Genomic DNA, 144,179 nt, shown 5'->3' with positions numbered 1-144,179 from the left:
AGTAGTAGTAGTAGTAGTAGTAGTAGTAGTAGTAGTATTACAAAGTCGAACCAGAAACCAACTCTAACTTAAGAAACCATAAGGAACATGCTTTGCACTTGCACTTAAAACGCTCGGCTTTGACTCCTCCATATTAGCTATAAAAGGCTCATCATTTATGGAACAGGCTACATTCCAAAAGCTGTAATGACCACAACACTAATGTGGTACTTTCAAAAGCATGCATTGCTTTCAAATACAAAATTATTAAAGCAGTGCACCTGGGAATTCCAGGGTGAATTTAGTTTTAATCCACTGTGTGAGATAGCCAGGCTTGTGCGGGAGATCCAAGATACTGCAGCAAGCTGACCGATTTACACTGTGCAATTGCAGTATTGTTAAAATTCCGTTATTTAAGCCCTATAGGACTAAGCGCTACAGGTCTGTTTCTAGGCCTACAATTTTTTAGGTCTGTATGTGCGTGCGCGTGTGTACAGCGTGCGCTCCCCCCTCTTCTCTCGCTCGCACTGTCTGTGTGCGTATGTCTTCAGACACCGAAAATATGTAGAAGTGCGTTGTCTGTGAGATTTGTCAACAGACTATCGCGGAAATGGAGAGACTGTTTATTTGAAAACTAAAGTTATAGATTTTGGTTGGGGTTAGTGATTTCTGTCCTTTTACTATATCATTGAGGGTTTGTTGTTGTCTCTTTTACTTTCCAGTAAGCAGTAATGTAATTACTGTATGGGATTAGGCTATCGATGTTATTCTATTAGTTTAAAGGTAGGACGCTAGTTGCACTTATGCTACTTAATGTTTACCAAATCAGAACCTAAAACGTTCATAAATGAAATAGAAAATCAATTATTCAATTATTTCATGCATGGCTACACTAAAAACACCTTTAATATTTGAAATTAGAAGTAGCCTCATATAAAACGTGCTGGCAAGAGTCGGTTTTAAAACGTAACTGTGCAGTCTGTGCATGCACTTGAAATGTGTAAATACATGACAGGCGATGAGGCTTAACTTTATAACTCTACTTTAATAAGAATAGTGATTTAATAAGAAATCAACCATCTATTTTACCAAGTTAGCAAAATACATTTGAGAGAGATTTCCCACGTGCTCTTCCTCCTCATCCTCTTCTTCCTACAACACTGCTCCAGCAGCCTAGTCTGTATCATGGCAGCCACATATATGAAAGCAATTAGAAATGCATTGGATCTGTTAAGTTGTCAGCCAAAACAGCAATAACTGCAAGGTCCCTTAAAATGACCCACAATGCGTGCTTTCCCGTTATATTTTGTTACCTGCATTGTCTCCATGTTGTTGAACCAACCTTCTTACTAATTTTCTGAAAATATTTCTGAAAAAAAAATAAATAATATATATATATATATATTACCAAATCTCAAATTATTTCTTTATTATATTCAGAATTGTCTAATTTGATTACGCATGATTTTGATGTTTGGTGGTATTTTCAGGATAGCTAGGCTATATTATTGGGGAAATTTGCGGCCATAGTTCCGCACCTTTGTATCTGACAGACACGACAAATACGTTCATATTCTACTCTAATACAGAAAACATGGGTTATTCCATACGTTATTCCGTCGACTTTTAATAGATTTTGTGACAGTAGCCTTCTATGTTGAGCGATTTAAAGGTTTTCGTGGTTTTTATGTTTTTTTCTAGACAAATTCCCAGCGTCACCGTTCATTTAAATGAGGTGATTCTACAAATGACAACATAAATGCATTTTTGCAATACTAATGCATTCACCTGAAGTCAATAATAATGGCACCAAAAAGTTTCCATCATATTATCAAAGGTGACGCATTATTGAAGTGGCCCTTTGAGACAGCATAGTTAATGCAGGTAAACGCCATACCCAGGATAAGGTAAGCCCTGACTCTCTCGCTACGGGATCGATACAGTCTCAGCAGTGTCACCGCAGCTGTTACCCGTGTTTTACCTTTGATCCATTGATATTTGTGTGTTTAGTGAAGGGGCTGGGGGGATTCAAGCCGAGTTACAGGGGCTGTACAATACAATGCACTTGACCAAGGCTACAAAAATGAATTCAATAAAATTCCCGTCGCACTACGTTGTGTGCCATAGGAAGTTGTGACTAAATTTACTCAAGTAAATTTCTCCAGACCAGCATCAGTTTAAGAATGGAAACTCGCAGGGCTTTCCTTCGTTAATAATAAAAAGAGAATCTAAGATGATATTTAATTTGTAACGTAAACTATTTGAAGGGTGATTATTTTGTAATTGCTCATTAGTCTTGTACCTTATGGCAAGGCCGCGGGAATTGTGAGGGGGGTTCATTCTCCCATTACAAGGATCAGTTTCAAAAGCAATTTGTGAAACTGGATAGATTGTGTTTGTCATGACGTCACATTTCAGTCCACGCTATAAATATCACCTCAAACCAGCTTCGGTGCCAGTTGCAACTGGAAATGCAGAGTAGCCTATATAAAGCAGAAGCCTGCAAATAACTTCGGCACGTGCAGGACCTTCAGTCAAAAAACATCTATTATGTTTTTGCCAACTGTCAATAAATTGAAGTGAAGTCTGCATTTTAATCTCCATCAAACTTTAAAAAAAAAAAATAATAATAAGGGTAATCTTACATCGGTATGGTGCAATACGTTGCTATACTAATGCAGGTAGGTGCAGGCATATCTAACTTTATTTTGTCCAGACCGTCCAGCGTAGCCTACTGTAAAACTGCCTTTTAGTAGGATCAGCGGACGTAATTAAAGCTAGTAATTGCAGATTAGAGGTTTTGGGTCATTGGGGTTATTTGATAGGAGGCTGTTTTAAATGACGGGTAATTATTTAACATCACTCGTATGGCGCAGGTTTTTCACCTGGGTTTAAAACCCAGACCTCAATTTCAAAAACCACTGCAAGCATTTGGAAGCGACACCAACTTTTTTTCCTTACTGTATGATGAATCATGGCTATGGCCCTCTGTGATTGATCGTTTTCCCTCTGCATAAGCGTGGCGTTGTTGAACGTTTAAGTTAATGTTGCTTCTGAAACAAGTTATCGCAGCACGGGGTAACCTAGCGGGTCAGAAGGTTCTCAGTACAGCGAGTCCCGTGGCCCGTATGCTTGTTAAGAAAAGCAAATCGATTAATAGGCCTAGTCTATACAAGGTCGAAGTTATAGTCTACCGCTCACTGTTTGCGAATAATTATATTTTTTGGGAGGATAGAGATTATATCTTGCGACAATATTTGAATAATTTAAACACACGAGTTTATCATAATGTTAATTATTATTATGTTGCATAATTAAATGAATCACATGCTTTAAAATAAGGCTATAAGAAATAGAAAATATTGCATTAAGTAGCCTACTTCGGTTCTCTAATCCCCTTGCATTTTTGCTCTTTATTTGACACAGTAGGCTAACTGGGCCTTTAAAATTAATTTAATCTTCTCAACTCAAATAACGTTAACAAATAACAAAAAGTTTTTAAGCCTGTTATGTTTGGCGAAATATAATTTCCCCTCTTTAAATTCAGCTAATTGTCCAGCATTAAATGCAAAACACCAGGCGCAATTAAATCGGCAATGCAAAATTAATAAAGGGGAGCGAGCGGTAACGAGGGGGTGTCCTGTCTTTTGAGGCACAACGGAGGGAGAAAGTGCGCCAAATTTGTTTGCAGCGGATCAAGGCTCGCCGCCTTCACTGCACTTTCTTTATCTTAATTCCAACTTGAAAAGATATAATTATCTAGTTTGAACAGGGCTGCTATCAAATCCTTCTTTAGGCAGGGTAGGGAACAGCTCGAGTGGATTGTGGGCTCTGAGCCGCTCGGTGTTGCCCGAGATAGGAATAATGAAGTTGTGGAGTCCGGAGATACAAAGGGCATTAACCTCATTAGCATGAAACCTTTTCTTCTAACTATTGTGGGACCCTTTCAGCCTTCTAATCCCTCTATTTCAAAGCTGGGTTTGTAATAAAGCTTTTAGGGTTTTTTCAAAGCTAATAGTATTCTCCGCAGATTTTTTTTATTTTTTTATTACCGTTATAGTCCACAGACTGTTCAAAAATCCTTTTATATAGTATGTGTAGCCTATGTATAGCCCAATGAAAATTTTAACATTTATCAAGCTATGATTAAAAGTTTTGGGGACAACACGAAAACGCCCAGCACGGTCTTTCTTGGGATTTCGGAATATTTTGTCACATTTGCTCAATAAAATAGCTAATAGCCTACTTTTAAAACAACAACTACACTGTTAAAATTTTAAAAAAAAAAAATTTTGGGATATTGGATGGATGCAAAATACAAGTTGATAGATGCACTGACATGTGTTTCACATACAAATATAAAATTCATATTTGCATTCTATTATTCATAGCAGGCTAGTAGCTATAATAAAAACAAGAACAGAGAATGAAAGGCTAGATACATTCCAGCCGTTGCTGCCGACAAGATTTTAAACAAAGCTCCTGTTTTGCGGCACATTGCAAACCTTCTCTTATCGCGTTGTGAGAGGTAGTCAGATTGTACTAAATTATGTCCAACCAGGCCCCCTTGGATCCACGGATTAACAGATTAAAGTGGACCACTGGGCAATGCATCCCCTTTCCCCCACATATTACTCGTATGATAATTGCCTAAACTGATTTGCACTTTCACAAAAGCTCGCAGGACTCTTTGTAGCTTGAACAGACCAGACGCTGCTCTTCCACCAATGGAAATAAAACTGGTTAATGCCAGTCTATCAGACTGAGCGGCAAATGAGGCAAGAAAAAAACAAGCACTTCGCTGTGGAAAAATCGAGCTCAAGACCGTTGTAAGCATTATATTTGTGTTACATTTTAACCAGTCCGTTTCCACGTTACATGCTTTATACGCTGAGATTAATTAGACAGCTGGTGGAATATTCCATTGATAAAATAGTGATAATTACGATACCTCGCCTGTTTGTCCTGAAGGACAATGACACCAAGGGACCGAATCAAAAGAACACAACTCCCAGAACAACCTATGCAATACTGTCCAATAATAATTTTCTAAAAAAGGAGGCATCCTAAATCATTCACTATACCGGACAAAAGTTTCATTTTGGTTTCTTTTTGTAAAACAAAAAGGCTGTAATTTTATTCTGAGCAACATATTGATAAAACTTTATTGACAAAATATTGACAATTACATACTTCTTGGAAGTATACTTTGTGTTAAAATTGTAGCAAACTTAACACAAACACAAAATTATTTACATTCTTGTAAAAGACGATTTAACATAAACATTAGCTTTTAGTATCTCTATACATGGAATACGCTCAGTGCTTGAAGTTTTGCTGCCTAGGCGGCCGTCAATTCTTGCATTAATCCTTCGAGGCAACTCTTTAGAGGAGGGGCGAGTCCCGATCATATATTCGCACCAAGATTACGGAGTCATGGTAAAGCTTAATTTTTAAGGAATGTCATGGAGAAATTTTCATTAGAATTACGTTTGTATGTGGTAAACTTGAATAAAGTTTTTATAATCTAGTTTTAAAATTGTCTTCTTAAAAAACACTATAACGCAGCACTGCTACTTCATATTGTTTTCACAATCACTTTAACACGAGAATCATAAATTCAAAGACTGCACACTTTTGTAAAAAAAAAAAAAAAAAAAAAAAAAAGGAAGAAGCACACAACATTTCTCAGATGATAGAAAGAAAATAGAATCAAAACAAATTTACTTTGAAAAAAGAAGGTCAAATTCATTAATTAACCTACCAAAAATTCATTGCTCTACCATGCAATTCAAGTTTTACAAAAACAGTTATATAGTTTGGTATCTTGATGTGGAAGGTTCACGTCTTGAAAAAATAAAACGAGAGGAAAAAACCCTCAGAAGTGCAAATGTCCTATGCGCATTTGAGCTATGTTTTGTGATAGTGGTGATGCGGGTAGTGTGGTGATGGGGGGCGGGGGGGTGGCCTGCATGTAATACCTGTCAATCACCTTGCCTTGGCAACGTGAAAATTATTGACAGTTCCCTTGTAGTGACAGCAGTGCCACCAACAGGATCTCTCACCCTCAAGCTGTCGATCTCGAAGAATCAAAATGTGATATTGGCTTTACCCTCTCCCTCTGTCAGTACACAGCATCCTTATGCGTGACATCCTTCAAGCCACGCCGCTGTCCCGGGTTCAAACAGTTTAAGTCTTTTAATCGTCTGAGGTGACGTCAATTTCCTCAGGGCTTCCTTGTTTTGTGGCCATTCTCCATCGGTTTATGTGATGAGTTCCTTTCTTTTTCTGTTGTGAATCCGAACCTTCCTCCTCCAGTTTCTGACGCTTGAACTTCGTCCTTCGGTTCTGAAACCAAACTTTTACCTGTGGCGAGGAAAAATGAAAATAATCAGCGGAAAGTAGGCTACACAAAGGCTTTTCGTTGGCCTCTGAATAAAACAATTAAACAAAGAGAGCTGGCCTAACAGAAGGTATCACTAACGGGCCTTAAGAATAACTAGGGCTAGACGGACAAAGACCCGCCAGGTATATCACAGTCAATCTAGTCGAGAGAGCATTGGTCGACTTTCATTTAGTGTCCTCGGTCAGCATAAATTAAAACAACATAAAGAATTTAAATGAGGTAGGCTATTAAATACATATTACTGATAAATGAGAATGAGATTGGGGAGGGGAAGGGAATACTGGCTGCCTTGGCTTTCCTTTTAAAGTGCACCTGACCTGTTTACGAACGACAGGTTGCATCATCACTATCATGCCCTGCTGCTGCTTCAAACTCAAACTGAACTGTTAAGCGAGAATGGACTCAGTACAATAGAAGCAGCATGTGAGTGTATAATAGTGTGATACCAGTGTAACTTCACCGACATTGTCGCTTATAATCACGGATCAGTGTGTTAGCTGGCCTATTTACAATTCACCCCCACATTATTACATCTCCGTATAAAACCTTTTCTATTAGCACACATTGGTAAAGTTCAGTCTTTAGCTTAATTCATCACCTTTATCATTCATATCATTCGTAAAGCTCACAGCTGACAACTTGGCAAGTGAGGCACATTTAATGTGCTTTCAGAGAGCTAATTGAAGCATTGAAGTGGCTCGTAGTCCATTTCTCTCTCATGCTCTTCTAAAAGGCGGCGTTTAGAAAAGGGCCGGTGCTGTCACCGGGACAATAGACTCCGACCGGGCCACTGAACGATACGCGCAAATACGATCTTAAATATGGTTAGGGAAATTCATAGAAATTCATCCGCCTCATTCTTTTAAGTGTCCATTTGAAACGGTTAACTGGTTAATTGCCAAACATTTTCCACAAGAGCCCTCGGCCTAAAACGGAATCGCTCAACCTCACCAAAAATCGAGGTGAATTGGAAATGGTGGATTTAACTCACTTCAAACATTGCGCTTTTAGAGCAATGCTCTTTATGCATTGAATTCCCAACAAAACCAAACGCTAAATAGCACAACAACATTTTCTGTTTGAAATCAAAAAGTCGCCACATCTGTGCAAATAATAAATATATTGTACATATGCAAGACCACTTATTACTAACGCCAATACTCATTGCGACTACATCTATGCAAATATGCTATCAAAGAGAACGATTTAACGTAAGAAAATATTTACATAAAGAATTTACATTTTAAAAGCTTTTATTGTTTATTAAATCATCCAGAACTGCGTTTTTGTTACGCAAACATTGTCTATGTGTTTATATTTAAGGTGTAGTCTAACCATTAAATGTGTAACCGTTTCAAGGACGAGCCTACTAATTTCAATAGTTATTTAGGCCGTATTATATCCATACAACCATGCGCACATTCACATATGGCTGTACACGTTAATGAAGACATGTAAACTTCATCTTACCTGAGTTTCTGTGAGGCTAAGGCTGTGAGCGAGCTGTTTTCGTTCCGCACCGACGACGTAATGATTTTTTTCGAAAGCATGTTCAAGCCGTAGTAGCTGTGATGGTGAAAAAGCTGTACGAATCCTTTTGGGCTTTCTTGCCAGTGCATTGTGCAATAGGAAGCTTTCCGGACTCGTTTCGTTTCCTGTAAAGAAAATGGTGAAATTAAAACCCATCGTCTCACATAAAATAAGGAGCCTATCCTTTATCAGTGTTAGACTTCGTTCAATTTGTTCTCACTTATTAATTGGGCCTTACATTTTAAAACATTATATAGCATGCAACATCTTACTAAAATATAGTCTACAATAATATAACAATTAACCGGTCATGTCAAATAGAAATAAGGCTATATAAAGACTTTGTTATTTTTTTTCCTGTTATCATTTTTTATAGTTAGGCCTATACATGCCAATAGCGACAATGTTTCCTGTACTTTGTTGCGAATTCAAATCTGAGACCAAATAATGTTAATTTACAGGTAATCATTCAAAATATAATGCCTACAATATTATTTTCCTATATTTGTAAATAAAACACACTCAGATACAACATGGCTATTTTTGTTTCACAACTGAAATGTCTACGAATTAATTGAATGGCTTCGAGTAGCCTATCTTTACCAGTGGTAGCTAAATAAAGGTTCCATTACGAGCGTTTCGGTTAGAAACTGGGATGACAAATGTTTTCCAATACTGAATAACATAAAAAAAGAGCCAGAATTTTTGCTTTAACATTCTTAAAATACATTGTAATTTAGCTAATAGTGTGATGTAGCCAATGTAAAATGCGATAGTATCACACTTATTAATCGTTTTTAAGGTCACTTTACAACATTAAGGACCCAGGCAAACGCACTTTCAGATAAAGGCGAAATTCGAGAAATTTACGAGAGAGAGAGAAAAAAAAAACAGTCGAACGGAAATTAAACTTCTGTTCTATTAATAAATCATTTCGTTGCTCTTATTTTATTTTTTTTTATTTACTTTTTTTTCTGGTAATGTGAATGCGTATTATTTGTAATAAAAGTTTTTCATATATATTTGACTACACAACAATCGATGGATTTTATTAGGCTATGTTGATTCTTTTAAAAGGCGATGTAACACCTTTACGCTAAATAAATATGTAAACCTATTAAAATAATTTAAAATAATAAAACATCAAATACAAAAGTTATAAATACTTTATTTATGAGTTTTAAACCAGCTTAGTGTAGCCTATATATATGGTATAATGCCAGGTTCCTTTCTTCCAGCAATTTACTGATATCCGTTGTATATTGCATAGGCTACTTCACAGCATTAGCTTATTATTTCGATCAAATAAAATGGTTATAAACTTTTTTCGATAGCATTAATTTCAGCGTTTTAATATCTAGTACAAAAGTGGCATTTAGCTAATTATCCATGAGAAACTGCCGCGTCCTTGGGCCGTGTGGCCTTTTTTTCTCTGGACGACTGGTCAAAATAACTGGCGAATAAAACATTTTGCTGGAACTTACCTTGAAATCTGTGACCCAAGTATCTATATCTATGTATCAACCACGGGTAAAAAGTTGAAGGGTCCCTTTGCTGGCTTGCGAAAAGAGGGTGCGGACTGTGCGAGGACGACAGTGGGTGAGCAGCCAAAGCGTGAGGAGGTGGTACTGAATGGACTGGGACGGCGGAGTTGGGAGGATGTGAAACAGCCTCAGCGAACACCAAGTCCGGGTTTGAGTAGACGCCCCTGCCGCTGGAATGAAAGCCGTTTAAAAATGGGTTCATCTGGCTTGAGTTTGCATAGCTGAGAGCCGCTGGTCGTATGGGCTCCTCGGATCTCGACGCTGGCAAAGGATTATCCTTCGCTACCAAAGACTCTATGGTAAAACACCTCTTCGGTGTGGGCTGAAACATGGTTCACCAGTCAAGATTCCCCAGTTTAAGTGAAAACGGTACACGCGTTAGCACTAAAAAATACTCCACACCCAAGACCAAAGTTTTGTCAGCAAGTTATTGGCGGCTACAGAAAGGGTAAAAAATCTGTCAAAAGCACACAGCTCAACACATCGTGAGAGAGGTGGCCGACTTCTCCAGACAATCCATGAATGTGATCGGTTCCTCACCAGTTGTGCTAGCGATTTGTTAGTTCATGAGCCTAATTAGCTCTGGAGTCACATAAACAGTTTCCTCTGAAGCCTGTAATGGCTTGGTGATTGGTCGCTGCCGCTCGCCTTAAGGTTGAGGGAAGAGTCTTTAAGTGCGTCAATACGACCGAGCACGGAGAGGCGGATTCAAGCAAAACGGAACGGATTCGCCCAGAAACAGAGCTGTGGAGCAATTTACATACGCAGCTGATCCCATTGAGAGACTCGAGGTACTTCAGCATGTATTTGTGTTGCACACAGGGCATAACGACGCTTTTACACGCTGTTACTACAGCACCTCAGTGCTTAATCACTGCACGTTTAGCTGTATAACTAGGCTACACATGCTGATTTTTACTCGACTACAAAAGTACAAATTCAGAGTGTAATCAGTGAAATTCTGTCCGGAAATAATCAGTTTAAATGACAATCTCTGTGTATATCAAACTTTTTAAGGTTCTTCTTTTCTGGATGTTCGGTGGGCCTGTCTAACGCCCACCTCTGTAGGCTATTGTCTCTCCACGTTTTCATTTTCTCCGATGGGTTTGTGATTAGTTTAGGGATGAGAGACTCTCTTTCTCTATTGGCCAGGAGACAAGGATGAGGCTTATTAGACACAGACAATATTTTCAGTTGTTTGTTTGTCGTATGACTACAAGAGTCTATTACCCTCTAACTACTCATTAAATTAGCTGAGTTCAATCCCATTATGGGTTACTAATGTGCATACTGCATCTCAAAAGTTCAGGTATGCAACGTGATCTCTTGGGATTTAGTATCTGTTTTTCAGGGTGTGAGGTAACTCGGTGATATGCTACTTTAAAAAAAAGATTTTATATTCTTTTTACTTTTACATACTTTCAGATTCATCTCATACAGCACTAGAATTCCTTAACGCAATTATTGGTTGCAAATGAAGACAATTTTGTCGGAATAGCCCATAACCTACAGATAAAAATGGAAACTGCAGAAATTTTAGTTAGCCTAAATTTTCTCCATTAAATATATTAGTAAAATACATACATATATCAATTCATAAAATATATTATTACCAATTTGTGCATGAGACACAAGCACGCGTTTTATGTCATTTTAAAATTCAAGTGTGTTTTATGGCACTACTGTGAACGCATATGTGCAATATGAGGAAAAAAGAATTGAAATGTTTACAAAATAGGTCCACATGTTACGTTCATTGTTCACTTGAATAATTTTGCCTATAGGGCATTTGTTAAAATAAATTAACAATATATCAGATGCTGGTTTAACTTACGAATGCAGCATGACAATAGTGCTAAGTGGTGTACATAATTCAGTTGCCTACTGCATTGCATTAAACGGAGGAATTCGTTTTAGATATTATTCTTTCCATTAGCTTTTCTTGTGTTAACGCGAAGTGAGTTATGTAGTCTTTAAATATTATTATTATTATTATTATTATTATTATTATTATTATTATTATTAAATCAGAATATATAAAGGCATATTTATTTGTATTATTATTATTATTATTACTATTATTATTATTATTATTATTATTATGTCGGTCTATTTTGCGTGCGTCTAAATTAATAGCAAATACACTGTAGTAGAAACGGACCATCGGATTCAAATAATAGCCTAGGCTACTTGTTTTGTTTCTATAAACCTGCCACAACCCTTGCAGATATTCAAGTGATTTCTTGATTCTAGAAATAATCCTGGATTTTCATGCGTTTGACAGACATGTATTAGCGATTATCAATTCAATATTTACTTCGTACCAGGCTGTTTTCTGTAGGCTATGTGGAGTTAAGGTCACTCAGTTTTTGCTCGTCTGCTCTTCCGTGCGGTAAATGCCTAGAAGAAGGCTACTTTACGTGCTACATTTTAAAAAGCCTATTTGTGATCGCGCTTTTGGTAGCCTGAACTTTTGGACTTAAAATAGCTGCTGTGTAAGCCTAATCCACACTTTTTTTTTAACTTCCATTTTTTTCGTCCACATATAAACAAGCCACTTGGCTACATTTCGATTTTTAGGCTATATGAAGTAATCGTTTGGTAAAACGAAATAAACACTCTCATTTTTTGAGAAAACGGGACAAAATAAATTGTCAGTCATTTTTACACTTGTCTGACTTCCGTGTAGGCTATTTGCTAAATAAGGCAGATGCTATTAAAATCAATTTAGATATTTTTTATTATTATTTTTGATCTAATGAACAAAATATGGAGCCCACTGAGGATCTGCTGCTCTTCGAAGGGAGTCAGAGAGCTCTTCGATCTGCGCACCGAAGTGTAAGGATAGTGCGACACCAACTGGTACTTTTACAAAATGCACTTTCCGCCAATTCCTGGACGTGCACAGAAATGAAATCCCGATTACTGTTTGGCTGTCTATATTGCTAATTAATTTTTTTCCCCGTAAAATGACTGTACAGGACATTTACTGTTAGGGCATGCTTGTTACTTTTTTCGGTGTGTCATTCGACATCGAAAGACTTAAACATTTAGCCTACGGTCCATGATACCACCTGCAGTTAAGTGATAGGATATTTCTATAGTCTTCCGCGGACAAAGAATGACAAGCTCATGAAAGCTTTGTCTGTATGACGAAAATATTAAAATCCCGCCATTAGTTTCACTTGATAAACTCAACCCGCAACCTAAACACATAAACAGATAGTCTACGAAATGTTAATACAAGCCCAGGAAACAACAACAACAACAATAATAAATGATCAGTTCGTTAACTTTACAGGTCTCACCATTTTCACTCTTCATGTTTACGTAGACTAAGTTAGCATATATTTTTTCAATTGATAACTCTCTCGAAATTAAGGTTTCAAAATAATTATTTGTTCTCAGTGCAGTAGCCTATATCATATCGTTCATTTACACAAGCTATAAAAGCACTAACACGATCGATACCAGCATATCGGTTTAGTCTCCAAAGGGATGTTTCTTCTGTGTAAAAATGAAAAGACAAAGGGTTTAAAAGTCGCCGGTGACTTAGTCCTGTAATCAGAAGACAAAAGCTCATTGAGCTTTATTCGACTATTTATTTTATCCATCTTCAAAAAACGTGTCGGATACGCAATAATTAAGTGGAAGGCTTTTGAAAAGATGTTATGAAATGTAACTGACGCCCATGAACAGCTTTTCGAAGAGCTTTGCAATAGAAATGTCAACTGAATTAAGTTAGAGGATTCACAATCATGTATTCGGTGTGCAAGGCCTATCAATTTCAATACAAGAAAGTACATTTCAAATTTGTTCTTTTCACTCCACGCAATAACTTAAAAGCACAAAGGTTTTGTGCAGACCTATAGAAAGAAATTATTCTGGTATTTATAAAAGCCTATCTACTAGTATGCCAACACTGACTAAACAATACGCAGTTTTTGTTTTTCTAAATATTTGCATTTTACTTTTGAATTCAGTAATTGTATTCCCATTTGAAGCGCAATAATTGTAGGCTATGAGCCAGCCCAGGAGGAAACTAATTCAGAAATTGCACTTGTTGCTACAAATTAACATTCAGCCTAGTTCAGTAGCCTATTCTATTAAATATATAGGCTATAAAACAATACGTTTGTCTGAATGACGAAAACATTCGAATCCCGCCATGAAATTCGATTGCTCAAACTTAAACAAACACCCTACGAAATATGAGGTAGTAATCATTCTCATCTAAGAACGTCCAAGACGACGAAGCATTTGACTTATCAGTGTTAATATATTTCTTACACCACATGTAAAATAGCTAGGCTACATACAGGCTACAAGCCATATACAAAATAATGTCGTAAAGCATTAAGTACAGTGCAACGTAAGATTTTACAAGAAACCATCACAGTTCAACATTTTTGCTTTATTAAATGTTCGTTGTCCTAACATCCCAACTTTGAATGGCGTAGCGGCCGTAATTTTTATTTAGTTTGCTGCTATTATAACACTTGATGCAGCAATATATTCGAAAAGAACTAGGCTAGTAACAATTAGGCTACATTTAGATCTGCAAGACTAAATTTATAAAATGTTTATAAACCAGATATAAAACACTATTTCGAAATTAGAGTATATAAATTCCAGTTAAATGACTAGAACTAGACTGAAATATAGGACAAGTGGCAGATGCACAGATTAAGCGTATAAAGGCATATATCCCATATACTCGAGGTCGGCGGAGTTTACTCACGGTGACCCGTGGTCAAACTTCACAAAGTAGGTCTTAGCAAATATAGGGGTCTAATCTAGTTTGGGAGTTCATTACCTCTTGCGTGGGAATTTGAGGCTCCAGTTGTGGGATTATTGGCCTTAATTGTGGATTTTCCACTAGAATGCAACAAAGACGGCTGACATAATTGTTTCTTTCTTCTAGTCTTTTCTGCATAATGATATAATGCGAGCAAAAGTTTATCACCCTCGCAGCGGGAAGAATCACGATTCAAAGAAACCGTTGCATGAAACTAAGAACTCGCATTGATGAGGTTTACCGAGGATTACCCCTTAACGTGTGCGTGTGGTCCTCATGCCCCAGACAGTTCAACCAAAAGCCAGTAAATCTTTAGAAAAAGGCGTCGTACCACCTAAAACTTCCCTGAAAGAAAAAGACCATCCTAATCGAGTTTGAAACTGGATTATGCCATTGTTATTGTTTTCTTGTAGAGATAAAATCTCGTTATACTGAATAGGCGGTATTGTTGTTAGAATTATCTGCATTTTTATTGTCATATTTGCCACCAAACGGTGTGTGTGTGCGTCGATCACAAAAGACTGCAATGTTTATTTACTAAACCTTTTAATGTATAAATCAGGAGGACCAACAGCAGCGTATTAAACGCTATTGTTTTCTACTGACAACAGCATAAATGAATAGATTATAGGGATCCAATCAATTGTTCTTGGTTCATTTATGAAGAGAGACGTCTAAAGCAACAGAAAACCTTGCTGAGATTTTGGTGACCCCTAGTGAGCAAAATAATCATCTACTGAGGCGTCCGAAGACTACTCAAATAACCTGTGATTCTTATTCCAGACGATTTCATTTGACACAAAAAGATGCATGATGCTGTCTTCTGCAGTATAAGAACTGAAATATCATCATTTCATGAGCAAACGACTTTATTAATAATTTCTTCATATTTCTAGAGGGAATACAACCACAGCATAAGCAGCAACTACAGCATGACAGCTGTAAAGATAACCTGATGATTTCATCTCAAAACTTCACAAGTTCATGTTCTACATTATCCACACCTCCAAGAAAAAAATAACATCTACTTAATTTTGTTTGACCAATTTAATCCTCTAAGCATGCATAACAAAAAGGAATGAGCTACTTTTCAAATGTAAGTTTTTATAAAGGGATGAAATATAAATTGCCATGTTTGAAACCCCATTGTAAGTGTTGTAATTCTATGGCAAAGCTTTATGTGTTTCATGTCAATGTAAGCAGTGATCTGTACTGATTAGAGAACACATCAAGGCTTAGTACAACATTGAGCAAAAAATTCTGATGCTTCAGCATTAGCGGCGGACAGTGGTCCAGCCATCATCATCCGTCTCGTTCTTGGTCCGGCGCTGGATTTCCTTATCTTTGTCAGACCGCCAGGTGCTCTTCTCACCGCCATCACGGTCTCGGTCACGTGGTCTGGGAGGAGCTTCTCTTTCATCCTTGCGCTCTTCACCACCACGACGCCATGAACCACCTTTGAGTTAAGAAATAGGATGTAAGAAACTGACCTCTTAAAAGGTACCCCCAAGCATATTCCATTTGCTCAGCTTTGTCCCAGGGTCTTGGACTTTATACCGACACCTACCTACTTGGATGCCACTTTAAACCAGTTTGTTTGAAAAAAAAAAAAAAAAAAAAAAAAAAAAACATCTGCAATTGTAGTCTTAAGAGTTTGTGGCAATTAAGTGTTTGTAGCAGCATGGCTATGTTTGGAGGCATTTTGGACTGCTGTGGTATCATGCATTTGTAGTTGCCACTTGAGTTTGTTCTGTTAGATGTAGTTCTGTGATTTAGTTTTGGATAAGTGCTTTAAGCATTAAATAAATTTACTGTTATAACTAGAGCCAGACCAATATATTGTTTTGCCAATATTATTATAAGTGCATTTTTTAATATGCTGCAGATTTTTACAGAACATATAACGCAGTTTAAATGCTTCTAAATGGTGTAATTACTTAGTTTGTGCTCCATTGTTTGCTACTTTAAATTATCCACCCGCCATCCACCCTCGCCTATATTTGATTGTCACATTACAATGATTCTAATTTCTTAGTTTTGCATGATGATATGATGAATGGATGGTTCATTTTTAACAGAAGATTCAGTGATGTTACAGCTGATCTGCGCATCACTGCAAACGTCTGCAGAGCATTACGGCTCCATGGCCACCGGAGCTGATCCTGGCTGCTCTAGTCAATGCTGGTGTTTATACCAGCCGCACCGCAGCCCAGAACTCATGCTTATCACATTTCCAAACTGGGTGTTTACACTGGACGCGAGTGTCATGACAAAATAAATAGAACATTATAATCAGTGATGCTGTCTACAATGGATGCAGCACGACCACTGATCTATATATATATCTGGATCGCTCATCGGGTTCTAAACTGTCAACAGACAGTGAAGCCACCGGAAGTGTTCGATCCGCCATCTTACTCTTCCCTACCAGCAGAGAGCACCATTGAGTCACAGGCAAACCGCTGACCTAAAATCACCTGATTTGAAGCAAATCAGTCAAACGGAATTAGTTTTTATGTTATGTGTATGTAAATTAATTTTTGCTTCAGATGTTATCTGCAATGTTTATGGTCTTTTTGGGCAGGATAAGCGATATATTTAAACCGTTTAGGTGGGTGTGTCTGCTGCGCACTGATGACACAGGTAATGATCCAACACAAAATATAGCCTATTTCTTTATGTACATAATTATTAAACATGAATGTATTAGTATCAGAAATCGATTTGAATATACAATGAATAATACAATAGCCTCTGTTACTATATTGCTCTATACTGAAATGAAAAGCTTACCTTACCATCTTGAAATAAAGCTTCATGTCTGTACTCTATGTACTAGTCAGTTATTTCTCTGAATAAATTATGATGCGTATATTTTTAATGTCCTGATTGAGCAACATCTATTTCAGACTCTCCAAGATCGCGCAAACGTTTACTAGTGTTGCCGTTTCCCTGTAAAATGTTGTATGCTAAATTAATAATTTAACCAGTTTACATCATAACCTGCTTCAAAATCAATGCTGTTAATGAAATCATTGTTGAAACATTTGCTGTTAGCGCCAACTGTATGAATAAAAACTCTAAAAATAAATAAATAAATAAAACAATGAATAATTGTACAAGGCAAATATACAAAGGTATACAAAGCATAAATCTTTACACATATTTAAGAAATACAAATTTTTAATTGGTTATATATATATATATATATATATATATATATATATATATGTTGAGGTCGTGTCCATCTGATGTTTATCATGTTCATGATGTTCACTACTGTAATGAACATAGCTTTTTAATAAGTAGGGAAAATTCCCGACATTAAAAAAAAAAAGCATTTTACATGCCTAGGGTGTTTGCATTGTAAGAATGTACAGGGATACTTCAGATTTAAAAACGCTGATTTGTTAGGTGATGTTTTCTCGTTAAATTCTTACAATTTCCTATTAATTCAATGGAATGTATGGGAATACCAATATGGCGGCGCGGCGGCTTCACTTTCATGACGTCATGAGCAATCCAGTTCCTTGTTATAGATCAGTGGGCGCGACGCGTTCTATTTATGACGTACTGACACAGTTTAAATGATTTTCAACACATCGTTCAGACAGGACGTGTCAGCATAGTTTGTCAATACACTCAGTAACATAGCAGATTGAAAAGTTAGTATATTTCTGCAGTCCAATAGACAGCAGTGCAGTGGTGGTTTTAGTCTGTTGAATGGTGATTTAACGCTACACTGTCACCTAGTTGGTGAGACTCAATGCTATAAAGTAAATAAACAATGGCCATCTTTTATTTTCACAATAAGCTTATCATACTCGTTTGCTACATTAGTAAGGCCCTATGATTTCCATGATGCAGAAAACATGGATGGAATCGGGGGAATCCTTTCATAAAAACGGAATTTACAGTATAACAGGGAATTTTTTTATTTATTTTATTTATTTCATTCATTTAAAAACAAATGCAACAACAGCATTTAACATGAATGAAAAGGAGGAGGAATTTCATGGAATTTGTCTTATTTTTGATGAATAAATAAAAAACAGGTCAGTACACTTAAATCAAATTGCGATATAGACTAGTGTCTGTGAATATTAAACTGCAAAAAGACTATTAAAATACAAATCCTCATATTCTGCATGTTCATTTGATTCCCAGAAAATACACAACACTGAATTTGTGAGAAAAAAAACATTACTCCTTATTTATACATTTGAGATGTTTACAAATGCTGTGCTTCCTGCATAAACCTGCCCCTTTTGGATTGGCAGTAGCTTGCTTGCCCTACAGTTACCTTGTTTATTTTCTTAATTCAAGTTATATACATTTTGTTATATTTGTGTTTTTTCCAAGTTATTTATAATAAGTAAAGTGAAGTTTACTTAAGTGCACTGATGTCAGAACCATTTTGAATAATAAAGTTTATTGTTAAATTGTTAAAAACCCTGCCTCCATTACATAGGCCTTTGTTTGTCACATCATTATAAGTGTTTGATCACCAAATTTGAATTATCATTGCAAAAAGTGTTTATGTATATATATTCTGTTTATGTTTATACACTGTATTCTATATCCAGTACCAGTCAAAAGTTTGGACACACAAATGGGAAGTGTGTCCAAACTTTTGACTATACTGTACCATAATATAGCCTACACAAATAATATATATCGATATCAGTCTTTTTTAATCCCGAATATCGGTATCGGCCTCCAAAAAACCCATATCGGTAAGGCTCTAGTTATAACTTCTTTTAATAACTCTGGTCACTCATGACTCAATACTGTAAAACAGCTTTATCTGGGCCACTGATTGATACATTACCTTCATCTCAAACAAGTGTACATTTTAATCAAATCTGTCAAAAGGCTCCATACGTGCAAACTTCAATGTGCGAAAATATTATGACTACATTAAAGATGTGCAAGGCAGATCATGAGACTAACCTTCATCAGGGGCTCTGTGATCACGATCCTGGTCTCGGTCATCTCTGCGGTCCCTCATGTCACGGCGTTCACGACGATCATCACGATCAAAGTCTTCACGACGAGAGTCACGCCAGCTGCTCTGCTCTTCAGCACCACCACCTCTTCTCCATCCACCCCCTTCTTCCCTGCACATGCACAAACATTTCACATTAAACTTACTGCCAACTGGATTAGCCTAGATTTCCAGCAAATAGTAAATGGGTGGATCTTAAAATCTGAAAATGTAAGGTATGGAAACCTGTTTTATCGAATATTTTATTCAATTACACAGGCCTAAGGACCACACAAACTTGATACTGCTTTTAAGCAAAACAATCACTGTTTAAAGAAAGAAAAAAAAAAGTTATATTCTAATTAGTATGTTAAAAAAAAAAAAAAAAAAAGGAAAAGAAAATCGGGAAAAAAAATTTATGCATGTCTATTCTTTACTACTCACTACTTTCAAATACATGACGTAAACATTATATACATATAATTCATCAAAAGTACATCATAAGCAATTGCATGGCATAAATGTGCAGCATTTTAACTGCTCTGAAACCACAAGCTTGTAGAATATGCAACAGTGTCATAACAGAAAACCCTTCAGACAAAACTTTTATTTTTCATAAAGAGTAAATTGTTAGAAAAATGTAATGTTGTGTTATATTTTTACCTGGGAGGGCGGCGATCTCTAAATCGATCTCCCTCATGACGGTCATCTCCCTCACGCTCACCATCATCATGGCCAGTATCACGAGGAGGTCCCCAGCTTTCTTCCCGAGCCTTTTCTCGCTCTCTCCATCCACCTACAAAAGGTTACATGGAGTAATAACATGAGTTGAAAAGACATGCAATTGAGATTATTGTTGAAAAATGGCAACTAAACTGACTATAGTTAATAGGGATATGCAATCAATCGCATGCGATTGTCATGTGCATCTGGTCAGTAAAGCCGGTTCCGTGATTAGTAGTAAATCACCATCACCTGCTTTCAGATGGAGCGGCATTTAATACACAGAGTCGTAGATCACGTTCATTATTGAAGGCGATTCGATCTGCAATAATGAACGCGATATTGCCTAATTGTCAGTGAAGTACGGCTCTGTGTCATAAATTCCGCTCCATCTGAAAGCAGGTAATGGATATGTACTACTAATTGTGGAACCGGCTTTACTGAAAAGATGTGCATGACAACCGCATGCGATTAATTGCACAGCCCTAATAATTAACAAAAACCAACTTTCCACTGACCAAATACAATATAAAGGGGTCATATCTTTGTTCCCTCTGAGGTCTGCGGACATTAATGAATGATTTCCAACAACTACAGTAATAATTACTTTTTTTACCTCTTATTTTCCAACCATCATTCCTCTGACCTCTGGAATAAATGGGTTTTATTTTGCTGTTGTAGCTTTAAGACCCAATAAATTTCTTCAATGAAATGACACTTTCCTGCACTTAAGAACGAGCTGTGGGTTTAAACTTTCCCATGCTTCAATAACAGATGTCAGAATCACATTGCTTCGTGACAGGAAAATTAGATTCCTCGTGATATGAACCCTTTAAAACACATTTGGCAACATGCCCTCTGTGAGAAAAGAAAAAGAAATACCACATGAGCTTGCACCTGGTCTCTCAAGAGGTTTCCAGGGTCTAGGGTCATCTCCACGACGTGGGCCAGAGTCATCCATACCCCTGCGGCCTCCCCTCTCATCATCCCCTCCTCTTCTGGGGCCCCAGTCATCATCTGCCCCACGTCGAGGCCCTCTAGGTTCATCCATGCCTCTACGGGGTCCACGGTCGTCATCAAAGCCTCTTCTTTGGCCATGGTCATCGTCCATTCCACGCCTTGGTCCGCGGTCGTCATCAGCTCTTCGGTAACCTCTGTCATCGTCAAAGCCCCTCCTGGGCCCACGGTCATCATCAAAGCCTCGTCTGGGTCCACGGTCATCGTCACCTCCTCGGCGCAGACCTTGTTCATCATCAAAGCCACGGCGGAGTCCTCTGTCATCTGAACCACCACGACGAGAACTTTCTCCTCCTCTCCGGAAGGGCATTTCACGGTCTTCTCGATCATTGTCTTCACGGCCTTCACGCCCCTCCTGACGCCAGTCCCTGGGAGAAAATAAACAAAAAACAAAACGATAATGAATCTCAATTCTCTGCATCTGTTTTTAATCTTTGTCCTTATGCATCAGCTTATCAATTAATGTGAAAATTCTTACCGGTCACCAACAGGACGTCGCCATTCTGAATCACCCTCACCACGCTTCCTCCAGCCTCCTTCTTCCCTTTCACCCCAGTCCTGGAAAGAAAATGATTAAAATTCAGACCAAGAAATAACAATATCCATTTTATATCTGAACAACAGTATGCAGTCATCATCTGGTTAAAATGAAAGTATTAAATTTGCGAAGTCTTAATTTTTATAGAAATTAATACTCTTCACCAAGGGAGCATTATATTTATCAAAATAATTGTTACAAAATTGCTGTTCTTTTAAACTTTTTATTCAAAGAGTCCTGAAAAAAATTCCACAAAAAAAATATTAAGCAGGCTAAATCAACATATTTGAATGATTTCTGAAGAATCATGTGACACTGAAGACCTGAGTAACAGATACTAAAAATTCAGCTTAGCCATCACAGTAATTAGTTACATCCAGGTGGCTTTAGGAAAACAGGTAACAGTGGGCAATACGCATTTAAAGTGATTAATATAGGAGGAATATGTAAAAGTCATTTATATGTGCCAAACATCCTACTGCCAGCTGATGGCGCTATGACTGTAACTGAATGTTGGCATGCAGATGTCTTCATACCAGGACTTTTATCAAATCTAGGGATGCACGATAAATGTCGCATGATATTTAATGCGCATCTCATCAGTAAAGATGGTTTTGTAATCAGCGGTAAATCTCTACATGTGCATGCTTTCACGTGGAGCAGCATTTACTACACAGAGCCTTTGTTCACGAACAAGCTGCGCCAAACCACGATCATATTTTGCGCAGCTTGTCAGTGAACAACTGACGAGATGTGCATTAAATATCATGCCGATATTTATATTTGTATTTTGTACCAAGAGACTTTTCTGTAGGTAATGGTGTGTTACATGTGTGTACCAATTTTCGTACATGGACGTAAATGTAGCTCGAGGTGCACTCCGTTGAATGTGTACAAGTGGCACTATTGAGTCATTTTGCCACACCCACTTCTGAAACCCATATCAGATGTAAATTTTTGCCAGTTCGGACATGTGTGCAAAGTTTCATGAGTTTTGGAGCATGTTTAGGCCCTTAAAAATGCGATTCACTTTGGAGAAGAAGAAGAAGAAACGTAGCAATACCAGTAGGGTCCTCACACCATCTGTGCTCGGGCCCTAAATATAATACTATAAAATAATAATATTTTATAATAACATTTTACTATATTTTTATCCAAAAAATTCATAAACATTACTTTTGAACGGTAGTATATGGCGTATAAGCACATTTGACACAGAGTTCTTATGAGTTACCTTGCTGGGTTTTTCTTCTGGTGCCTTCCTTTCCTCCTCCTTGCGGCGTTCACGCTCCTCAATTTCCAGTTGTCGGGCACGCTGCTTTCTCTCCTGTTCCTCCAACTTATTCAGGCGCTCCTGGTATTCACGTTCTTCCTCCTCTCTTTGCTCCTGTTCCAAGCGTTCACGCTCTTCCCGTTCTAAAACACACAAAACCAATGACCAACTCGAAAATGAAAAAAAGTCAACAAAAGTTCATACATCAAATAAGATATGAATATTTCTGAAAAAAGAAAAAAAAGAAAAAAGGTATTGTAATGAATCACTGTTAACTAAGAGTAAATGAACAGCAATAAGAACCTTTCTTGAGCTGTTCCTCATGGATTCTCTGGGCCTCCTCTTCTTTCTGGAGATAGAAGGCCTTTCGTCTGTCCTCCTTACGTTGCTTCTTTCGCTCCTCAAGACGCTTCTTCCTCTCCTCAACCAAACGTTCTTGGAACTGCTTGAGTTTTTCCTGGGTACATGAGAATGGCTCAAAGCTTAGCTACCTGGAGCATCAACATCCTAAACATCAAGGACTTCATCTATACTAGCTACTGAAAGCAAATAATCTGTAAAACATTAATTGAATAAATGACACTTAAAATGAAAGTTTACCTCATAAATGAAGCTTCGAGCAGCTTTAATTTTGGACAGGAAGTTCTCCTTGTCCTCCATCATTCTTGACATTCTCTGTTTGTGTTCCAACGCCTTCTCACGCTCCATCTTCATATTGCAGATCTGAGCAAACAGAAGATCACAACAACCTTTAGCTTCAATTACAAAAAAAGTGAAAAAGTGAAAGTGACGTGACATACAGCCAAGAATTCGTGCTCTGCATTTAACCCATCCAAAGTGCACCCACACACAGCAGTGAACACACACACACCGTGAACACACACCCGGAGCAGTGGGCAGCCATTTATGCTGCGGCGCCTGGGGAGCAGTTGGGGGTTCAGTGCCTTGCTCAATTGCACCTAAGTCGTGGTATTGCCGGCCCGAGACTCGAACCCACAACCTTAAGGTTAGGAGTCAAACTCTCTAACCATTAGGCCACGACTTCCCCACCAATAAACAACATGGTATGATTACATTATTCAACATGTCCTTCTCATTTAGGTATTAACAAATTACTGAATTAAACTAAAACAAGACACTGAACAAGTAGGGCCTCAAGAAATCCTTTCACTTTTACTGAAGTTTGAAGTATATTCAAGTACATGGGGGATTTGAGATTTTTTTAGCAAAAAATTGAAAACTGGACCAGAAGTAAAATCACATGTAACTCTAACAAGTGCAAAAAGCAGTATACGATTATTACCCTCTCTTCCTCCTGCAACTCCCATAGCTCCATGTCCTTGATGCGCTGCTCCTCGTAGGCTTTCTTGATCAGAGGAATCTCCTCAAGGCACTTAGCTCTCTCAAAGTAGTCGATCTGGAATATGCATAATAGTTCACTCCAGTGTAATATTCCAATGTCCTATACTCAGCTGCACAGAATTAACCCTACTCCTCTTACATTTAAAACAGTCTACCAACATACTTATTTACAATGACAAAATACTTCACGAATGTGTAATATGAGCTCTACCTTCTTCTCCTGGTTTTTCAGACGCTCCTGAAGTTCTTTCTTCTCTTTTTCTAGTTGTTCTACCTGTTTGGCCATGATGAAATCAGGGTCCAGCTCCTCCAGATCCTACAATATAAAATAAATAATTAAATAAAAATAAACCTTTTCAACTGATAATGTAGTCTACATTTCATTTTCCCAGGTAACTTTGTCAATAAAAGTCTGGTGTGTCCTAAATGGCCACCTCCCTAATAAAGTCAGTACCTCAATATCAATGTCTTTGAAGGCCTTGGCTCCCAGCTCAGTCTTCTTGATCTGCTCCAGTCGCTCACGCACTGTCTTCTTTTTGATTTGCTCATGTTCTTGCATGATGCGCTCCTTTTCCCGTTCTTTTGCCTCCTGTCTAAGACGCTCCTCCTCGGCCTTGCGCACCTTCTGAAGCTCCGCCTCTCGTTGCTCCAGCTCCTCTTTCTCCCTCTGGATGTTGAGGCTCTCCAGGCGCTCTTTGCGTTCCTCAATTGTTTGTCGGCGAGCGAGGATGCGCTGATGCTCTTTGCGGGCATTCTTCAGGTAGGCTGTGATGGCCTGCTGACTCTGCTCCTCATGTTCTTGCTGTAGGCAAAGTTACAGTTGATAATGAAACTGAAATAACACTGACCAGAAGGTAGATAATCAATTAACTTAGCAGTTGTCTTACCAGTATGGAGGCAGGTTTGATGACCTGGATGGCTTTAGCCAAGGAGGATGACATGGCAGTGAGCTGATTCCGTATCTGTTCAGAGGGCATGTTCTGTAGGAACGGACCTACTGGAGAATCCTCTTTAGTAGAATAGTTCAGATCGGAGCCAAAACTCAGTGTTCGGGATGTATGATCAATGCGCACCTTTGGGCAAATACACAAACTCACTACAATATTTTGGACAATTTGGAGATTCTGCTTAACCATGTAACTAACTACTAAGATGCTTGATTTAGAGACTATGTGTGGAAGATATACACCTACATTTGATGAGTAAAATGTTGTTGTTGTTTTTTGCTATACCTGTAGGTCACAGTGCCGTGCTGCATCTACAATTGAGCGCTCCAGTTGGAAAGCATCTACAAATGGCACCAGAGATGCCAACCTGTTGAACTCAATGCTCTGGTAGATCTGAGCCACCTGGAATATTAAAACCCAGAAGACAGAATTTGAAGATTTGCAGAAGACTGAAGCAAGCACACATTCCCCAAGTAATTATTAGACGCCTGGGGGTAGATGATCAAGCCAACCTGTTGTAGCAGTCTGAGGATGGTGTTGTTCTGCAAGTGAGGAACGTAATGCAGCAGGTCTGATTCTTTCTCAGCTTGGTCCCTCACCCAGTTCAGCAACTATCACATCAGCAGCAAGAACACATACATAGCATGAATACTATGTCTTTAGTGTGTGTGTTGACATGAAGAACACTAACATTGAAGACTGCTGTGTCAGAATGGTCTAACAAGTGCATCACTCTACTTAACAATTAGGTTTATGAAAGCTTGATGGTTAAAAAGTACAGCAAAGGTCATTGTTTCTAATATTTTACTGTGGATATATGCATGATTCTTATAAGCTCAGAAGAAAAATTCTGACTAAATCAGACATAAGTTACATAATACAATTCTAATATAGCTAATAAATCAAGTGCCATTCACCTTAGTCACTCTTCCACAAAGTTTAAGAGGATGGAAGTCCACCTCCAACCAGTTGTAGAGCTCTTTGACTTCAGGAACAATATACTGAAGCAGGTTGAACCTCACCTATGACAAAAAACAATATTCAAGAAGGTTCTCAATCTTTTTTCAATAAACTATAAATTTAAGGGATTACAAAAATGACCAATGGACAGAATGGTTATTACCATGTCATTGATGAGACTCTGGCGGGTGGGTGGAGACTGAAGGCCAAGTAAAGTAGCCAGTCTGCGTTGTTTCTCTACAATTATGCCATCCATGTCCAACAGACGAGCGATATCAGTGCGCTCAGGGGTGATGGGAATAGACAAAGTGGCCAAGAGCACTCGAGTGGACATTCTGAATGAAAGGAATAAAACACGACAACACTTTAAAGTAAGTCTTAATAAACTAATAAATATTTCAAGAAATGGCTAACTACTGTAAAATGACAGCGAAATTATTCCATAAATCATTCAAAAACAAACAAATAACCCTCGTTCAATCTGATGTTTGCTCCTATTTAATGCTCACCTCTGCATCTCTTCTTGGGTGAGGTTCTTGCGCATTTCCCGGGAGAGATGATAGAGTCTGTGTAGGGTGCAGGCATGGAATAAGGCATTGCCAGACTTCCAGAATACAGTGGACACCTTATTGTAGTAGTTGGCCATAAGCTGAGGTTTAGGGGGCTTCTTTGAGAGGGCAAACAATCCATGGATGTCTTCAACTGCTTTGAATGCTTCCTGTGTGGATTAAAAAGAATGTAAGCAACAAGTATAATCTGCAAATCATTCATGCTTTCACAACAAAATGAACAAAAAGTCTGTAGTGCAAAAAGATAGAACATCAGTTTTTTCTCACAAATGAATCCCGACTAATATGTTTTTATTTATCTTTTTATGTAATCAATAGGGCTGCCCTCGACTAAAGATTCTTTTGATCAACTATTCGTCGTTAATTTGAAGCAATTAGTCAACTAATTGCATGTTTATATTAATAAGCCATATAATACATAATGAGCCATTAATTGTCTACAGCCTATCAGTGCTAAAGCACACACATAAAGCTTGCCACAGCGCACCGGCACAAGTTATGATTATGAATGCCCCAGGGAAGAAAAAAAAAACAGCAAGAAGACTGCCTTAACATTATAATAATTCTTTGATAAGTGTTTTCTGTATTTTCGGCTGCAAGTCGATGACACTGACTGGTCATTTCCACAGTGGAAGAGTATATTTCATACGGATTATATAATCTGAAAATATTTGTTTTCCATTTGAATTGGTTCATTTAAAAGGTGAAATTTCTACAGAACATGGAGTTCACGTTCACAGAGACTTAAACGGCAGAAAGCTCACCCTCCTTGCTTTCATCATTTTACAGAAGTTTTTTAGTTTTTGTGAGTGCACAAATAAAAGTAGACTTTTCACAGATTTGAAAGATGCATTATTCTCATCTGTATGAACAAAAATGATGGAATATTTTAAGTTAAATTCAAATGATTGCACCGGCGCCTCCATGTAAACTGTCATGCAGTAAGCGCACTACTGTTCAGCTTCCACACTCCGCACAAAAACTTCAATAGCACACATTTTTCTAGGTTAATGTTAGAGGGAGCGGCTATGTAATGTTGCTGCTACTTACATGTTTCAGATGATAAGCCATATTTGAGGTCGATGAACGAAACGAACATTTGGATGTCCTGACCAATGTACTGTAATTACCACATAGACCAGCTGTTAATGATCTGTCTGTCACGGACTACGTGACTTCGCCAATTCCTGTGGATTTTTGTTCTGAGATTAAGCGACTAATGAAATTTTGATCGACTAAGCCTCTTCTGCTCGACTAACGGTTAGTCGACTATTATTAATCAATACAGTTTTGTTCTTTGTTTGCATGGAAAGCACTCTCCTTTGCACTGTAAAAAGGTTGAAAGTTGCAGCATAAAAAACTAAACTCAACTGAATATAAATATATGTGTTATATAATAAGTATATTTATATAGTCTATTGTACACTGGTGCCTAGTATGAAGCACAGAGACCTGCCACAGCTCCATGCTAATAGCACTGTCCAGCTGGACCAGACGTGTCTCGAGGTGCATGGACTGGCTCTCAGGATTGTTCAGGTTGATGGCAGTACTCTGGTTGTGATGTCGCTGGATCTGTCCCAGGTGCATTCGCAGGTTGTCACACAGCTTACGGAACTCTGCTTTACGAGTGTACTGCAGGCAAAACTTAAATGCTGTGAGAGAAAATGTAAATTTTTTATATAAATTTGTGCACAACCAAAGGAATTCACATTTTTGGTATCATATAACATGACTGCGCTATATAATACAATTATGTACTAATTCTACAGACTCATGTTCCATAATTCTACCAATAAACCCTTATCTGTACCCTATGCTAAAAGTCCCACAAGCAAATGTTTTTGTGTTATATGAGGTTTACACTGACCTTGCTGAGCAATGTCATGGTAAAGGCGCTCCACTTTGGAGTTATTCCTTAGCAGGTCCAGGCACTGGCGGTACGACTCCCACAAGAACTTGACCCAAGGCGTGAGCAGAAGTCTGTCAGTGCGGTCTTGAGTGTCTTCACCACTAACGGCACTCAACAGAACACTGAAGATCACAGAAAAAAACAAAACAGATAATCTTTCATGGAACACCATCATCTAGACAGAACCACTGCCTTCAAAATTTACTTGAGGCTGGATGTTTGCAGGTTCCTAATGAATACTAAAAAGAATAGAAACTGAACATGTCCTGTCTGTATGAAGCAAAATGTAGTGAAATTTTGAAATTAGAAAAAATGAAAAAAAAAAAAAAAAAAAAAAAAAAAAAAAAAAACTATGTAGACATGAGTAGGGAGGAACTGTGTGGGCCTTTAGCTTCCTGTACCTTTCTGGAGTCTGAATGTTGTCCAGATCCTCAATGTCCAGCACCATCTGCTGAGACTCCTCTTTTGCAGTCTCAGTCTTCTCCTCTGCAAGTTTCAGGTAAGCACGGACCACATCCTCCAGAGATTTGATATTCACCTGAAGCACAAGAGCAGAGAGTAATTTAATGACAAGGACAGAGCTTACAATTGAATCGAGGTCAATTCTACAATCAAAAGTCACCATGACTGCAAATATTGTAAAAATACATAAATAAATAACCTAAAAGCACTATGACACAAATGACTTAACCTTAAAGTCGGCATGAAACAGAAGTAGCAACAGATATATTCTTTCATATTGTGACATTCATCACAGTGCAACAGATTATTGAAAGAGAAAAAAAATCTAGGCTTGGGTTCTATGCATCAGTTGTTGATTGGATTTTGAGATGTAAGCATTGCATTCTAAACTGGAGGCAGAAGCTTTAAGTGGATTAAATGATTGGAGAAGTCCTGCAAATGTCACCAGAGAGCAGTCTGTCAATTTATGACATTTTAATTAGACACTACAATGTCAAAACATTCAAGGAATAATAAATAAATAAACAGCAAAAAATAAAATGGTCTCAAACCTGTTGACAGATGTTTTTGTACTGATACAGTCCCTCCTTTGCCAAGTGGCTCTTGCGCAGATCCACGCAGAGCTCAAGGTACTTGAGCATGATCGGCTCGTGTATCTTCTGCCATGTTCGATGTTTTTTGCTCTTGATGACATCGTAGAGCACATCCAAAGCTGGCTGCTTTTTACCAACTTCAAGAAACTCTGAGAAAAGAAACAAAAAGACTGTCATGAGTCATGACCACCACACTTTTGGGAATGTGTTTATTTATGACATACACAGCATCCAGATGGGGCTGATTCACTGCAGTATTCTATCAATTACCACTTTCAACACAAATAGGTCATTTACAGCTGGCTGTAATATTAATAAAACAGAGAAAATAAATCGTGTAACGTTAAACCTGTGGCAGGTGCGCAGTGCTGCTTTTCCACTCAAGTTTTGTTTATTATTTTGTCCAAATAACAACGTATTTGCTTTTCATTCACGAATAAGGAATATTTTTGTAGTCTTAAGGATTTTTTTTTTTTTTAGTGCATACTGTTAATAAATCTTTAAACTCCGATAGCAGTTGTCGTCATTACTAAGCTAGCGAAATAGAAAAGCCTGCTAACACACATGGTAGCATTTACAACAACGATAGATAATCTCTATCTTTGTTCTTTTACTAAGTGTGCAGAATATTTTCACTTTATTTCCAATCATGTACTTTTTTTTTTTAAGTACGCCAAGAAGATGAATATACGACACAGTAATAAAGCAGATTTAAAACGCTGCATCATACACACAGGCCTAGCAGCTGTGACATCCGGCCTGCGCGGAACATTGATACTGCAGCACGCGCCATAACGAGCTAGCAGCTAACGTTAGACCCACGACTACAGTCCAAGAGACGACCGCCTACAACATTTACCCACCGTTTGCCCGCTTAAGAGCGTTCTCCGGTCTTTGGAAATAGGCTGGCATTGTTATGGCTTGCTAGCAGGCAGTTTTCAGAAAGTCGAGGCTGTTTTATTGACTCTGCCTGTCCATCCGCGCCGTGACTTCTCGCCGCACAAGCAAAAAAGAGCTAGCGCACGTGAACAACTGCGCCGGCGAGGAAGACCAGAGGTCCCGTATGTACGCGCTTCCTCCCCGAATTGCAAAGACTTTTATTTATTTATTAATTAATTAATTAATTTATTTATTTATTTATTTATTTATTTATTTTTATAGAACAAATTTATTTTTACATTGTTGGCATTTAATTTAATCTTTAATTGTTTTATTTTCTGAAACAATATGTTGAACACCAAAGTTTCAACCTGCAAAAACAGACTAAACAGATAGTTTGATGAGTAAAATTAAATAAAAACTGAATTAGAATAAAGGAATAAATGTCACTGAAACTAATAAACATTTTAGTATGTGTGTGTGTGTGTGTGTGTGTGTGTGTGTGTGTGTGTGTGTGTGTGTGTGTGTGTGTGTGATGAAAAGCATCTTCTGCTTCTCAGAGAAGGATTTGATATCACATTAAAATACCACTTTATACTTCAGAAATGTAACTTACCTTAAGTGCCTTATGGTGGGGTAAGTGCTGGCTCAACTTACCCCACAGCATTTGGCTCACTTTGCCCCATAGCTGGAATCTTGGAAAAAACTAGGTAGCTTACCAATTCAGGCTAATATTTAGCTAAATGATTTGCATGGTTTTGTATGTTGCTAAATCACCTATATGCATCATAAATATTTTTAAACCTGGATAAATTGCTTTGATGTAACAGCCATTACATCTGTTATGCTAAAATTTTACTTTGACCAGCCATTTAAAGTAAATTCCACAGTCTGGGAGAAATTATGTGTAATGGAAAAAAACATGTTCACATGACAGTAAAAGTGTACAGATACCAAGATACAAGGGGTGGCTCAAATTACCTACTGGTTCAACTTACCCCACTCTCCCCTAACCCTTAAAAAATGCAAACATTTTGTAATCATTAGTCATTCATGAAAATTATTCACAAATGTAAGCATTTGCAACATAATCTAGGTTATAGTTTAAAGGGATTGTGCACCCAAAATAGTGGTTGACCGATATTGGTTTTCTGACAGCTGATGACCATATCTTGGAAAGTGGGGGGGGGGCATAGCCGATATAAAGCCGATATAATTTAAAAAAAAAAAAAAATCTTAATTAATATTTAAGAAATTTTAAATCATTTGACAATGGATTAAAAAAATAAATGTGTTAAATTAACATACTTATACTTTAGATGACAAAGTATTTTTCACAAATAAGTAAATATTTAATAAAAATATAATTTAAAAAGGAAGTAAACACTATAACCAACAGGGCACTCAGTATTCTGGGAAGTTTGTGTGCATTGGGAATCATATTTTCAAATAAAGCCAGGGTAACACTCATTTTACATACAGCACACAGAGAAAATGACGTGAATATGACAGTGTGCAAATCCATAAAGCGCTGCATAATCTGAAATCACGAGTTCAATGTTTAAAGCATTCAGTTCACATGGACTGAACGTCACGCAGAAAACATGCAATAATGGTTGATAAAAATGCACACTTCACAAGATCTCACAGCTGGATTCGACTAAGTTTGCAAGGTTTGTGAAATGAAATGTTCTTTATCCATTCAAAGATTTGTTTAAATTATATAAATGCGTATTTGCTTAATGCTGACGGCAAACGTGAAAGTATTATAATGTTTGCCTTTCTATTACTTCTAATATAAAAGCAATCATTTTAATACTTCTTGTATAAATTAATTCCTTTGTTTAACTGTTCTATCTGATTATTAGACAGACTTCTATCCGTGTTAGACAGAACTGTTAACAACGACAGTAAACAAGAGGGATAATGTGAGCTGTGTGTGATCAGGTGCTGCCTTTCTGAGCGCCGTCTAAATAAAAGTCCCGCCTCGAACACATCGGCCAAGCAGAAAAACTTATCAGCCGATGCCTATTTTGGAAAAATGCCAAATATCGGCCGATATATCGGCCTTTGCGATATATCGGTCGACCACTACCCAAAAATAAAAATTCAGTCATTATTATCCCTCATATTGTTCCAAACTGTTTTCCTGATTTTTATTATACAAACACTGATACATTTTTGATTCAGGAAAATCAACTGTATTATTGTGAAGTGCACTGGAGACAGAAGGCATGAATGGTTGAATATGAATAATGTTTGACTATCACATTCAGTTCGGTGGTTTTATGAAAAAACAGAGTTTACATTTTTGTTAAATAGCCTAATGTTTTGATTATAGGTTGAGTTTTTTGATTATGAGTTTTATTACAAAAAATGTAGAAAAGATGCTCCAAGATTGAAGTCCTTAAAGTAGCTAATGCCTTAAAACTTGGAGTTACTTTTTTGTTCCTTATAGCTTGTTGGTTAAATTAATAAAATATTCATTTTATTTATGTTAGAATATGCTTTTATATTTGGCTTTATTATTTGTAAGTTTGTTATTTATTTTTTTAGTTATTATTATTTTTAGTTTTATAATTTTCTTTATTTGCTTGTCTGTTTGTTATAAGAAAATATTTTATAATTTTGTTTATTATTGTTTGTTTGTTATTAGAATAGGTTTATTTAAGGTAAAAAAAAAAAAAAAAAAAAAAAAAAAAAAAAAAACTTTAATCGCACCAGCACACTAGATGTCAGTATGTCGTTGGATATTTTAGTGGAATTTAGAGAAGCCCGGAAGAAGCGTGTTGGTCACTTGACCAGTAGTGGATTGCTACTGTTTATGACAAGTTTTCGTTCTTTTTTTTACAAGAAGAACCGTAGTTTTTGACATTAAAATCTTTTCCTGTATAAACTGTCCTGGCATATTTGACAGTGGGTTCTGTCTGTGCACGCTGACACTTGCATGTGCTCTCAAAACTGTAAACATAAATAGTTCAGAAATTATTGAAGTGCTAGAAACAGATTACCGTGGATAAGGAATGGAATATGGCTACATCTGAGATGATGCTAAGTCTTGGACTAATTGGTAAGATTAAAATACCGCGAAACTATATTTTTTATTATTAGAATATTTTATTTATTAAAGCGATAGTTAACCCAAAAATATACATTTTGTAATCATTTACTCCTTATATTTTTCCAAACCTGTATGATTTTCATTCTGTTGAACACACAAGGGGCAGTTAGACAGAGTGCCAGCATTATTTGTCAGTCACCATTTACTTTCATCGTGTGGGAAAAGATGCAGTGAGTGTCAATGGTGACTGAGACTGTCAGTCCCTACTAGCATTCTGTCTAACATTTCATTTTGTGGTCTGCAGAAGGCCTCATGACAGAATCAACTAAATCTCTTTAAATAAAGAATAATGATTATTTTTTCAGTAATTGCGTTCATCCCCTTTATGCAGAGAAAGATTTAAATGCAGACACGCTTTGGGTTTGGTGTTATCCTTCCATCAGTGATGATCTACGAGAGGTGCTGTTGAGAAAATGTTGCCTGCCGTTGAACAATCAGGTGCTGCACACATTTGTGTTTGGACAGTACTGCCGAACCTGGTACTACATCACCACTGTCGAGGTTCAGGAGCCTACTGCGCTTAAAAAGGTACCAAACTTCATGTTTAGCACTTCACTACCATCCTGAAAGATTACAAAGCTGTGCTCGAATAATGCTACAGGAATAGATCAAGTTGAAATTTTTGATCATATGATTGTTTTTTGCTCATTTACTTATTTTTATCTCACTCTGACCGTCTTCTGTGGAATGCAAAAGGAGAAGTTTACCAGAATGTTGACACTGCACTTTTCCATATAATGAAAGGGATTGGTGACTCTAAAAAGTGACAAAAAGCATCATAACACTAGTTTCATGTGAGGAGAAAACAGAAATCTAAATCATTATTCACTGATAATTGTTTCTCATTCACATTTGTGTGTATTCTAATTTGGCAGATTGTTAATGAATGAGTCAACTCTTCATAGAATCCAGTGGTGCTCAACCAGGAGGCCCCAAAATGACTTAAAACAAAACAAAACAAGCAATAAAATGAACTGAAATAACTGTCAAAATATGTATTTCTTAAATTTACATCCTGTTTGTATCCTTTAAAAGAGATGGTATGATGAAAATGATGCTAGCTTGCTAATTTACTGTTCAATTTCATTCAAAGGTGACACATTTCTCAATAGTTATCACAGCTAAGGACTTCAACCCTGAAAAATATGCTGCGTTCAGTAGAGTCCTGGGCAGGTATGTTTAAGGACTAACCATTTAGTGCATGCACTTAGTGCTTGTGTTGAGTTTCAGAACTCGGTTTCTTTCAGTAAGTGTCTTTTGTTTGTCATCCCACCATTTCTAAGGATATACACTAAGTTTTTGTTTGTTTGTGATGTTGCATCTGCATCATTGCTTTTGTTCAGGACGTATATCAAACATGGAAATCCTGTGAAGATGATGGAATGCTACATTGCTGTTCTGACCAAAGGGATATGCCAGAGTGATGAGAACGGCTCCTTCCTTATCAAAGATTATGATGTCAGGAAGGCCTACCTGGCTGGATCCTTAAAAGGTTAGGGGTGAACCCTTAAATTGAACAAGCACTACATACTAACCACAGCAAGAACTGTGCAGACATCACATACTTTTGATACCATGGCCGTTTGCTCCAATTGGCTTTATGATTGTTATTTTAGAAATCCTCCAATAATGTGTCTTTATTCTCTAAACAAAATATGTATTGTATGCAAATTGACTTAATGAGATGTTAAATCTTTATTGTAGATGTTGTGTCACAATTTGGTATGGAGACTATCATCCTTTACACAGCACTAATGTTGAAAAAAAGAGTAGTGGTCTATCACCCACGGATCGAGGCGCTGCTGGAGTTCACAAGGTAACCACGGAAATGATCATTTAGTTGACATGAAATCAAAATGGACTGATGTTTACTTTCTTAATTTATATTCATGGTCTCATTGTGCATGATTCGTAAATATTCATTAATCCAAACCAGAAATATGTCAGATTGAGGAATTCAAATATGTTGCAAACAGTATGTCCTGTATGTGTGAGGTGTTTGTGGTTATGGTTAGTGTTGCAGTTTGTTTTTTCTTATGCTCACCAAGGCTGCACATATTTGATCAAAAATACAGTATAAACAACAGTAACATTATCAAATATTATTACAATTTAAAATAACTGTTTTCCATTTCAATATATTTTAAAATGTGATGTATTCCTGAAACAGCAAAGCTGAATTTTCAGCAGCCTTTACTCCAGCCTTCAGTGTCACATTTTAATATCCTAATTTGGTGCTGATAGAAAAATATGATCATGAATGTTGAAAGCTGCTTAATATGTGATATATCTGTTCAGGATTCTTTGATGAATAGAAACTTAAAAAATAGAATAGAATAGGGGGAAAAAAAAAACATTTATTTCACCTTTAGTTCAGTTATATTGTTTTAAATATTTCTCACATTTATTTCAGTTATATTTTTCAATAGGAAAAAAAAATCACGTTCTTTCAATTTATTTCAATTATAAACATTTGTAACTATTTTAAATGTCTTTGTCACTTTTGATCAATTTAATGCATCTTTTTGCTGAATAAAAGTATTAAGTTCCTCATTAATAAATAATATTACTGAGCCCACACTTTTGAACAGTATTGTATATGATAATGGTCACACACTAAAAAGTTTGTGGTAACTGTTTTTTCTTTTTAAAACCAGAGCTCTTCCTGGATTGGTATGGCATAGAAAAGACTGGTCCATCCTCCACCCTTTTGTTCACCTTAATGATAATGAGCTGGAAAACCTCAAGCTGTGTACAGGTATGGAGATTGTCTTCTCCACAAAAACTAGCTCTTGCTGCTACCTGTAAGAATTTCCATGTTCTTTCTCTGTAGGGTATGTTGCAGGGTTTGTCGATCCTGAAGTCAGAGACAGATCAGATCTGTTTGATGTGTATGTTAATCTTCCAGACAGTGAAATCACTGTGTCACAAAATGCAAAAGGTGAGAGATCCAGTTTTACATATTTGACTGGGTAGAATTGGGATGTGGATATTTAAGTCACCATATCTCACTGTAATTTGTTTTCAGAGGCAATGGCTATGGGAAAACTCCATAAAGAGATCGGCAACTTCATTGTCCAGGCTGCAGAGGACGCTGAGTGCACAGATGCACAGGTTATTAAGGTACGAGTAAGAACACGGTCGAAAATCTCAGCAATGACAACATACAGCTTTAACATGACCTACATTTAAAGCATTTAAAGACTTAGAAATCCTACATGTGCTTTTCATCCAGCCCCTTTTTAAATCTGTCTCCAGGATATTTCAGTAAAAACAAAGGAGATCCTCAGAAACCTGATGTCTCTTGCTGATGAAGCAGAGAACTCTAAATTGACTTTGGAGACTCTGAAGCAGCGGCACTACCCTCCAGCGACTGAAAACTTCCTCTTCCACTTAGCTGCAGCTGAGCAACTCCTGAAGATCTGACCAGTCAGTCCATCCCGTCCAAATGGCATGCCTCACAGTAACCGATCAGAGAGGAACTTACCATTCATTGTCAATCACACAATGAATTGTAACATTTGCAAGAATCTGTGTCTAATTTCAGGGGTAGTGAACAGGGCAAAAGTTACATAAGAACAAATATATATTTCTTAGAAAGATATATAAAATATAGCTATAACATGATAGCTACACCTCATGTGTGTAATTATGTTGAATGTTACATTTCTATGTGATAACAGGTTTGAGATAAATAATTCATAATCAAACCTTTTGGTAACACGGATTTATATGCAGTCTCTGCAAACATTCCTGAAGTATCTAATTATTAAGTTGTTCATAACCTTAATTTGGCATGCTCTTTGAACTTTTATAAAATTTCATAATTGCACATCAGTGTCAAAGGGCTGACAGTTGACTAGTTCATGCCTAACTAAAAGACTTCTATTATGAAGAGTCCCATTAAATTCAGAATGTAAAGAAATTAATTACTGAACTATTGAGTGCCAAAACCTCATCTTAAAGTTATGATGTTAATTAACCTGTCTATTCATGTAAGAAATCTTTTTATCATTATATGTTAAAATGACAGAAGACATTCCCCAGTTTAGATAGAACTTTTTTCCCACAATTTATGATTGCACATAATATTGATTTTGGCATTACTTCATACATTTTTGTTTAATCACCTTATTAATTTGACATCCCCTTGTTATCAAGGGCTATCCGTTGTGCCTATCATATGTGTGCAATATATCCTGAAAAAGAGGATGCTCAAACTGTTCTTCTCTGATTTCTGATTTACAGAATCATACAATGCTGTTTCCTCAAATAATGTTTTAAATATATATGTGACCATTTTATATATATAAGTAAATAAATGTGTATGTGAGTGGTATCAGGAATTTTATTGACACTAACAGACAGTGTTATTAGCATGATTTGGTAAAATTCACTTCAATGCAGTGTTTAAAACTCTTTTTAGACTGAAATGCAGCTATTAAGTGAATATGAATTCAAAACCATACAGTTGTACTTCTTCCTTTCAATATTCAGTATTAGTACAGCATTGATTAGTAGCTCAAAAACCCTTTTGAGAAAATAGTGCATGCTTTTAAAACTTAAATTAACAACCTTTTTGAAATGTTGTTGAAATGCACTGGACTTTAATATTCTTTTGTTTTCAGTGTCAATAAAAGTCATTGTTAAATAGTAAAGTGGCAACATTACAGTCCTCTGTGGTAAAACAGTTCCCCGTTACTGTCAAGTGACTGAAAGTCCTCTTCTAAACTTTCCTTCTTTATCTGCAAATAAAACATAGGTTGAATCTAAATTATGCTTATCTGCTGGTGATGGATAATGTGATTTTTAATGAAAACATTCAGAGAATTGATGAATGCATTTCCGAAATTAAAATGATAAAGTATGACAACCTGGTTTGTTATGAATGTGTGTTACCTTGCCAAACTGTGGAAAAAGACTGAAGGACACGGGAATCATCAGGCCAAAAATAATGGCAGTACTGATGTGGCGAACAGGAGCGATTATCATTGGGTTCCTTTGGACAAACTTTGCCCTGAAACATTGACAGCAGATTTCACATCCCCACACCATCAAATCTTTTAAGTAAAATGGAAATCAAACTGTTTTGACTTGTACCTTTTAAGGAGTGCCAGCAGTAAAGTGGGAACAGCTGCAGTGGTGCCAAAGAGAGCTGCTCTTGAAAGGGCCGTTTCCTTTATGGCCTGTGACCAACACAAAGAATACATATTTAAACAGTTTAAAGATAAGCAGCTTTGGTGGCACAAGGTTTTATTACTGCAGTCTCACCTTAGATCCAGCTGCCTTCGAGACTCCAATGGCATTTCCGTTAGAATCAAACACTCGTATTCCATTATCGGCCTCTTCACTTCTCACCACCATTACACTGAACCAGCTAGACAGGCTAGAAAACCACATGTTTGGTTGGAAACATTTTAAAACCCTAGAGGGCACACCACAGCCTGGAATATGTATGAAATGGAGCACTCAGTATGAACAGACTCTACTGTAGCTGTATTGTGTGCATTTGTTTCCTGGTGTTCTTACCTGAGAGAGGAACAGGTAACAATGATCTAGAGAAGGTCTCAGCCACGGCACCGATGAGTCTAAAACGCTTGAGTATAAGCTGAGGAAGAGCCTGAAAAGAAAGAATATTAATACTTAATTCATTTTTAGTATTTCCCAGCAAAACATTCATTAGAATTACATTTGATTGTATTATGATAATGGTAATGTCTCCGCTGCATGTATTATCTTGCATTATTATTTTTAATACACATCTGAATGGTCCTAAATTAGGATTTGAAGTTTCTTTCTTTTTATGTTGGGGGTGTAAAATGAGCCGGACATGAACTTTGAACCTTGACAGGTTTCATGAGATTCTCACACCTGCTGAAAAGTATGTCATCAATACACCAAACATAAAATCATCAGATGAAAACGTTTATTGACCGAGAAACCAGTACTGTGACAAAAATCACTCTTACCCCTGCAAATGTTGAGTAGGCAACCGTTCCAACAATAAGAATGGATTGCTTCATTGATGTTTTGTTATCCTAAGCAAAAAACGTAGAATAACTGTGGTTAAAATAGTCTGCCAAGTTACACAAAGATTGTTATTTTATATCATTTAAATTTAATTAAAGAAAACTACTGTTTACCTTAGTCGCTGTTGCATTTCTGTTAGCATGGTTGAATCCTGCACAGTATGTCTGAAGCAAAAACTACAGCAAAAATTGTTAGTTGACAAGAAAAGACATAAATGAAGACATAAATGTAGAATGTACTTACTTGCCAGAACAATGCGGGTTTGATGCCTTTGTGGGGTAGTAAACTTGCAACAACCTGTGGAAATAAAAATAGATGGGATCTTTCATTACAGATTATAAATGTACATTTTCAACTCTCAATGCGGTGCTTTACATTGTAAGCATAACCTCAGGACATTCTGAATTTTAGAACTCACCAAGGGAGCAGATATAGGTAGAAAAACTGAAAACAAAAAAGAAGCAGATGTGTCATCAGATGGCCAAAATAACATTTTCAGTTCAGATGAATGCAAATTCAAATTCAGGTTTTTTACTGTACCTTGAGAACGAAACAGTGGTGAGATTACACCTCCAGTATCAGGATGGACAGATGACTAAAAGAGTGTAACAATATTATTGACAAAAAATGTGTAAAATGTTTAAAAATTAATTATTTAATTTAAGACAAAATCAAATTTTCTTCAAACCACATTTGGACAGCCAAGTCATGACTCATGTCTTTAACCAACATGTCAATGATTGAGATGGAACACACACATCCCACACGTTCACCTGCTATTACATATTTGTTTACAAAAATGTTCCATCTGAATCTATTTATATTTAGATAACTACAATGACACTATTATAATTTATTTGTGAGACAATGGAAGAAGCAGGAGAATGCAGTAAAACACAGGTGAACACCTGAACACAGTGAACAAAGTAATCCAAAATAATTGATTATTTTAGCTCTGTAGCCTATTGTGTCCCATGTCCAAAGAATCAGTGATATCTACACATTGTTTATCATGCTCACTTGAAAAATGTACATTCATAAAAACTTACAAGAGACAGTAACCAGGCATTAGCAACCTAGAGAGAGAAATAAAGGAACACTGTCAAGTTTTCAAAGTAAGCAAAGCTAAATGAACACACAAATAAATACTAAATATATTAAGCAGACTACTTTTTCCTTTCTTTGTGTAAGTCCTTCATTCTGAAGAAGTGTCCGGGCCTGCTCAATTTCAGCCTAAGGAAAAAAATATTGGGTCTTTTGTTGTCATTTATTAATGTGAACAATGTTATAAGCAAGGAACAAATATCCCAGCGTTTATTTCATCCTGTATGGTGCACGTGATACCGTTAATGTAGGCGTTGCATCAGAAGGCTGTACTGAGGTGAATCATGATATTACTGTACATACTGTAAGCTGATGGAGCGATGCATGATGCAGCAACTCACCTGCGATGACAACACAGAACTGGGGTCCAGGATTTTGAACCAGAGACGCAGTCTGCTTAGAAAAGACTACAAAATTGTGAATTTATTAATTTATATGTCGCTGATATCATTTTCATTAAGACAAATTAATCAAAACGTGATTTTTACTGAGTACGCAAAGACACACAAGTACCTGTCCATTGCTTTGCCAGTACTGTAAGTTGGGGTCCATTTTTGCTTTTCAGCGAAGGCTCTACAATCATAACCAATTCATTTTTTGTTGCTTGCAAAAAGATGAACTTGTGTAGGTCACGCCGATGAGACAAGCTTGAGCTCAGCTGCGAGCCTGCGACGCTTCCGCATGTCACGTGCTCAGACGTTATCCGGTTACATTCTAGCACGAGCAGAGTGAGAGCTTTTTTCACTAACGTAAAAAAATAACTACAAAATAACCCCAAAAATACCGTCTTGATACTTGACACAAATTTACCTTTAAATCAATCCATAGCATATTTTTGAACATGTAAAAATGAACGGTGCTGTATGTTGCACATTGCATTGTTATGTATCAAAAAATACATATAAATATGAAATATAGTCCTTCTTTGTTAATCGAGTATGAGTTAGGAGAATTAATAAAGAATTCTTTGCTTTGAATGTAAATAATTAACCCTATAAAGCCTACTGTGTCAGATTTGATACATGCATTTCTAAATTATCTTAAACTTGATCAAACTTTGCCTGTTGCACATAATCTATTACATGCCTTCTGCCCTCTGACTGACAGTTAAAATAATTTTTAGTATAATTCTAAAAATGTGCACCTTCAGGTCGTGGTACATGTGTCCTTTGTTTCATCTTATGTTTTGGCCTATGCCATATTAAATAACAGCAGCTGCATATTTTTGCTGTAAATGTGAGCTCCATATTCTCACTATTTTTTTTTTTTTTTATTTTTTGTTTCATAAAACCCTGATGTAACAAATAAAAAAAAAAATAAGTGAGCTCCATATTCTCACTATTACATATGAGTCATAAAACCCTGATGTAACAAATATGATTAAAAATAAAATAAAAAATAAAAAAAACATGCAAAATTGTGTGTGTTGCGCAACGAATGCAAAATGAGTGCGCAGCTTTGATGCTCAAGGTATTTTTTTGCGCATTGCATTAAGCACACTGGCAAGATGGCAGCCACCATCGGGAGACTTCTCGGGACTTCTGTAAGTTTTATTTAGCAGTACCGACAGTAACACTTCTGCTGCGAACGATTATTACGAGGAATAAGTGTTGATGTGCATTTCGGTGCAAATGTGATTTAGTTTGATTCTGTTAGTCATCGTTTAGTTAGCAGATACGTTTTACGGTGTTTAACCTTTAAACTGATTATATAACGTCCACTGTCAAATAACTGTCAGACTAATTACCAGTGAATAAACAATTGTTTAGCATAGCTATATTGTGCAAACCTTTTTTAAAAAAAAAAAAAAAATATATATATATATATATATATATATATATATATATATATATATATATATATATATATATATATAAAAAGCACTCAAGTATACAGCATTCGTGCAATATGCCTCTTATTCAATGGGCCTGTATAGTATTAAATATTTTACCAGTAGATATGGTGCACGGGTATGGTGGTGTCTGTTGAACAGTGATAACAAACGTATGTAACGATTCTTTCATGCATGTCCCTCCTTTTCACAACAGGCAGGAAGAGCTGCAGTTAATGGAGTGAAAGCCTTGGTCACTCACAATGGAGCGTCTGTGATCAGGGCTCCAAAACCCCTTGCTTGCATTGCTGCACAAAAAGCCTGCTTCTCAATCAGTAAGTCTTAAAAAGTAATGAGATTTTTGCCTTTAATTAAATCTAATATCTTTACTAATCCATTATGTGTGTTTGTAAATATCAGGCTCTGCTAGATGGGCCCCAGCGGTCACTCAGCCAGCCCCTCACTTCAAAGGCACTGCTGTTCTCAATGGAGAGTTCAAGGAGATCAGCCTAGAAGATTTCAAGGGCAAATACCTGGTCCTTTTCTTTTACCCACTAGATTTGTAAGCATACACTTTTTTTTTTTTTCATTTTCTTCATGAGTTTGTACATGTACAACTTTTTTTTTTTTTTGTACTACTGAATCTACAGCTTAATGCATAGAATTTAGTTGTATTTTAAAGTATTTAAGTAAACTTCAATAGTATAGAACCCTAATAATTTTAAAAATAAATTGGAAAATCTGAAACAAACTCTCATCCGAGTTGTGGAAATACAGCATTCACGCATGCTTAAGATTGCTTTATTATAGCTATAACATTCAAAAGAACAGAACTTCCATTGTAATTATTTTTAAATAATAGTTTATTCAAATAAATATGCATTGTATCTCATTTTTAATTACATTTATAAATGAATATTTAATTATTGTCAATTATTTACTGTTAAATTACTTATTTTTTTTAATGCTTCTTCATTTCTTCCTACTTGGCAGCACATTTGTTTGCCCCACGGAGATCATCGCTTTCAGTGACAAGGCCAATGAGTTTCGTGATATAAACTGTGATGTAATTGGTGTGTCTGTGGACTCTCACTTCACCCACCTGGCTTGGACCAACACCCCGAGAAAGGTTTATACTTTACTTTGAAAAGGCCATGTACACATTGCAGCTAAAAAGTTAAAATGCACATTACAATTTAAACACATTCTCAGTTCTCTAAATAGGATCAGGTTATTTGGAAACTAGCAACAATTCATAGGAAATCTTAAGCTCACAGACTAAACTCTGGTTTTCTGTAGAGTGGAGGATTAGGGAAAATCCACATCCCCTTGTTGGCTGACCTCACAAAGCAAGTGTCCCGGGACTATGGGGTCCTGCTGGAGGGTCCTGGAATTGCTTTAAGGTAACATGAAGTTGCTGCACTTTTACAAACAAGTTCCTGTATGTTTTCATGCATTGTTAGACTGCATAAATTGCTTTTCTGTAGGAATGTATGCATCACTAAATGATGTTTCACATTATAGGGGTCTTTTCATTATTGATCCTAATGGAGTGATCCGACACATGAGTGTAAATGACTTGCCGGTTGGACGCTCAGTTGAGGAAACCCTCCGTCTGGTCAAGGCCTTCCAGTTTGTGGAGACCCACGGGGAAGTCTGTCCTGCCAGCTGGACCCCAAAGTCACCCACGGTGAGTATTTACTGTTTCTATTCTTGGGCCAGCCACCCTACACTTTCCGTTCAATTGACTTCCATTCATATTTATGCGAATGCAGGAAACCGGAAACATGAATTTAAATCATGTAAATTTCACTGTGCATTGTCCATAGATGTTTTGCATTGAACTGGTAGTATTTGGCCAGCAGTGAACTTAGTAGCTCTGTCATGGCCGTTAGGGCTGCACAACTAATCGAATTTCTAATCGCAATTACAATTATGGATGCCACAATTACGTAATCGTTCAAAGCGGCAATTAATCGTTCAAAGTCCACTTATGTTATTCCGCATGCTTAAGATATGTTTTTTTATTTCTACATGTAATCTCAAGGGTTTTATCATTGTTTTAATTTTAGTTTTAGTATAACATTATAATACAATTCATATTTTTACTTTTTTTTTTATAATTTATAGAAGAAATCAGTCCGATGTATATTTGACATTTGAGGCTTAATACTATAGAAAAGCACTAAAGGTTTTTCCAGTTAGAGTGTTTTCAGCTTGTTTATTTTCATATAAAAATATGGCATGCAGTTGCATCAAAACAATGGTATAAACATCATTCAAAGTAAATTGTGATAATCGTAATTAATAATCGATATTACAATTTCAAGAGAATAATCGACAATTATCATTTTTGTCATAACTGGCAGCCCTAATGGCCATAAATGTGGAATGTAAGGGTTTGTTGATGTTTTGGCTTTGCATTTATCTAATTGCCTTTTTTGTTTGTTTTAGATTAAGCCAACTCCAGATGGCTCAAAGGAATACTTTGAGAAGGTCAACTGAAAACTCAAAACTACTGATACTGACAGATCACGCAGAGCTTAGCACTAAAATGAAGCAAGCCCATAATCCATATCCAGAATAAAGAATTATTTATAGACTTCACGTATCAGTATGTTGGCATTTATTAGAGAGCAGAATCTGTTTTGATTGATGTATTTGTTATGCTGTCAGAATAAAAACTGCACTGTCATGGATTTGTCTCTTTGCCATAGCAGATGCTTTCAATTCAAAATGCTTCACTCTTTGAAACAAACAAAGTGGGGAAGTTGTGGCCTAATGGTTCGAGAGTTTGACTCTTAACCCTAAGGTTATTGGTTTGAGCCTCAGGCTGGCAATACCACGACTGAGGTGCCCTTGAGCAAGGCACCGAACCCCCAACTGCTCCCTGGGCGCCGCAGCATAAATGGCTGCCCACTGCTCCGGGTGTGTGTTCACTGCTGTGTGTGTGCACTATGGATGGGTTAAATGCAGAGCACGAATTCTGAGTATGGGTCACCATACTTGGCTGTATGTTACGTCACATTCACTTTTTTTCTTTTTCAAAGAATGTTTGACATTTTGATTAAAGAGTGTGTGAGGTCAAATAATGTGAAAGCACAGCAGTTTAAAAATGTGCCCTTTGTACTAAAGAGGATGAACGACCTAGAGGTTGAAGTAAATTTAAGGGCCTACCAGTAAGCTCTCTGCATAAAGGTACAATGGTGTAGAGACTGATTCTTATCCAAGACTGTCATCATATTACAAGTTATTTTGACAAACACACGTAATATGTTAAAGACAGATGAAGCTGCCATCACACCATTTGTTTATTCTACTGAAAAGTGAAATCAATTACATACTGATTCCTGTGTAATTATTGTAGTTCCCATCAAGTACTCAGCTGTCTGTGGGCAGAAATCTTAATCATGTCAACTTTTCCCTCATGTATAGACCATGCCTACATAACCTCAAAAACAATGTTTATTTCTCTTTTTTTTCATTTTCTCCTCTTTACAGCAAGTTAATATTGTGTTTAAAATGTCTCTTTAGACTTCACATGGAACATGACATGAATAACCAGAAATCAATTTTTTTTGAAACTGGGAGGAATGAGGTTTAGAAAAAGGCTTTGCCACTTCTCAAACGTTTTTTTTTTTTTTTTTTTTTACATACTGTATTTACACAATGGAACATAAGAAAAATAAGAACAACAGCTTGGTCTTAAGTGCGTCTCCACTTAGCAACCATGAAAACATCTAGTAAAGTGTACAATAACTTCACTTTGTACAGTATGTCTGCAGAGATTTAGCATGTGTGCCTAAATTGTGTGACATTCACAATTTTGGTTTAGATCATGGATACAAAAATAAGCACGAGAGAGACGGCTGTCCAAGACAATGAATAGCCTTTCAACTCTTTAAATAAACCAAAAGTAAAATAAAAAAAGCTGATGACTAACTCCTCTATGAGCAGCACAAAGTCAATGAAGCACTTATTTTTGAGACCGTTCTATAAGATGCTAATGAACAAGGGTAGGGGGTCACCGCAAGTGTAATGATGCTTAAAAAAACAAACAAACAGAATCTGATCATATGATTTGGTGAAAAATTCATGCAATATCAGGCAAGATGTAACTGTGCCACCAAGCCCACCCCAAAAACCTAAACTGACTGTCCAAAAAAAAAAGAAAGAAAAGACACCCTTTAATAAATCTGTACAACCAAAATACATTTGGGATCTACATCTACAGTTACATTATTAAGGTTATATACATGGCCACCCCCTCCATATATTATCTTTACAAGCAGACTTCATTCAAACCCAAACAACAACATAAGACTGAACTGGAAAAAGAAATATCACATCACACAACCCATTAAAAACAATCTGCCACCAAACCACCATTTCAGATCATCAGTCTCTCTAGAATCTGCTGCGCATAGCGTACTCGATCTGATGTGCCAAGCTCTATTCTGCTCTGGTCTGTGGATCTGAGCTACAGGAAAACAGATGCCCTCAAAAGGTAGAGCTAAAACCTGACTGGTTCACATCATATTGTTTCTATTTATTTATGAATGAAAAAAAATTGTATTTTGGAATTTCAAACCAAATTATGATTTTGGTGTCATTCATAAGCATGTAAAACAATACTACAACAATGGCATTGTACGACTCTGTAATATAAAACAGACAAGCAAGAGGATGGACGTAAACCCCACTGTCTAATATTCTCATATAATAGAACAAAGGCTCTCCATACACTTTGGCCTCTTCACTGAAGAGAGCTAGACTATTCCATCAATAAAGATCTGTTCAATGGTTTTTTAGGTGGGATAGAGTTATAAGAAATAGGAGCAACGCTGTGGTGTACTTTCTTTCCCCTTTTATCTGCCTTTACTGCCTGCATTTCCTCCAGAGGGAAAAACAAAAAGCAGATAAAACAAAAAAAAACAAAAAATAAAAATAAAAAATCCTGTTTATTTCACCTCTAATTTTACCCTTGTTTACGCTTCATGCCGCAACCTTTAATTCATTGAGAATGGAAAACTAGATTTTGTACAAGATACCACAATCTCTTCTTGCAAAATAAATGGAGACTTTGTGCCCGCTTCGATCGGGAGGAAGTGTCGGCTGATCTGCAGCGTCACTGCAGAGTTTCTAGTCGATTTTCACATTTGTGTAGATCTTCCTCACAAAGGCACTTGTTCCCATGTAACCCACGGCTCCTAAAAACAAAGAGATAAAGAGAAAACGATAGTCAAAATGTGTCAGTCCCTTTCCCAGATAGCAACATTTATTACTTAAAGGGGTCCTATTATGCTCTTTTACAAAGTCTGGAATTTGTTTTGAGGGTGTCCTATAACATGCTCTCATACTAGGTTGTGAAAAAAGAGAAAAAAAAAAAAAGTCGTGACATTTGTCAAGTATGGTAACCCATACTCGGAACTGGTGCTCTGCATTTAACCCATCCAAGTGCACACACACAGCAGTGAGAAGTGAACACACCGTGAACACACACCCGGAGCAGTGGGCAGCTATATATCCAGCGCCCGGCGAGCAATTGGGGGTTCAGTGCCTTGCTCAAGGGCATTTCAGCCTTGGGTATTGAGGGTGGAAGAGAGTGCTGTTCATTCACCCCCCCACCTACAACTCCTGCCGGCACTGAGACTCGAACCTGAGCCTTTGGGTTACAAGTCCGACTCTCTGACCATTAGGCCACAGGTGCCCCACAATGTTCGAGAAACACATTATTTTCACATATTTTACATTATTACAACACCTCTCTCCCCAGTCTGGCATGAACGGCTTGAATAGTTCCTACATCAAATGAAGGCCCGCCTTCTGAAATACGAAATGTGCTGTGATTGGTTAGCTGCGCCAGTCTGTGTTGTGATTGGCGCCTGGTCGGGAAATGTCATGCCCCTTACTATAGCCGCCTGCTGTGAGCTTCAGTGTAAATTTTGCATCAAAATCAAATCAATTTGACCACGATTTAAACCCAGATGATTGTAACCACTCTAAGCTTGTCTGCTTGGGAAAGCTAACGTGTCTCTGACATAGTTATATAACACTCGTTGTCTTCTCTAGTGCAGCTCAACCAGGTCTCGTCCTATTCGTCGATATTTGTGATATCACAAATCCCGGAAAATATGCGTTGTAGTCCAAATGAGAATATGTGGTTTCTCTTAAATAAAATATCTCCTTTTGAAGTGCTTTGTAAATTTTATGCTCAAACAGCAACATTACAGACTAACTAACGTTGAAAAAGTGACAAAGCATAATAGAACCCCTTTAAGAGGAGAACCACAGTACTAGAGAAGTGATAGGGATGTAACGATTAACCGCGAGCCAGTTGAAAATAGAGTCAAATATGTGACAATTGAAATCAGTTGAGATGCTAAACAATCACGATTCAGTTAGAGGTAGGAGTTTATATGAATGTATGTCTGAGGGGAACATACTTTGTTTGAATCATGATTAAAATGCAGTGATTGCCTCTAATTTTAAATGAAAAGAGCACAGACACAGCCTTATTTTGTTTATATGAAGAGATTTCTTTTATTTGTGTTATTTATTTGATTTAGGCCTTGTTTTGAAATTTCAGTGTAGTTTTGTTATTTACATTTACATTATATTTACATTTTGTTATTTAGCAGACATTTTTATCCAAAGCGACTTACAAATGAGGACAACAGAAGCAATCAAAACCAACAAAAGGGCAATGATATGCAAGTCTATATTAGTATATTATTATGGTGTTATATTTCAATTTCACAAAGAAACATGCAGCATTTTGTCTAAGCAATAATAAAAGGACACATTTAATTTATAATTTGTCTTAAATCTCATTTTGTAAAAAAAAAAAAAAAAATTGTGAATCAAATCGTGAAATCAAAATCATGAATCGAATTGAATCATGAGTTGAGTGAATCGTTACATCCCTAAGAAGTGATTTTGTTTTCTTGTACTCACCACACATGATTCCCAGAGCAGTACTGAACACAGCCATGTAGCCAAAATAGAACGATGTCTGAAATAAGCCATACATCCTGGGGAAAAAAACCAGTACATGCTAATAATTTGTATCAGATCCCACATCTACACATAGACAAATAATAAATCAGTTACATGAAAATGATAAACAATTTCTACTTTTCAATGTACTTTTACAATATATTTGCACTTCACACAAGTAACTAGAAATGTGTAAAAAGTGATACTTAAATTGAAGTATGTTCCTCACACACAGATTTAGAAAGTAGTTTCTACTATTTTTATGGTATATTTTAATGATTTATAAAAGCTTTTCACTTAAGAGAAAACATTCTATAGAAAATCACAGCTTAGAAATTCTGCAAAATATCTTTGTTATGGTCCATAAAAGAAAGGAAATAGTACATTTCCAGTGACTCAGGGTGAGTAAATCAGTCATTTAAATTTAGAGCATTTATATAATAACATTTGAGGAAAAGGAACTAAAACTCACTTTGTTTTGAAGAAATAGTAGTAGAAGGAGTACATGTAAACGTAAACTGCTGTTGACGCTGCAGAGAGAAAGCTTGTCCACTGCCTAAAAAAAAAAAAAAAAAAAAATTTAAAATTACATTCATTTTAAAACAATTACTGTCGTTCAGTCTCATGATGTCATCTGGTTATGCTGCATTTACCACCCTACGAGACATTTTAACGCCTCTGTGGTCGGATCCCAAGGGAGGATGGATGTGGAAATAAATTAAACTTCATGAGCAAAACAGCATTATAAATACAATATGGCAAGTAAATGCTCCTTACCATCTGTAGTCTTCTGCATTGAGAAGGAAGTAGGTACAGACAATGGTAACACAGACTGTAACAATGCACAGGATCACCAGCACCAGCATCATAAATCCATACACATAGTAAATCTTGTAGGCCCAGAAAGATGTGAAGATGAAGTACCTGAAGGAAGATGAGAGGTGGGTTTTTTTCTTTCTTATAGATATTCATAGTAATTTTGGGTATAAACATTTTACAGTCAATTTACAGACTTACATCTCAATGAATATTGACCCGAATGGAAGGATGCCACCTAGACACACAATAACTGCCGGCTCCATAAACCTGCCAAACAGAGAAACAATTAATAATAATGATATAATGTCGCGCAAAAAAAAACAACGACAACATTTACAATATTTACATTCAAATTACTTAATTATATTTACATATGTAGTCACAGAAAACAAAAATGAAACAATGACAATGATGAATATGGCGTGATATCGAGACAACTGAGCATGTTTGAGACCGTTTGTAATGTGTGAATCATGGATGAGATTACCATTTCTTCTCTGGGATGGGTCTGGGTACAGCATTGACCCTACAAGGAAAGTTGGGCTGGCCGGAGAGGTTCCTGCCCAGAATTGTCCCCACCAGGTTCAGAGGTAGAATTACAAAGAAACAGATACAGCACACTGCAACCTGATCGAACAAATTAGAAACATGATATTTTAACAGATGTAACAAGTACTTTACCAAGAAATTAATGCTTTACGGCTATTAAGTGCTATTATGTGCAATATGAAGGAGATTAGAAACTAAATAATGATACCAGTGAGTTTACAACCAAATTCTGTGGTCCAAAATAACATATTCAAGTGATTGTCTTTCCTTACTTAGCAGTTGATTTCCTTTGTAAAATCAGGCTGAGATTGACTTGTACATGAATGTAAATGCAGGCATGTAGGACTACACACTGTATAAAGCCTTCTACACACTGCAGGATTTTAGCAATCCTATAAGATCATTGCTGGTCACACTGTGCGACATGGATCTAATAAACTTGGGTACGACATGCATGTAGACTGTGTGATGATGACACCTATTGACTCATAGGCTACGACGCACGTTTCTATAGAAGAATAAAATGTCATTAGCATGAGCTAGTGGTAAACAAAAAGAGCATAATGAATCACATTTTGACAGTTGTAGTTTTTATGTGTGCTGAAAAAAAAGTGGGAGTGGCGAAAGTGGAAGAAATAAGAGCCTGGGGTAAGCAGTTTTAGTGCCATGTCGCGTTGATTTCGTGTCGCATTTTTACTGGTTGGTCAGTAAACGTGGGTCATTACTGCAAACACCCTGTGCCATGAACATGCTGAATATCATAGGCTATCTTTGGTCGTAAGACTGTGACAACGGCCATCTTTGAACCTCTCTCACTGTACGACATAGGACCACCAATTAGGAGCCGCGATGACATAAATCGCCACGATTGTTTCACAATGCCAGTCTTTTGTCTGGGACAGCTGAAAATGGTGCAGTGTGTCTCGGGCTTAAGGCAGATGAGGAACTCACCATGGTGCCGAATGGGATGGCTCTGGAGGCATGGTAGTAGATAGCGATGAAGTTGATGAAGAATGCTGTGCCACACACCATGGCAGGAATCAAAAAAGCTCCAATGAACATCTGCTTTATCCATCTCCTCCCTGTACAAATGATGTAAAATAGTTGAAAGAAACAAAAAACAAAAATGGATGTACATAATTTCACCTTGTGCAATTCCTAGGACACATGTGAGAGTAATGTGAGACATCGTTTCTTTTTCTTTTTAGATTTATATTTGGCATTTTAATACTTTTTATTTTATTTATAAAGGACAGTAGGTCGACAGGAAGCGAAGCGGTTGAGGGAGAAGGAGATAAGATTGGGAAAGGTCCACGAGCCGGGACTTGAACTCAGGACGGCTAAAGTGCAACAGAGCTACTGTCAGCGTGCTGCCCATGAGGCAGAAGTTTGAAACGGCTTTTCAAAGCGAACTTTGCTCCTACTGGCAAATACCATCAAGCTACCATTGGTCCATGGTAAAGACATAACAGGTATGTGTGGCTCTGGGGCTTCGCCTTCCTTGACATGGAAATCTTCTCTGGTTTATTTCTTCTGGTCAGTCCGTCAAGGTTAGAGGCAAGTAAAAATGCATGAACACACTGGAGAGCCACTTTATAGTAGAAAAATTAAAGTAGTTCAGTTCTAATTGAAAGACACACCATTTCTCATGCTTTAAATCAATCAATTGTATAAAGTGCAATATGAATAAATGTGACGCGACTTGAGTATCGAATTGCAGAGCTGGGTAAACATATCTATGATCAGATTCTTTCTGCTGTTTTCTCAATCCTGTCATTTTTGTTGTATGTTTATTTTGTTATTAAGATGAAAGTGAGCAGCACATATTTATATATTCATATAGATGCCGCTTTCAGCAATGTGGACACCATCAGTTGTTACATTGTTACATTACTGTTACACATATATATATATATATATATATATATATATATATATATACACACACAGTTATTTTAAACTTTTTTTTAATGAAGAATGAAAAATAACTTTGCTGTGAGTATATCTGGGCCTAAATTGCTTACATTTATAACTTACGTATAGCTAACATTGTTAAAATTATATTTGGAGCTTTCCTTATTGCAACTGTTACATATTAGTTTGCATACCTCCTTGTTTTGCATATAGACTTCCACCAAAGTAGCCATTGACTGGAGACGTGGCAGCATAAACAAATATGGCTGTACTCAGCATGGACCCTCTCCTACAGAGGCAAGCATAAAATTATTTAATAAGCACTTAGGGAAATGTGTTCACTAGATGTTATCTTAGACTTTAAATGACATGTTAAATGTCCAAATGTGAATTGTGATTAGGGACAGTCATTTTTGTTACAGCTCTGTACACAATAATTAAACAATACATAGGTATAGACAATTTTATGATTTCCCTGTAAACTCACTCTGTATACAAGTCCTCAATCATGGCCAAAATGATGACTATGAGGGAAACAGAGAAGATCTGACAGCCAGAGCCAACAAGGGAGGAGAAGATCAGCGGATGGCTGGATGGCCTGAACACATCACCATGAACCTGCTTCCATCCGTATTCATCACCAAGATCACGATCCTGATATTGAGATAAAGAAAAACATAATGTGGGTTGTTGAAAAAAACTATGTAAAGCACAAGATGACATCCCTGAGAGAATGTAGCATTAAATCATGGAGCTATTATCAGAGCTAAAACACATCAGTCATTGTAAAGGCCTTTCCACACTAAGCGTGAAAAGGTAAAATGAATATCGGACCCAATGATGCGCTGGAATAATAATTTTTTTTTTTCGAACCAGTCCCACAAATCTTTTCAGCTTTGCAAAGCGAAAACACGGTGCAGTCCAATAAGATTTTAGCTAGGATCACGTGACCAGGGCAGCTGCTGCTGCACAAAAGGGTGAGAATGATGGTGCTGTTTCGAAAACCAGTGTAAACAAACACCGAAGAGGAGTATCCCGGAGAGGTGGATGCTGTATTCTTGTTATCCTTGTTATTTGTATTTGCAGTATAGCGTTATTTATACATACAAAGAGTGCATGCTTCTGTTTATTATAGAATCAAAATCAACTAACTTAGATCACAGTCGGAAGTTATTACAAGCACTCGATGATGGTTTAAAGTGGATAAGCAAATAAATTAATAATTACATGGATTTTCAAGTGTAGCTTGATGTTAATTATATTTTAGGATGCAGCCTATTCTTGTAAGCATTATAGATCGATTGTGTTTCTGGTGTAGAACCAAACTTTGCTTATCTTAATTTAATGCTCTATATTAAGCAGCAGACGATGTTAAATTCTTTTACGAGATACATATTGGAGGAAAAACGCATTGTTGTTTGGCGCCACCTAGTGTGCGGGCGTGAATTAGCAGAAGGCGAACAATCGTTTCACGCTCGGTAGGAAAGCAGCGTTCGCTGGTGATTCGCCTCGCTTTTACACATCGCGCTCAGTGTGGAAAGGCCTTAAGTTTGTGAATAAACTAACTCATCACAGACATGCATAAATTAAAAGGTGATGGGATTTGTAAGGCTCATTTAATAAAGCATTTCAAAAGTGATCACCATGTCATCCATTTCCTCTTCTTTGCTGTATCTGGCATAGTCTTTCCTTAATGTCCTCATCAGGATCATTGAAACAAGACCAACCAGGAAAATCACCATCATGAAAGAGTTAAATATTGAGAACCAGTGAATCTGTCAGGTGCAAAACCACACACACACACAAAAGAAACATGAAATATATTCAATATATCATTCAGCATATTTTATATCCTTTGTGAAAATGATATCAAACAATATGTGGCACTTACTCTGTGTTGAAAGAAGGATGGATCAAGGTACTTGTCAAACCTATCCTCAAATTTCACATCAGATTTCTTCCACTTCACCTGTGAGGATCATCAAAACATTAATATATGAAAGATATCTAAACAAACACTGACTTTTCACACAATAAGCAACAGTTATACATTTTTATGGGCAAACCAGCTATGTTAAAAGTATAGGAAGTATACGCAAACCACAAACTTTAAGCGACCATTTAACTAGTATTAGCGAATATCAGCAGGTTTCTGAGGCTCAGGAAAGCTTTACTCACTGAGTATGACATGGGAATTCTTGTGTTTGGCACAAGCTTGACCTTCCCCTCGCTGGTCAGGTTAACATCCACAATTCTATTCCCATTGTATCCAATCTCCAGCTTTTTGTAAGTCCAGAGATAATGGTCCTCACCATTCTCATCAGCTTCACCAACAATTCCAAAGAATCCCACAAAACAATTTCAATAGTATATTATTATTAGTTTAAGTAAACAGTAAATTAAATCCCAATAAAATGAAATTAAAACTAACATTGTTTACTCAGAATCTTTCTCTGCTGTTATTAGGAATGATTCAGTAGCATATGTTATTCTTTCATCAAATCAAATGTAATAACATTCTCTGTCTCTGAAATGACTAGAATAACCACTAACATTTTACAATCCAGTCAAACCCTAAGAGAAGTCTGCTGTATATTATTTCCTCTAAAACATTTGGTTTCATCTGAAAAGCTTCACATGCCATTTCACATCGTCGTTTCAAGTAAAGAGCTATTACAGACATCTTCAGGCTTTTAAGACAAACTTACTATTATGCATATCAGTTTATATGCAATATTTTATATCTATATTTGTATCTGCTTCAAAAATCATTGAAGAAACAAAACAGTCAAAGATACATCTGAAAAACATATAGCTAACTCACATGGCAGTTAAAGTCCAATTTAATTCCTTCCCATGATCAAGTTTTCTTAAATAATTCAAGAGCAACTATTAGAACATTTAATAATCCAACTGCTCTTTCAGTACAGTTCACTACACCAATGAAGTTACATTTCATTAGTACTGTTGAGTAACGGTTTATTAAAATGTCCCCTGGAGGGAATGGCATGTTTAAAATACTTTCCTGATTTCCCTTTCAGGCACTGAAAGGTCTGCTTCTTTGAGCGTTAGGTTACCGTTTAAGATTCAAGATCATTTGCATAGACTGAGAAGATGGTCAGTGAATGGGAAGCTTCCAGTAAAAATATAAAGCCATTTTGTCGGCTCTTAATGGATCTCAACTTAATGGATCAGAACTTTCTAAAGCATTTCTGTTCCAGTGTCCCCACAATGACGACTGCTAACTTGAGTCTCCCACCTGCTGCTTTCACACAAGCTGCTTGATGTGAAGAATAATGTGTAGGGTCCAAGATGCCATTGAAAAGACGCCAGTTTCTGGAGCACCTAGCAGTATCAAGAATTTCTCTTTCAGAAGGTCTGCTGAAGTCTCTTTTGGGAGTGGACATGCTTTGCACATATGCTGCTGACATAACCATTTCCTGATAACCAAGAGGAGACAGTCGAAAGCCTGATGGAGTCTTGGTTGGAGCTGGGTGAGCTGATGCCAGTACCCTCCAGAATATCGTGAGTTTCAAACTAATTTGAAGGAAACGTTTGAGTTCTCCAAGAGCTACACCATGAGAAAGTATATCAGTGATTCTGAATGATGTTTTGCTAGCCTCAAAGGCTTCATGGGCCTCAATCATAACGTTTCATTCACCTTGTGACCAAAGGCTCAACAGACAACAGCATTCAAAGACAATAGACAATGTCCAGTAAAGCGGCAAAGATGACTAAATGGAGACTCTCACCCTAAGGACTGGAATCCACTGCATCTCGTTGAGTGCAGGGTCGGAGCAGTGCAAGCTGGGTTGTAGCGCAGATACTAATAAAGTTGTTAACTTGTAGAACAGTGGCTCACATCCGGGCACCACATGCTGGATTTTTTCTAACCTCCGCTTTCACTCAGCCTGATACTTATCATAGGACACAACTTCCAGCATTTTGATCACCTTCTCGCCCGCCTCAAATGTTGCATAATGGACAAATCAATACTCCTTAGATGCATTCTTGTCAAAAACCTCCACGAACAGAATGTCCTAGGAGACCCTTAATACAGGCCCTGATACATACAGGTTTACAGATGTTGACAATTTCTCTTCTCTGAGAAGACGAATCCCAAGAACACCTCAAATATTAGTGTCCAATGCATTGTCAACATTGATGAGGTGTACAAAGTTAACCGTACCTCAGAGAGCAGTTAGTAACTTTGTCGCTGCACATCCGCACAGAAACAATGGGCCCAAACACAAAGGATGTCACACGCACCACGGTTTCAATCACATTTTGGTGAAGGTCATTCATGAACAAAAACCCTCATCTAGTCTTTTTGATGACTAAAATTATCATCATAAAACCGTTCATCCTTTTTTTGTTTGTCTCAAATATATCTTTTTTACCCTTCACAACTGCTGTCTCACTTACAAACTTTCTCAGCTCAGCAGTTATTATTATTTTTTCTGTAATTGAAATTAAACTGAAATAAAATAAAAATTAGATGCAAAATTAACTTAAAAAAATAAAATAAATTTGCCTTGGCAAATAAATGACAAGTTCAAGTCTAAGTACAAAAACTGCTAAAACTTAAACAAATAAATGAATAAAAAATTAAAGCTATACAGAAACATAAAAGACAAAAATTAACTCAAATTAAAATGTATTTAGGAGCTGGCACAGTATTCACTGCTCGCACAGAAGTACAATTTTTCTACTTTCAAGGTAGCTTTCTGTCGGTCAGCATGGCATATTTGTGTAACCAACTTGAAAATGAGTGAAATCTGCATAGGGAAGCTTTTCGCCCTCAAGCGCCCTCTTATTGAAATGACTAATGATTAATTTGTCAAGCAATGGTTAATGTGACTGCACTTTGCCACCCTGGCATCCTGGTTACTCACCCCAGATGGGAAGGTCATCTATGTACATTTGGTACCAGTAGTGGTTCTTGATGGCATAGACAAACGCATCTCTTTTAGGTTTGTCAAGTTCAATGTCACAGTATGTTGTCTGCATCACCTCCTCTGTAAAAGACAAATCCACATTGCATTCTTACAATCACCAAAAGAGCAATAATACTTAATAGCCAACAAAAACGTAAATGAACTATTAATTTAATTCACATAGTACGACAGTTTAATACTCGTGCCTTTGATAAGCTTCATTTGAATAGGTTAACACACTACACATATTAACGTACGACTATACCTTTGAACGTAATGTCCAGACCGCTGAACTCCAATTCAACCCCCTGCAGCGCCTCTCCTAACGTCTCATGATAGTGACTAATAGTTTTCTTGGTGCCCACGCAGAACGGTAGGGAGAAGTACTTATAGGTCTCCTGTCGGTTGTGATAAGGGCCCACTGTATTCATCCACAGAACCACCTCCTCTTTATCTGTGTACTGCAAAAGAAAGAGGGCAGTCATCAGCTACCTGTTTCAAATATCAGCATCTGCTCCAACTCCAGGATGTCACCATTTGAAAAGTTTTAAAATAAACAGAAACTAGCCTGCATTTTGTTCTTAAGCAATTCTTCAAAAAGAGCAAACTAACATCATCATTCCTGAATCCGCACACACACAGAGAATGCTGTCCAGGGCTCAAGCACACCCATAAAAATAACATCGATTCAAGATGAAGTCAGCTGGCAGAAAAGCGATGCTGCCAATCCCTCAAGTAAAAACAAAATCAAATAATCAAAAGACAAAAACTGCTTCAAAAAAGAATACTGGTTCACCTGTTGAACATTACACTTTACTTAAGTCTATAGATAAAATTTATGCATCCTCCAAGTGGACAGGCAAGCAAATTTAATAAAATAATGTTGTTTTTTTTTTTTTTTAAAGATAGTCATAGATAATTGATTGTACTGCAATTCCTGCAATACAATACCCGATATTTCCAGTGGAGAAACATTAACAATAATTAACATCAAGCTTTCAAATACAAAAGATTTTCTAGCTATTTATATAAAATATAGGCTTACTGCACACAATTTTGTCTAATGATCAACAGCACAAAAAAGTGTGCCTAAAATGTTAAGCCAACACGTGAACCGAGTTAACTGAGTAAAGTTATCATTACTGACAAGGGAAGCTGTATAGACTACTCGCTGATATTCAAAAGTTGCTGCCAAACCAGTTTTTAGAATTTACAGAATAAAGTACACAGAACCCATGACAGATGTTTGGAAGCAATGCTTTTGTCACATTTCAGTGGTTATTGGTATCATATTGTATGTTTAACAAGGATTCTTATTCATAATGAGAGACCCTTTCCTTAGGCATTAGGCATTAGACATAATAGGTCACCCACTAGATCAGGGGTGTCAAACTCAATTCCTGGAGGGCCAGAGCCCTGCAGAGTTTCGTTCCAACCCTGCTCAAACACTCATGTCACGTAGTTTTCAAATAGCCTGTAGGACTTGATTAATTGTATCAGGTGTGTTTAATTAGGGTTGAATCTAAACTCTCCGGCCCTCCAGGAATTAAGCTTGACACCCCTGCACTAGATATTAAATGTAACTGATCTAGGAATGTAGACAATCTTGATGCAGAATAAATATTTCATTTTTTGGGGGGGTGAATTATTCCTTTAATTCTTTGAATTACAAGTCGAAAGAATCACAGCAAAGATAGGGTGTGAACCTGAAAATCAGGTAGTGTTACACAATCCTTTTTGAATCTAAAGGGCAATAAAGCAGCATTCGCTACACTGGATGCACTGGTCTAAATAAAATGAACATGAGAATAAGAGGAAGAGAAGACAACTGCATGTTTGTATTCAAGAAACCTTAAACACCGTCTCCCACGCTCAAAGGTATTCTCATTGGCACCAGTTAAAAAAAAAAAAGAAAAAGAAAAAGGAGCTCATTAAGTATCAGAAATCCTCAGATCTCTTGAGACGGCAGCATATGCAGACTTTTTATGTACTATCATTACTGATTATATGTGGTTCTGAATACTTCCAGTAATAATATGAAAGCTGTAAAAGGGGCTGCAATAAAATGGAAGATTCAGTCTTAGTAAATACCCATAATCAACTAGTCTGATCATGCGTCATACCACAGGTGTTCAAATTCTATTCAAACCTGCCAACATCCGAAATGCTGATGAATTAAGGAACTTGAGGACAGGAAAAAAATGCTAAGTAGGTCCTGACACAAATTATATTTGTCACACTAGGGCACTTAATGTCACAATGAAACAGAAGTATAAACAGAAATTTTGTAACAGAGTGTAATAGATTATCGAAAAAATCTGGGGGTGGGTTATCTAAAAAAAAGTGTAGAGTGGGGTCTTGGTTTTCTGTATCCATTGTTATGCATGTTAAACTCAAAAATGCTCAGATGAACTGTTCACAATAACATAAGATCTAAATATGCATTTCGATTAATTAGAATGTTGAATTCATGCCGACTTTAAAGTTGTCTTAAATCCAAATCAAACATTGTTATCATCAGGGCTATAAAACTGCACACTGCATTTATATATTTTTTTACTTTTACAAAGTAAAAAAAAAAAGCTACAACAAAAACATGTTAATTGCTTAATTGTTAGCTGCTTTATAAAAAAATCCTATTTTTTTAAATACAGCTGATGTAACTGTACTATGAGGTTTTTTTTTTTTATGTTTTATGATATTGTTATACGTGTAACCCAGGGTTCTGTCATTGTGTAATTACTGATCACAGAAATTATGCGTCCATCAATTGTACCATTGTACAGCAAGAAACAAATTTTATTGGCTAAGACAGGTTGGTATATTTACATATTATAATTAAATACCATAGACTTAGGAACTGTAAAATATACAGTCACCGAAATCAACTGTCATCTCTTCACACTGTATTTTTAAGACAACATTCTAGCAGCTTTTACTATAAATGTAACCATCTTTTACAGTGTGTCAATCATAAAAAAGCCTGGACGAACCGGATATGTGTATTTTAGCTAACGACGGTTAGCCGACCCTTCAGAGTAACCTCACACATAAACAAAAGAAACATACAGTACACGAAACACATTGAGGGGTTATGCCTGGAATAACATTATACTTATCATACATCACAGGAGGAGACGAAACCGATGATTGCGAGCACTGCCCTGCTATTTGCACAACATACTGTAATGGGATAGCTGATGCTAAGCTAGCCACGTAGCTTCTGATGTGCTTAGCATTTTTAACACAGACACGGGACAATGAATCAGACACCGAGTCCACTGTTCTAGATTTATTTCCGTCCTTTGCTGTTAGACATTTTGTCAAAGCAACCTGCCTTATATCTAACATCTCTCGAGAATATACACACCGAGCACGGAGGGCTTCTCGGCCCGCGGTTTATCTTACCTTGTGGTCGTGTTCATCTGCTCGAACTAGCAGCAATGAACTAAAAACAGTCGTCAGGACCACCACTTCGATCGTCCACCTGCCGAGCCCCATGGTTTTCTAGGGAGAATTCTGCGACTAATTTGAGATGGAATCTTTTTGGGGGGCTATCCCACCTTCCTTCTTCCTGGTTCTATGACAGTGGTTGTCTTGAGACGCACACATACGAGTTTGTCGTAAAACTGTCCAGCGGGCGATCAGCGCGTTTTCCGCTGATTGGTGGGAAGAGGTCGCGTGGGTAACGTGGGCCTATCGTTGGAGAGAGCGCTGAGTCATCGTTGAGGAAGGAAACCCTCCGCTTCGCCACCCATGGCCACGTCACCTGAGCGCAAACAGAAGCGGTGGAAAGGCCGGCTTTTTAGCAGGATGTGAAACCACACTACTTGAGTGTTCATTGAAAGAAACTTCAAATAATGACGCAAATTAATCAGCAAATTTGTCACTGTTAGTTTAAAACTATAAACAGCGTTAATTAATTAAACGTCAATTCATTAAAGACCACTGTTATTCAAACTGCTAAAATAAGACTTTTAAAATAGCTTACGTTAACATACAAGAGTTGTGAAACCTCATAGAGCTGTCATATTATTATTCGGGTTTCAGATTACCTTTAGAGTATCCAATGACTTTGGAAAACGCCTCAGCATATAGCAGTGATCCCCAACGTTTATTTTATTTTATTATTTATTTATTTATTTATTGTAATTTTATAATTTACATTTAAGATTAAATGCTTTTAATCAAGTCGTTAACCCCCTGCAGTTCCTTCATGAACCCCCAGGGGTTTGTCAACTCCTGTTTGGGAAACTCTGTCTTTTTTTGTTTTGGGAGATCATTTTGGCCAACAGACTACCTAATTACAAAAACATTTGTCTTGCAAAGGAGGCTAGTTGAGATAACCTTGGGAGCTCAGTTTGTGTTAAGAACATCAAGGTTTTATCACTGGCTGGCCACCCCAGGTAACCCCCCCCCCCCCCCCCCCCCCCCACCCCCACCCCCACCCCACCAGATATCTTGTGATAAACTTGTTTTTAGTATGCAACTGGCAGTGGCAGATCCTGGCATGTCTAGGCAGCTGCATATGGCTGCTTTCTACTCTTCTTTCTGCTTAATGTTAAGTGGTTTCTATAGCGTGATCTTAATGACAAATGTCGAGAGCGCATGATGTTACGTGATCCATGTAATGCGCAAGGACTAATCTCCACTCGCAAGCGGATTTCCTTAACTCACACAAAACTGGACATGCGCTTTTAATTCATACTTGGTTCTTTTATGGTTCTTTTAACTTACATTTACATTTAGTCATTTTGCAGACGCTTTTATCCAAAGCGACTTAAAATTGGGGATACATAAAGCGATTATTCTTAAACAGACACAGGAAGTAATAATAAATAAAGAGAAATACTTTTTTATATAATGAATTTTCAGCTGTCGCGTGAAGATTGTCAGGGATTCCGCATTCGGGATAGGGGTGGGAAGATCATTCCACCAGCCAGGAATGGTGAACGAGAATGTTCTGGAAAGTGAATTTGTGCCTCTCTGCGATGGTGCCATGAGGCGTCGCTCACTAGCGGATCTAAGACTTCTGGAGGGGATGTAGATTCGTAGTAGTAAGTGGAAGTAGGTGGGTGCTGAGCCTGTGGCTGTTCTATATGCGAGCATCAATGTCTTGAACTTGATGTGAGCCGCAACCAGTAGCCAGTGCAAGGAGATAAAGAGACGTGTAACATGGGGTCTTTTGGGCTCGTTGAAGACCAGTCATGGCCGCTGCATTCTGAATCATTTAAAGAGGTTTGATTGTGCTTGATGGAAGTCCAGCCAGAAGAGCATTGCAGTAGTCCAGCCTAGAAATGACAAGGGCCTGGATAAGAAGATGCGCAGAATGCTCCGTCAGAAAGGGCCTGATCTTTCTGATGTTGTGCAATGCAAACCTGCAAGATCGAGCTGTCTTTGCAATGTGGTCTTTGAAGGTCAGTTGGTCATCAAAGCTTACACCAAGATTTCTGACCAAAGTTGATGGGGAAATTGTAGAAGAACCTAGCTGGATGGAGAAATCATACTGTAGAGTTGGAGTGGCAGGGAAGACAAGAAGCTCAGTCTTTGCCAGGTTGAGCTTTAGGTGATATTCTTTCATCCATGACGAGATGTCCGCCAGGCAGCCTGAGATCTGTGCAGCTACCGTTGGATCATCTGGTTGAAATGAGAGATAGAGCTGTGTGTCATCAGCATAGCAATGGTAGGAGACGCCATGTGCCTGTATGATGGGACCAAGTAATGTTGTGTAGGTGGAGAAGAGGAGGGGTCCAAGAACTGATCCCTGAGGAACCCCAGTGACAAGTTGGTGTGCTTTGGATACCTCCCCTCCACAAGCCACCCTGAAACACCTACCAGTGAAATAGGATTCAAACCAGCGAAGTGGAATTCCTGTGATGCCCAGTGATGAGAGGGCAGACAGGAGGATCTGATGATTGACAGTGTCAAAAGCAGTAGATAGATCTAGCAGAATAAGAACTGATGATTTGGAATCAGCTTTTGCAATCCACAGGGCTTCCATGGCCACTCCTGAAACCTGACTGGTTAGTGTCCAGTTTGTTGTTCTGTGAGAGAAACAATGATAACTGGTTGAAAACAACTCTTTCAAGGGTTTTCGCTATGAATGGAAGGAGAGAGACAGGTCTGTAGCTATCTGTAAGTGAAATGTTTAATGTAGGTTAATAGCTTACGGTTAATAGCTTACGTAGGTTAATTGTCTCTCCCGCTCAACTATACCTGTACATGCTCAAACGTTGTCCTCACATCACTGATGACCAGAGGAGCTTTTTTTGTCTTATTCAGGTGAAGAGTAGGCTTTTCTCACTAAATGGAAGCAAGTCGATTATAGTCAACCTTCTCTAGTTATTTATTTTATTATTTAATACTTATTTTAGTTAAGTGCTTAAATATGCATTTATTAAATTATTTTATTTAGTGCATTTGTATTTTGTTTTTTTTTTGTATATAGTGCAATAAAAACATATCAACCAGGTTCCAGAAATAATCACTGAGGGTGCTTCTGAAATTATTGAGGGTGCTCTAGTCTTAATGCACATTTTCACATATTTTGTCCCATCTATTGCCATGGTTATCACTATGTCAATCACTGCTACTTCAAGAGAGAATCCCACTTAAATGTGCAGATGTCATTCCCGAAACAGCGTGTGTGTGGCCGAAAAAATTATACATTTTAAATAGAATATAAGCCTAGAAAACTCGCAAAAAGTGCTCTTTATAACCACTAAAAAGCTGTCACTCTTTGTTCATCGCGATCTCATATGAAGTAGCTACTGTTATGACTTATGACCAATGAATCTCACACACCACAATTAATAAATTATTAACAGCATTTATACTGTATGTTATCATGAAAGGATTCGATTGTATAACTCAGCACTGACCAAAAAGTGGTGTGATGCAGCCTTTAGATCTGAGAGAAACCCAGCAATGAGGATGGATTAAAGTGTTTTAACTTGAGTAAAGCCTTGGAGTCCTTTTAAGTGTTTTTCTTAATTGAATATGTACAATTCCTCGTGGTAACATAATTTATTTGATTTTATTCAACTCAAAAATGTGAACTTAATCTATACATTGGGTTACATTGATAAAATTAAATGTAAGGGCTAAAACAGGTTAGTACTTCTTAATAGTGTACCCCCCAACGTGGCCACCCTCTATTGAGGCAGTGTATGGAGACAGAATGATCTCAGTAATAATTCACGCAAAAGACGCGATGCACACATGCGTAACCCAATTCACATGCATGAGAAATAATTCACCTGCACGAAAAAAAGTATATATATTCACAAAAACCCATTCACGTGCACGAAATAAGAATATATATTCATAAAATACATTTCACAAATGCAAAACAACTCTGTACAAAATTTTTGAATGTTTAAAATTATCATGGGCTGTGAATGTGAATTGCTTTGGATTTGTGTGTGTATTTTTGAGATTTTCCTGGCATTGAACTCCTCCCATGCGGGACACTCATACTCTTTAGCCAATCAGATTTGAGCCTGTCAGTCGACCAATCATAACCCACTGTGGGCGTATGAATCAAGTGTCCTGGGCATGCCTACCTGGACGCTGACATCATCAGCTCGAGACCACCGTTCAAGTGAAGTCAGCAGCCCCTCACTCCAGAACACAAGATTCAGGGGGCTTGGTTGGATCCACATCTAGGGAGTGGAGATTGGTAGGTTTAAGGGTGGAGATAGGTGGGTTTAGGGATCAGGGGTTGGAGACGGGTAGGTTAAGGTATATGTAAGGTGGGAGGAGTTGGATCTGGATCCAGCCACGCCCCCTTGACATTCTGTTCTGCAACGAGGAACATCTCAGTGAAGTTACAGTTCAGCAGAGGTATGTGCAGTTGATCGTTTTATTTCAGTTAACTAGCCAAGTAAAGGTTTATCAGTGCATTAGCATTAACTACTTTTTTTGTAATCTGATTCAAAGGTAATATAAGTACAGTGTTGTAAATGGACATGCTTTTTTTACTCTATAGTAAAGGCAGTTCATGCAATACATTTAAACTGTGTTACTTTAAGACCATCTCCAAACTTTCTTCCACTACTCTGTTGTTCTTCCTGTATACATTGATTGACAGATGTCTCGTCCAGTCAGTGGTGTGTAATCTATTCTCTTACAAATGGTGCTGTCTCAAACTATACCTACCTTTTGCGGTTTGTCTAATTTGTTATTGTGTTTTCTGACATGAGAACAGAATATACAGTAGAATGTAAGTACTCTTAGTCTTATTATACAGCTTAGATATCTTAGGACTACTTCGCAGGCCAAATGTGTTAGTAAAGCAACCTTGTATAATGCTAAATTATAAACGACCATCAAGAGTTGCCCACACAATAAAATCCTAGACCCTCAAGAATCTATACAACTGATTTTATTATGCATTGTGAAAAATGATTAACTGCAGTCTTAAAAGAAATGAATGTTACAAATATTAACAAGACAATAAATTCACCCTGGGGGCAATTCTGTAAAATTTACTTCAGACATTACAATGTTTTATATCCAAGAAGTGCATACTGGTTTAATTACTAAATATACAGTTATAGCACCAGTTGTACAGCTATTTAGACAGTTATTAGTATGCGTGCAAATCCTCCTCCTTCTCTGTGTGTATCATGTCATCAGTGACTGCACAAACTCCCTGTAATGATGAAAATAGGCAATTATTTTGCTGTCACAATCTAATATTTTTCTGTCATTTAGTGATGTATGTCAAACATTAGCAACAAGTAACATATTCCGACTCCTCAAAAGTAACTAATTATTTTTCACTGTTACTTTTTATGCAAAGTAGTTTTTTTTCTCTAAAACCCTCCACATCTCCAATGCATTTGTTTTTAATCTTTAAAGAAGTAATATTCAGATAAATAAAACATTTTCAGAAAGTGACATCACCTTATGATATTTGGCAGACCAGGGTCTTTATACAACCCATTATGAAGATATCCAAGTGATGCATCAAATGGTACCAGCTTGACACGCTCATCTGAGTTTTGGGCCTTTTTTGCAGTTCTGAAGAGCTGAGCAAAAAAAATACAAAATAATAATAATTTAAAGTAAAAAATAAATAAATAAATGTATTTCAAAATTATTTTTATGAGGTAAGTTTTATACACACAAACCTCTTGAGCTGAGGCAAAGGGCACTAAATGGTCATCTTCAGCATGGAGAATCATAAGGGGAGTTCGAATTTTTTGCAAACTATCAAAAAAATAAAATAAAATGGGAATAAACCAGAAATTTGAAGTTTACAATATATTTACATATTTAACATAACACACTAGCATACTATTACAATCATATTTCTACTCATGTTGTTGAATAAATTAATTACCTTATATTTTCTATTAACCATATGCTTGAATATATTAAAAACAATGTCACATACTTCTCATGATTTGGAAGATTCAAATCTTTGTTTTTCAGTGGATTGAACAAGAAGTACTGAATGTATGGGAACTTCCAATAAAACTGGAGAAAGGGAAAAAGAGAGATACAAATAAGACTTACACATACCAAATTATGATTAATGACCCATTTGATTGATCCTGTGGTTTATCTATATATAATTCACTTCAAATTTTACAGAATTAAATTGTACAGACTTGAAGTAAATTTCACAAAAAAAAACAAAACAAAAAAAAAACAAACAATTATAATGTTTTGATGTTTGAAAGGAAAGTTTTTAAAATATTTGTTACAAGATGTTCAAAGATCTTGGACATTATTTACCCAGGTAAAAGGGTGTTCAGTAAGTTTATTAGTTTCCATCCTCGCATTTAGGAATGCACCTTCGAGTATTATTCCATCAAACTGTTTTCCTGTCAAGAAATGTGCAGTTTTTTGATTAATACAAATTCAGGAGAACCACTGAGACAAACAAGAGCATGCTTGTTTTTAAATCAGTCAAATTCTTACCTTGTTCTAGTAATTTCACTGCAGTGGTAGTCGCAACACTAATGAAAAAGAAACATACTGCAGTTATATAGTGCATACTGTAGAAAATACATTGAATTTTTTTTTTTAACTTTCCATAAAATTTATAGTGTTTGTTGTTTTTTTATACATTTGAAGTAAACTTAGCAAAAGTCATAAAAAAAGCAGATTCTACACACCCACTACCAAGCGAGTGACCCCACACACACACCAGGCTGTTTCCACTGCGTGCCTTAACCCAGTGGTACAAGTATAAGACATCAGTACACAGACCAGCCTCTGTAGGCTCACCAGTGGAGTCCCCAAAACCTGACAGGTTTTAATGTATTTGAGTAAGCAATAGAGAAATCATATATTGAAGCTCAAGCCTGAAATTGTTATTGGCTACAGCGATTTTACTATCACTACATTTTAACCCACCTCTGTAGTCCAGCGCCAAAACGTGAATTCCAACAGCACTCAAAACCTGTATGGCCAAGACACTTCAGTCATTACCACTATTCAAGTTTTTAGTCTTTCTTCATAATAAAATTTATAATGAGTTTGCTCACATTTGCAATTCCAATTCGATGAAGTGCAGATCTGTTTATTAAAGGTACAAAAATTAGAACATCAAGAAGAAGGAAAAAAAGATGCATATTTTCAATATAATGCAAAATGTATATAACGTTTATTTATTTTTTGAAGAACACATTTTTAATTGTTCCACCATCAAACATATCAAATCAAATCACAGAGGAACTAAAAGTTGTATTAGCAAGCAGTTGCCCATCCCAGTTAACGTTGGGAGCACAAGTTAAAGTGAAAAGCAGTGTGAAGCTCAGTGCACAAGTCAGATCACTGTTCTCAGAGATTATGCAGATATTGTATACTGGCTATAGGTTTGCAGATCAATAGCAGACAAATATGTATCTTATCTTAAGATAAATAAAAGTTTTCTTGCCTGTTACCCTTGTTGCCATGGAGGTAGATGAAAATAGGTGATCCGTCCCCCAGAGCTTTCTCATACCAGTCTAGATCCTTTCCCTGCGCCTCCTTCCATCTATGTTCAGGTACAGTGTGCCTAGAAACATTTATAATACAAGAAGGAGGAAAAAATAAGATATATATATATACTGAAAACCTGAATATTTGTCTTAGAATTTATTTTATATTTTTTGTGTGTGTATACAGGTATGTGTCACATGTCTTAAAACTAACCACACGCCCACTTTCACCCCCTCTTCGGGTTTGAGGTAGATATTTAAAGTGTGATTGAGACCAATATCCGATGGTCGGCTGAGGTCAATAGAGTCTGGAGAAATACACAAATGAGTTTAGGAAAAATTCATAAACTATATATAGATGACAACACATCAATATTTCTAACAGAAATATTGTGTACCAGACAAGAGATGCAGAAGAAATGGTACAGACGCAGAGAGGATGCCGAGAGAAAGAAGTGTCATTTTAGTCCAAGTCCATCGCCACTGGGATTAAGAGAAGGAGGACATGCACACAGAAGCTGGGTGTAAAAACGTCTGATTTTTAAATAACATCTGAATTTTAAAGTAATCTTCATAGTGTCACATTTTAAAAGTTCTTCTTTTTCACAACCAACTACATTTGAGCCCTATTCAGGGCTTAAAAAACATCATTGTTAGACATTGCCTGATATTGTTGCTGTTCATTTTTATGCAGTTGTTATGCAGCTGTCTAGCAAAACAGGACTACACTGAATTACTTTTAAAGAAGTCAATGCATACTTGCCTTGCATGCACGTTTAAACCCTTAGGTTTCTGACTGGATCGTTGCAATCCTCCTGCAGACTGAAATTTTCTTTCAGATTTATTGATTCTTTTCTTCATTTTGAAGAGCACGGGACTCTGTCTGTCTGTTTACTTTACACACAACTTTGGTAATAATTGACAAAAAAAAACATTCACATTCCTGCACCGATTTCTACTTCCGTGTGCTAAATGTGGAAAAATTGTTGCAGACTGATTTTTTTTTTATTTTTTCTGTCAGATTGAACTCTTTTTCGCTTAATTATAAAGAGCATGGGGCACTCTTAACTATTTACCCTACACAACTTTGGCAATAATTGAAAAACAAACCGTGCAAATCACGGAAGTGGACAAAGAGCAAAGAACATGGACTGGGAATGGTCAGCTCCCATTTTTGCATATTGAGGAAACATTTGAGAAAAAACATCAAGCTGAACTTTTATTATATATTTTAAGAGTTTGAGAACTTTAGCTACATCACTTCCTGCTGCTGACGTCGCTAAGGAAACATACCAGGCAGTCGTGAAATGTGTTATGGTTTGATGCCTGTCAGAGGAACACTGTAAGTTTTAACAGTTTTGTAAATAATCAGATTCTGTAGGTGAACATCTCTGGTTTAAGCACTGGTCATTGTTTCGCAGAAGCATTAGCCCGGACAAATTACACGTACGTGGTCGCGCGCTAAATTCAAAATGTCTTTCTGATTCTACAGAGACCGTCTTGATTGATGACATTTAACATTCACCACAACAGAGTTAAACATACTTTTCAATTGCCATGAATATTTTTCAGATATTTAACGTGACAGCTGACGGACAGTTTGTCTGAAAGTCGTTATGAGAAGCTTATTCTCGTACGAGCGCCTTTTTGTATAGCTTAGATATACCGATAATAAGATAAAATGAATGAGTTGAAAAGATGTTCACTTCCAAGTTTATTTTTATTATCCTATGCATCCTTACTTGTATATTTCATGTAGTTTTTTTTTTCATTCGTTGTTTTTGCTACACAAAGATGCTTCGAAGAACAAGAACAGCGAAGGTGTATACAGAACCAGCGACAGATGACGAATCTGATGACATGTGAGTTGTTTTGCTCATGACAACGCTCTTTTTTTTCTTTTATCTTTTTTTCTCAGATTAACTTCCAGGGCTGATATACAATATCATATATACAATATACAGTAAAGCGGACCCTAGGCTATTTCTTCCGATATATTAACAGTGTTGAACATCCTCATGAATTATAATCTCTGTGTCAAACTGCTCTTTAACCACAGAACGTTTCTAAGCAGTCGACGTTGTAACAATTTGCAGTTTTATTGCTTACAAATGTCCACAATAGTCGCTTTGATTTCTTATTCTTCATGAATGCTGGATGTAATAAAACTGGTTTCTTGTTACAGGATGGGCCAACAAAAAGGTGACAGTGAGGAGTTAGAAGAATGGTTACCAAATTCAAATGAAGGCAAACCTAAAGGGAGGCGTCAGAGGGGGACAGATGAAACCGGTGAAAAGAAAAAAGTGACCAAGAGGGTGGCCAAACCTAAAGAGCCAAAACCTAAAGCAGAGAGGAAGCCCAGAGCTGCACGGGTTCCCAAAGTGAAGAAGGAGAAGACTAATACAAAGCAACAAACTGAGGATGCGGTCCTACCCAAGCCTGAGCTACAGCAGTATGTGGCGGTCAAAGAAGAGGCAAGTCATAATGCGATGTGCTTTGATTTTCACTGTGGTATACAGTTTTTCTTCCTTATTCACAAATCTACATCTTTATAGTTTTTGGCAAGTAACATAAATCAGCAACAGTAATTACCCTGTAATAAGTGTACTACAAGCTGCTTTCCTAAATGACATCAACAGTTCAAATCCAACACAAACATTGCGTACTCATCATTTATTTAATTTGAACCTTTTGTTTTATTTTAGAGGTTGTCCATTAACTTGAGCAGTAATAATGCAGGAGATATGCCTGATGAGTGTCCATCATCCAGTCAACATGTCCCCAAGGTGAAAAAAGAGGAGCCAGATGACAGCTTCACCTTTGATGAACCTGCTCAGAAGAAGCAGAAGACCACAAACTCAGCCCAGGGGAGGCCGATAAAACTCAAATCGGGCAATTCCTGTGTGGAGGACTTACAGATGAATTGGGATCCCATTCAGGTGGGTTATTACTTTCTGAGATAGGGATTGACTCAGTGGATTTGTTGGTAACATTTTGAAGATCACAATGAAGATCTGTTGCATTGTTCAATGTATTATTATTTGCTATTGTAAATTATTTGAGTGTTTTCTGGTATACTTGATGCTGATTGGTCAATTGCAGCATTCTACAGGGAAATATAAGTATATATGGGTCAAAGACTGTCCACATCTAATTAAATTTAAGTAACTATATATACATTGAAAGCATATTGAATTCAAGTAAAGTGTCTACTTTACTGTTTCAAATAACTTTAGAACTTTAAAACATAGCTATTGGTAAAGAATTAAATTGTTAAAGATTTTGATTCAGCATTTTTTTTGGAATCTGAACTATTGTTACACAGAAAGAATGACATGTGTCTTTGGTGAATCATGGTAAATATAAATGATAGTCATTATTTTTGCTTAGAAAACTAATTAAAAAGAACACATTCTAATATCCCGTGTAGGTTCTTGCTGAGAAGTCTGGTGTGGAGCAGTGGGTGTGTGCAAACATTGTACAGCTCTTCCAGGAGGAGAACACTATTCCCTTTATGGTGCGCTATAGAAAGGAGCTGATCAACCATATGGATGCCGATGCTGTTCGAGATGTGCAGCTGACTCTTGAAGAGTTACGGTAAGACACTGGAGAGGCACAACAACAAAAAAAGGAGATAAGAAAGGAAATCATTTTTTATTCAATTTCAAACTGATCTACTATTTAGCACTGACTTTATATTTTAAGTAACATGTTAAATAACATGTTTAAGTGTTTTGTTTTGTGGTTGTTGGATAAAACCTTTATTTAACCATTTTACAGAAACAGTTTGAATCGATTTTATTTGTACATCCTGACTGGTTTCTTGCAATTAATTCAAAATGCTTTTAGTAGATGGATGTCTCCAGTGACACAAAAATTATTCTGATATTTTAATGTGGCTATTATTTAGCTTGAATTACCTTGATCAGGCTGCTATTACCAAATGTGACCTGTAGATGGCAGCAGAGATCAAGTAATTGCTCTGTGATTCGAGGAGTTGGATTAAATGACAAAGTTTACTAATTTTCTCTCTTGATTAATTTGACTAAATAATATTTTATTTATGTACACTACAGTTGAAAAGTGTTTTTTTTCTCCAGATATTTTGAAATTTAAAAAAAATATATATATGTTCAAAATGTATCACACAAATTGTTTCCACAACAATGTATTGCAGCACAACTGTTTTCGGCATTGATCATAATAAGGAATGTGAATTTGTGAAAGATCATGTGACACTGAAGACTGGAGTAAAGGCGTTTGAAAATTCAGCTTTGCCATGACAATAGCATTTTTTTTTTTTTTTTATGTATTAGAAAATTATTACTGTTTTTATTGTATTTTTGATCAACTAAATGCAGCCTTGGTGAGCATAAGAGACTTCTTTCAAATACATTACAAATTCTTACCACCTTTTGAACAGCAGTGTAACTTGACAATTAAATAGTCATAATTTTTTCCTAATTTTAACGTGATGGAAAGTGAAAAGCAAACAGGATCAAAACTCTAATAACACAAGTACACAGAGTTAATATTATTCACGTTTCTTAGGTCAGTGGCAAAGAAGAGCAGATCTGTTTCTCAGACACTTAAGAAGGAGGGGGTTCTTACTTCAGAGCTGGAAATGGCTTTAAAGAACTGCACAACGGCTGATGAAATAGACCATGTGGTAAGAACTGAGCAGAACAAGCTTCTAAGCTTACTTATTAATGTGAAACTTTGACCATTTGGTGAGTTTTTGACTGTGAGTGACCTAATAAAAGCTTATACTTATAAATGTTTTTTTTTTTTGTATGCGCCGTATAAAAAGGGCAGTAAGTTGTCCAAGGCCCGGCGAGCTAAGGAGCTAGGACTGGAACCTGCTGCACTGGCTCTGCTTCAGGAACCTCAGAAACTGGACCTGCAATCCTCGATCCAACCCAACACTAAAGGTATCTTTCAGCACTCTGCATACCTACAGCAACCAGCCTGTTGTAATAGTTCTTGTACAGTAAGATGACCAGATGTGCTGTTTTCTGGGGACACGTCCTGGCCAAGATTTCTAAATCGCCTAAAATAACCAGGTTTTGGCTGTTTGCGATCGTTGTATGACATCTAAGTACTGTGAGCGCGATTTGAAAGCATAAGGAGTCGTCTGCTCTGCTCTCTATAGCTCTCACGGTACTTAGAGGTCATACAAGGATCTATCTGTGGAGCGCAAACAGCCAAAACCTGGTTATTTTAGGTGATTAAGAAATCCTGGGCAGGACGTTTCCCTGGAAAATGGCACGTCTGGTCACCTTATTGTACAGCAGCATTCACAACTCGGTGTCCTCTGAGGTGTAACGTTATTGATGTTTTTTGAAACTGATTAATTGTCCCAACATCTTCACTTTCATGTATTGTTAAATGTGTGTTTTACATTTTTGTCTTTGCAACCTTAATTACTAAATAAAATAAAAGCCTGATAAAAGACATTGAGTCAATAGAGGGCAGCAAAGTACTTTTGTTTTTTTTGTGTTGAAGTCTGCTTATGCCTATGGGTTGACATATTAAGGCAGTGCCATAAGCAGTATTGTGACATGTATTTTCTAGGCTTTTCTCTCATTAATACGCATTCTTGTGCATGAGGTTTTAATATTATCTACTTCTAAAAATAAGTAAAAATTTGCAACTATTCCACACTTTCCATCAAAAAAAAGCAGTTCTCAGAAGTTAATGCTGGGCCACTGATGACTGAATGTTGTTATGTGCATTTCTGCTGTTTCGTTTGCTGTCTGTAGGGTTGTCGACCCTGGATGAGGTGGCCACAGGTGTGCAGGAGATCCTGGCAGATATGATTGCAAAGGACAAAGAGACTCTCACCTATGTACAGTCACTGTGAGACACTGATCATTTGAGCAAATTCACTCTTAATTATCATCTTTCTATTATCTGTTAATCTGTTTGTTTTGCACCGTTGGCATTATGTGGATCTTTCTAGCCTGTCAGTCCTTAATCAGTCAGTAATTATAAGTGTGTGTTAGACTCTGCATGTATGTTCATTCTCAGGTGTGACAGGAGTTCGGTGACCGTTCACTCGTCAGTGTCTAAAACAGCCCTGAAAGAACAGCAGCCACAGCAGGGCAATCAGAAGAGCAAACCAAAGGACATTGCAAAGTTCAGCCTGTATACTGACTTCACCTGTGATGTTCAGCGCATCCAGCACCATCAGGTATGGTCACCTCTTTATCTCGTGTCTTACGAGATTCACGAGATTCACTCTTACGGGATTCAGCTTTTTTTATTTTTCTTAAATTGGAAGATTGGAATATAAAATGCACTGATATTGCTTTCTTGCTCTCTGATATTGCAATTCTTCTTACAATATTATTTTTATTTTAACTGTTAATATTGAATTAGCTTTTATTTTATATTTTATATTTTTAGATTTCATTTGAGTTTAAGTTATAGTATTTAGTTTTTTTTTGTCTTATATATTTATAAAAGCTTTTTATTTATTTATTTATTTTGTACTTAAACTTATTTCAGCTGGCCAAGGCAATGCTTTTTTAAGTTAAATTTTTACATCTAATATTTATTTTATTCTAACTTTATTAAAAAAAGAAAAAAGGAAAATATTTTTAATAGTTTTAGTTTTAGGTAACAATAACAAAACTAGCTTATATACACTAATGGTGTGCTGCAGTGCTAATTAAAAATCATGGTCAGTGATTAATCTTATCTGAATCTGAATCTTATCTGAATTAAAATATTGTTGTCCAGGACTTGAAATGCCATGACTACTTGTTATGCATTAACTACCCGTCAAATATTTTGAACAGCTGTGTCTAAAGTTATGTTTCTAATTATCTTAAAAAACCTTTTAAAGGGAAAATCCTAAAAGCTTGTGTGAGTTGTGAAGACGAATATAAACTGAATTGTGCCTGCATTTGAATTTCTTTGAAAAACAAAAGCTGGAAAAGATAGGAGCTAACAAGTGTCCAGCATACATGTGAACATCTTCAATACTGTGTAAAAAGCATCTCAGGATGCACCTCACGAAGAAGCTGAATTGTAATATAATTTTTGATTTATTTAACATTTTTAATCACTATGCTATTCTCATGCTTGTGTTATTTAATTTTGATGACTGTTGTATTATTGTAAAATAGTCCTAATAAACATTGTGTGGGTGTGTCCAAACCCTTGAACCCTTGACAGCTAGTGTATATGTACACACTCGGACACAGTCCACCAGTCCATACACACACTGACAGTGTTGTGCTGTATACACAGGTCCTCGTGCCACTCTTCAAAGCTCTTCTGTCAGTGCTGTTTAACTGTATGTGTTTGTGTCAGTGGTCTCCCCTTCCCCCCCCCTCACTTCACGGTTACCCGCTTACTCAGAGTTGGTTGTGGGCCACATGTCACAGTGACTCTGTCATCCTTTTCTCCCTCTATTCATCTCTCTCACCCCGTTCCCTGTCCCCCAGTCATTCCCGATCTCCCCCTCTTAACATATGTGACACGTCCCCGTCCACGTGCCTGTGGATTAGAGGCTAGGATTGACAGACGCAGCTTCATGATGACAGCCGCTCATGGGCTCTGTGAGATAGGAGGGGGATAGGGGCGCGAGGGTGAGAGGGAGAGAGACAAAGAGCGAAAGACGGGCTGAATGAGTGAGTGAATGAGTGGCGGCGAGATCTCCTGTGAAGCATACAGTTTACCCGTTGTTAATCTGCTGACGTGGATTGTCAGTGAGTGTTAATTTGAGTTTGCCGTGACCTGTGAGCTGTCACACTCCGGCTAAAATGAACCTTTTCGTGGTTTTTCTAGAGAAGAGCGTGGAATGTATTTTGACAGGAGGCATGTGTATGCACACATACTTGCTTGTTTAATTTAACACATTACTTGAGAGAGTGTATTAAGGACAGATGTGTGTGTGTGGGTTCCATATGTTCATATCATAAGAGTGAACTGGTTGGTGAAAGGATTTGTTGGTCTTAGTGACTCCAGAAGTTACATTGACACTTTATCTGTAAATTAGGCAGAATTTACTATTTTTTTTTTCCAAGTTAATGATCAAACTGTTTACACTAGCTGTGTAATTGACTGTTGTAAAATATTATTTTGCATGACATTTTGGTAGATGAACCATGAAAAGACTAAAGACAGAAACATGCAGAATAAGTATAATTTAAAAGTGATGTTTAAATACATTGTAAATTGACGTATATTTATATTTTGCTTAATTTTGGTTGAAAATAATTTTGCTTCAATTATTTGTTTTATCAATATTTTAATAAACAATTAAGAAAAAAAATTATTTATTAAACTTTTCCATTCTATGCACTTCTGTACATCTCACCATAGCCAAATGATATTCTATTTTTGTTTCTTTATTACTTACTTATTTATTTTACTTACGTTCTTTTACTTCTGTAGCCACTTGACTTTATTTTCAAACATTTAGAACTAAGAAGCCTATGTTTGTAAGCTATCAGAGGCTTTTTCTGGTTGATATATGCCATTTTGTTAAACATTTGAAAAAAACTCAAAGTATTATGTATATTGATGAAAATGAGTGTTGTTATTTGCCCAATGATTTCATCTATGTCATATCCATGCTGTAAACATACATTTCTACAGTCAAAATGCACCAAACATATACATATTTTTTTTTAAAGTTCATTAAAAGACAAATACAAATTGAATTCTTCCTTTAGCATGCTCACTAAAAGTGCAGCTGAAAAATCTATAAATTGGCAATTAGTAACAAATAAAATGTGGTCTTGCTTTCTGCTTGTTTGTTTGAGTTTATGACAGATTGACTACAATATAATCAGTGTTAAACATCAAATGGTTTTGTTAAACAAATCTGCCCCTGCTAAAGAAAGAGTTCATATTTATTTTGTATGGAGACTGATCGTTAGTGTATTCTGAGCCCCATGTTGTGTATGTTTGTTTTTCTGTACATGCAAAAATAGGAAGTGAAAAGTTCATCCATTCTTTCTGTTTTTGTAGAGGCCATCCTCTATTGCTCTGTTCTAAGGCAATGCTGTTGACTTTATTTGGAGAAAAAATATTGAATCAGAATAGCTCGGTCTTTAAAATAATATTCATTTCTGTCGCTTACATTCCTCATATTTTTCCAATTATGATTTCATTGTTATCGAGGAACATGATATGTTGAATATTTCGACTAAACTTTTCCCCCACCTCTGTTTTTAAAATGTCATGTCCTGGACTGTTGAGTCTGAAATATGAGACTTAACCCAAAACTGTGAAAAATGGTTGCTTTTCTCATTTTTGGGTGTTAAATGTAATCTTTATTTTTACCCACGTTCTCCCTTTCTTTCTTTTTTTTTTCAGTTTATCGGCTTTTTGTTTGCTGTATGTGACAAACATAATTGTAATACTGGCTGTGTGAATTGTTTTAGATTTGTGAGGTCTGTTTTTGACACCTGGTTATTTGTAGAAATTTGTCCTCCATTAATCTACAAAGCTATGCTCGCATGTATTTTTAGAATATATTTATGTTTCTTCTCAGTTGTAATTTTACTCATGGCATGATTCAGACCAGTCTAATATATGCATTAATAGATATGCATTAACTACACAAGGCCAAGTTTGAAATGACACAGGGAATGGAGAAAAGTTTGATATTTGTTTTGACATTTCCCTCATCTCATGCAAAACTTCAAATGCGATAAACATCGCATGAGAAAACCCAAGTAAACAGCTGCCTTAGGGTGTTGAAATGCCAAAATATGGAAATATAATTTTCATCATATTTCTGGCTGCATTAATTCACGTCTTGATCAGGCCATTAGCTGTTGAGCGGTGCGGAGGGGGCGGTTGCCTGCTCTGTGGTGGGGTGTGTATTTTGTGTAGGGGGTTGGTGGCATTTGTCAGCTCGGTTCTTCCGCTTGGAGTCCAGATTGATGGGTCATCTTTTCCCTCTTGTTTCCTTTCAAAAGCTTTTCCTCAGAAAAGGTCAGATACTTAAAACTATTTGCTTCACAGCATGTCACTTTCCTTTAGAGGGCCAGTAAGGGAAAAGTGAGAGAGGCACGGAGCTTTTTGGTGTGACACGAGTGGGTCTTGGTGCGCGCTGACTAGTTTTAGGAGAGAACGGGAGGGGGTGGGACTGACGGTGCGCTACCGTGCCTCGCCTTGTGTCGGCTGTCTCTACAGGTTACTCTCTTGTTTCAGACATTAGCCATTAACCGTGGGGAGAATCTGAAGATTCTGACAGTGAAGGTCAACATCCCCGACAGGGTGAAGAATGACTTCTGTAGGTGGTGCATCAACGTCAGGTCAGCACACACCCACAGTGCCCACACACGCACCACACCTCATCTTCTTCCTCTCTCCCTCGTGGTCTGGTCCAGTGCTGTAGCCAGTTTAATGCGCAAATGGTTGGCAACTGACTTTGACAACCACAGGTTTTGATATTAATGTAACCCTTTCCACGATGTCTCAGAAACCATTGCTTAAAAAAAAGTTATGTTTTTTGGTAAATAATGTATAAAATACATTTAAAAAATTTAAATAATAAAAATTTACATTTTATTTTAAATAATTTTTTTTTTAAATCTACTAAAATCTAAAATTAATAAACTACTAATTTGCTGCTTGTTAATAGTTAGTAAAGTAGTTAAATTTAGGTATTGGGTAGGATTAGGGATGTTGAATATGGTTATGCAGATTATGTGCGTTATAAGTACTAATAAACAGCCAATATGTTAATAATAAGAATGCTAATAAGCAACTAGTTAACAGTGGGAATTGGTCCCTATACTTTAGGGTTAACAAATATACTTTGGATTTTATTTGTAATGCAACATAAATATTTTGAAAGGAAATTAATTAACTTATTTAGTATTTTAATACGTTTTAATTATTTATTTACTTTACATTTTTACACTACAGGTGAATAGTTTTTTCATTGCAAAGATTTTTTTTCATGTTTTTGAAAGAAGTGTCTAATGCTCACCATGGCTGCATGTTTTTGGCATGGCTTTGCCATCACAGAAATAAATTACAGTTAATATTTCACAAATTACCATTTTCACTTTTTTAACAAAATACATGCAGCACATGGTGAGCATGTCCTTATGCATCTTTAAAAAACATTACAAAAATCCATTATCAATTATTATATACTTTAAAGCTTATAGTTATTGTGCCAGAATTGAGTTTTCATTAAATGAAATAAAAATGAAAAGCACCGTTTTCAAAAAGAAAATGAGTTGGCCCCTTCATTACTTAAACATTTCAATTTAGAGCAAATTATTTCCATGTAGTTATTATACAATCACAATCTTAGATTTCAAACACACATATTAGTGGCTTTTTTGGCAGGCTCTACACTAAAGTTACAGGTAAAGCAGTTATCTAAATATTTAGATATGAGAAATAAAACAAACACGCTTTCTTTGAAAAGCTATCATCTGAATTTTTATTTTGCTGAAATCCTGTTGCTATGTCACTTGCATAATAATTTGAAACACAGTGTATGTGAGTGCAATTTGATGGACTCCTTCTGGTGTATGACTTGCAGGTGGAGGCCACAGGGATTCGCACGGCCAGAATTGATGACGATTTTGAAGAATGCTGTTGAAGATTCCTACAAGAGATTCATTCTGCCCTTTCTCAGTCGAGGCTACAGGTTTGTTCTTGCCGGATAGTTAAGCTTCTTTTTCCGTATCTTCTTTCTATAACATTCTTTTTCTTCATGTCCCAGGTCTAAGTTGACTGCTAGTGCAGAAAAAGAGTCCATCGCCATGTTTGTTCGGAACCTGCGTCAGCGCCTTCTGATGTGTCCGGTGCGTGGGAGAGTCATCATGGGAGTGGACCCAGGCTTTCACCACGGCTGCAAAATAGCAATCCTGTCCCCCACCAGTAAGAGAACCAGAATGAATGTGGAATCCACTTTGAATAAATGATAAATATATGTCTATATCCACATCTAAAGCTATTTCTATATGTGACCCTGGACCACAAAAGCAGTCATAAGTAGCACAGGTATAATTGTAGCAATAGCCAACAATACATTGTAAGGGTCAAAATTATTGATTTTTCTTTCATGCCAAAAATCATTAGGATATTAAGTAAAGATTATGTTCCATAAAGATATTTTGTAAACTTCCTGCTGTAAATATATCAAAACTTAATTTTTGATTAGTAATATACATTGCTAAGGACTTAATTTGGACAACTTTAAAAGCGATTTTCTCAATATTTCGATTTTTTGCACCCTCAGATTCTAGATTTTCAAATAGTTGTGTCTCGGCCAAAAAAGTCCTATCCTTGCAAACCATACATCAATGGAAAGCTTAATTATTCTTTTATTATTTATTTAAATCTCAATAACTAAAATTTAAAACTATATACATATAACTAAAAATATAAATCGAAAAAGAAGATAAAAAGATAAAAGTAGCTTTTTTTGTCTTGATGATTTAGTGTAATATTGTAAAATGAAAGTTTCTTAGAGTAATGGATAGTTCTGGTAAATTTGAGCTTTTTATTTTATTTTGTAATCAACCAAATATAGACTAATGTTGAAGTAGACTAACATAGTGTTAATGAACTTTTGCCTATTAATTGTAATTATTTTTAGTTTTAATATTTTTAAAGTTGATGTAGGAGAGTGTCTGAGTGGCAGGTGTGATGAGAATGGCCGTTGTGCCCTCTCGGTGGGAGGAGCACCGCTGTGCCCTGTGTGTGCCCTGCGTCCAGGCGACTGATCGGCCTGGCGGGTGTGTGTCAGGTGGCATTGCCATGTTTTGCCCTGTGCCCCGCAGCAGCACCACATGCAGACCCAGCTTGACTGTGACAGGTCTGTGGGTGTGGAGTCACATGACCTGCCGGGCTCTTGAGGTGTCTATTGCAATTAGACTGCCTCTCTCAGGCTGACAGAAAACGGCAGCCGTATTGTCTGAGAGGAGAGGGGAACAAGGTGATGAGTGCAGAAAAATCAGAGGAAAAAAATGGGGGTCCGCTGTACCTTCATGATGCTAATGTATTGTTAAGTTGATGCCCAGATAAAATAGTCGCACACGTCTTCTGCTGTCCTGACATATCTTCTTCCCTTTTTTCTTTCCTCAGGTCAGATTCTGCACACAGATGTGGTGTACCTCCATGGTCCTGCTAAACACAAAGAAGCAGAAAAACTGCGCCATCTTATGTTCAAACACAGGTATTGCAACCACAACGATGACAGTTTTTTTATGCTTAAGGCTGCATTTATTTAATCAAAATATAGTAAAAACAGCAATATTGTGAAATATTATTACAATTTAAAATAAATCTTTTGATAATTTATATATATTTAAAATTGTAATTTATTCTTGTGATGGCAAAACTAAATTTCAGCTGTTTTAGATTCCAATATATTTTGCTTCTTAATATTTTTGGGGATGCACTACCATTAAAAGGTTTGGGGTAAGAACGTTTAAAAATATAAAAAAATAATAAATTTATTTAGCAATATTTATTAAAAGTAACAGTAAAGACATTTATAATGTTACAAAAGTTTTCTATTTCAAATAAATACTGAACCCTGAAAAACACTGAAGAATGGAGTAACGGCTCCTGATATCTCTACTTTGCCATCACAGGAATAAATTACAATTTAAAATATATTTCAAGTGGAAAACAGATATTTTACACTGTAATAATATTCTACAATGTTACTGTTTTTTTTTTTTTCATTGAAATAAATGCACCCTTGGTGAGCATAAGAGACTTCTTTAAAAAGCTCTTTAAACATCTTAATTATTTCAATCTTTTGACCCATATTGTGTATATATTTGAGTAACTTAATTTTTCCCCCCACAGCTGTCCAACAATTGTAATAGGAAATGGCAAAGCATGCAGGGAGACTGAGGCCTTCTTTACAGACCTAATTAAACAACGCTTCTTCAAGCCCCTCGATGTGTCCTACTGGTAAGACATTTCCCTTTTTTAAATACAGAGCAGAGCAGTGGGCAGTACAGCAGATGTTGTTCTTCTGAGAGTTGCTCAGCAGTTATTGGCTTTGGTGTAGAGATGAAAACTGCATTTGTTTGAGGTCACATCAGGCTCCTGTATAGTCTTGGTGCAATTGCAGCTTGAAATTTGAAAATGTTTTATCAATAAACTCCACTAAGAGTGAAAATAGCAACTGTCAAGCAAGGTACGCAGAAAAGGAGCAAAGGAAATGGTGCCGGTCTGGAATGTGTTACTCTTGCGGATTTTAAATGGTATCTGGACCTTGTTTGACTGTCTCTAATTAAAAACAAATATTTCTCACCATCCTTCAAACCAAACCAGTCCGATGTGTTCTCATCCAACCCAAATAAAGACTAGATCTGGGATTGTCTCTCTCTCCATCAAGCTAGACTCGTGTTTGTTGACTTTTGGTTCTGACTGGAGAGCTGCCCAGAACCGCTCTGAAGTGGCCGTTTATGGCGTACACTGATGGCGGTTTTCATTACAGCTCTCCGCATCCCTCAGCGCAGCTCAGATGGGTTGCCAGGTCTGCCTCAGTAGTTCTCAGCAAAGCAGAATGTGTCAAACTTGACATCCAAGGCGCTCCACAAGTGGATCCATTTCAACCTCCATTCTAAAATGAAAGTGGAAGATTTGAGATCTTCACATTGGCTGTGCAACATCGACTGCCACGCCAGGGTGTGCCAGACAGTTTGAACTTTGTTTCCTGTCGTGATAGTCACAGTCAAGTATTTGTAGAAGCAGGGTGCTAGTTGAAATAAATTACACTTTCAAAATTGCATTCTTAAATGTTCCCTTAAGTGGAGAAATGGATATGCTAACTTTACTTGTGCAAAATGCTCAGACACTCCACAAAGAAATATGAAGTGGTTACATTTGAATGAAAGCATTATTTCACATTTAACAAACTCGAAGTGTGGTGGTGTATGGTATCATAGTAGTTATCATTGTAGTTATCATAGTAGTTAGTTAAAAGGGGCATATAATAATACATTTTTATTTTAATTTCTAATAATATTTGACCTTATCCACTTATTAAAAAAAATTGTCCACATATAAAAAAAAATAATAATCAAATATTCAAATAATTGAGATTTCTAATAATATTTGACCTTATTCACTTATAAAAAAATTGTCCACATATAAAAAAAAAAATAATAATCAAATATTCAAATAATTTAGATCTTATGCCAGATTTTCACTGTTTGTTTGACCCTTAAAGTTTCCTTAATTTTTTTTTTTCTTTTTTTTGGTACTTGCCTCTATTCACTCTTACTGAATAATTCCATTGTAAAGTTGTAAACATTTATTTATTTTACAATTTAATGTGTCCTTACTGAATGAAAGTATATTTGTTTCAAAAACCCCCCAAGAACAAAACAAAACAACTGATCCCAAACTTTTGAGTGGTAGTGTCAATATGTTTTTGGGTGTATGTGTGTTTGGAAATGTTTAACTATACTAGAATGATTCTTTTTCCAACACATCATTCCACAAAGTTCATCTCCACAGTGCACTTTGTACATCACTAGTCAATTAAACCAGCAGCTTCATTTGCACCGTCTGCTATCTGTCTCCCCACTCTTCAGCTTGTTCAGACATAAAACATCATCCGTTGCCCCCATTTACCATCACTTGCTCCCTTCCTTCTGTCCCGACATCCCAGCTAGCTGTCTCCTGTCCTTTCTTTTGCCTTACTGCTCCAGAGGAATGACAGGCAGTGCTGGCAGACTGTATGCGGTAATGAGCCTGCGGGATGAGCCGCCAGCTCTCAGAGACCTGGTGCTCTTCGTTTACATGAAGGAACTTTAGCTTGTTGAGTTGGTGGGGTTGTTCCTTGAGGAATACTGGGATAAACACTAACCCTTTTGACCATTTTCATTTGGTTCTTTCTATAATAAAGCCTTTTTTGGCTGAGGCTTTGGATGTTCTTTTAAAGAAATAGGAAAAAATTGTCTTCCCAGAAATTTACTTGTGTACAAGAGTTTAGAGTGAAGTTACTGTAAGTAATACAGTAGTGTATCCAAATAAAATATAAAATAATAAAAATAGCTATTTGAATTTCAAAAATTAAAAATATATATTATTTTATCATATTATCATGATCATAAACATAAAATAAAATATAATGATATTGCTAACTGGTATTTGTTATTTTAATTCTTTCTAATACTCTAACTTTGTGTGGCTTCATTGTGCTCCAGTTCCCTTGTTTTAGGTAAATTGTGACCATAAATCAAGAACTTGTTTCAACATTTTAAAAAACAAGTTCTTAATTTATGGCACCACTTTACCTAAACCAATGGAATTGAATAAAAGGAAAAATGAAACCAATTCTTAATTTGCAGGAACAAATTCTTAGTTTGTGACCACAAATATATTCCTTGTCTGCATCATGTCACGTGCAGGACTCCTTTCACACACACTTTTACAGTTTACAGTAAGTTATGTACCCTATAGCAGCTAATGAATTGGAAATATTGCACAAATGAATAAAAAGCTTATTTTAGTTGCCAAATAAGGTGGATAAAATGTATTATATTCATTAGATTTCAATTTTATATTAATTATTGTATTTTTGTGATAATATTATTAATAATAAGTAATAAAAAAATACTAGCAGGCATGCACAGAATCCACATTCAGTGGCCACATCTGTTTTGCTAATATTTTAGCTAGTTTGTTAATGCTTTCACATTTTCCATACAAATTTGTTAAAAGCGAGTATATATGGTGTTGGTCTCTGTTGGGATTGTTTGCACATTACCTGTCCTGTACACATGTGTGATGAAGAGTTAACTTCTCTTTGAACTTTGTAGTTGTGTGCCCTAGTTTAGTCTGCTCCAATATATTAGCTGTGAGATTTACACCATGCTTTGAACCTCTCCTCTGGAACCCCTCTGTGGCGCCCTCCTCTGGCACAGCGCACTTTACTATCAGGCCCTTTTATCCTTCTAGACCAATGCAATGATTTAAACTGATATTAATTATGAGTAAAGTTACAGATAATTGGCTTTGAGCTTGGGGTGGGAGATTACTGGAATACAACCTCTGACTGTACATGTGTTTTATCAGTATTGGTGTGTGCACAGTGCATTTTATTTATTTTTATTTTTATCTTTTTTTTACTTCTAATGACTAATACATGCTCAAAGGACCACTAACATGAATCAAATCCAAGATGACCCAATAAAAGTTGACCTTGGCTGGCATGGTGTCTTTACACTGCTGGAATAAACCACTGGCGCTTTGGTCATGGATTTGTCATAGTTATGTTGTACAGATTTGGGTTATGGGTTCAGTACATATTAAGTGCCATTGATATTTGTTCATAAAATGTTGAGTTTAGAGCACTGTTCCTATGTGAGTGTGGTTTGTTCATTACGTATTATAAATTGTCTCCCATCTAAGGACTATGTTTAAGGTGCTGCTCTAACTCTAGTCATTGCTGTTGTTTGGCCCTGACTTTGACTCTCGCCCCTGAAGGACAAAATGACATGTATCTTGTTAACGAGGGAGCCTGTAGTGTTCCTGACTGTCAGGACAGTGATCCTGATACTGAGCTATGGCTACAGACTGATTGGACAGCTCTGTCAGTTCTTAAGGTTGAAGACAGTGGCAGTGACCACTCTTCTCCCCTCAGGCTGGCTCTCTGCCACCAGCCGGCCAGTCTCTGGTCATTAGACTCACTTTGCAGGGGAACACAGAATTACAGGAGCTCTTTGCTCTATCCCTTTTTATTTTTTCTTCAGTACACACTGTTGCTGGGATCCGTTGTTAAGCTTGACCGCTTCAGTCTTAACAGGAAAGAAATGATCAATTTCTCTAAATTATAAATAGATAAGTTGTTATTATTATTATTATTATTATTATTATTATTATTATTATTATTATTATTATTATACCAGGAGCAAGCTGGCTGTTGTAATTTATATATAACATGGGATATAAATAAATTGAATTATTGCAACGCTATAATAAGCATGTAATAATAATAATATTTTTTTTAATATTAAATTATTTAATTGTTTAAATTATAAGCATGTATAAGAAATAAATATATAAATAAAATTATTAAATGTAACTGTAAAGGGCATTGAATTATTTATATAAGCATGTATAAGAAATAAATATATAAATAAAATTATTAAATGTAAATGCAAGCTAATAATAATAATAATAACAGTAATAATTACTGCTATCTAATATTGATTTATTATTACAGGTAGTACTAGTAATATGTAAGCTGTAAATAATTATTATTATGTAATTTTTATATTATTTTTATTTATTATTTATATGTACATAATTTATATATTTATTTCATATATGCCCATATATAATTTAATATATGTCCTTTACAGCCAAAGTGCTCCTGGTAAAGTGAAATCACTTTTTGCTGTAAGGTCTTGGATGACTAGAGTTTTTCATCAGGGAAGTTTGTCCTTTGAGGAGGATTCTGGGTAGGGTGATTAGGACAGTGAGGAACGAGGAGGAATATTTGCCAGTCACAGGCCCATGGCTAATGGCTCACTGAGGGATAGATGTCCGCATCACAGAGGACAGCCAGAACCAGTGGCTCCATGAGCAACTGTCTTGAGCCCCCTAATTTTGATTGACTGCTGTTAATATATTGAAATTTATGTTAATGTCTGCGCTTGTTTGACAGTGATGGTAAAAGTGTCTTCTATTGATGTCAGTGTGCCATCTTATATTTGTTGTTAGATTTGTCTTAGCATCAAAGAGTAAAGCATTCAGGATCTCAAATAAGTAGTATCTCTGTTTGATCTAATACATCTATTCCAAATAGATACAGTTTGTGCAGTTCTTTTTTTTTTTTCCAAAGAATTATATTGGTTAGGAAGCACACTCAACGATTGTAAAAGGCCATGTGTTAAGGTAAATTCCCATGGTATGACATGGTAATCCCAATAGGAGTGTTCAATCAGTTCAACCAGATTTATAGCTATCACAATAAACAGGTCAATTAATATAGTTTTTTTTTTTTTTTGCCTAAATCTGGGCCTTTTAAGGTTGCTAATCAACATAGCAGTTTGTTACATATAATAAAAACTGACTCCATTTATTAAATACAAAAAAACATTCAAAACATAACATCGTGAAATATTACAAATTAAAATAACTGTCTTCTGTTTAAAAAAAATATAAATTCCCTTCATTTCAAAGAAAAATAACTGTCTTCTGTTTTAATATATTATAAATATTTATTCCTGTGATTGCAAAGAAATTGTTTGGTGCTCAAAAACATTTATTATCGATGTTGAGAACAGTGCTGCTGAAATGCTTCCTTTTTGAGTAGATCGTTCAATAGAACAGCATATTTAAAAAATCTTTTGTAACATAAATGTCATTACTGTCACTTTTGATGAATTTAATACATCCTTGCAGAATTACAGTATTAATTTCTTTTTATAATATCATGGAACATTCAACCATAAATTATATTAAACTACATATGTTATAAAAAGTATTTTCTTATTTATAATAAGAGATTTTGGCATCTTTAGTATGAGTATATCAGACATGCTAGCTTACTATGAATGCTTTCTTGCATTTAACATAAAGTTTCCAGAAGGATGGACATGAATACTGCAGTGTCACTCCCAATCCGGCTAGTGCTGATTGATCTGTGGCAGCCAAGCATGAGATCAAGCATGCGGGCCGCTTGAAAGTTTTCATTGCCTTAAACCCAGATGCCAAATTCCCACTTGTCAATTTCTAATCTAATGATCTTCTGTGATGTCAGAACAACTGGAAGCAATCCCCACCAGTGAAGTTTTTAACATGCTGCACATTTCATGCCTCATTTACTTGTGTTTGGCCGTTTTAGGTCGTAGTTTATAGCCGTTGGAGTACAGAAAAAGAAAATGCAAGCAACATCAAAACATGTAAACCTCAATTCCACATCTGCATATATGAAGTAGGCTTCCAATGAAACTGAAAATTAGGATATAGAAACCTCTGGGATATCTTTATTATGGGCTACACTTGCATGTTTTGAATTGCTAGGTTCAGTCCACAGTGTAAACCTTCAAATCTCCACAATATTCTTGGTTGAGATTCTTGAGTTTAAGGCTTGGACACCAACATATATCCAAAACATGCACGTTTTCCTGCACGCTACATGGGAAAACATCCCGTAACCTGGCCCGCTGACACCCTCTGCTGCAGTTCTTTGGGTGTTTAAGGCAGGAAGGGGAGTTGAGGGGGTGACGAACATCTGCCACCAGTTTGACGTGAGTGGCTGTGAGGTTTTGCTCTTTTCAGACTTGTGTGGTGGTGGCAGCAGATTGAATGTGCTGTTAACTGTGCCTCCACACACTTCCTCAGGCACAGAGCCTGAGACTGACGGCCTTTGACACCTGCCATTTTGGCCCTTTTCTAGGCAAAAAATGTCACAGTGTTTAGACTTGGCATTGGCCTGATATCTGATGATTGTTTTTTTCTGTTTTGGGAATCCCTTCGGTCAGCAGGCTCTGAGTAATTGGCCAACATAGTTTTTTTTTTTTTTTTTTTTTTTTTATAAGAATGTTCTTTTGTTTCTGCTAACATGAAAGAAAAAGACAGGCTTTAGTCAATTTTGCACATTAGATTATTATATGTGGTGATGTACTTAAATTAAATTGTTAATTTAAAACCATACAGTATTTTGCTATTATTCTGTATTTCCTTTTGTGTCCAATAGAAGATTAAGATGTTATATATATGTTTATCAATTTATATATGTGTATATGTATGTATATGTATGTATATATATATATATATATATATGTATATGTATATGTATATGTACCATCTCTTAAGTTTGTGGTCAGGTAAGATATTTGAAAAAAATGAATAAGTTTTTTTCCACAATGATGCATTAAATTGATCAAAAATAACAGTAAAACATTTGTAACATTACAAAAGATTTCTATTTCAAATAAATACTGTTGCTTTTGTACTTTCTGCTTATCAAAGAATCATTAAGAACATATCATGATTGGACCATTTTATTGTACTATTGCAACCAATATAAAACAAAAGATGTTAAATTCAAATTGTAATAATATTCCACAATATTACCATTTTATTGTACTTTGATTGGACCATTTTATTGTACTATTGTGTTCTAGTAAATTCAGCCATTATGAACAAAAAATTCACTTAATTTTTTTTTATAATCTTACCAAACCCAGACTTTTGAACGGTAGTGTATGTATGTTTTTTTTTCTGATTAATAACATTTATCCTACCATTTTGCATAGGATAAATGCATAATAATACATTTATTCATAGAGAATTTGTTACAGTATTTTTTTTAAATGAACAGTTTCACATTTTTGCCCTAAAAAGCTAATTGTATCAGAAAAGTTGAATCAAAAATTCTTAAGTGGTATGTGATTTTTTTTTTTTTTGGGACTGAGTAAATTGTATTTTTATATTTTATAATGTAATTTTTTTTTTTAATACAATTTACTCTGTCAGGTTGTTAAAAAAAAATCACATGAACTGTAGTGCTAATTCACCTAATAATGTACAGAAAAACACTTTCATTGTGTGCAATGTTGACTTATTTTGTCCAAATTTGACCAGTATTATCAAGAACAGTGGACTTCTATCCACTGCTGTGACGATATCTCTTCACCCTGCAGGCAGATCTGATGAATGCATTTAATTAGAACATGTGTTTAGGGGGCAAGTATCAAAGTATGTATCCATCTCTTGGTGTCACCCGGTGGTCATGGACATCGGAAGGGGGAGATGGACCAGCCTGGAGGATGATGACAAACACTGAGAACCACTGTTACTTACAGTTAGAGGGGCCCCGGCCGTGACTTTGCCCAGAGACTCTCACATAGACATGATAGTCCCCAAAGTGTGAGTGCATTTGGGTGTGAGTAACTGAGTGAGTGACTGTCAGACCTCAGGGTCATCAAGTCATCTGCAGCACTTGCAGGAAGGTTTTGTCTTTGTTCTTATGTCTTGGTGTCCACTCGAGCTGGGCCTTCTGCTGCCTGCCCTTTTTGCAAGTTCAGCTGTGCCCTTAATGAAGAGAAGTGGTTGGTGGATGTGATGTGTATCCATGTCAGAATGGTTCAGGGCTTGTACCCATTAACCCTTGCAGCCTTTCTGATTTATTCAAACATGACAGGTTCCACTCTTTCTCAATGTCCAATACCTGCTCTCCTATTTGGTCTTTTTGCTGGTGGAAAGAATTGAGAAACTACAATTACATGTGTACATCCCAAGTCAAGATAAATGGAATGTCACTATAATAATGCTGCTGATGCTGCTAATAATAATATATATTATAAATGATTATATTACACACATCATATAATTATTATTATATTAATTCTCATACATTTTCATAGTTTGTTCTTGTACTAAAAAACAATGTTATGGGGTGCTGTTTCTTTCTATTGAATGTTTGCACCTCTTGGCAATGCATCGTCTCTATGTACATGATTACTTGTCTGAAAGAAACATTTAGATTAGCTTTTCATCCTTTAATTTAATAAATAACAATTAATTTATTTAGGCTATGTGCTTTATTCATCATAAATATTACGTAATTTAATATTTATCCAGTTTTATATTTGTATGATTACGTTTTATTTGAATGTTTATCAAGGTTGGCATGTGTTTCTTTCTTAATTTGTTAATAATCCCACTAATTACCTGCTCCACCTTGACCCCAAGGTCATATGCCAGGACTCGTTAGTACCGTTATCATGGCTATGTGTCAGCTATGAGAGGTAGAGGGAGGAGGGGAAAGGGTCTGGGAAAATGAGGACACCAGTCAAACTGGAGGTCCGTGTCACAAAGCCTCTGCATCCTGTCATGAGCATGATGACGCTAATTGGCAAAGTAACCCAAGGAGCCCTTAGGCACCAATAGAGAGGCAGCAAATGTAACGGAGGCTAAAGTGGTGATCTGCCCTAATTTGTAGGGTTCTTCTGTAACAGTGGTGATAATCATGTGCAGAGGACATTTATTCCTGCCGATGTTTTCAGAGAGACCTCAGTTTAATTAACAACCAGACAGTTGAGAAGTAAAGAACTCATACATGGTTTTTATATTGTTTGTTAAATTTCATAATGATATGATAATGTTAATATAATTTCTGTTAAATGAATTCATTATTATTATTATTATTATTATTAAAGAAGTTGCATAAACTGGTCAGGTTTCCAGCAGGAGCCTTTAAAATCTATTTTGAGTTTGTCAAAAATGCTATAGCGACAAAAGCGTTTACCATTATGTCCTCTAGATGGCAGTATCGACCCATGACTTCAGTTATTCCTTGGCCTCAGTGTTTCCCAGCCCGGGTGCCGTGTAAAAAAAAATCATTTTTTAAATCCTTTTATCCTTTTTTAAGATTTTTTAAATTGCTAAAATGTAAAATCATCTATCGTATAATATACATTTCTGATTCTCTGCATATTATCCCGCTCTATGCATGTGCGCTCCAGCTCCTTGGCTCCACTCACATACCGTTCATCGAAACAGTAAAGTCCACTCAAAAATCGAGCCGACAGGAAGCATCTATGTAGTACAGTATTGTTTCTGTTTGCAACAGCCCTGTTGTAACATGATGTGGTATATGGGCAACTCTGGTAACGCTGCCCTCTCATTCATTGATCTGCTAACCGCTGTGTTATGCTCACGTGTTCTGATAATAATAGCTTTCTAGGACTAAACATTATTTGGATATAATTGGTAAAAAAAAAAAAAAAAAAAAAAAAAGAATAAATCTTTTAATAGCCCTACTGTAAGACCTAGGCCTACCTGAAAAACTAAAAAGCAGTTGTTTTCATCTGTATCGTTATTTTTTTGTGCTATCATTAGTAATTTGTTTATTTGTTCTTCATTTTTTTACTGACTGCTTGCTTGTCATTTTTTTTTCAATTCAAAGTTTGAAATCAAGCTATCTTGTGCTACTGCAACAAAATGACCCCACTGTAAAATCTAAAATACACTGAGTGAGCAAAACTTTGTGAGATAGCTAGTTATGATGGTAATTAAACAATGTTTACATATAAATAAAAGCCTACATGAAAATCTGTCATATAAATTGGTCTCTTCATTAGAAATTAGCCTACTGATTGGACAATTTTTTTTATAATATTAAAAATATCTGTATTACAGTATATTCTGCAGTTCTTCACTGCTGTACTGAATATCTAGGCCTATACTTTTCAAGGTATCATATCGAAGTTAGAAATTCAAGTATTGTGAAATTTTTTTTTTGTAGGGTGCCACAAATTTGTTAAAATTTCCAAAGGGTGCCACGACTAAAAAAAGGTTGGGAAACACTGTATGAGATTACCAGAACATTGTATTACACAAATAAAAGTTTTATGTAATGTAATAATAATAAAAAACTTAGTATGTGAATATGTTTTGTGTGTGTGTGTGTGTGTGTGTGTGTGTGTTTTTTTGTTTTTTTGTATTAATAATTATTCTTAGTAATGTGTTAGTAGTTTAATGGCTAAAGAGATCTGTGCTTGTTCAGGTAGAGATAACCTTACCACTGTAAATATACCTGAAAGCACTCTATCACCTTTGAGTCTTTGTGGACGACACCCCAACTTCAACTCCTCCTCTAGTGGGGACTGACTTTACAATCACTATAATTCACTTTAAGTGGCAAGCAGCACAATACACATGCTTGTGACACTGTGTTGAGAGAGGCTGAATTTAGTTGACCCCTAGTTAAGAATCACTTATCTAGTGATTCACAGCTAGGTGCATCCCAGGGAGTACGTGAAAAGATGTCAATGCTTTGCTAAATCTAAAATAAAAGGAAAAGATTATAAATATATTTAAAATATTTGGTCAGTAGATTTGATATAACTAACAGATTAATATAATTTCTGCAGTATTAAAAAAAATCCTCAGAATATGTGTACGTAGTGTACATTTGTTTGGATGGCATAACATCCTAAATGCTGTAACCAATAACCTCCTGAGGCCAGCAAATTTTTCTTTGTTTCTTTTTTTTTTTGTCATTAGTTTAAGAAGAAATCTTAAAAAAAAAAAAAAAAAAAAAAAAAAAAAAATATATATATATATATATATATATATATAATATATATATATAATATATATATATATATATATATATATATATATATATATATATATAATACTCTAAACTTTGGTGCCTGCAGTATCAACTACAAGCTTTCTATGGAAATGTATTTAAATTGACTCTTTGGTCTGTCGCCTCTTAGACGTACTGAGGGAGCTTCATAAGTTCACTGGGGTCTTCATGAGGTCACCGCTCTGATTTCCTTGGAAATGTGCTTCAGTGTGTCTCTGTTGTTTCAGTATAACAGATGAAGCAGGAGCGTCCATCTACAGTGTGAGTCCAGAGGCTGTTAAAGAGATGCCTGACATGGATCCCAACTTAAGGAGTGCAGGTGATTTACATATTCCTTCTTTTCATGCTTTCAGAACTAGTGATCGACCATAATGTTGTTTTTTTTATTTATTTTTTTTATTATGTCAGATGCCTAAATTGAGAGAACACCAGATATGTGCATAATGCAATTTAATGGTTATGAATGAGTCAAACACAAAATCTAAAATCAAAGAAGCACTTACTTTTAGTACTAACCCATTATCAACTATTGATATGGCTGTCGGTAGATTTTAACATTTTTGGCATTAATTGCCCATCTGCCAGTGCTAACAGTCTTGAAAAAAAATAAAATAAATAATATTACAAAAAATACAGTATTTTTGAAAAAGAAATTGAAAAGATGTTTTAAAAATAAAATATTATACCAATTATTAAAAAAATTTAAGATGACAAAATATATAAAAATATATAAATATTATAATATATACAAATAAATAAAAGGCGAAAAATAAGATCTAAACGATAAAGAATCAGAATATTTGGACAATAGTTATTGACCCTGTAATGGTAGAGATGGTTTAATGAGATGGTTTAGGATTTTGCAAACATACAACCTTGTACACATGAATGTCAAAGCTTTTATATTTTCCAGTGCCAAGAATCCAAGTCTTCAGTCGCACTGGCCTTATCTGTCAGTCCAACTCAGCTCCCACTCAACCAGACCTTTACTTGCCATTTCAGTCAACCCTGTCTCCTTAGTCTGAAACAGACTGCTTGTTTTCTTTAGGCCACATTCATATCTCCAGTTGTCAATACATGGATTTCAGAAGCAGTGATGGAACCTTTGGAAATAGTCTTTCACAGTCTATCAAACCATTTCGATTCACTTCTCTCTATATCTGTCATACCCATTAGATATTTTTCTGTGAAACAGAACTTTCTGTAAGAAAGGTTTGCCTGTGTTTAGACCACACAAGCACCCTCTCTACTCTTCCAAAAATAAAAAAGCAAGGCGAAAAGTTTGGAAATCGCTCAAACATTCTCAAAAACAGGATCTGAGAATTATACCAGACTTCCTCTATAAAAGCGGTAAATCACTATGGGATTAATCATAAATTTTCCTCTGGTCAAGTGCAAGAGCAAACTAGGGAGCTATATTTATCGCTTTTATGAAAGGCATAAGAAATTGGACTGTCCTTTGTGGGATGTGTGTAAATGTGTGTAGTGTTTTGTGTTTCATGCATTAACACTGCTACATTACTAGCATATAAATAATTCAGTAATGTCTATTGTTGTTTATGTTAATGAATTAGTTTTTCTTACTAATTTCTAAGGATTTCAGAGATGTTTTTGCAGCTTGGCGTCAATAAATTATTATTTTTTTCAATTATGATATGTCCTGCAAAAATTACTTGCTCATTATATGACCCCTCCTGCTCTAACCCACAAAGGTGCTCATACTTTGAGGACAGTTTTTGTAGAGGTGGTCGGCTCTGTGCAAAGACAAAAGGTGGATGTGCTGCCTGAAGTGGGTGCTTGTGGATGGAGGTTTTGAGGTGGCTTTCTGGAGCGTGATCGCCAAGCCTCACTCGCTGCGTCTCCACATTGAACTCTGTGGGAAATTGCTGCCTGTAATAATATTTGGAAAGGGATGGAGTTTCAGCTCAGGCCTTGTACAGCGCACACAAAAGCACTTCTCTCCACTCTCTGTAATGTGGAGGTTGTGCTTGTGCAGAAAACCATGCAATGTCTCACATTCTGTCCTGTGAGTCACTCTCTTTCTCACTTTGACTCTCGCACATATGGTCGAGTAAAGATGGAAATCTGACTTTCATTTGCTGACCTTCAACAAGACTAGATAAAGCTAATGGAAGAAGTGCGCCAAACTGCTTATGTTCATTTCATTTTATAATATTGTGTTTGGCTGGTCACATATCCTGGGATCAGTTAGAGTCAAGGTTTTCTGAATTGGGTTTTTATTTGTCTTTAATTGAGTTCTTATTTGACCAGACCTCTCTTCGTTGGCCCATGTCTTTGCCTGTCTTCAACAATTTACTAGGAAAAGGGGATTCATAAGTGAGTGTGTCTATTATTGGGCCGGTTTCTTTCTTTCTCTCTGACAGATGTGATGGCATATTCATCTGTAACTCGGTCTGTTAAATGATCTTGACATTTGTTCCCAGTTTTAACAAATTGTTTCAGCCAAAATTAATAATTTTATTTTTGGTTTATTGTGAACTTTATACTTTTGTTGACTGACAGAATGTAAATAACAATGACATCAACAGTAATAATTGGAAACGGTAATATGTGTATATGAATAGGAATATGATAGGTCTTCTTTTTTGCATATATTTAACCATATTATGTGATCACATTTACATTGACTGCTGAATAGTTTTGTATGAAAGAGCTTGTTTCCACCACAGGATTAAACAAACAAACAAATAAATAAATGAAGGTAATTGGAAATTTTTATCCAACAACTCTGACTTACTTATATGTTTCAATAAATGCAAATCTTGTTTATTAATATAATCTGTTAAACTGTGATTAGTGCAGTACATTCCACACAGGCTTTTGCATGATTTAAATAGTCTCTCATTTGCATAGATCTATGCTCATGTGAGCCTAATTTATTCTTAATTAAGTCTGTGGGTTTATTAAAGTGTGAATATTGTTGTTCTCTTGAGGCATTCATTATTATATTTGAGCAGTAACTACACATAATGGTGAGATGATTTCCTCTTGTATTGTTTTCTTTGTCCTCAGTGTCCATTGGGAGGCGTGTTCAGGACCCTTTGGCGGAGCTCATTAAGATCGACCCCAAACACATTGGTATCGGCACTTACCAGGTGTGTCACATGACATTCAATCTCATTAGAAACTAGTTTTGTGCCTCTCCTCTTCCAAACCATGCTAAGTTGTTAGTTTGTTTATTGTGTCTTTATTAAACACTGCCAACAGTTGAGTGTCCTCTCATATAATACTGTGTACATGATGTTGTGTCTGGCTCTGCTCTTGATCCAGCGAAATTTTCAAAGTAATTGTAGGCACATTCCCAACTTTCTAAGCCAGGCTCTGATTTTTAGTTTTGAGTAATAGCAGTTTCAAACAGAAGTCAGCTGGACTAGAGAGCTAATCCTGTCTCTGGCTGTTTGCTTTTGCAGTCTCATATTATGAGTAATCCATTTTTCTCCTGAAATTAATTCTGCTATGATTCCCAGTAGCATCATATGTTGACTCAAGGCTGGGCCTGATTTGTATTTTTTCCTTCTCGCTCTGACTTTTCATCTTTCTATTTTTCTCTAGCTGTCCTGCATGCTTGATTTTCTCTCTCCTGCCCTCTGCTGCCCTTTTTTTTTATTTTTTTTTTATTTTAAAAACATCAAAACTGTGCAGAACCTCAGATATTAAAGATATTCAGCAGCACAACCCTTTTTAGCATTTATGATGGTAAGAACCAAATCAGCATATTAGAGTGATTTCTGAAGGATCATTGTGACACTGGAGTAATGACTGCTCAAAATTCAACTTTACCATCATGTTAATTAGTTACCTTTTATTTTAAATAGAACCAGAAAACAGTTATTTTGGAATAATATTTGACAATATTTTTATTTTTACTTTTTTATTAAATAAATGCAGTATTGATGTGCAAAAGAAAACATTCAAAATCTTACTCCTCCCAGAATGGTTTTTAAATAAAGTTTGGTGAAACAAAACAAAAGCTCTAAACAAAATGTAATTTGTTGTTAAATCTTGAATTGGGCAGTTTAGATTGTTAAAGGTAATTGTAAACTTAGTCCACTGCAACCTTGGAGCCATTTTCCAAGTAAGGAGAGGAAAGAACATCTTTCGACTTTGCAAAAGGATCAATATCACATGCTTCTCACTGCCAGCTTTTTGACCCAAAAAACATATGCACATGTGCTGATGCACACAGGTTTAGGTTAGCAGAGTATCAGGGTCACCTCGCCTTGCCCCTGCACAGTGTGAGTGTTGTCTAATGTGCATCACAGCGACCCCCTGCACGTCTGTCAGCACTTAGCGTTTATTTACCCTGCCACATAATCTGAGCAACACATGATGCCTCTCCACCGCATTGACATGCTGAGTGATAAGTGTGTTTGTGTGTGTGCATGGGAGAGCGGTTTACAGTATGTATGTATATATATGTGTGTGTGTGTGTGTGTTTAATAGACAAAAAGACTGGATCATGTATCTTATTTCTTAACTTGAGTATATCAAGTAGGGCTGGGCTATAAGCACTATAAGAGGGTGCTATTGTATACCCACTTTCCTTAACCTTGAAAATGAGGTTACAAAATATATAATTACATGTTTTGAGTTATGGGTATAAGGTGTTTTACCTGTAAACTGTGGAGTAAAGTTTGCCTTTAGTGGTTGTCTCAGTTTAGAACTCACTTACTTTGTGTGTCTGTGTGTATAGATGTTATATAAATTAATTATGTGAATGTATAAATTCATAAATTACTACAAATAATTTGGGACAATAAGATTACAAAGATTACATTAGATTAGGGGTGATATTGGTGATATATTCACCGATATTGAATTTCTGGCTGATACCAATAAGCTATAATTATATTGATGTTATTGCTGATATAATTTTTTTATACTTATATAACAATAAAACACTAAAAACTAAAACATTTGTACTCTTTTATATAAATATATATATATAAATATATAAATATATATATATAAACAATAAAACACTAAAAACTAAAATCGTGGTTATGGTTGTACCATTTGGTTTCTTTTGTACTCTTTTAGGTTAGTGAATTATGATTATAAAAAACTAAAATCAGTAAAAACTAAAATAAATATATATATATATATATATATATATATATATATATATATATATATATATATATATATATATATAAAATTCAATATATAAAAAACTAAAATCAGTTGTTTAAAATGCTACACATAGTAGTAATGCAGTATGAAAATGGATTTATTTTGAGATTTACTAATTATTGGTGTTTTAGTACTAATTATACATGTAAATAAATATTAACTAAAATGAAAAACAAAATAACAAAATAACATAATATTATTTCACAACATATAAATCCAACAGAGACAATACAGATAGATAAAATATGATCAGTATGGTACAGATATAGTGTATATCTCCAAATAAAATATAAAATGTTATATAAATAAAAATTTGTTTGGTAACACTTTAGTATAGGGGTCAATTCTCACTATTAACTAGTTGCTTATTAGCATGACTATTGATAACAGATTAGCTTTTTATTAGTACTTATAAATAATCTGCATGACCATATTCTACATCCCCAATGCCTAAATTTAGCAACTACCTTACTAACTATTAATAAGCAGCAAATTAGGAGTTGAGGAAAAAGTCATTGTTTAAGGGTTGTTAATAGCGAGAATTGGAAATTTGATTGCACATCGCCCTCTGTTGTTACTTGTTTTGTCCTGACATTCCATTTAGTCAAATTGGGTGGGACCTCTAAAGTTTAGGTTTATATAGTTAACTGTCAATCACTGAGACATAGGTGGAGAGTGTTCAGGTTTCCCAACTGCTTAAAGCTCCCAGAGGGCACATTTTACCATTTTACCCAGCTGTGAGAGAAAACACCATACACACCCCCGGATATTAAGGAAACTGTCACTCTCCTTGATGCACTTTCCCGTGTGTTTTTCAAGTCCAATCATTTAAACCAGCAATAAACCCTTTATTTATTATTTATTTAACCATGCTTTATTATTACATTATGTTAATCAGTGTTTATAAAAGTTTTTCTGAACACCTGCAGAAATATGCATATGTTAGGTTGTACTTGAATTACAAAATAGGTTACACTGAAATGTTTGTTCACACAAGGACCACTATTGATCACACAGATAAAGTTTTAGTATATAGTCTTGTTTTCACACTGTTTATTGCATTTTCAGAACACCAATAAATAATCTCTTTTTTTTTTAAGTTTTTGATTAAGGATTAGAAGGTTGTGAAAAAGCACCAGTGATGTCACTCCTGAAGGCTTTCTCTATTTAATGGGCCTGCTGAGACTGTTCCCTTAGGGTAAAACGGAAGAGAGCGAATGGTATTGACTGACAGGAGGCTGATTGACAATGATTGATAGCTGAGTCCATTTTCGCGTGGGAAAAAGGAAAAGTTATGCGCTATGCTGAACACCTTCTTTCATTCTGATCATGTCTGATCTAGTTGTGTTTTTGCATGATAAATCTTTTACTTATATGACTTTTAATTAATTTTCTCTCCTGGGTAAAGTCTGCAAGAATTATTCTTTATCTTTGTTGTCTTATGGCTGTTCACATTTATAGCAAACATCTGAAAGAAGACTAGCGTGCGTGTTGTTTCTCATGACTTTAGTGGGTGAGTCCAGTAGTGCAGTGTGCGTGGGTGCAGCTCTCATGTTCTGTTTGACAGGTGTTTACTGACTCCAGACCTGGTCTCCAGGCTTCACCTGAGGTAAAGGAAAGATGGAGCAGAGTGTAGGTGAGAAAAGTGTCAGAATTAGTCGTTAAAATGTCAGCCTACTGCCAGGAAACTGCATCATCTGATTTGCTGCCAGAATGCTTTTTAGAGTTCATGCATAATGTTTTTAGTGGAGCAAAGCAAGCTTTGAATAATTCTTATATAATTTTTTTTTTAATGTCTCGAAAAGTCATGGAAATGTCTGTAGTGGATATATATTTATTTTTTTCTATTAATGCTTTATGCTAAAATATTTAATTGACTTAAGTTTTGAGCTTGTATAGAGTTTTGTTATTTACTTTTTTGTAGTCAATGCTTTAATCTGGCAAATTGGTTCACACACTTATCTGACTGACCAAACCAGAATCATAAAGAAAATTCTTACTCTGTAATCACAAATGACTGAAAGATCCTGGAAAAATCCTGGAAAATTCAGTTATGGATTCAATCATGAATATACACTACTGTTCAAATTTAAATTAATTTATTGATTTATTTTTAATGAAGTTTGCATTAAGTTTATCAAAAGTGATAGTAAATATATTTAGAATGTTACAAAAGTTTATATTTCAAATAAGTGGTTGTTTTTTAAACTTTCTTTTTATTAACCATTTCTGACAAATATATATAAAAAATAAAACATTAAAAGAGAAAACAGTTATTTTTCCTATATTTTTGTTCAAATAAAGACAGGTATTGATAGCGTCAGAGATTTAAAAATCTCAAAATTTTGAATGTTAATATATGTTCAAAACAACTGCTTTAATCTGTTAAATGTGTTGATAGATTGATCTGAATTACTTGCTGGTGAATTGGATTGAATCACAATTTTTGAAAAATTCTTATTCCATAGTCACAAATGACTAAAGATCGTGGAAAAGTCCTGGAAAATTATATGGTGAATATACCGTTCTTTTTTAGCAACTATAACAAATTTCACAAATGGGCTCAAACTGAATCAGAAAAATAAAGTTATCTGAAATGTCTGAAAAGATTGAAAGTCATTGGTCAAAAAGTGTAGGAACCTTGCAGAGAAGCCTTTAATACTTATTGCAAGATTTAAGGATGCCTGAGATTGTTTCATTAGTAACTTACATTTAAATGACCTTGCAAGTAAGACAAGACTGCACATTTAAAAATCTTATGTCATAGGTTGAAATTGTAGCCTGTTTTAAGGATGATTTAACATAACTTCTGCTCTGTCAGGCCTCATAATTTCTACGCTACTGTCAAGAAGTCTTTAGCCATTTTCAGATGCCTTGTTTGGAACTTTTGTGTTTTGCTGAAAACGTAGGTCTCTGGTTACACAGGAGGCAGAGCTTTGGGAGGTATGTAAAGGGATCTCCCCAGTCAAACATCTTTGTGTGTTCAGCTCTCTATGGGAAGTGTGTTTTCAGAGCCTGCAGCTGGTTAGATCTGCATTGGGTCACGAGGGCGGGGAAAGGAGAGAAGAACTGATTGACATCTCAGAGTGGCAGCTTTTCATAAAAAAAAAACCTGTTAACTGGGCTGAGTGTGGACAGACACACTTTGTTCTGGCGCTGGAGCCTATCCAAGCCAAACAGGACCTCGCACCTGAATATAATCCCGTGGTTTGTGTGAGCCTGTGTGTTTTTGTGCATACGTGTGTGCATGACTTGGGTCGGAGACCTTGCCATGGCTCTGCTGGGCTTGGTGAGGCAATGTAATTGCATATTTGTGTTACCACTGGCCCGTCCCCTGCTATACCTGGCATGTCGGGGTCCGGGATACGAGTCTGTTCAAACAGAGGGCAGGTTTAAAAACTATGTGAACTCCCACCACATTTCTTCACCTATTCCCCAATGCTTTAATTGAGTTTTGGTTGTTTTGTCTTCAGGGTTACCACATCGCTAAGCCATGTCAGAGCTCATCTGTCAGCCGCTCTTCCTACTGTGAGCGAGGACAAGAGAGTGCGGCTCGTTTGCATTTGAAGACGGATGGAAAGCTTAATATCGGATTTAGGCGAGCTTGGTCTTTCTCAGGCCCTGCTGGAGATGTTGGTTAGATTCTAAACGTATTCTCTACCAGATGCAGCTCAGTTTTACACTCGCCAATTGAAATGGTTATGCAGTCTTAGATATATCCAGCAGGATTGACAGGAGATTGGAGAGATGAAAGCTGAAGCCTTTTCCAACAGCTACTACTGGAAACATTCAACGTGTCTAGGTTGATATCTCAAATATGACCGCAACAATTTCAGCCCATGTTTACTTTCTTGTTCAGCTTTGTTCAATTTGTCTGCAGAGATTGAAGTGTTTTTGAAGCCTTGAAGGAATAGTTCATGCAAAAATGAAAATTCTTTTATTATTTGCTGACCCTTATAAGCAGTGTTGGGGAGTAGCTAGTTACATGTAATGGAATTACGTAATTTAACTACATAATAAATGTAACTGTAATGTGTTATAGTTACTCAGAAAAATGGTAATGATTACAAAAGGGGTTACAGTACATCTGAATATTTTCACACACATACAGATTTTTTTGACTTCTTTACCAAGACACATGCTTATTTGATAACTGTATTATTTCTTATTTGGGTTTATGTATATTTTTTATTTTTTAAGATCAGCTGTTTTTTCAAAGGCATCGTTAGGTGCCAACTTTTCCTGTCAAAGCAATGCAAAGATTGGATTTAAAAACAGTATCATAACTATTAAACTGTCTTATGATTTTAAATCTGTATTTAACTTTAGAATGATCTCAATGTAAAAAGAAGTGCTAAAGTCAGATTTTTTTGGTGGCTGTGCTTTAAAATAACATTTTAATAATCTTAATTCAAGTGATGAAGGATATTGAAAGTCAAGACAGTAATCAGTGTTGATACTACTGTAAGGTTAACCCAGCCTGGTTTAAATGTTTAAAAAAATGATTAATAGTTGAAAATATTCATTAGAAATTTAGAAAAGTACTCAAAAAGTAATCAAATGTAATCAGTTACATTACTTTAATATAGGGTAACACTTTATTTTAAGGTGTCCGTGTTACACTTGTTACATATACTTTTATAATACATGTACTATTAAAATAACAATAAATTATGCATAATTACATGCAAGTAACCCTAAACCAAACACTAATCCTAACCCTAACCATATAGTAAGTACATGTAGTTAATTAACATTACAGTATAATTACATTGTAACAAGGACACCTTAAAATAAAGTGTAACCTAATTAATAAGTTACAATACTTATTACATTTTAAATAGGGTAGCTTGTAGTCTGTAACCAATTACATTTCCAAAGTAACATTCCCAACAGTGCCCTTATGTAATTCCTTTCTTCTGCAGAACACAAAAGATGTTTTGAAGAATGTTGGTAACCAAACTGTTTTGATGACCATTGACTTCCATTTGGAAAAAAAACAAACCAAAAAAAAAAAAACGACCACACATTTCTGAAAATATCCACAGAAGAAAGTCATACTGGTTTGGAATGACATTAGGGTAGGTAAATGATGCCAGAATTTTCATTTGTGGATGAGCTATCATTTGAATTCACTCTTTACTGACCCTGCATTGCCAGACAGCCCGACAGTTGATACAGATCGTTGGCCGTGCTCTTGTTCAATCATATACCATTCATTTGACTTTTCCTCCCTGTATGTGAGCACTAATATCGCAGTGGTGGCGTCCCGCCTCGTAAATTAGTGTACCCTAGCACATAGCTTTTCTGGTGCAGCCTTTAAAAATAGATCTGGGGGGGTCGTGATGATTGATGGCTTTCTAATGAGTGTGCATTCCATCAGCAGAGCTCCAAACTGCCTGCAGGCAACACTTTTTGGGTGTCTTCCTTTATCAGTCTGCTCAAGGACTGTGAGAATTTTCGCTCCATCCGCACTCAAGGCGGTTTATACAGCCGACTGGCTGCCAAGTACTCAAAAGCTAACCTTAGGGTTTGGGAGCAGCTACATGGGAACCTGTCCACACACTTCTCAGGTTGCATCCGGCTATTATGCGGCAGCAGGATTTTGTACGTTAAAAATAAGGAGTTGTTTGTTGTGAGAAGTACCTTGAGCGTGCACAGATTTATTGATTATCAGCAAGCTGTCAGTGAGTGTAGCATTATAATCTATTTGTGTACAATAGTGAATGTTGATAAGTCTGATGAGTAACTGTGTTGAAATCACCATAAGCATCACATGGGAAAATGGCATCAAACTGAGTAAATGAGGATCATTAGGAATGATTGGGCCGCCGTTAAATATCTCAGCTTCTACCTTCAGGCTTCAATGTTTATTGTTTAGTTTTCATGTTTCATTTCAACACATGCGATCCAGTAGTGTGCATGTATTTCTTACCTCTCTTAGGTTACAAAGGAAATGTGTGAGAGATTTTGAGAGGATATTACAGCCAGTGGTGTTCTCCCACATGAAGGCTGTTTTTGTGCAATAAATATTTTTGGAGGTGTAATATTACAGTTGTTTTTCCAACATTTGTGTATCACTGACTAGATTTAGGAGGTGATACTAAAATAACAGTTCATTCTTTTTTGACTATTGGCAAGTTGCAGTGAACCGCAATAACCACTAGAGGCGATATTATAAAAGAGTTCAGGATTTCTGAAAGCCTCAAGACAGATCTTTCATTTTTTACACTCACACTTACTCCCAGGGGATGTCTGGTGCTGAGATCTCAATGCCACTACTGTTTTTTAAAATCATTACTAATTAAGTTAACTGAAAGTGTAAGAAAATGCACAACCTGGTGCAGCGTTATGATGATAACTTAGATATTTGCAAAGTGTGATTCTCTTCCAGTTTGCGATGAATGATTTTCTGTCTTTGCTTTGATAAGATTACTCCATTGTATACGGCTAGACAGTAAATGTTATCACACAGATGTCCTTGTTCCAGTGGCAGTCATCCAGATCCTGCCAGGTCAAAACACACATTCTGCTTTTTGTTATAACCCGCATTGCTCAGCCACTTCACTTCCTAGCTGTCAATCAATATCTCACTCATCCTTAACCCACTGAGATGTTACCATTGTGCTGGTCTAAACCATTTCTATTTATCTTCATTCAGTCATGTCTAATAGGACACTATTCCATCACTCTGTTTGTCAACAAAAAACTGAGCATTAAAACCTCATCTCCATTGCACTGCAGTACTTATAAACAGGGTGCGATTTGTGAAATAAACAGAGGGGGGGATGCTTTTGAAAAATTTTATGAAATGTTTTTAATACGACGGAAATTGTATTTAGTGTGATCTCAGTTTAATAAAAACATTGTAAGCCTACGTTAGGCCTATTAATTGTATTGATTTAATGTCCACGGTTATTCAAACAACAAATTACATCGAGAAAGCGAGCAAAGAACACAACGGAGCTTTTTGAAACTCCGAATCAGTTAAAACATTGCGTCGCAAAATGATTCACTGTTTCGATGCGCTTCAATCGGATCGCGTATCGCGAATCATTTGATTCCGATCTGGATGTCAGAGCGGGTTTGCATGATGTTTTTATCCCCACCGGAGATAAAAGTTATTCAGCAGAGGCAGGGATGCATAGACCAGAAGGGGGGAAATTAATTTCATTTACTCTGTTAATGAAAAATTGATAATTAAAACTAGGACTGACCGATTAATTGCATTTAGGACTGACCGATTAATAAAGTCTAACACACCTCTTATAACACATCTAAGCAGTCTTTAGAGGAAGCATCAAGTTGGCACGCTACAGTGTTGCCAAGTCTGATCTAAGCAGTCTTTAGAGGAAGCATCAAGTTGGCACGCTACAGTGTTGCCAAGTCTGCGGTTTGGGGAACCCCTCCATAAAACGGGTATTTTACCACCTGGAATACCGGTGGACCCCCCTCAAAATGCGATTGGGCTAGTTTTGAGTAGCAATTGGGCGGGTTTTGTTGTGAAAACCTGGCAACCCTGTCACGCTATACGCGGAAATGTTTGAAAGCAAACATACTTCAAAACGGCACATTATTACTCAAGCAGTAACAGTGTTACGGTGCATTTCATTACTGAAGACTTCAACCTTATAATATATATATAATAAGGTAATATATACATATTTATTTATTTATTTAAAGTCTTTCTAAAGCAGTGGTTCTCAAAGTGTCGGGCGCACGGGCCATCAGCAAAAAAAAGAAAATAAATAAAACAGTAAACAGCCAAGGGAACTTAGAATGGGAGATGGATCGGTTTGTGAAAGGGAAGAGAAAAGCCATAGATGATGTCGCACAGACCCAGGCAGAAGCTGGTCATTCAAAAGCTAAATGCAGAAAATATGGCGCGGCATATCTTGCTCTCGGCTTTACTCACTGTGTCTATACCGGACGCTATAGTTGTCGAGTCGCGCCACAACAGCTCTACTGTACACTGGACGCGACAAAGCTACAGTTGCATATAATTTTATTTAACTTAGTGTCAGTACGTCGTAAATAGAACAAGTCATCAGTTTAATGTGGGGTTTTGTCGCGTCGCGCCACATCCAGTGTAGACAGCATCACTGATCGGTTTAACTGTATTTTGATGGCTCGCATCCGGTGTAGACACGGTGTTTAATGTCATTGGCGAGGAGGAAAGCCTGTATATGTCCTATGCCTTAGCGGACAGCATAAAACCCACAATAAATAAATAAATAACAGAGAGAATAATAATAATAACAGTTATTCTCTCTATGCTATTTATCAACGTTTCAAGTGATGCAGGTGTTTTTTCACTGTAGGTTTTTTAAATTAAAAAATTAATTTTTCAGAATGTTTAGTGAAATATTTGGCACGATCAAAAAAGTTTGAGAACCACTGGTCTAACGTTAACAGACAGTGTTTATTACAGTGACTTTCAGTAATCTAAAGTAGTGTGGTAAAGCAACGTTTTTATATTTCTGCAATCTACTTTAGTTTGTGTGATTTGCATATTAATGTTTACACCAGGCTTATTTGTCAGTGCTTTATGTTGTCATTATTATTCCATACTTACAAGGTTGGAAGTTCAACAAATCAGTCAATATACTACTGTGATTGTAGTTGTTTAATAAAAATGTCATTCATATCAATTCATGCATCACCTAATTTCATCGTAACATAGATCTGGCCTACAGAAAAGAACATTTATGTTTAATCTATCTAATATTGCGTTGGTCATACTATACAATGATTTTTAGCTTTTTTTTTGAATAACAGAGAACATAAAGAGCTTAAAAAAAAATCGCATATTAAATCGCAATCACAATATTGGTAAAAAAAAAATCCCAATTAGATTATTTTCCAAAATCGTTCAGCCCTAATTAAAACCTCAATTCCATTTAACTGCAAGAATATTATTGTATTTGATTTTACCTGTTTATTAATATTTAAATCACCCCATGCACAAAATTCTTTCAGCCATCAAAGAAGAGGATAGTCTGCTCATCCCATAATATCTTGTATCACAGGTTTTCTTTAAGTGTTTTGGTGCCTGTTCTCAACGGACATGTGTTTTGTGGACAAAAAGGCAGATCTGCTAATGAGTTTACAAGATCAGATTTCTCTAGGCAACAACATTTGTTTTGATGATGATTTTTTTTTTTTTTTTTTTATGGAACATCTGCTTCTCAGACCACTTTGACATTCTCCATGTTTTGGCCACATTTGCACAGTCCAAATGCACTGCAGTTTATTACATTGGAAAACTGTTCTGTAGCTAACACATTGAGTTGCTCTGTGTTTAATGTGAAACATGATTGCAATGGAATTATGATATTAACATTCAGTCTTTAAAACCTGAATATCAACCATATATGTATCCTCCAAACATGCTTAGTTATAGAATAAGGTTCTCTACACTATTTCATGTTTTCTATTCTTCATTACCAGCTAAATTGGCCTCATGAAAAAGCAAGTTGATTTGTAATGAGTCCCAGAATGATTAAAACAAAAGATATTGGGATAAAGTATCCCGATCCACACCATCTCAGACCCACTTCTTACTTTTTCCCATTGGTTGTGTAATTTCAAACACTAACACTCTCTGAAAGTAAACCACTGCGTCCAAATATGAGGGAAATATATCGTCTATGTCTTTGTTTATTATTTCTGCCTGTTCTTGTGTTAGTGTGTGACTGTGTGTATTCGTGTGTGCACAAGGGAGGTTGAATGTGTATATTGAGTTAGCTATAAGAGGCCCGTGGGCTTCTCGGTCTGTTTAATATACTGAATTTGTATTCACACAAACACAATGACACACTAGTGCACGCCAAGACAACTTGAGAACATTAGATCTTACTCACACTGTAAATTTACACACAGAAATGTACACAGAACAGCCAGTACATGTCGTACACTCCCAAACCACCATAAACTGTCATTGCTGTTGGGTTTTCCCCTAATTAAAAAGAAAATTAGAGAACACAGTCTTTTGACCTCTTGAAGTTTCTCATCATTCTTTTACAACCATAAACGGGCTGGTGTTTTAGAAGTCACATGCTCAACGATTCATCAAAAGAGCTTTGAATCTATTTAGGTCATAGATGGAGTCGATGAGCTATTTGAGTAGTTTTACTACATTTGTGTTTTCTAAGGTGTTGAACTCCCATCATGTGTATTGCTATAAATGGTTTTATTTTAATTGTAATAGTTGTTAGGTACAATGTACTTATTGTGTTCATGTTGAACTTAAAAATGCTGCTATTGAGGTGGTACATGGTTAAGGTTAGGGACAGGTTTTGGTAGTCTTTGGGCTAAGGTATAGGAACTGCTTGAAGCCCGTTTCCGCCACTGAATAAAAAATAAAAAGGTAATTGAGATTTTTTTTATCTCACAATTCTGACTTTTTTTCTCGCAATTGTGAGTTTACATCTCGCAATTCTGACTTTTTGCCTCAGAATTGCATGATACAAACTCACAATTCTGACATTTCTCAAAATTATAAACACACAATTACAAGTTTATTTACAAGAAAAAAAGTCAGAATTGTGAGAAGTCTCAATTACTTTTTCATTTTTATTAACCGGTGGAAATGGGCTTCCATAGGTGTATGTCACGATACAAAAGAAAAAAATCTATTGCTACTTCCATTTCATTGCAACTTTAAATATGAGTACAATTATCTGTTTTTCTCCCAAGCCAGCATGAACTGTAACTAATGCATGAAAATGAAAATCGTAAAAGTGGAGGTGGTGTTCGTCGTAATGATTTCTTCCAAATAAAGAATTTCACATTCTTTTTAGCAGGTCTCAAGCACTGGTATAACTTCTTCCATATGGATACTGGTCCCAATGCAACACAGACAAAGGCTTGTCAGAATTCCCTGCTTGCTCCTAATTTTGGTCAGTTTTGAATTTGGCCTTGTGGTTTTCTTTGCTTTGAATTCCATCTCCATTTTAGAAAACCGCCTCCAAAGTGTGAAAAGTTCGGCTGGATTAACTTTATCAATTCCCTGCACTTAATGGAAAACCCCTGTGAGAGGACTTTGAAGTGTCACTGATGCTTTCCAATGAAAACAGCCTCAGACCTTCTCTTCGTGTCTCTTGAGGCAAAGCAATCCACTGGCTGCTTTTTTATTCTGCCGTCTCTTTTTTCCCCCTCAGACCAGCATGAACACCGCAAAGTATTTAGGGTTACCGTTTGATTGCCAATGACACAACGTTGGCCTTGCAAAGCGGCTTGTTTTTGGAAAGTGACTGAGACAGCACGATTTGTTGCTGAGATATCTAATAGATGTAGACTTTCTTGACATTTCGAAAGAGACAGAGTAGAACTTTTACAGTTTTAATTATTTTCAATGTAACCTAGCGATTTAGTGAACTTTTAATAGATGTCAAAATTGCGATTGAATCAAGTCAACATACTAGAAAAAACATCTTCAAGGTGTTTGATTTCGTTTTCAGAGCCCAGGTCAAGAACAGAGCCCTTCCTTTTCCTCTCTTGCACAAACACACGTTCTAAAACTGTGGTCACTCTTTCCAGCACGACGTGTCACAGAGTTTGCTGAGGGCAGCGCTGGATGGGGTGGTGCAGGAGTGTGTGAGCTTCGTGGGAGTGGACATCAACATCTGTTCAGAGACGCTGATGAGGTAGAGGCCAAATACTTTCCAGCAGGAGTCACAACATGGCAACTTCTCACTCGCCTCCCCGTTATTGCTTAGCGCTCTGTTTAGTCTGACACCCTACACGTCGCACACACACACACTCAGAGACGCACGCACCGTAACGTCTTTTCACATCCCCACTACACACAAACATTGTGATCTACATACACAAACATTGCCGCTCGCTAACATATACACAAATTGAGATACATAGCCTCGAATATTAGTCACATAAACTTACAGAAACACCGAAATGTACACATTCATTACATCCACTCGCTCTGCCTAATACCTTGTAGGATTTCATGAGTAATTGCAAACTGTTTGCACTACGGAAAACAGTGATTTGAAATAATATATTTCCGGAATACAGTCAGGATCATGTCTACATGCCCCTAGATGTGCCTTCGAAATGTTAGCTTTCATTTACACAGCTTATTCTTTAAAAAAAAAATCCTTCATTCAACACTAGAAGTTAGTATAAGCGAGTTAAAAAAATATTTTGATGAAAGCAGGTACACTTTCATGTTTCGTCAGTGCATTCATTCAGATACATGTAAGCATTAGAATGAAATACGCACATTTCACAAATATCGGATTTCTGTATTTAACTTTTTAGGATTATGCCTTTGACTTATGGTGTACTTAGACACCCATACATCACTATACTGAGCTGGAAAGCTGTGTGATCCCATTAACATCCAGGGTTAAATGCTCGTGAGGTAGCCTGGGATCAGGTCATCTGTTTACCTGACTTTAAATGAGCTCTCAGTACCAGAGCTCCAGACGATGTGTTTGTGGCTCCAGTGGTATTCACCCCTTATTTATAAGTGATGACATATAATGTTTACATAGCTGCTTTTAGGGGAGCTGCCACTTCGAATTGCCCATACCGTCTCACAAAGAAAAATTGTCTCAATACCTTTCTGTTTTATATGGAAAGGTCAAAAAGATTATGAGATCTTAGGCAGCCATTTGGTAATTCTGCTGGAAAATGTTCTCAATATTTTACTAATATCGGACTTCTTGTTTGTGAATATGTACGGATTACATAAGTATGAAAAGAAATTTCCACGGCCTTGGGTGGACTTTTAAAGTGAAGCTCTTGATCCAGTATGTGTGGTTAATACTGGGTATTGACATATAAATCAATGGCTAATTCCAAAAACAAACAGGAGTTGAACCGGCGGGAAGATGTGAGAGATTAAGTTTAGTTTTTTTGGACCGAATAACTGACTCAAGAATCACTTAAATCACTTAAATCTCATTGCGACCTATGAAGTTTGATTGCGTAAAGAATAAAATGTGTGTTTAAGAATGACAATTCTGAATGTCAGACAAAAAAAAGCAAAACTTGCTAGCTTAGCACATTAGCAAAAAAAACTGAAAAATGTAGAAAACAAAAATATTTTTAAATCATATATGTTTTGAATGCTCTTTTTCAAGGTATAATTCTCACTATTAACAAGCCATTAACTTTGACTTTTGTCTCAAAAACTTATAATTTGCTAATTATTAATAGTTAGTAAGGTAGTTGTTAAATTTAGGTATTGTGTAGGATTAGGGATGTAGAATATGTCCTTTATAAGTACTAATAAACAGCCAATATGTCAATAATATTCATGCTAATAAGCAACTAGTTAATAGTGAGAATTGGTCCCTATACTAAAGTGTTACCGATTTCCTTTTTTTTTAAATGAGGTGTTTTGTTTTATCAGGCACATAGCAGGTCTGAACGCAGGTCGAGCACGCAGTATTATGGAGTGGAAAGAAAAGAACGGGCCTTTTCTCAACAGAGAGCAGCTGAAACTGGTCAAAGGCCTCGGTCCTAAGAGCTTCCAGCAGTGTGCTGGTTTTATCAGGATCAACCCCGAGACAGTACGCAGGTACACATCCAAATCACGCCACTTCTACAGTTACATGTTTATGCAACAAGCTGTCTTTATATCATGTAGGGGGTAGTGGGATAAGATGTGTCGCCCCCTTACATATCTTTTTCAGTAATGACTGTTTACAATCATTAAACAGACCAAAGATTTTATTTTTTTTCCCCCGCGGTAGTTACTGCATCATCAAACATAATTGCAGTAGCGGAATACAGGTTGAACTACCTTATTTGTTTGTATAATGTTCTCAATAATAATAATATATGTGAGCTACAGCTGACCAGCCTTCTAGCTAGTTTAATGTTTTTTTTTTTTTTTTTTTTTTTTTTTTTTTACCCGACCAGACATAAAATTTACTAAAATTTAATTGACAAAAAAATAACCGGCAAATCATTGAAATGCGAGAATGATTCTTCTGATTTTATTACATTCAGCGTAAAAAGCGATTGATAATGTATTTCTGGTATCAAGGTTGCGCTGTTGAGGCTTACGCTGCCTGTCTCTTTATGAGAGACTTCAAAACAAATGAGCATAACAGCACACAGAAAGAAACTCAAAAGAAACACAGAGGTAAAAAATTCTAGGGAGCAATTTTGATGTATATTTTCAGGATTGCAAATGTCACATTGATTTTAGTTCCATAAACAAGTAAAGTAGTCAGGTAGTTATTAAGTTTCTTACATTTTAGAGACAGTGTTTACTGTTTTTGTTCTATTTCTACAACAAAAATAGTTCCAAACAAAGATCACAGCAGAAGTATTAAACATTCTCCAAGCAACAATCGGTGGTGTTTTGTTAGTGAATGATTCAGCGTTTTGAAAGAATCGGTTGAATTATGCAATGACTCACTCATTAAGTGACTTACCGCCACCTACTGGTGGTTTAGTTTGTTTAAAAGTATGCATTTTTCCCCCAACATTTCTTATTTGTATATCCAAAAATGTATTTAAAACATTAATGTCAAAACATCATTTCTTGCAGTTGTAATTTTGCGGTGTAAATTATTTAATCTGACTGGTAACTGTCACTCGCTCGTGTGTAAGAAGACAAGCACACAACGAAGATGAAGGAATATAAACATGTATTTATTATTATCCACATGAAGACAGGTAATCCAAGGGAACACACACACACGAGGTACCATGGAAGCCACCAGACAAAGAACTGAAGAACTCAGGAGGGAACTAAATAAGGCAAATAAGGAGGGGCAGACAGATGAAGGGGGTTAACCAATGATGCACTTACAAGAACAGGAACATAACCAAATAAGGAAAAACAGGAACTAACAGAAATGGACTAACTGTGACAGTAACAGCCCTATAGTGTATATTGAATTTATTGATCAATTGTAATAATTTGACGTGAAAGATGTTTTAACATTTAAAAAGGTTGAAAAAGGTCTTTGTAAAGGTAAATAAAAATATGCAGATTTAAGTATGTAAAAGCTGATAGAACACTGAGAATATTGCTTCAGAATAAATAGTTTACACCACCAATAATATTGGTTATGCAGTACGTTTGTGGGGATATTTTGTATGGAATATTGTATGCTGATATTAAAAGTTCACAGTATATCATAGTAATAAATATCATTTATGACAGCAATGATATTTTGTTTTCTTTTTACATTAAACACATTAAATATTACATATATGTCTATAATATAATGTGTATTTCCATTACAGGATTAGGTCTTAAAGGTGGTAAAGTGGGCTGCAAATTAGCCTTTGGCTAGAAGCCTACTGTATACGTGGAGCATCGGCTGCTTGAAATTGTAGCAATGTTATACTGCATCGTCCCTGTTAAATAAACTAAGAAATAAATATTAAAAAGGTCTTAAAAAGTCTTAAATTTAGCTTGTTCATATCTTCTCATGATATTATGGTTAAATGTAATAGACGCTTTCATCGAATCTGTTAATTAGATGAAATAATCTTTTATATATATATATATATATATATATATATAATGCATCAGGATATCATCAGATACATCTAATTTCTTGTAGAATGCAACTAAAGAGTGGCACAGCTTACCCCAATCTCTAGAAAATGAATAAGAAATATTTACAATTTATAGATCACAAATCACATGTAAAAGCAAATTAATAATTCTGACATTTTACCCTTAATGTTTTTGTAATTTTGCTTCAAGCAGTGTCTGTTCTGGAGGGAACGATGACCTCAAGGCTCCTCTGAAACAGACAGCTGAGAAGAAAAAAGGTAAAGGCTCTGGGAGCATCTCTAACCAGTTTAACCCACTGGACCAAACCTGCATCCATCCCGAATCCTACAGCATCGCCTTGAGGTGAGAACAGAGCATGGCACTAAACTTTCACGTTACTGCACTACTGCAGATGATCATTGGATCTGCTTAAAGATTGACCCAAGTGGTAACAAGTGTTTACCTCAAGTGGGAGCATCTGGTCCTGTGTTGCTCAGTGTGAGAGTTGTGTGAGCTGCTGGCGCTCATATGAAAAGCACATTCAGCGTGTGCTCAGCACTCTCTGGCAGTGAATGACGCTCTCCCCGCAGCTGTGCTGCTCAAGTCTGTTTAGACTACTCCAATCTGACACTTGTGCCTGTTGCTTCCAGAAGATGTGCGCACGGATGCCCTGTGGTTTGGATGTGCTTGCGTGCATGACAGCTGCAAGTTAAATCAAAATCAGTGTGTGCATGTGAAAGAGGTTTTTGAAAATTGAATATGAACCGTGGGCAAGGCATCCGAATGCTGTGGAATTTGGAGGATTTATTGGTGAATGGCAACTATAATTTAGGAACAAGACATTCATTCACTGCCTATTACTCACTTTTTCATTTCCTTCATAGCTGATGTCGTACTTTGGCTTCAGTTGTAGCACAGTGTGTGTACTTCGTTTTGTGACTTTGCATGTATATGTGCAGTTGTGTACAAACATCTGAGACCACACTGAAAAATTTTCCAGTTAAACCTGGAAATAAACAAAGTTGGCAAAAATGATTTTATTAAAAAATAAAACAAAGAAAGTTATGACTTGAAGAAATATTGAAGTTTCTATACTATTTGTAGGCCAGAATTTTATATTGAATATGAATTTGAAATTGTATATTATAAATGAAATAGAATTATAAATTAATATAATTAAAATATTTATATATTATTAAAATAGAATATAGATAGATAGATACATAGTTTGTAATTTATAAATCATATTGCATAATAATCTATATAATATTAAAAAAATGAAATTACTATGAATTAAATAGATTTAAAACTGTTTTCACTGCTGATCTGAGACTGTAGACCCCTCTGTATATGCATGTGTGAATCGTATTCGTGTCCATCCACTCCTTCTCTGACTGATCTGTCGTCAGAGGTGCCTTTTACGGTCAGAGGTCTAATAAAGCCACTTAGGGGCATGGAGAGGGGGAATAATCACCCTGTCATATCCTCCCTCCTCTCCTCTCCTTCTGTTTGTTTTCATTTCTCTCCGTTAGGCTTCATTTCCGACTAAACCAGGCAGAAAAGCCTCCCTTGCAGTCCCCTGTATTATCACCATTCTCTATCATTACCAAATGCTGTGCTAATGGACATTGCTCCACTCCAATTGTCATCATGAGCCCAGGCATATTTTTCTTGGAGTAACAGGATTTGATTAAACATGGCCACCAGCAGTGCTGAGTTGGTAATGTAGCGCCCAGCTAATGTAGCGGACTTTAAACAAGGGTTTCTAGGGGGCTTGGGAGGAATTCTGGGTATTGCTAATAAAATGTATCAAATATGTTGCGAGCTTCAGCCAGGGCTGAAATCATAAGGCTAATGATGCGAGCAGAACCGTCTGAGCGATGTCTTTATAATGATGATGACAAGCTTGACGTATTCCCAACAATCTGTAACCCATTTATGCACTGGGTTCATCACTCTTGTCCTCTGTTTCACCAGCTCATTCTCTTTCCCTTTGCAAATTATTGGACAGGCCTTTTCACTTCCTCTCTCATTCTCATTCATATAAATGCAGCAGTTAATAAGAATAGAAATGCAATGGAAAAATGCCCCTCATTGCATCCGTGACTGGTTTGCCTTTAATATTTGTGAAGTCAGGACAGGACGTGGCTTAAATCAATCACACGTTGTGCTTGTGAAAACATGCAGCTTGTCTCCCTCCATTTCGTGAGCGATTTCGTTGCACGTTGGCGCTTTGTGAAGCGTGGGCCAGTGGACGGTAATGGCGGATCATGTTGCTCTAATGTGATGAACTTGATACCCTTAGCCCCACCACTTCCCACTCATACACACACAAATACGCATACATAATATGTAGCACTGACCCCCTGATGGACCATCTCTAGTAGTTAAGTATTAGCTGTGAAACAAAGGTTGATGTTAGCTCTTATTGGGACCTCCTACCAAAATAAACTTATTTTCACTTGACCAGTTTTCTGTGACGTGCCATTTTATTTTAGCCAGTAGCTGATAGCGCTTTCTTTGTTCTTCAGTAATTTGCAAGAGCATGAAGAGAAAGGTAATGATTAACCATGATATTTAAAACATTAAATGTTGTGTTAATACTACAAGTATGATAATAATCTAAATAATCCAGTGGCAATAACTATATGGGGTGTGTTTCCCATACAACGATATGACTTGCTGATTAACTACCAATGTTGGATAAATTGACCAACTACTGTAGTCTTGACTTTAACAATTTTCCAAAACTGTAACCGAAACTGTTTCCGAAACCTTCTTCATTGATGTGTTTGTCATTTTGTCATTTTGATTGTAAAAAAAATGCTGAGATTTAAATTCCAGAAGAAATGGGAATGTGTTTTTTTTTTTTTTTTTTTTTTTTATTTTTTATGTATTAACCCTCTGGAGTCTAAGGGTATTTTTGGGGCCTGGAGAAGTTTTGTCATGCCCTGACATTTGTGCTTTTTTCAGTTTCTTATAAATATCTAAATGGCTAAAGTCTAATCTCACTGTAACTAGGCTATATAATATGTGAGCAGCATGTATGTACATGATTGTGTTTTTGAGAAAAAAAATTTATGCGTGGTTAGTGAAAAACTAAAAATGTTAAATCACTTGAAAAAGGCAATAAAACACATATAGAAAATTGGTTCCCAGGAATTTTGAGAACTGGAGCTTGTAGCCTAGAATTTTTTTTTTCTAAATGATGTGAAAATCATCTTGTTTACTCACTTACAGAAAACAATATATTGATTTAAATTTTCTAAGACACTTTTTGTTGGTAAAAGTCATATGCGAGTAGGCGTCAACTATCATGAATTCACACCTGAGAAGACAAAGGCCTGCATAATGAGCTGCATAATGAGCCATTCAGTCAGCTGTGTCACTGAGAGGGATGAGTTTACAAGAAAGAATGTGAGGACAAAATAAATCTATATAATTTTATGTTTGTAGTTTTTTTAGAATATATTTAATTATCCCACAACATAATTTAATATTCACTTGTGAGTGCAGTTAAAAAGTTTATTAGGAAAAATCAAAGCTGACTTTCAAACTGATTTTTTTGCATCATTACTCCAGTCACACAATCCTTCAGAAATCCTTTTAACAATCTTATTTTCTACAAAAAAAACATTTATTTTTATTATTATCATTATTATTATTATTATTATTATTATTATTATTATTATTATTAATGTTGAAAAGAGCTGAGAATATTTTTTTTAGGTTTTTTAGGGGGGGATAAATTGAAAGAACAGCTATGATTGTTACATTTGTTACAGTTACATTTATTGTTACATTTTATTATTTACATCAAGCTTTGAAATGGTATAGTAGTGTATATTGTTATTGAAACTTCATAATATTTCACTTGATTTATACATTTAGTCAGGAATTATAGTTTTGGAAAAGTCCTTTGGAAAAAGTCTAACTAGTAAAATGTTTACACGTTATGTGAAAACTAGTACAAGTATATAAATAATAAAAAGAGACTTAATCATGTTTATGAACTCTGCTGAATAAAGTGCTTCATATCTTTTTTCTGAGGAAATCCAAATCTCAAATCCTCAACCACATGACATCTTTTTGGGGTGATTTATGTCTTATTCCTCTCATCGCGAAGCAAACAGTAAAATAATAAAAACTTGAAGAACAGTCTCGCTGCGTTGTCTTCTGTTGTGTGGGCGTATTCAAAAGCCGCGCGCTTCAGTGAAACATTTGAATCTCAAAAGCGCGCTCGGCGCGGGGGCGTGGTCGCATTAGAAGATAATGAAGGCAGACGTGAAAAAAACGGACATCGCGTTGTTTTCATATGGATTACTTTATCACAGAATATTTGTTTTCAGCAGCACTTGTTTAGTTTAAAAGTAGACATGTCAGGCTTTCTATAGATATCTCTCTCATGTCTCTGTGTTGAGTATTCACTGAGTTACAGTTCATTTTAATGACGCATTTGTATCTGAAGATCAGCGCAGACAATGGCTGCAGACAGCACTCCTTGTTTGTTAATCTTTATTTTATAAGTGCACAAAGTTTTGTTGTTATTATGTCTGTATACAAAAAAAGAGTAACCCTTTACAGATTCGATTGATGTATTGCACTTATCTGTACGATCAAAACTGAAAGTGTAATTTAAGTTCTTTTCGGGGTTATCAGGAGAAAGTACCCCAAAACGCGTATACGCGTTAATCGACTCCAGAGGGTTAACTCAGTATTACAGGTGTAAAACTGTAACTGGTAACTGTAATGTGTTTGCTAATGGCTTAGTCTTGTTGTATTGCAAAACCATCAGCTGAAGTCTATTGCAGATATAGATATTCAAACATGCATACTGTATATTCTTGAGTTCTCATGGACCAGCTTGGACCATTCCAATATGGTGGACGCCTTGCGTATAGAGGCTCATAGAAACAACAACTAATGAGGCTTCTGTTTATATACAGTAGTCAACATTTGAAGTGGATCAAAAAAGTTCATCAGAGTTGTCCTAAGACAAGAATGCATTCTGGTTTTAGGACAACTTTGATGAAAGGTTTTGATCCACTTCAAATGTTGACTAGTGTACATATCTATGGTTTCAACAATATAAGGCTGTTGTTAATGACATCATGTGCAGGTGGTGGAGTGATAATAAATACTGAATTAATTAATTTGAGATCTCATAGAATGTGCTATAATGAACATGGCACCCAATTATTGCTTCACTGTTTTTTCTTGCCAGTCGTTTTGCTTTATTTGATGTTTGATTCATCACAGGTTCCCTATTTTTTTCATTTCCTTGTGCATATATGCACATGGGTACTCTTCAAAAACCGTGCTGATTGTTAACATGATAAAATATATACAGTAGATTGAAACGGACAAGAGCTGTATTTCCAGCTACATAAGTTTTTGATGCTGTTGAAGTATGTTGGTTACGATGAAACTTACAATTGTAGTTAGCTAACGACATGCAAAAAAATTAGTTTGTCAGTGTTTGAGTTTTTTGGATTCTGTAAAAAAGATGCTGTGTTACAGTATGTATGCAGTATGTGCTGATCAACAGTAAGTTCTTTATATATACTTTTTGTACAGTTATGGTTATAAACTCTTTCTTCACTGTCCTACATTACTAAAAACTCGAAAACACAAAATAAACGAAGTTAAAGATGAGTTTAACTTACAGCATTTTTTTTTCTATAGTGATATAATATACAGTATATATTTATATAATTTCTATAAAATGAAAATTCTGTCATTAAGTACTCACCCTCATGTCGTTCCAAACTCATAAGACCTTCGTTCATTATCGGAACACAAATTAAGATATTTTTGATAAAATCCAAGAGCTTTTTGACCCTCCATAGAGAGCAATGTAAGTGAAATGGTCCCAGACCCAGAAACGAGTAAGGACATCAGTAAAACGGTCCATGTGACATCAGTGGTTCAACCATAATTTTACGAAGACTTTGCTAATATTTTTTGTGAGCAAAGAAAAAAAATAATGACTTTATTCAACAATTCTTCTCCTCCAAATCACGTCTTCCACCATTATCGAGAGTACCTCTGCACGTAAACAATGCATGTGCATACTGCTGCTTACTATACGTTGAACACGCATGCACAGCATCGTGGTTCTCTCCATAATGATAAAATATGTGATTTGGAGGAAACTGATTGTTTAATAAAGTCAATATTATTGTTTTCTATGCACACAAAAAGTATTCTCGTAGCTTAATAAAATTGTGGTTGAACCATTGATGTCACATGGACTGTTTTACTGATGTCCTTACTACGTTTCTGTGCCTGGGAACATTTCAGATGCATTGCTTCCTATGCAGGGTCAGAGAGCTCTCAGATTTCACCAAAAATATCTTAATTTGTGTTCCGAAGATGAACAAAGGTCTTATGGGTTTGGAACGACATGAAGGTAAGTAATTAATAACAGAATTTTCATTTTTGGGTGAACTATCCATTTAATGTAATAATATCATTACCATATTGCATAATCATGTAGAAAAAATCTGATATTGTAGCAGCCCCAGTACTGATGTATGGAAATATTTCACTTGAATATAAAAATTCTGTCAATATTTGCTTGTCCTCATGTAATTTCCTAGCCCTGTGACTTTCTTTTGTGGAACACAAAAGAAGATATTATGAAGAATATCCTGGCCACTCTTTTTCATACAATGAAAGTAAATGGATATGGATGCTGGCAAGCTTCAAAATAACAAAAAAAGCACCATAAAAGTGCTTTATATGACTTGCACTGTGCTCCCAGTCATATGATATGTTTGTGTGAGGACTGGTCCACTGAAAATCTTGCTTTCTGAAACTTAAATCAATTGTGATATTTTTAGATATATCGCATCAGGTTTAAGGTAAATTATGACAATTTTCGTTCTTCTGTGAACTATTCCTTTGAGTGCTTTTCTGTCTTTAACAACCAAGCAATACACATGTATCCATTCCAGCATTATGAGTGTTGCCAAGTGAGTCTGAGGAAGTCAATAGCTCTTCATCATTTTCAGTGCAGTATTAGTAACTCATTTTTCTCAGTCACTGAATCATCGGAGGGTTGATATCAAATATCTTACATTCACTGATGAAAACGAATTAAGTTCAGGGTTACTGCTAAGGGGACCACACACTAAAGCAGCCTCATTGTGTCTGGATAGCCTCTATCTGTAGGCCCACCCAGTAGCTTACGTGTGTGGAACAGAGGCGTCCTCCACAACTCTCCTCAGCAGAGCTGCTTTTCATTATGCCCGGAGGATATGGCCGACTCCGCTCTTCTGGATCCAAAAGAGCAGGAGCACTGGTACCCCCTAAACACTAACACACCAGAGGGTAACATAAGCCCAGCTGAGACCCCCTCCAGAAACCTGAGCCCTTGGGCCAATCGCCCGCCACCGCCACACTCACACTGTAGCTGTTCATAAATCACTCAGATCTCAGCTCTGCAACCTCCTTTCTCTCTTTCTCAATCTCTATTTTGTCCTTGTGCCAACTCTGGCGCTCCAGAGGGACAGCTGGAGGGAAGCACAGTGTCCCTGACCAACATCACGGAAATCTGTGCAGGACCAGTGTAGGATGATGGATAGTTGCCATTGGGCAATATGAGTGCTTGAGTAATTTGTTGAAATTGGTAGAAGTACAGGGCACAGGTATATGTGTGAAAGTCATTTACAAGCAGGTGTTGTCAGGACGCTAAGCTTGTGTCTGACTTTTCAATTAATTTTCCACTGGAAATTTGGTTGTTGTTGTTTTTTTTGTTTTTTTTTTTCTCATTATTAACACTCATCATATGGTGAGCTAATGTGGAATGGAATTTTTGGTCATTTGTTTGCAGTTGATGTGTCTTTAGTTTTGTCATAATATACATTGTTAATCTGGTAATACTTTACAGTAAGGTTAAATTTGTTATGTTACTTAATGAATTATTATAAACAATCACTTTATAGCATTTATTATTCTAGTTTAATTTTAATTATATATACATATGCTAATACATCTTTAACTTTTAAACTTGTATTACGATTATTTTATGAACGAACATAAATTAATAATAAACTATAGTATATTTATAAATGAACCCAGATTAATAAATGCTGTAAAAAAAGTATTGTTAAAGGGATAGTTCACCCAAAAATGAAAATTCTGTCATTAATTGCTTACCCTCATGTCATTCCCAACCTGTTAGACCTTCGTTCACGAGAGTACCATGACACTTATGCATGCATACCTCTGCTTGCAAACAAGGCGAAGCGCATTCGTGTTCTATATCAGAACGCCGGCTCTTATTTTTGTTTTCTTTGCACACAAAAGTATTCTCATAGCTTTTGTGATGAGTCGGCTGCCCCCCCCCCCAATTATCATCGTCACCCCGTCCCTTAATCGCCACCCTTCACCAGGCTCCCGACTGGAGTGGGTGTGTGAGAGAGGAGGGGCGCTGGAAGAGCCAGGGCTGGCGGCGTGTGATAAGGCACACCTGATGCAAATGGAGCCTCATCACCGCCGCTGTTTAAATGCCGAAGCGCGCCTCTCCTCGGGAGACCGGTATCTTCCCCGTGCATGCACGCTGGTGTTCTCGTGGGTCCAGGAAGGGTGCATAGAGGGACTCCCGCGCCGTCAGAGACATGAGGTGCCGGACCCACGGTTCGGATGAGAACTGCACTCATTACACGGCCAGTGGGCCAGGATTCCGGGCTGTCTAGTCCCTTCAAGTGCTTTGGCCAGCGAGATGAATGCAGCCGCTGGAAGAAGCCGCCGTCCCTCACGTCCCGGACCGAAGAGGGGAGTGCGTGCGGCCGCTGGACTCCATCCCTTACCTGGACCCTTCCTTCCTGAACACTACCTGCCCTTCACATACCCTGCAGCACGACGAGGACACCAGATTCCATGTTTATTTTGGACACTCTTCCCCATTGGACACTTTTATTTCTTGTTTTTGTTATCTTTTTGTTAATAAAAGCCTCCTTTGCTGTCTGTGCCAGGTCAGAAAGCCCTCAGATTTGATAAAAAATATCTTAATATGTATTCCTAAGATGAACAAAGGTCTTATGGGTTTGAAACGACATGAGAGTAATTAATTTTTGGGTGAACTATTCCTTTAATATTTAATAAAATATTTTGTTGTTAAAAGTATTGTGAACAGCTAATGCATTGTTAACCCTCTAGGGTTGACTAATGCGGATAGGCGTTTTGTGGCATCTTCTCCTGATAACACAGAAGATAACTTAAATTACACTTTCAGTTTTGATCGTACAGATAAGTGCAATACATCAATCGAATCTGTAAAGGGTCTACTTTTATTTGTATACACACATAATAACAACAAAACTTTGTGAATTTACAAAATAAAGAAAACAAACAGAGTGCGCTGTCTGCCGCCTTGGTTCTGCGTGATCTTCATTTAGAAACGTGTCATTAAAATGAACTGTAACTCAGCAGATCCTCAAAAACAAATATTCTGTGATTAAGTAGTCCATATGAAAACAACGCGATGTCCTGTCTTTCACGTCTCCCTTGATTATATCTAATGCGACCACGCCCATGCACTGAACGCGCTATTGATATTACATTAGTCAACGTGAAGCATGCAGAGTGTAAACGCCCACATGACAGCAAACAAAGCAGCGAGAGTGTTCTTCAAGTTTTTTTTTAATTTTACTCCACTTAGTGCTGAGAGGAATAAGACATAATTTACCTCAATAAAACGTGCTGAGAGGAATAAGCTTTGGATAACCCCAGCAGAGATCATAAGCATGAGTAAGTCTTTTTTATTATTAATCTACTTGTATTAGTTTTCATACAACTTGTACACATTTTACTAGTTAGACTTTTTCCAAACTATAATTCCTGACTAAATGTATAATCAAGTGAAACATTATGACGTAATATGAGTTCTAATGTTTCTAGCTTAATGTCAGTAAGAATGATTAGACTTTACTGTGATAAGCTATTCTCTGTTCATGAATATAGCCATATATGTTTATAACTATATATATTGTATAGGCCTACATACAAAGTTGCATTTGCTAAAGTAGTAACATTGTGAAATATTTTTACTATTTAAAATAACAGCGTTCTATTTGAATATATTTTAAAATTTCATTTATTCCTGTGATCAAATCTAAATTTTCAGCATCAATACTCCAGTCTTACTCCAAGTGTAACAATATACACTATACCATTCAAAAGCTTGGAGCCAGTATATATAGAAAGCAAAACTTTTATTTAGCACACAAGTGATGATAAATACAATAATCATGTTACAAATGATGCTGTTCTTTCAATTCATCAAAAAAACCTGAAAAATTCTTCTCAGCTCTTTTCAACATTATTATTAATAATAATAATAATAATAATAATAATAATATATATATATTTAAATTTTTTTTTTTTTTTTTTTGAGTAGCAAATCAGAATATTAGAATGATTTCTGAAGGATCGTGTGACTAGAGTAATGATGCTAAAAATTCAGCTTTGAAAGTCAGCTTTGATTGTTCCTAATAAACGGTTTAACTGCACTCGCAAGTGTGGGATAATTAAATATATTCTAAATAAACTACAAACATAAAAATATATACATTTATTTTGTCCTCACATTCTTTCTTGTAACTCTTCCCTCTTGGTCACATACCTGGCTTAAAGGCTCATTATGCGGCTCATTATGTGGGCCTTTGTCTTCTCAGGTGTGAATCGGGTGTGAATGCAGCCTTGGTGAGCTTAAGAGGCTTATTTCATAAACATTACAAAATTCATACCATTTGACCATTAGTGCTGTTCTTGTTGTGCAGGGTACAGAACATGAACTGTCACTTGAATGTCTCAGTTCTGTGGTTCTTTCATCAAATCTTTTACCTGAGAGACAAGCTGGAATTCATCCGCAGTGTGTGCGTGCATGTCTGATATTTTCATCACCTCATAACTCAAAGGCCCAACAGAGTATATGATTATTTTTTTATTTCACTAGATCTAGTACTGCTCTAGAACTGTTAGATGTTTCAATGTGTGCATGAAAGGCTGCTTATGGCATTGCACTTCTGTGTTTGTAGCTCAGTATTGAAAATGTATGGGTTTGGGTTTGTTCTTATTATGTTTAACTCTTACAAAACGTTGATGCAGAACTCTTCCAACAGTGTTTGTATGATAAGTATGATAACTTGAATTATGCAGCTTGTTGAGGAAAGTTGTTACTTTTCACATGTCTCCATGCCAAAATGGGGGTGCTTAAGAACGGGTTAAACTATAAAACGCCACCTGAGCCATATTCTTAATAAATGCGTGGATTATTCAGAATATGTTCATACATATGAATTTCTCGCTAAAATGATGAAGGATCTGTGTCTTGTCAGTGTTTGGACACACACAGTTTAAAATTACACTCTTTCAGCATCCATCCTGTCAAGCGTACACTTTTTCAGGAGGGTGAGTTGAGGAGGAGCAAAGATCTGTATGTAAGCGTATTAGTGCTATGTATCTGTTTGCAAGCTCAGACAGTGTGAAATTGTCTGGATACATACAATAGAGTGAGTGTGAGTAGATTTGCCTGTCGCTGTTGCTGTCAAGCATTCTGTCTGCAGCAGGAAATGGGTGGGGCTTGAACCCACCTGCCCTGTCACTCACACAGAGGACAGCTGCGCTGGCGTCAGGCTGTCACGGCGACGGCCATCCATCAGCAAGCTGGCTCAGCAGGTCTGCCCCCTCCTCTTGCCAAAACTCACATTCCAGTAATGCCCAGGACCCCAGCATTCCACAGCCACCTCTGGACAGCTTGACCCCCTGATACAGGCTTGTTGCACACTCCAGGATATGTGTGTGTGTCTGTAGAGGTTATATCACTCATTTGCACTGTACTCTGATGAGAGAACATTGTTTAGGCACTAACTTTATGATTGTATAAGGCAAACTGAGGAATTATGGACTGACCGTTTATCAGTATGTTATATTAACATTTAAAGCAGCTTCCAAATATATAATGTTGTGATACCTAAATTCACTTTATTTCATTTAGATTTTTTTTTTTTAGAAAAATATTATAGAACTTTTTTTTGACCATTTATCAGTTATTATTGCCCATAATACAAAAATAATACTTGGTTTATGGGTATCAGCCAGAATTTTAATGTGGGAACATTTCTTATGGTTGTGAATTTTCTCAAATGATTCCACATCGATAAGAAAACATAAAAAAATATATATAAATATGTCTGAAAATGTTTTTTAGATTTTAACCTAACTATCCATAAATAAATTTATTTATCAATAATTTCACATTATAAAACAAAACATACATAATTCAATCTATCTGAAAATGTTTGAAGGAGAAAACTAACTATTCATAATTGAAAATTTGGATGTCATGCTGTCTGAAAATGTTTGGCATTCTAAATTTTAAAGGCACTCCAAGGCAAAAGGAAATCAAAAAAAATAAAAAAAAAAAAAAAAAAAAAAACTCCAAGGCACTCGGATAGTAAAAAAAATAAAAAAAAGCCGATTAACTGTACTAAGTCATGTAAATGTACACAGTTTGATCTGTTGAGGTGGAAAATAAAGTAATAATAATTGTTAACAAAAGTTATTATGGAGGGATATTTATGGTCTGTAGTGAATAAATATATGGGTTCCTTTTGAACCACCAATAAAATAAAAATTCAAAATCAGCTTTCTGTATTTAAACTTTTAGTGTTGGCCGTAGTGTTACAGGTTTCTGATGAAACACACCCCCAAACTTAGAACAGAACTCTAAACTCTGAGAAATGTGGCATTAAAAATGGAAAGAAATGCCATATGAGTTCCAAAACCAAAGTCTTGTTAATTCAGTGCTAAAGCACTCATCTAAACAGATCTTTTTTAAGGTATCAGGAAAACCTAGAAGTTTTTTTTTTCCCTTTTTGAACCTGTAATTTCAGTGCAACTCCAAAATCGAATACATTATTTGCCTAAAGTTTCTCACCCATACATATGCTGTGTATTTACATGCATTTTTCTATTTGTAGAAAAACAGACCCTAACAGACCCTCTATGCAGCACAATATAAAGTTGAAGATTAACCACTGTCTCAATGTTACAGTTCATGATCACATCATGAATATAAAGGCTCATCCTGAGCCAGAGCTTATGGCCTGTGCCAAGTAATAGGCCATGTCTGAATCTTTTTTGCTGGCTGTGTTTGCTCTGTGTTCCTGCTTCACTGCTCAAGCCTCAACACTAACCTTTTCCTTTTATGTATGGAGCTCACAAGGCGGTTAGATTTATGGAGGGAGACAGAGTCTTCATCTCTGGGACTCTAGAAATCAAGATTTAAGGCATAATTAGTCTCACTTCCCCTCCCCTATCTACCTCCTCTCCCAGTCTTTGCTCTCCTCCACTCCGTGTGTCGGCCTTCAGGCTCCTCGCTGGTGTCGGGGGAGTTCCTCCACGTGCACTGGGCTCTGAGAAGGGCTATTAAAAAGCCATTAATTAAGATACCACCTCCCATGGTCCTCAACAGACCTCACTGCCTTAACACAGCATCTGAAAGTGTATGTGTTTGATGTGGAGTGTTTCTGATTAAGACTGAAGAGTTTACATAAGGTTTTAAATGAAATGTCCTTAAAAACTTTATTTCTACACTTGTCATGGCAGTAATTGTATGTTCTTGCTCTCTTCATTTAGGTTCTTGTCTCAAATAGGGGGCAGTTTGGATCAGATGGGCAGTGCTGGGCTCAGGCAGGGTATTGAGAGCAGTCTTAAGAGCAGAGGTCTAGATGTCTTGGCCAAATCTCTGGACACCACACCTGAGACTCTTCAGCTCATTGTGGATGGACTCACTCAGCCGCCTGGCTTTGACATTCGACAGGGTAAGAGTCTATCTATGATGTGCCCGACTTTGTATCTAAAGATTTATGCAGGGCTCATTGATAAATATTGCTCACTGACCCAGGCCACTTAACATAACTCTGTTCTGTTCCCACTATCATATTCCTTGATTTTGTACATTCAAAACAGCTTATTATGTTCAAGTTCTTACATCATCATTGTTCAGCAGAAGTGTTTATAGATTTATGGAGTTACATTATAGCTGTGATTTCCAGCTTGACGCAAACTGCAAAAGAAAAATACATTTCTAAAAATTAAAATATATCATTTTTGTGTTGGTTCCACTGAAAATCACAGCTACTGCCTAAGCAAAAAAAGAAAAATCCTTGTTGAGGAGCACTTTTGTGACTCATCAAAGGGATCATTCAGATTACAGACTGTTTAGCATAAGTTTAGCTGAATGTCTGGACAGCTTTTCAAGCACACTTTCATGGCAATCCGTAACATTTTAAAAAAATTGGCGAATTTGTTGCAAAGTTGTACTGTATTGATTTGTACGTTCTCTTTTGTATGAGCTGAGGTTTGTTTTTTTTTTTTTTTCTTTTTTTTTCTTTTTTTTTTTCCTCCGTAAAATTGTTTTTGCATGAATTCATACTATGGGCCACATTTACTAACAGTTTGCCCCAACGCAAACCATCTTTTAGCATTAAAAAAATACTGTCAGGATTTATTAAAGACACCCAGTGCAAAATTAGCACTGAAAAGGTGTGGATTTTTGTGGCTGAACATATTGCATATGCATTTGTAGAGTTTCTCTTTCAGACACAAAATTTATGAGAGTAGAGTATTTAAATTGATTCATGCAACGTGATTTACTAAGGTTTGCTGTAGTCAATCAAATAAGCATCTCTTAACCCACTTTGCGCTTCACATCACTGCTATTGTTGCCGCCAGGAGGAGGCACTGCAGAGAATAGAGAGCGCATTAAGAAGAGAGAGAATTTTTTCCACCTGTATTAATTTATTTTAAATGCCAGAGAAAGGCATTATCTGAACATGTTCTTACGCTGTTTTGCGCTGCTCTTGGTAGATTGCGTTGGTCATTATGTAAATGAGATGTTGCGTCTGTGTTCTTTCAAAGGGTTAGTTCACCCCAAAATTAAAATTCTGTCATTAATTACTCACCCTCATGTCATTTCAAACCCAAAAATAAGCTATCTAAAACTAAAACTGAAAGCAAGCTATTTCATAATAAATCACAAATCCATCCTTCGCATCAGCAGCACCAGATGCATGCGTCGTGGTACTCTTGTGAATATGTGTCGAAAACTGACACGGAAGAGAAGAAATTGTCGAATGAAGTAGTTATTTTTTCTTTGCGCACAAAAAGTATTCTTGTAGCTTCTTAACAATTCAGGATTAAGGTTAAACTACTGATGTCACATGGGCTATTTTAACAATGTCCTTACTACCTTTCTGGGCCTTGAATGTGGTAGTTGCATTGGTGTTTATGCAGGGTCAGAAAGCTCTCGGATTTAATCCAAAATATCTTAATTTGTGTTTCGAAGTTGAACAATGGTTTTATGGGTTTGAAATAACATGAGGAAATTTTTGGATAATCTAACCCTTTAATTTGAGCATTGTTAGTAGATCACCTGCAGAACTTTCCACTCGCTTTGGTGTTTTTTTGGAATTGCGCTCCCATGCTAATGTGCTTTGTTTAGTAAATCTGACCCAAATTTGACAACTCAAAAAGTTGTTTTCTCATGAGGTTGGATTGACTTTTCCATTCAATGGAAGTGGATAGTGACCATTAGCTTTTGAGCTGTTAAGCTCAAAAAGGATGAAAAGGCACAGTAAATGCATAATAAAAGCCCAACTCGTACACTATAATTAATTCATACACATGTGAGCACAAATACACACACACGCACACACACCCTCCCACCACACACTTGAATGCAATCATGCACACATATACCTGCAATCATTCAGTATACATGTATACATGCATACACTTTTATATCACCTAATAAATAAATATAGACTGTAAGCATTGAAATAAATGATATAAAAACAACAGTTAAATGGAATCGTAGACAACACTTTGGGGTTCACCAGTTGGTGTTTGGGAAATGGTGCTACAACTTAAATGGTTCAAAATGTCTTCCAAACATCTGTCCACTGTAGTGGACACCATGCATGAAAGGGTTAAAGTCAGTACAATGGCTTTGTATAAAGAAAAGACAGAAGTTCAAGTTATTATGTACAGCTAATCTTGTTTGATAGCTTTGGAGATTCATTAAATGGAAACGAGGAGCTCAGACTTTGTCCTATAAATATCTCCTTTTGTATTCCACCAAAGAAGGTAGATCGTACAGATTTGTCAGGCGGCTAAGTAAATGTAAAATGTTCATTTCGTGTTGCTTTAAGAAATAGACATGTAGGACAACTCTACACAATATAGACAGGCTAATGCAAACTAATTGCATGGACGCTTTAAATTTTCTATAATATGGTTCGGATTGTAGCCTGTGGCTAGGTTTTGAAATCAGTTTAGCACAGCACAAACCAAAGTATCAAAGTTCTTTCTCAACATGGCCGCTGTGCAGATCATAGACAATACTGGCATCTCATACTCTTTTCCTCACTCCCACCTAACGATTCTCCTCCCGTCTCCCCTGAGTCCGTCTCTTGTCTGTGAGATGACTGGGCGGCGCTCCAGGCTTTTGAAGTCTTGCCGCTTATTTTCGGGGAAGACCCACATTATTAAAGCAGACCTGCCGACAGATATATCATTAATGAGAGAGAAAGCAGCGTAAAGAGGAAAGCAGAGTAGTCTTGATCCCAGCGCTAAAATCCCCCAGTGACTCTCCAAGTGAATAAAAACGACCAAACAACAAACGCCTCTTCTGGTTTTAATGTTAAGTTCAGACATCTGAGAAGACATTGTTTTCCTTCTGCGGGTGTTGATACTAAATGTTATGTTTCATTAAAGGTGACAGGATTATAATTGAGACGAATGTCTTAACGTGTTTTCAGGGTTGGGGAGCAGAGTTCATTATATGCAGAGAAAGGTTTTCTTTGGGAATGGGAGGGGGTTTTATTTCCACACGTGAAAAGATTATAGCAATGCTCATTGAAGTTGAATTAAGACTCCTGTGGAGGAAAAACTCTATATGTAGGTCTTTTAGAAATAAGTTAATCTGAAAATGCCACAAAACATATTGCACATCTGAATTAAGTGTTTTTAAACATCATTGATCAAGATCACTAGTAGAGATGGCCACAGACGATGAGACGTCACCTCGTCAGTGTCGTAGACTAGATAGGACACTAGTTTTCTCATCAGAAGGCTGCAAGCTCACTTTCCCTGGTTGGAAGCCTGATGGGTTCTGCTCTGTAGCCAGCTGTATAAATAACTGCCATGTGAGCAGTGCTCTAGGTAAGGTGTCCCGGATAAGAATAATCAGAGATGAATGTTTCCTGGACTGCAGAGCCTGGAGCACCTCCCAAAGAAAATCACCCCAAAAAATGGACAAAATGGACTCGGAAAGAAGAGGTTTGAGAGGCCTGGTAATTCTATTTGTTTTAAACCATTAACTGAAGCTTGTTTCTAATCATTAAATATGAGCTTGTTTCTAATGTCTAGCTTTGGAGTTCTTGGATCAGTTTGGAGGACGGTGCTCAAAACTTGAAGGGAAGGAGGCTAATGTCAGTCTTAGTCATTGGAAAAAGACTAAATCTGTTTAAACATTCTATCTTCCCTTCTTTCCATCTTTGTTTCCCACTAATTTCAATTCAAATAAACCATAATATTAGTCAAATTTGCACAAAAAAAACTAACCCAAACAAATTAATCATCCATTTGCGATAAAAAATTCCCCACACGAATTCAATCAAAAGATTAATTGTATGCCCATGAAATTTCACTAATATGACTGCACTTTTACCCTAATTATTTTCTTTTTTATTGCCCTCAATAGATTTTGAACAGGCAGATTTCAAGCGGGAAATTGTGTCCATGAATGACCTACACGATGGAATGGTGGTAACAGGCCGTGACTGCTCTCGCGTCTGCTCTATTTGGAGCCTTTGTGGACATTGGAGTCGGACGTTCTGGTCTCATCCCAAAGCGTTTCATTACTCCGGATAAGCTTCCTGTTGACCAGCGGCAAAGAAGCCTAGCTCTCGGCCCAGGTGAGCGGGTAGAAGTACGGGTCATAAATGTGGATCATCAGAGGAATCGGATCACTCTGGACCTCATTAGGGTTCTCAGATAGGAGCTATTCATTGAAGATTTACTGTAGTCAAGTCTAGTTTTCAACTCTGCTTTCATGTCACGGGAAAAAAAGTTAATATCTTTTGTTCTTGTTCAAAGATGCTGTTTTTGCTTCTGTTCTACATTTGACCTGCTGTTACTGTAGTTTTCAGAACTTCAATAAAATAGATATCTTGCCACGTGAAACTTTATTTTAATTATAATTGAATGTCTTCATCTTCCCAAATATGATGATTCTTGTTGCAAGATAATAAAATCACAGAAATAAATAAATTTATAAAAAAATACCCTTAAAACAAATTATTAAAATACCATCTGGAGAATATTTACTTAATTTAGGCATATTAAAATGACAGTTGTTAATAAGTTTGTAAAAATAATTGAGTTGAACATTAAGTTAACATTGCCCTTAAAATACAGTTTTTGTTAATTATGAAAATACAATCTTTTTTTCACTACTTTCTTTCACTACAATCTTTTTTCACTTTTTCAATACCTTTGCAACCTCCAATTTTACAACTGATGGATGCAATGTTATGCAATAATAATAATATGAAATTTCAGTTAATAATAAAGTATTGTTTTATTTAAAATTAATCCTTTCTTTTTGTTTTCTTAAGAAATTTATTTTTTTTTTCTTGTTCTGTTTATTTTTGTTTTTTGGTGTTTTCTTTCTTTTTTTTTTTTTTTTTTTTTTTTGTTTTCGTTTTTTTTTTTTTTTTTTGCTGTTTTTTGTTTTCTTTTTCTTTTATATAAGTATTGTTGGTTTTTCTGTGTTTCTGTGATACACTGTTTCCATAGTTTTATTCTAGTACAGCATAATTATGATGCGTGAAGAGGGTGTTTCAGAGTCCTGTGAACCAGACACTAACTGGATGCTGTTGCTATGGACCACTCAGGATGCAGTCGCAGATGTTACGCTACCAAACTCAGGGCTGTTTGATTGACAGCCACTTATCAGGCAAAGAATGGGGGGCTTGTAAAAGCAGCTGCCACACTGCAATATGACTAGAGGCCGTGGGGAAAAAACGAAACCTAATTATCCTAGACTAGCCACGTGCTAATGAGCCACTTCAAAATTAATCCCACGCTCCCTCGTCTCTATTATCTAATCTGTTTGTGTTTATATGACACAAATGAAAAAAATGGATAAATAAGAAACCTGAGGTGCCCTGAGCACTTAAAACAAACCACAGGGACCAAATTCCAAATGAGTGTGTGATATTTGCATTGGGGACGTTGCTTTGTATTACAGAGAAGTTTCATCAGAACTCAGCTGCAGTGGAAGGATTGAAGCCTCATTGTATGATCAGGTGTGGTGGATTTTACATTGTTTTTATTCAATAATTCTGCAGTAATAAGCCACATTTCTTTTTTTTCACTATCATTTGTTGACTCAAGCTGCTAAAATTATTGTTTAGATGGATGGTATCTCTTTTTTTCATATCTTAATTCTTTTAATGTCTTATTAGTAAACATTTTTTGTCTCTCATTTTGTCTGAAGCCATTGTGAACAAAAGAGACTTCTTTCAAAAACATAAAAAAACGTGTTATCAAATGATCTGGGGTCTCATTTATAAACGTTGTGTATGCACAAAATAGGCATAGAAATTGTGCACGCAATTTTCCATGCACATATCGAGATTTATAAAAAATGAACTTACGGACATTCTAGACCATGCATACGCACTCTTTTTCTTGGCGTGAGAAAAGTAATGAAGTAAGCAACGATTTTAAAATCTGTTTTCATTTAGATATACACATTTACATTAAATTTTCCACTCTCATTAATGGAGATAAGCATTGAAAATACATGACGTCATTATGCAGAAGTTAAACAAAAATGATATGAATTTAGACATATTTAGTGGAATGCGCTTGATCACTTTTCCTGTGGCATGCTGTTTTAATGACAGCGAGGAGTGCTATAGGTGCACAATAATTCATCTTTATACTAAACCTGCAGATCTCATGCTATGCGAAAATATTTAAGTGAGAACAATGTGACGCGCCGAGTCAGACAATTCTATTTACACTGCAGTAAATATAGTATAAAAATAGCTAAAAGATGTTCACCTTATCAGCAAAACTGCATAAATTAAATTTGGTTTGAATTGTTTAAAACAGTTGAAATACTGTTTGGCCAGTGGAAAAGCATGAGACCAACTCTGTTCTAAAATATTTATCTAAGAACTATTTTAAACCCTTTTGTTTTTATGGATTTTTATTTTTTATATTTATGCTAAAACATTACAAGGATACTGGATGATTTGAAGCAATAAAAATTGTGTATGGCACAAATTGCATTTATAGTCCGTATCTCATATTTCCTTAATGTCTTGTACCTTTAACGGTGTTAAATATGGTGTAACATGGATGGGAATATGCATGGAAATTATATGTAGATGAGGTTATGCTGTAAGCTCCATATATGGTGATTTCGGGGAGGAGTCGGGGTGGAGATGCACGTATGCACAATCTTCCTCTGACTGGGATTTATAAAGGCGTACACATGGTTTTATAAATCTGAAAACTTTTGCGTGTACGCAAAATCTAGCTTTTGTGCATACGTAGACTTTTAGGATGAAATCTACGGAGAGTTTTATAAATGAGACCCCTGCTGTTTCTGATCAAAAGTTTAAAGCCTTGCATTTTTTTTCTCATTTGTTATCTGGACACAAAGATGCTTTGCTCTGCTGTTAAAGGGGTCTCACCAAGAAAGGCACAAATGGAAAAGAAAAGTCACAGGGTCTTTGAATATTGTTGTGGACCATGGGTGCTTCGGAGTCAATAAGGTTGATGTAGATCGCTGCTCTAAAATGATCATTGATCAGAGTGATGTCCCATTTAGTATGTGGTCTGAACTGAATCATCCAACTTAGTCTGACTCCTTGAAACTTTTTGGAGTACTCCTGAAACTTTTTTTTTAGTGTCTGTGAACTTGCTTTGCTTTTTGGCGGTTTTTATCTTTTTGAGGAAAGAAATGTGTTAGAAACCATTGACTTTAATGTCTGAGTCCGATTAAACACTGAACTTACTAAACTTTGTGCTTGTATTTAAGGGATTCCAAACTGCCATTACTTCAATGTTTCAGGAGTGTTTTACTTATTGTCCACACAGGAGAATGAGGCAGAATTAAATGGGTCCTGTCTCAATAGACGCACACTCTGTTTAAAAGCATATTATAACTGCTTCCTCTAGCCAAGAGCGGGTAACACTTCTCACTCCCTTTACAGTAATCAAAGACAACAACTGAACCTGTCTACCACTTCCATAGCCACACACAACTTCCACACTTTAAGAGTGTTCCAACTGCACCCACTGCTGCCGTCATCAAACACACGCAAATGAACATACCACTAATGTGCCTGGACACGGAACTTCATGATTGAATTTTATTTAAAGTCTGTTCTGTACGCTTGTAAAAGCTTCATATTAGTTGTGTGGATTTCCTATGAAGCCAATATTGCGGTATGGTTGCAGTTAAATCTAATTAGCATACCATCCTACTGAAGAAAAACACTATGAGTGGAACTGGAATTTTACTGCAAAAGTACTTTGTGTTGCCCAAGAGGAGTGACTTTATATGTCCCTTTAGAGAGTCCGCTGTGTTCCCACTGTTATGTTTTTGCTCGGGTTTTTGATCACTCCGTTGGGGAGAGAGAGGACAATTTGTACTTGTTCTAGTTTTTGAAATGAGAGTGAAGGGCCATTAAATTGGTGGATATGGTGCCTTTTCAAGGGTATTAGGTTTTAGCTTGTTAAGAGTGTTGACAGTGGAAGAAGGATGAATGATAATATAATTCATAACGTGGTGATATAGATAAGATTTTAGGTAAGATTTTGTTTTTGAGAGATTGCAAAAGTTTCTTGTATGCTAATTTATTCAATCAAAAATACAGTAAAAATAGTAATATTGTGAAATGTTATTAAAATTTACAATAACATTTTGAAATGTAATTTATTTTTGTGATGTCACATGATCCTTCAGAAGTTATAAATATGCTGATTTGATGCTCAAAGAACATTTTTTATTATTATCACAGTTGAAAACAGTTTGTGCTGCTTGATATTATTTTTCAGAAGTCTATGATTGAATAGGAAGAACAGCACTTGATTCTGAAATTTTTTTTGTAACAATGCCTACTGTCACTTTTGATTATATACAGGTCCTTCTCAAAAAATTTAGAATATTGTGAAAAATTTCATATCTTTTTTCCCTAATGTAATGATAAAAAATTAAACTTTCATATATTTTAGATTCATTGCACACCAACTGAAATATTTCAGGTCTTTTATTGTTTTAATACTGATGATTTTGGCATTACAGCTCATGAAAAAACCCAATAATTCCTATCTCAAAAAATTAGCATATTTCATCCGACCAATAAAAGAAAACAGTGTTTTTTAATACAAAAAAAAGTCAACCTTCAAATAATTATGTTCAGTTATGCACTCAATACTTGGTCGGGAATCCTTTTGCAGAATTCATTGACTGCTGTCAATGCGGCGTGGCATGGAGGCAATCATGCCTGTGGCACTGCTGAGGTGTGTTTATGGAGGCCCAGGATGCTTCGATAGCAGCCTTAATATCTCTAGCATCCCAGAGTGTTGGGTCTTGCAAGTCTTCTCAACTTTCCCTTCACAATATCCCACAGATTCTCTAATGGGGTTCAGGTCGAGCGAGAGTTGGGCAGGGCCAATTGAGCACAGTAATACCATGGTCAGTAAAACCATTTACCAGTGGTTTTGGCACCTGTGAGCAGGTGCCAGGTCGTGCTGAAAAACGAAATCTTCATCTCCATAAAGCTTTTCAGCAGATGGATGCATGAAGTGCTCCAAAATCTCCTGATAGCTAGCTGCATTGACCCTGCCCTTGATAAAACACACAGTGGACCAACACCAGCAGCTGACATGGCACCACCAGACCATCACTGACTGTGGGTACTTGGACACTGCTGACTTCAGGCATTTTTTGAGCATTTCACTTTCTCCCCAGTCTTTCCTCCAGAGCTCTGGGCACCTTGATTTCCGAATGAGCATGCAAAATTTGCTTTCATCCGAAAAAAGTACTTTGGACCACTGAGCAACAGTCCAGTGCTGCTTCTCTGTAGCCCAGGTCAGGCGCTTCTGCCGCTGTTTCTGGTTCAAAAGCACACGCCTGTGCACGGTGGCTCTGGATGTTTGCTCTACTCCAGACCTCAGTCCACTGCTTCGCGCAGGTCCCCCAAGGTCTGGAATCGGTCCCTTCTCCACAATCTTCCTCAGGGTCCCGGTCACCTCTTCTCGTTGTGCAGCGTTTTTTTGCGCCACACTTTTTTCCTTCCCACAGACTTCCCACTGAGGTGCCTTGATACAGCACTCTGGGAACAGCCTATTCGTTCAGAAATTTCTTTCTGTGTCTTACCCTCTCGCTTGAGGGTGTCAATGATGGCCTTTCGGACAGCAGTCCCTCAGGTCGGCAGTCTTACCCATGATTGTGGTTTTGAGTAATGAACCAGGCTGGGGGGTTTTTTTAAAAGCCTCAGGAATCTTTTGCAGGTGTTTAGAGTTAATTAGTTGATTCAGATTGATTAGGTTAATAGCCTCATTTAGAGAACCTTTTCATGATATGTGCTAATATTTTGAGATAGGAAATTTTGGGTTTTCATGAGCTGTATGCCAAAATCATCAGTATTAAAACAATAAAGACCTGAATATTTCAGTTGGTGTGCAATTGAATGTAAAATATATGAAAGTTTAATTTTTATCATTACATTATGGAAAATAATGAACTTTTTCACAATATTGCTAATTTTTTGAGGGAGGACCTGTTATATTGTAATGTGTAAAAAGGAAGCATTTTTTTTTTCTTATTAAAATTAAAGCTTTGGTCACATCAGGACTATTTAAAACTTCATTCTCTCAGACCCAGTTTGTCCTCCTCAGCTCTTCTCTGAATGCCTAAGGGCAGTTGAATGGGCTGTTTGCATTAGCCTGCACCTTGTCAACAGAGCTTATAAAATCTGTTGTCCCCCAAATGAGAGTGATATCAAAAACCTCAATGCAAGCATTGGATTAGCAGGGCCATGGGGAGCTCCTCTCTCCCTCGAGCCCCCCGCCCTCCAACCTACTGAAAGTCATCTTGCTCCCATCTTTGGCGGCCATTAGACTAACTGTGTTTACCCAGCCTGCACTATCCCCTGCAGCCCCTCAGCTCATCTCCACTAAGTGGATAATGTCTTTAGACTGATTATAAGAGTGAAGGATGCTATTGAGATGGGGCCCTGCAGCACTGAGTCCTTTAACAGGCCAAAATATTTCACAGTGGTCCAGGTGTTCCTCTTTATCTAAGAACTATTTTAAACCCTTTGTGTTTTTTATTGGATTTTTATTTTTTTAATATTTATGCTAAAACATTACCATGATACTGGATGATTTGAAGCAATAAAAATTGTGTGTATTGGCACAAATGACATTTATAGTCCGTATCTCATCTTTTTCCTTAATGTCTTGTACCTTAACGGTGTTTAAATATGGTGTAACATGGATGGGAATATGCATGGAAATTATATGTAGATGAGGTTATGCTGTAAGCTCCATATATGGTGATTTCGGGGAGGAGTCGGGGTGGAGATGCACGTATGCACAATCTTCCTCTGACGGGGATTTATAAGGCGTACACATGGTTTTATAAATCTGAAAACTTTTGCGTGTACGCAAAATCTAGCTTTTGTGCATACGTAGACTTTTAGGATGAAATCTACGGAGAGTTTTTAGACCCCTGCTGTTTCTGATCAAAAGTTTAAAGCCTTGCATTTTTTTTCTCATTTTTTTTTTCCCCTCATTTGTTATCTGGAAGACAAAGATGCTTTGCTCTGCTGTAAAGGGGTCTCACCAAGAAAGGCACAAATGGAAAAGAAAAGTCACAGGGTCTTTGAATATTGTTGTGGACCATGGGTGCTTCGGAGTCAATAAGGTTGAGTATCGCTGCTCTAAATGATCATTTAGAGTGTGAACAGAATTCTGGAGTCACTCCTGAAACTGCATACCAACTTAGTGTCTGTGAACTTGCTTTGCTTTTTGGCGTCTTCTCTTTTTGAGGAAAGAAATGTTAGCAACCATTGACTTTAATGTCTGAGTCCGATTAAACACTGAACTTACTAAACTTTGTGCTTGTATTTAAGGGATTCCAAACTGCCATTACTTCAATGTTTCAGGAGTTTTACTTATTGTCCACACAGGAGAATGAGGCAGAATTAAATGGTCATGTCAAATAGACGCACACTGTTAAACTGCATATAACTGCTCCTCTAGCCAAGAGCGGAACACTTCTCTCCTTTACAGTAAATCAAAGACACGTCCTACCACTTCCATAGCCACACACAACTTCCACACTTTAAGAGTGTTCCAACTGCACCCACTGCTGCCGTCATCAAACACACGCAAATGAACATACCACTAATGTGCCTGGACACGGAACTTCATGATTGAATTATTTAAAGTCTGTTCTGTACGCTTGTAAAAGCTTCATATTAGTTGTGTGGATTTCCTATGAAGCCAATATTTCGCTAATGTTTCAATTAAAAATAAAAATAACACAACACCACACAAAAAAAAAAACAATAATTGAAACTGGAATTTTACTGCAAAAGTACTTTGTGTTGCCCAAGAGGAGTGACTTTATATGTCCCTTTAGAGAGTCCGCTGTGTTCCCACTGTTAGTTTTTGCACGGGTTTTGATCACTCCGTTGGGAGAGAGAGACAATTTGTACTTGTCTAGTTTTTGAAATGAGAGTGAATGGCCATAAATTGTGGATATGGTGCCTTTCAAGGGTATTAGGTTTTAGCTTGTTAAGAGTGTTGACAGTGAAGAATGATGAATATAATATAATTTAACGTGGTGATATAGATAAGATTTTAGGTAAGATTTTGTTTTTGAGAGATTGCAAAAGTTTCTTGTATGCTAATTTATTCAATCAAAAAATACAGTAAAAAATAGTAATATTGTGAAATGTTATTAAAATTTACAATAACATTTTGAAATGTAATTTATTTTTGTGATGTCACATGATCCTTCAGAAGTTATAATATGCTGATTTGATGCTCAAGAACATTTTTATTATTATCACAGTTGAAAACAGTTGTGCTGCTTGATATTATTTTCAGAATTCTATGATGAATAGGAAGAACAGCATTGATTCTGAAATTTTTTTTGTAACAATGCCTACTGTCACTTTTGATTATATACAGGTCCTTCTCAAAAAATTAGAATATTGTGAAAAATTTCATTATTTTCCATAATGTAATGATAAAAATTAAACTTTCATATATTTTAGATTCATTGCACACCAACTGAAATATTTCAGGTCTTTTATTGTTTTAATACTGATGATTTTGGCATACAGCTCATGAAAACCCAAATTCCTATCTCAAAAAATTAGCATATTTCATCCGACCAATAAAAGAAAAGTGTTTTTTCATACAACAAAAAGTCAACCTTCAAATAATTATGTTCAGTTATGCACTCAATACTTGGTCGGGAATCCTTTTGCAGAAATGACTGCTTCAATGCGGCGTGGCATGGAGGCAATCAGCCTGTGGCACTGCTGAGGTGTTATGGAGGCCCAGGATGCTTCGATAGCAGCCTTAAGCTCATCCAGAGTGTTGGGTCTTGCGTCTCTCAACTTTCCCTTCACAATATCCCACAGATTCTCTAGGGGTTCAGGTCAGGAGAGTTGGCAGGCCAATTGAGCACAGTAATACATGGTCAGTAAACCATTTACCAGTGGTTTTGGCACTGTGAGCAGGTGCCAGGTCGTGCTGAAAAAACGAAATCTTCATCTCCATAAAGCTTTTCAGCAGATGGATGCATGAAGTGCTCCAAAATCTCCTGATAGCTAGCTGCATTGACCCCTGCCCTTGATAAACACACAGTGGACCAACACCAGCAGCTGACATGGCACCCCAGACCATCACTGACTGTGGGTACTTGACACTGGACTTTCAGCATTTTTGGCATTTCCTTCTCCCCAGTCTTCCTCCAGACTCTGGCACCTTGATTTCCGAATGACATGCAAAATTTGCTTTCATCCGAAAAAAAAGTACTTTGGACCACTGAGCAAACAGTCCAGTGCTGCTTCTCTGTAGCCCAGGTCAGTGCTTCTGCCGCTGTTTCTGGTGTCAAAAGCACACGCCTGTGCACGGTGGCTCTGGATGTTTCTACTCCAGACTCAGTCCACTGCTTCCGCAGGTCCCCCAAGGTCTGGAATCGGTCCCTTCTCCACAATCTTCCTCAGGGTCCCGGTCACCTCTTCTCGTTCTGCAGCGTTTTTTTGCCACACTTTTTCCTTCCCACAGACTTCCCACTGAGGTGCCTTGATACAGCACTCTGGGAACAGCCTATTCGTTTCAGAAATTTCTTTCTGTGTCTTACCCCTCGCGCTTGTAGGGTGTCAATGATGGGCCTTTCTGGACAGCATCGCAGTCGGCAGTCTTACCCATGATTGTGGTTTTGAGTAATGAACCAGGCTGGGAGTTTTTAAAAGCCTCAGGAATCTTTTGCAGGTGTTTAGAGTTAATTAGTTGATTCAGATGATTAGGTTAATAGCTCATTTAGAGAACCTTTTCATGATATGCTAATATTTTGAGATAGGAATTTTGGGTTTTCATGAGCTGTATGCCAAAATCATCAGTATTAAAACAATAAAAGACCTGAAATATTTCAGTTGGTGTGCAATGAATGTAAAATATATGAAAGTTTAATTTTTATCATTACATTATGGAAAATAATGAACTTTTTCACAATATGCTAATTTTTTGAGAAGGACCTGTATATTGTATGTAAAAAGGAAGCATTTTTTTCTTATTAAAATTAAGCTTTGGTCACACAGACTATTTAAACTTCATTCTCTCAGACCCAGTTTGTCCTCCTCAGCTCTTCTCTGAATGCCTAAGGGCAGTTGAATGGCTGTTTGCATTAGCCTGCACCTTGTCAACAGAGCTTATAAAATCTGTTGTCCCCAAATGAGAGTGATATCAAAACCTCAATGCAAGCATTGGATTAGCAGGCCCATGGGGAGCTCCTCTCTCCCTCGAGCCCCCCTGCCCTCCAACCCTACTGAAAGTCATCTTGCTCCCTCTTTGGCGGCCATTAGACTAACTGTGTTACCCAGCCTGCATATCCCCTGCAGCCCCTCAGCTCATCTCCACTAAGTGGATAATGTCTTTAGACTGATTATAAGAGTGAAGGATGCTATTGAGATGGGGCCCTGCAGCACTGAGTCCTTTACAGGCCAAATATTTTCACAGTGGTCCAGGTGTTTCGCTCTCAGAAAGGGAGGGCTATAAGGGGGGGCTCACTAACATGATTGGCACAAATGTGAGGAGAGACATTTCACTTACAATAGTAACTCAAGGCTGTAGTACACCCCAAAAAAAATTAATTCTACTCACTCTAAGAATGCTTGAAATATATTTTTCTGTAAGCAGAAGTTCAGGTTGTGAAAAAATTATGCTGTGATTCTTCAAAATTGTGGGGAAAAATGATTTTATAAATGCGCTCTCTCTCTCTCTCTCTCTCTCTCTCTCTCTCTCTCTCTCTCTCTCTCTCTCTCTCTCTCTGTCTCTCTCTCTTTCTCTCTCTATATATATAAATATATATAGTGTATATTTTTATTACATAATATTTATACTATTATGTTCTTTATATATTTTAAATTATATTATACTTTTTCATATATATTTCGTACATGTGTATAATCTTTGCAATACAATATATAATAAAATCAGATAAATGTCCGTATATATATATATATTATAATATTTATGCTGTATAATCTTTTGTATTCTAAAGCTACAAATGGACGTAAAAACTACACCGTAAAAAAGTTTTTTTTTTTTTTTTTAAATTAAGTTGAAAATAAAAAGATTATTGGATTACATTTTACAAGAAAATAATTTAGTCTTTTATTTTGAAGTTTAATTTATCGTTATACTTCAAAATTTCTTATTTAATTTAGTGTTACTTGCATTTATTTGTAATTATTTGATTGTTATTATTTTAATGAAATTTACTAGCTGTTTGTAGCAGTTTTCTTTAAAGGGGTCATATGATGCGATTTAAATTTTTCCTTTCTCTTTGGAGTGTTACAAGCTCTTGGTGCATAAAGAAGATCTGTAAAGTTGCAAAGACTAAAGTCCCAAATCCAACGATCCCCCCCCCCCCCAAATGGCTTGTTCTAACACACCCCCACATGTCTAAGTCACAATGTGGAAAGATTTGCATAACACCGCCCAAATGTTCACGCAAAAAAACTCAACTCAACGCACTTTATTTCTATAGCACTTTCAAAAACCACAATGGGCACCAAAGTGCTGTATATGAAAGCGAAAAAACAAAAACAAATACATACAATCCATATACATACAAATTACAAGACATTATTAAAATCCAAAGAAAATAAATACGTTTTTAACATCCTCTGAAAAGACCCTTGAGTAGGAGATGTTTTTAAGGACAGAGGAAGCTCATTCCACAGTCTAGGGGCAGCCACGGAAAAAGCTCTATCTCCTCTACATTTCAAGCGTGATCGAGGAATCATCAGGCACAGTTGATCCTTAGAGTGAAGAAAGAAGGAGTAACTTTTATTCTCTCTGTTGTTGCCTCTGACATGTTGTGGAGTCGTTT

At 36.4% G+C, this 144,179-nt stretch overlaps 8 protein-coding genes across 10 annotated transcripts; 3 read left to right on the top strand and 5 right to left on the bottom strand.

Moving 5' to 3' along the window:
• Positions 1-5,118: 5,118 nt before the first annotated feature.
• On the bottom strand, positions 5,119-10,283 carry emx2 (empty spiracles homeobox 2). 2 transcript variants are annotated; one of them, XM_042736727.1, is made up of 3 exons: positions 9,400-10,271; positions 7,856-8,040; positions 5,119-6,345 (listed from the first exon to the last, which is right to left on the bottom strand). In XM_042736727.1, exons 1-3 carry the CDS (start codon positions 9,788-9,790, stop codon positions 6,178-6,180), a joined length of 744 nt encoding a protein of 247 aa, XP_042592661.1. In that variant the 5' UTR covers positions 9,791-10,271; the 3' UTR covers positions 5,119-6,177. The 2 variants fall into 2 exon arrangements, with proteins under 2 accessions (XP_042592661.1, XP_042592662.1); XM_042736728.1 differs by lacking the exon at positions 7,856-8,040 and having other exon boundaries at positions 9,400-10,283.
• Positions 10,284-15,108: 4,825 nt separating this feature from the next.
• eif3s10 (eukaryotic translation initiation factor 3, subunit 10 (theta)) lies at positions 15,109-30,646 on the bottom strand. 2 transcript variants are annotated; one of them, XM_042736722.1, is made up of 22 exons: positions 30,461-30,646; positions 29,556-29,746; positions 28,944-29,080; positions 28,501-28,664; positions 28,086-28,285; positions 26,574-26,782; positions 26,228-26,399; positions 26,022-26,126; positions 25,617-25,715; positions 25,390-25,506; positions 25,045-25,230; positions 24,612-24,959; positions 24,369-24,473; positions 24,099-24,212; positions 23,396-23,518; positions 23,099-23,252; positions 22,757-22,938; positions 21,463-21,542; positions 20,850-21,352; positions 19,908-20,040; positions 19,211-19,377; positions 15,109-15,713 (listed from the first exon to the last, which is right to left on the bottom strand). In XM_042736722.1, exons 1-22 carry the CDS (start codon positions 30,507-30,509, stop codon positions 15,532-15,534), a joined length of 3,720 nt encoding a protein of 1,239 aa, XP_042592656.1. In that variant the 5' UTR covers positions 30,510-30,646; the 3' UTR covers positions 15,109-15,531. The 2 variants fall into 2 exon arrangements, with proteins under 2 accessions (XP_042592656.1, XP_042592657.1); XM_042736723.1 differs by having other exon boundaries at positions 20,865-21,352; positions 30,461-30,645.
• Positions 30,647-33,244: 2,598 nt separating this feature from the next.
• On the top strand, positions 33,245-38,470 carry LOC109062237 (DENN domain-containing protein 10-like). Its single transcript, XM_019079324.2, has 9 exons — positions 33,245-33,546; positions 33,929-34,125; positions 34,691-34,770; positions 34,941-35,089; positions 35,302-35,413; positions 36,255-36,355; positions 36,431-36,538; positions 36,626-36,720; positions 36,856-38,470. The coding sequence occupies exons 1-9, from the start codon at positions 33,507-33,509 to the stop codon at positions 37,021-37,023; spliced, it is 1,050 nt and encodes a 349-aa protein (XP_018934869.1). The 5' UTR covers positions 33,245-33,506; the 3' UTR covers positions 37,024-38,470.
• sfxn4 (sideroflexin 4) lies at positions 38,183-41,448 on the bottom strand. Its single transcript, XM_042736726.1, has 15 exons — positions 41,245-41,448; positions 41,073-41,138; positions 40,798-40,860; positions 40,677-40,703; positions 40,168-40,222; positions 40,046-40,071; positions 39,871-39,924; positions 39,741-39,803; positions 39,567-39,635; positions 39,127-39,217; positions 39,082-39,091; positions 38,869-38,974; positions 38,698-38,783; positions 38,497-38,614; positions 38,183-38,342 (listed from the first exon to the last, which is right to left on the bottom strand). Exons 1-15 carry the CDS (start codon positions 41,281-41,283, stop codon positions 38,265-38,267), a joined length of 951 nt encoding a protein of 316 aa, XP_042592660.1. The 5' UTR covers positions 41,284-41,448; the 3' UTR covers positions 38,183-38,264.
• Positions 41,449-42,125: 677 nt separating this feature from the next.
• LOC122139409 (thioredoxin-dependent peroxide reductase, mitochondrial-like) lies at positions 42,126-45,261 on the top strand. Its single transcript, XM_042736725.1, has 7 exons — positions 42,126-42,274; positions 42,780-42,897; positions 42,983-43,124; positions 43,556-43,691; positions 43,862-43,965; positions 44,087-44,252; positions 45,017-45,261. Exons 1-7 carry the CDS (start codon positions 42,239-42,241, stop codon positions 45,065-45,067), a joined length of 753 nt encoding a protein of 250 aa, XP_042592659.1. The 5' UTR covers positions 42,126-42,238; the 3' UTR covers positions 45,068-45,261.
• A 573-nt stretch (positions 45,262-45,834) lies between these two features.
• LOC109062244 (transmembrane 9 superfamily member 3) lies at positions 45,835-61,540 on the bottom strand. Its single transcript, XM_042736721.1, has 15 exons — positions 61,189-61,540; positions 58,046-58,241; positions 57,739-57,861; positions 55,022-55,182; positions 54,735-54,812; positions 54,487-54,618; positions 53,331-53,497; positions 53,038-53,132; positions 51,881-52,011; positions 50,868-51,007; positions 50,579-50,647; positions 50,339-50,485; positions 50,034-50,117; positions 49,520-49,596; positions 45,835-47,772 (listed from the first exon to the last, which is right to left on the bottom strand). The coding sequence occupies exons 1-15, from the start codon at positions 61,279-61,281 to the stop codon at positions 47,705-47,707; spliced, it is 1,761 nt and encodes a 586-aa protein (XP_042592655.1). The 5' UTR covers positions 61,282-61,540; the 3' UTR covers positions 45,835-47,704.
• Positions 61,541-66,146: 4,606 nt separating this feature from the next.
• LOC109062249 (lysophosphatidylserine lipase ABHD12-like) lies at positions 66,147-69,802 on the bottom strand. The gene is made up of 13 exons (XM_019079336.2): positions 69,481-69,802; positions 69,116-69,207; positions 68,932-69,025; positions 68,675-68,794; positions 68,283-68,313; positions 68,152-68,197; positions 67,911-68,040; positions 67,714-67,751; positions 67,528-67,616; positions 67,184-67,266; positions 66,918-66,996; positions 66,691-66,815; positions 66,147-66,436 (listed from the first exon to the last, which is right to left on the bottom strand). The coding sequence occupies exons 1-13, from the start codon at positions 69,576-69,578 to the stop codon at positions 66,409-66,411; spliced, it is 1,053 nt and encodes a 350-aa protein (XP_018934881.1). The 5' UTR covers positions 69,579-69,802; the 3' UTR covers positions 66,147-66,408.
• A 104-nt stretch (positions 69,803-69,906) lies between these two features.
• On the top strand, positions 69,907-132,697 carry srbd1 (S1 RNA binding domain 1). The gene is given in 22 exon segments (XM_042736720.1): positions 69,907-70,059; positions 70,512-70,579; positions 70,903-71,191; positions 71,423-71,656; positions 72,148-72,314; positions 73,269-73,386; positions 73,510-73,648; positions 74,480-74,576; positions 74,748-74,910; positions 78,894-78,997; positions 80,245-80,352; positions 80,428-80,585; positions 81,795-81,885; positions 82,527-82,634; positions 94,020-94,111; positions 96,826-96,908; positions 110,488-110,594; positions 112,328-112,495; positions 114,650-114,802; positions 128,087-128,271; positions 132,216-132,304; positions 132,306-132,697. Coding segments are annotated over 21 exon segments (2,928 nt in total). The 5' UTR covers positions 69,907-70,059; the 3' UTR covers positions 132,513-132,697.
• Positions 132,698-144,179: the final 11,482 nt, after the last annotated feature.

The sequence above is a fragment of the Cyprinus carpio genome, chromosome B13 (assembly GCF_018340385.1).
Source record: "Cyprinus carpio isolate SPL01 chromosome B13, ASM1834038v1, whole genome shotgun sequence".
Classification (NCBI taxonomy): Eukaryota; Metazoa; Chordata; class Actinopteri; order Cypriniformes; family Cyprinidae; genus Cyprinus; species Cyprinus carpio.
This window is presented reverse-complemented; position numbering and strand designations above follow the sequence as displayed.

Coding starts and splice junctions, on each gene's coding strand:
- emx2 (XM_042736727.1), bottom strand. CDS start 9,790: ATGTTTCAGCCCACACCGAAGAGGTGTTTTACCATAGAGTCTTTGGTA. Junction 8,041..9,399: donor CTTGGGTCACAGATTTCAAG/GTAAGTTCCAGC, acceptor TTTTCTTTACAG/GAAACGAAACGAGTCCGGAA. Junction 6,346..7,855: donor TTAGCCTCACAGAAACTCAG/GTAAGATGAAGT, acceptor TCCTCGCCACAG/GTAAAAGTTTGGTTTCAGAA.
- eif3s10 (XM_042736722.1), bottom strand. CDS start 30,509: ATGCCAGCCTATTTCCAAAGACCGGAGAACGCTCTTAAGCGGGCAAAC. Junction 25,716..26,021: donor TTTGTGGAAGAGTGACTAAG/GTGAATGGCACT, acceptor CTGATGTGATAG/TTGCTGAACTGGGTGAGGGA. Junction 15,714..19,210: donor TCACAGAGCCCCTGATGAAG/GTTAGTCTCATG, acceptor CTTAACTCAAAG/GTGGTTCATGGCGTCGTGGT.
- LOC109062237 (XM_019079324.2), top strand. CDS start 33,507: ATGGCTACATCTGAGATGATGCTAAGTCTTGGACTAATTG. Junction 34,126..34,690: donor AGCCTACTGCGCTTAAAAAG/GTACCAAACTTC, acceptor TTTCATTCAAAG/GTGACACATTTCTCAATAGT. Junction 35,414..36,254: donor GCGCTGCTGGAGTTCACAAG/GTAACCACGGAA, acceptor TTTTAAAACCAG/AGCTCTTCCTGGATTGGTAT.
- sfxn4 (XM_042736726.1), bottom strand. CDS start 41,283: ATGGACCCCAACTTACAGTACTGGCAAAGCAATGGACAG. Junction 40,704..40,797: donor TTACACAAAGAAAGGAAAAA/GTAGTCTGCTTA, acceptor TTCTCTCTCTAG/GTTGCTAATGCCTGGTTACT. Junction 38,343..38,496: donor TTTTTCCACAGTTTGGCAAG/GTAACACACATT, acceptor TTTTATTTGCAG/ATAAAGAAGGAAAGTTTAGA.
- LOC122139409 (XM_042736725.1), top strand. CDS start 42,239: ATGGCAGCCACCATCGGGAGACTTCTCGGGACTTCT. Junction 43,966..44,086: donor GGTCCTGGAATTGCTTTAAG/GTAACATGAAGT, acceptor TTCACATTATAG/GGGTCTTTTCATTATTGATC. Junction 44,253..45,016: donor GGACCCCAAAGTCACCCACG/GTGAGTATTTAC, acceptor TGTTTGTTTTAG/ATTAAGCCAACTCCAGATGG.
- LOC109062244 (XM_042736721.1), bottom strand. CDS start 61,281: ATGGGGCTCGGCAGGTGGACGATCGAAGTGGTGGTCCTGACGACTGTT. Junction 53,498..54,486: donor AAGAGGAAATGGATGACATG/GTGATCACTTTT, acceptor TCTCAATATCAG/GATCGTGATCTTGGTGATGA. Junction 50,486..50,578: donor GGGTCAATATTCATTGAGAT/GTAAGTCTGTAA, acceptor ATCTTCCTTCAG/GTACTTCATCTTCACATCTT.
- LOC109062249 (XM_019079336.2), bottom strand. CDS start 69,578: ATGAAGAAAAGAATCAATAAATCTGAAAGAAAATTTCAGTCTGCAGGA. Junction 68,041..68,151: donor TTTGGCGCTGGACTACAGAG/GTGGGTTAAAAT, acceptor AAAACCTGTCAG/GTTTTGGGGACTCCACTGGT. Junction 66,437..66,690: donor GGTCTGCCAAATATCATAAG/GTGATGTCACTT, acceptor TCATCATTACAG/GGAGTTTGTGCAGTCACTGA.